Raw genomic sequence first — 144,179 nt, 5'->3', positions numbered from 1 at the left:
CAAATTCAGTAGCATACATGAATATTTTCATAAAACTGTAATTATATCTCAAATTTCAGCTTTTGTATAAAATATTTTATTTAACTATGAGTGAAAACTATGGTATATAATTTTCTAAAGAGTAATTTAATTTCTGTACAGAAATATTCATAATGAATGTGATAATAATATTACAACACTTGAAAACCAGAGTGCTAGAAAGCCTCAATGTGCATTTTGCTGGGTTATCATGTAATATTTTACATTGGTAATGCTGAAGTGCTCCACTGCCAATCTTACAATAGTAGTGTCACAGCTTGTTATGTAGAGATGTCCTTATCATATAAGTGTTCACATTTTTTATCCTTTCCTGAGTATCCAAAATACCACTAGAGTACTTTTATTCTTTGTGTCATCCTAATAAGTCAAGTGCCTCTTCTTAGTCATAGAGATCAAGTGCAACTTGATCCCAATTGTTGAATTAAAGCATTTGTCCTCATCTGCAGAAATTTTGGTCATGTATACCTTTGAAAAATACATGGTAATCATTTTTCTATGAAGTTCAACTTAAGTTGGTAAAAGTGCCATTGACTGCAGAGAAAGTATTTTTGACAATACTTGCTATCAAACAAATTACAATGAATATGCAATTGCAACACTGGGGGGTATCAGAAGTGGAAGAAGCATAAAATCATCTATTTGTTAAAATCTAAGTGCCTAAGGAGCATGGTAGAACTCATTCTCACACAAAGGTTCTATATTCTAGTGGTACAATAAAGAAAAAGGCACTGAAGAGTTTTTGTTTAAGCAGTGTGTTAATGGAGAACTAAGTGTGGTAGAACAGGAAATTGAAGGAAATATTCATAATTTGGCTTTTGGTGAATTCGGCTCATGACTGACTTTGGCATGGGAAGTGAAAGGCCACCACAAAACACACTAAACATAAGAGTTAAAGGAAAAGTTTATTGGGGGGGGGGGTGGAGAGGAGGAAACAATGGGCTGAAGAGAGGGGTAAGAGGGGCAAGAGAGAACTTGTGCAGAAAGACAAGTCTTATTATAGCTTTGCAAAGGTAAGGAAGTGGAGCAGCAAATCCTGCTAGGGTTAGGGTGGATCTGATGCCTGTGGTTGGGCCATTTGGTCACCTGACTTCTAGCAAGCCAGGCTGCGCTTAGGACCAAAGCAAGATGGCAAGTGGCCCCTGAGGTTTAAGATGGTGCCTGAGATAAGATTCATTTTTCTATAAAGCAAGCGTTGTATGGGACTACATTGCCCCAAAGTCCAGTAGGTTTGAAGGGACAATGAATATCTTCTAGAGCTACTTCCTGCTGACATGGGTGACGAGTCACTCTCTGTTGGTGTGGGGCAACATCTCAAACCACAATCTCCTGGGAAAGGAGCTGAGAATATTCCTGTAGCAGCATTTGGTTGACAGAATAGCTGGTGAAGGCTTTGGTTTGTTCCATTATTACTTCCTGTAAGCATTTAAATAGGCAAGGTAATATAAAAACCAGGGTAACAATAGCAATCACTGGTCCTAGGAGTGGCATTAACCAAGTCATTTAACATTTTGTTTTACCTTGCCATATTGATTAGCAAAATAGCAACATTGTTCTCTCAGAAAAATACAAGTTTTCCCTTTTTCAGCTTTTATAAGATTTAAGGTCTATCTGTTTCTATCTGTTCTGTAGTACCACGACTGCTAGTGAGGTGATCTGGCTTTGGAGACCCCAGATAACTTAAGAGTAGAGGATATGATTACAAAGGAATGAGGCCCCAAAGGAGCTTGACAGGGTCTAAAACAAATGACAGAGTCATTTTTAGAAGACCTAAGAAAGGTGCTGTCTAAACCATGAGCAAGTTTTCCAACTGAAAAGCAGATAGATACTGACAGAAGGAGCTTGGTAACAAGCAGGTGGGCGTTAAGACCTTGCCAGTTACGAGGCCCATACCTATATAACATAAAGTGGGTTCAGTAGTAGTTTCTTAAAATCTAACTGCTTTTAATCACCATCAATCAATTAGAATTTCTTTCTGCTCTTTGAAATATGAATTAACCATAAGTTGGAACCTGTAGTACATTATTGGCTTTACCTGCTTACAAAAACTGTCCCAAGGTATTGGATACAGTGGAGGTAGGGATGAGAGAAGTCTTTTGGAACCTAAGAAGACATGTTTCAACACAGAACCAACAATGTTTTAGTTTTCATGAGCAACAAATCTGATTTTTAGTGTTAAGAAGAAAATGCAAACTGTGGATGACAAAAGACTTTGAATACACATATTTACAATTATAACCAATTATAATAATTATTAACCAACAAGAGGCACTTTCTTACTCCACACAGTATTTCTGAAAGCTCCTGTAGGATTTTGCAAAGCATTTATCACTTTTAGGCCTCTGGGCCTTTCTAATATAGACCAGACTTGATCACTGATACAAAGTGATTATGCAAATGCTTCAGAATGAGTATATATTCAAACAAACCATAAAAAAAAGGCTGGTTTTAAACAATCAGAACTTAAGAGAGACATTAAAAGAACACAATAGATTAACAGAACACAAAATCTATCTCTTTGGTCATTCCAAGAATTGTAAATAAAAGCTTAAATTAGTTAGCACACAGAATCATCCCATAACTTGGACCAATATTAACAGAGTCAGAACTAGGGAAGAGAAAATATCTTACTAGAGCTGGTTAGAAAAATGACAGTCACCAATTAAACAAAAACTATCAGAATAAATGCTGCAGAGTTTAAACAGATTTTTAAGATGATTTTAAAATATTTACTAACATCTGGCCGGCGCCGTGGCTCAACAGGCTAATCCTCCGCCTAGCGGCGCCGGCACACCGGGTTCTAGTCCCGGTCGGGGCACCGATCCTGTCCCGGTTGCCCCTCTTCCAGGCCAGCTCTCTGCTGTGGCCAGGGAGTGCAGTGGAGGATGGCCCAAGTGTTTGGGCTCTGCACCCCATGGGAGACCAGGATAAGCACCTGGCTCCTGCCATCGGAACAGCGCGGTGCGCCGGCCGCAGCGCGCTACCGCGGCGGCCATTGGAGGGTGAACCAACGGCAAAAGGAAGACCTTTCTCTCTGTCTCTCTCTCTCTCACTGTCCACTCTGCCTGTCAAAAATAAAAAAAATTAAAAAAAAAAATATTTACTAACATCTGTATCACAAAAACTCCATTGCTTTAGCAGAGGATTGGATCTTAATTTTATGTTAGAGAAAAATAGATTAATAACTTTTGTACCCCAAAATTTCTTTCATAACCTTCTGTGACTTCCTTACTAAGAACACATTTCTATACTTGTGACCTTTTCCATCTGCTGATTTCCTAGGTTTACATTTTGAAATAACCTTTTAAGAACCTCCAAATTAAATAAGATAACACATCAGATTTCATCCTTAATTACTTTCAAGCACTGTTGAACTATTTTCATAGAGAGTTTATGAAAACATATTTGTTAACAAAGCCAAATATTTTATCTATAGAATATAAGGTGTTAAGAGTACCAATGTTTACTTTAGATATATTTATCATTTGCATTTACCTAATTTACATTTAATAATTGCACCTAGATGACTAAAGATGCTGATATTATATAAACCAAGTTGCAAAACAAGTCTGGCAAGTTGTTGTCCACCATTCTGTTAGATTTAATGGGAAAGGGCATCCGTCAGAGCAGATGGGCGCCCCTCCAGAGACTCCTAAGGGGAATCTGATAGGGAACAGAATAAAGGACAATTCTGGAAAAGGAGATATGTCTGTGACTAGTAGTTAACCTGGTGATCCTGCAGGTTTGAAGGGCCAGCAGTCTCCATCTTTATTCCACATAGGTTGGGAGAGATATCTCTCAGAGTATTGTTGTCTGGGGAGAGGGACCTTTATTTTCTTTTTACACTCTGTGGAGCGTTGCTTTATGAGTGTAGAAATTCTGAAATTTCTCTCAAGGCTTTATGGCCCTCTTGGTGCAGGGCAGGAGAAATGCTAAGGTGGCTCGGTTAAAAGAGAGAGTAGCAGAATGGAGGAGGACAGTTGTGGAAGACAGAGGCAGTTGAGTTGTTAACCCAGAGCTAATGAATGAAATATATAGGAAATAGTAGCTAACTGGAGCAGGAAATCGACTTAGTAGGAATTGAGGAGACCTGGCGAGGTATGGAAGCATTTAGAGGAGCAGAGAGATACAGAGATGTTGTCCTGATCTGGGGCAAAGGACAAACTCATTGAGGCATGAAGCCTGGAGCTCTGGCCTCACTCCAGGCTACCCCAGTCTCATGGACAAATTAATCTCTGAGGAAGAAAGAACTGAATGCAGTTTTCAGCTGACAACTGAATGGGCCAAAAACCCATTCGGAGGCCTTATTTGCAATTGTTTATCCTGGCTGGCTTGCTCAGGATACAACAAAGAGCCATCAGAAGGGTGGCATGGATGATTGTTTACAGTAAACTGTGAGCTCAGAGGCGTGGAATCATCACTCCCTTGCTATTCTTACAATAAAATTGGAACACAGGGTGGGGGGCGAAGGTGAGTTGCAGGAAAGGGCCAATGGCCAGAGGGTGAAAACCACCTGAATATCAAACTGATGGAGTATGTCCCTTCCCAGAAGCAGAATAAGACATTGAGGTATAAGAAGGAAAGGCTGAGAGAAGGGTGTCTTATCAATCATGCAGAGTAGATTGGAAGTCCCTAGAGGTAACATTTTTCTATACCCTGACTGTGGAGGCTGAGGCAGTAGAAGTGGGCCACCAATAGTGGGTGAGGACTGAGAAAGTTGCCCGTATTAATGAGGAAAGAAATTGGTCTACCTGCTACTTTCAGTTACCATGGATTCCCGTGGAGTAATGGTCATAGTTGGGTGGCAGGAGTCCAGGCTCCTTTAATCCTTGGTTGTCAGTCCTAGAAAGTCAACTCAGGTGTGGGTAGAGTGGAAGGCCTACAGAGCCAATGGACAGGAGGACTGTCCACTTCCCAGTGGCCCTTTTGACAACATTTAGGATAAGGACCTGGTGGGTCCCTAGGATTAGAACACTTAAAGCATGACTTTGGGGACTCTTGTGATCAGCTGGAGGACTCCTACAGTAGGCTGGGCGACTGGAGGCAGCAGGTTGTTGGAGGGCCCTGGCCATCATTATATACCTCTCAAGCCCCTTTAACTTTGCCTTGATGTCTGGAAACTCTGGACAAAGAAATGATTCATTTGAAGGCCACAACCATCAGGATAGTCTGGGTCTAGGTTAGAGTATTGGAGGAAAGTCTGCGTAAGGCACTGTCAGTTTGATGGGTTTTATCAGCATGGAGATGGTGCCGTTCCCAAACTTGCCTTTGCTCCTTGGAGAGAAGGGTGTTGAAAAGAATCATAAGAACATAATGTAGGAGGTGGGGTTAGAGGTAAAAGAAGCTAATTTTTGTTTGACTTGTGGCAGGTCACTGAGTGAGAAAGGAACATGGACCATGACTATACCCTCTGTTCCTGCCACCTCCCATAGGGGTAACAGGGAGGTGGACTCCTTGGCTACTGTTTGGGAGAGAATGATTCAGGGGCTAAGAGTAGGAGATGGTGGTTGGGAGTTTGAAGCAGCAGTGGTAAGGCAGGGACTGTATGTTGGCCAAGTGGAATGAGGGAGGGTGAAAGCTGGAGTGAGGACTGGGTGTGACACAAGGCAGGGAGAGCAGGTGGAGTGGAAATAGGTAAGGGATTGTTCTGAGATAAGGGCAAGAAGGAGACTTAAGAAAGGCAGGGGGAGTAGAAACAGATGCTGCCTCCCGGAATTATTGGGCAGGAGGGGAAGTGCAGCAGATGGTGCTGGAGTGGGCAGTGGGCTTTGAGGTGGAGGCTCATCTGTAGGGTTGAAAGTAGAAGAATGGGGTTCTGACCTTTTTGTGAGAACTTTGGAAGTTAAGAGATCCTGAATCAGAGAACATGAGGTGTAAAGAGAAAGTTTAGAATGGAAATAGAAGAAGGCTTAAACAATGGGAGTCTCCTTCCACTTTCTCGAATTCTAACATATGTGATAGAGATCCCAAAAAATGTCAGGGTCAAACAGACTGTTAGGTGGCCATTTGGACTGGTTGTTAAGGCCATACATGGGCCATACCTGATTAACAAGTAAGATGAGGGGATGGCATTTGAGATCTGGGGCAATTTGAGAGGAACAAGATTATCTAGGAAACAACTAAGGGGAGAGTTGGATGGACATGGGTTGAGGAAGTTCACTAGTGACCTGTGGGATGGGACTGGCAGAGAGCAGGCATTCCCAAGAGTGGAAAGTAAGGGAGTAGTAAGGGTCATCACCGACACCCATTGTTGCCCAAAGCATTAAGTCTGTGGAGAGGCATAAAGCCCATGGGAGGCTGTGGTGCTTGGCACAAGACTTCAAGACAAAGCAGAACAGAATCACAACCCCTGGTAGAAGTCACCATGGGAGTTCCCCATTCCCTGTCTTTTCCTTGGGGATTTGGAGGGCCAGTGTGTGGATGGAAATCACAGAGTGTTCAGTGACAAAGGAAGAGGTTCAGGGGTGAGTTTTATGATTAGCAGGAATCCAGGATCCCAAAGCAGCTCAAATCCCCAAGGGAGAGCAAGGTCAATTGGAGAGCCTGGATCCAAGTCACAACAACAATGCAAAGCCACAGCAAAACACACCAAACACTGGAGTTAAAGGGGGTTGGGTGGGTGGGACGAAAAGGCTAGAGAGGGGGATTGAGAGAGGGCAAGAGAGAACTTGTAGGGAAAAATGGGTCTTATCATAGTTTTACAGAGGTAAGAAAGTTGGAGCAGCAAATCTCCATTAGGGTGGGGTGGAGCTGGTGCTTGTGCTTGGGCCTTTTGGTCACCTGACTTCTAGTAAGCCAGGCTGGGCTTAGGACTGAAGATTATTCTACAAGATGGCGACTGGACCAGAGCTTAAAATGGCACCTGACATTTAAGATGGAGTCTCAGATAAGACAGCATGGGTTTTACTAACAGGAAGGATTTTGGAAGGTCAGTGCTTTGTAGGGATGAAAGGACACAGGGATAACTCAGGAGACATAGGGTTATTGCAACAGCAACAGTTTTAAATAGCTTATTTTGGATTAGACCTGATGACCCCCTTGCCATGGTGCTGAAGCTGTCAGTTTAGTGGGAAGCTAGATGGGAGGTTGAGGTTTCTCAATGGTGTGCAGACATTGGGATATTCCCTTCCCACCAGGCAGTGGGATTGTGGAGATGGCAGCATGAGGCCTTCCAGAGCTTTCTCTTCAGCTCTGATCATGGGAGGCAGAGTTGAGAGAGGCATGGCCTTATTGATGCATTTTTTTCCCTCATCCTGTCACTGAAGGACATTACAAACACAACCTTGGGGCTGTCATTGTGGTATGGCGGGTAAAGGCGCCACCTGCAAAGCTGGCATCCCATATGGGCACTATTTATGTGCCAGTTGCTCCTTTTCAGATTCTATCTCTGCAAATGGCCTGGGAAAAACAGCAGAAGATGACCCCAAATTTTTGGGACCTTGCTACTTATGTGGGAGACCTGCATGGAGTTCATGATGCCTGGCTTCTACCTGGCTCAGTGCTGGCTATTGTGGCCATCTAGTGTGTGAACCAGCAAATGGAAGGTGTATTTCTCTCTTTCTCTCTCTCAAACTCTCTCTGTAACACTTTCAAAATAAATAAATACATCTTCAAAAAAATCTTGCATCACTGTAAAGTTTCAAATCAAACCTAAGCAAAACTGGCTTAAGTTAGTTTGTTGTGCTCACTAGTCTTTCACAGTACTGCCAGGCTAACCACTTACTTTTAGCTGAGGAGAAAGTGACAAATCAGCATGAGTCAGGTGCCTGCAGCAAGTTTATTTATATTACATTGTCAAGTATTCATGGCAGTCCTATCCATTTTATAGACAACAAAAACAATGAATTGCCTTTAATCACAGTTCTTACATATGGAAGAGCCACGGTTGAAATCTGGTCATAACTTATATTGAATCGTTTCCACTTAATCACATTGAGGAGATTGGTTAATCGACCAATAATCAATTTTCCAGTTGTAGCGCTACAAGCTAGCTTTGGTCTTTAAATAGACAAATGGGAAATTTCATGATCTCAGTATCTGAGAGGACACAAATGTATAGAGGTGATATTTAAATGCCTGATGGACAATGGGGCATATGGGAAAATTTTTACTCTCTTTTCACTTTCAGAAATATAGCAGGATAAATGTGTGGTTCTTTTTGAGAAAATATGTTAAAATAGTTAATAAAAGGAAACGATATCATGATAGGAGATTATAATGAGATTCCTTGAAATAAACCATGACAAAATTTCCAAAATCTCATAAAATGTTTGCTACAGGAAACAGTAATTTGCCATTTATTAATCAGTAATCTGAGGACAGAAATCCCTTTGTTAAATTATCGTTGAAGGCTCCTTTTGAAGACACATCATCATGTGAAAGTTCTGAATCTTAACTTACAGAGCTAAACTTAAATATTTAAATTAAAATAACCTTGGTTGCATTTAGCAACAATTTCCACTACTTCCTGGAATATAATTCTATGTACATATTTTTATTAACACTCATTTGAGAAATACTTTGAAAATCCAGGGTTCAGAACTTCTTTTAAAGTACAATCTTGCCTTAGGAACAGTCTACCCTGTCTTTTTTGGTTGTCCTTTAACACCAATTCCTTCATGTCTCACTACTGATTCCCAATACCCATGGTATTATAACTTGACATTATGATACTAATCCCGAAGACAAAGACATTTCTGGAATGAAAATAGTGTATGTTAAGAAGTATAGTTTTATCAAATAATAACTTATATTTGAAACAAAATGCAAGTAGTATGTAGGATTGCTGACATTTGAAAAGTTAATTAAAAGTCTGTATAGTCAACAGAATAGGGATGTATTTGCGATATGTCAAGAAATAAGGTTTTCACGGGTCTATTTAGCATACATTTGAAACACAATGTTCAAAAGCATCCAAGATGATTTCATAGTTAACCAGGAGATTTAGTTTTCCCAGATAGGTATTGCCTCAGTTATCTTTGGCTGTGCAAATTACCCCAAAATGTAATGATTTAAAATAGCACACATAGGGGCCAGTGCTGTGGCTTAGTGGGTAAAGCTGCCACCTCCAGGGCTGTCATCCCATATGGGCACTGGTTCCAGTTCTGGCTGCTCCACTTCCAATCCAGCTCTCTGCTATGGCTGGGAAAAAGTAGAAAATGGCCCAAGCCCTTGGACCCCTGCACCCTAGTGGGAGACCCTAAAGAAGCTCCTGACCCCTGGCTTCAGATCCATTCAGCTCTGGCCATTGCGGCCATCTGGGGAGTGAACCAGTGGATGGAAGACCTCTCTGTCTCTCTCTGCCTCTGCCTCTCTGTAACTTTTTTTTATAAAGATTTATTTATTTATTTGAAAGTCAGAGTTACACAGTGAAAGGAGAGGCAGAGAGAGAGAGAGGTCTTCCATCCTATGGTTCACTCCTCAATTGGCCGCAACAGCCGGAGCTGTGCTGATCAGAAGCCAGGAGCCAGTAGTTTCTTTCCAGTCTCCCACGTGGGTGCAGGGGCCACTGTCGGACCCTCGCCAGCGAAGGTCCAACGTAGTCACGGCACGGTCACTGTTCATCGGTTCTCAAGGAACTTTCACCCTTTCTCGGTTCTCAAGGAACTTTTACTTGTGGGGGCAGAAGTGGGGAGAGGAGAAAAGAAGAGGGGCTGCGGTTGGGGCGCCAGCCCGCCCAGATCCCAATGTCCCTTTATGCTGATATCGTCCAATCAGATGAAAGGGCGCGTATAGCCTCAGGTCGAAAGTTCATCTGTTTCACTTGGTTCTTCCTAGTTGTTTATGCAGAGTCCATTCTGTTTCATCCTTTCACCTGGTTGTTTTCGTAGGCCTTGTGGTAGACCAATTGCTGCAAACTATGCAGATGAGGAGGTTCTCACAGGTGGCCAGCCTGCGGTTCCCCACAGGCCACCATAGCAGAGAGCTGGATTGGAAGCGGAGCAGCCGGGTCTCGAACCAGCGCCCATATTGTATGTCTGCGCTTTAGGCCAGGGCATTAACCCACTGTGTCCCAGCGCCATCCCCATTTGTAATTCTCTTTTTCAAATAAATAAGTAAATCTTTTCTAAAAAAGTACTCATTCTTAGTTTTATAAAAAAAATAGCGCATATCTATTTTCCCAAAGGGTTGATGGTTTAAAATAACACACATCCCAGTTTCTGTAGTCAGGAATTCTGGCAAATTACTTAAGTGAGTACTAATTTTTAGGATCTCCTAATAGGCTGCAATTGAGGTGATGGCTGATATCTTGGTCAGTGTGCTGCTAGAACAAATTATCTGAGACTTGATAATTTATAAACAACAGAGACTTATTTCTCCTAGTTTTGGAAGATGGGAGTTCAGGTTAAAGGCCCCTGTGTTGATTCAGTGGTAGTATCAAGAAGCCTGTAAAGAAAGGGGGTTAGTTTATATCCCAAATCATGCAATCATATCTGTCTAAATAAGTCAGAAAGATTACTAGCCAAATACTTTAAGATCAGTTCTTTAGAAGCATAGCACCCTGTTTAATTCTACAACAGAAGGACATACTTAAACACCTTATTATGTTGGAGCTCTGGAGTCACCACTGATTTGCAACTGAAAGTATTGACTTCTTCTTGAAATAGCTCCTGAAATGTTGCAATTAATGTCAGGAATATTGACAGGCTCCAAAGTTCTTACATGCATGCTTTTTTTACAGATATATGTGTGAAAGTATGCCTTTGCCTTTATTTTGCCATCAACTAAAGTCAACAGAATCACAAAATAAAAATGGATTACTTAAGAAAATATTCACTTTCAATGCCATTGCGCACACACACACTCACACAATTCCAAAATTCTCATTTGATAAAAACTAGCAATACAAAGTGGATAGATTCTACTGAAATGTATGAGCTATAGGTTATGCCAGTTGTTTGAATTCAGCGGTTCTTAGAGGTTTGATATCATCTTTCATGTAGGATGAAAAGAATGCTAAAATTAGATAATTTTATCAAAATGAAATCTTTCACAGATCATAGAAAAATTATTTAACATAAAAATTATCCAGGTTTCAAGGGGAGCAGCTATGAGCCGCATGTTCCCAATAGAAACTATTGGCATTTCCTACAGCATGGTTCATCGGGTGCTTGGTGCAGGTGTGGATGGAGTCAGTGTGGAAATTTTGTGAGCAAAGGCAAATGAACTACTGTGGGAAGTTGAAACTTTTGGGACAGTCTCAACCCAGGGATTATTCATCACAGCGTTTCACTTTGCTTAAATATTTTATGAGTGACTTGAAGTTTCTGGGGCATCCACAACTATTCCAAATGATCATACCCTGGCCCTAGTGAGGTTTAAATGCAGGACTTCTAGAAGCAAGAAGAATTCCTCATACGGAAGCCAAGGGACTTTAGGGGAGAAAATGCATCTGGCAACAGCAGGGTGGTTGATGGTTATGAATCCTTGGAGTCATGGAGATGAGGTTTGAAATCTGCTGCTGCAGTGTATCAGTGGGGTGATCCTGGTCAATTTATTCATTTATTAGCTTTTAAAATCCACATATGAAAAACAACAAAAATATCAGTGACAGGAGAAGATGTGAATATTTAATGAAATAATTTGTTGTGTGGTGTAAGGCATATAGTAAGTAATTGATAAATTATTTATGATTAGTATTGTTTTGTTGTTAATTCCTCTTAATTTTGTACATGTAAGCAAGAAGTTCAAATTTACATTTCTTCTTTTTCTTCTTTTATAAAATATTTGTTTATTTATTTGAAAGGCAGAATTACAGAGAGAAGGAGAGAGAGAAATCTTCCATCTACTGGTTCACTCCCCAAATGGTTGCAAAAGCCAGAGCTGTACCAGTCTGAATCCACAAGCCTATAACTCTCATCCAGGTTTCTCACATGGATGGCAAGAGGCCCAAAATTCGGACCATCTCCCAGGGCTTTCCCAGCCCCATTAACAGGGAGATGTATGGAGACTGGAACAACCAGGACTTGAATCAGTCCTCATATGGGATACCAGCAATACAGGCAGCAGCTTAATCCCTTGGGTCACAACACCAGCCCCTTACATGCTCTTGCAATGTGATGATGACCCTGATACACCTCCAATCAGGATTTGGGGGGAGGGGAGAGGCATGTCCATGCTCATCACTTCAAATGAGTTTTTAACAATGCAGAAGTGACATTATGTGACTGCTAATGCCAGTTCATAAACAGAAATACAGCATCTGCCTTGCTTTTTGTGATGTTTGTTCTTACAGACCATTTTCCATGTGGTAAATGATCCCAGAGTAGACTATGCAACAAAATCACATGAAGAGCCCATGTGTAAATATTACTGTAGACAATTCAGGTGTGTTTTGATCCGAGACTCAACAGCAATCATTGGATAGAAAAGTGAGTGAGGATGTGAATAATTCTAGTCCTCGGTCACCTACTCACTTGCAGCCTTCTCTGTTGATTTTATTCTGAATTACAGACTCACATAATTTTAGCATAATAAAAAGATTGTTTTCTGCCATTGAATTTGGGACAGTTTACTATTTGGCAAAACTGAGAAATGCGGGTAATATATCATTTATTCCCAAGGTTTTATTGAATGTACCAGGAAAGAATGGATAGAATCTGTTAGTTAAAAGAATTGTATGCAGGGGCAGGCACTGTAGCACAGCAGATTAAGCTGCCACCTATGATGCCGCTATCCCATTTGGGTGCCAGTTTAAGTCTTACCTGCTTTTCTTCCCATCCAGCTCTCTGCTTATGCACCTGGGAAAGCAGCAAAAGATGACCCAAAGCCTTGTGCCCCTGCACCGATGTAGAAGACTTAGATGGAGTTCCAGGTTCCTGGTTTCAGGATGGCCCTGTCCTGGCCATTGTGGCCATTTCAGGAGTCAAACAGTGATTGCAAGATATTCTCTGTCCCTCTGCCTCTCTCTCTTCATCTGTACTTCTATCTCTACTTTTCAAATATTCTCCCTACTATCTTTGGGAGATGCTGTTTGCAATGGTAGACAAAGTGGATAAACCAAGATATTTTTTGACTTTGAGGAGTTCACAGCAGGCTACAATATGTAATTTGAAAAAGGAAGAGCTCACCAGTTGGGCCAGTGTATATTATTCCTCATTATAGAGTTGAATTGGGCATTCATTGAACAATACTGAACCTTTAGTGTTCAAGTATTGTGATGAGGTACCTGATACGTTAATATATTAGGCCATACAGCATGACAGATACGTTCATGTGAAGTCCAACATTTGTTGCAAGGCAACGATGGAGAAAGGAATCTGGCACCCTTGAGGAAGAGAGATTTTTGCTTGAGATCAGCATGTTGTCTTTCGGTGTCTAGAAAATACTGAAGATGAGAACAGTAATTTCTGTGATTTCTCAAATGCAGTGAGGATGAAAAAACAATGCAAGAGAGTGTAGAGTATTGAAACATTACATAAATATTTGTGCTTTCTATAACTCTATTAAGAAACAAAAATAGAGGTATAAATTAGTTTGAATAAACTATGAATTTTGTAAGGTAACATGGAATACCATTATACAAAGACAAATGTCTACATTATTAAAACAGATAGTCAAATTTAGAGAAGTGACAAATCAAATATCAAATGTCTCTAATTATATTTAGTTATTTAAAAAATCATCTTATAGTATATATTTTTGACAGGTATTTCCATTTTGGTGAATTCCAGGCAAAAAAATTTAAAAATCAGTTAACAAGCAAACAGAAACAGAAACCCAGTTGGATTTGGAACTGATAGTTTAACTCTCACAACTAACTCAGCTCTGCATGAACTACAGGACACAGTTGGCAGCACTACCCTGAGAGCTGATCTGGATGCCTGGATTGTTGACCCTTATGGATTGAAACCTTGGCGACTCCTCTATGGGGCCTTTCTCCTTGAATTGCTGCAAGGCGAAGTGGCTGGGCTATGTTTCCTTTGAGTTGCTCCTGCTGATTTACTCCCGGCTTTTAAAAATTATCATTTCACAACAGCACATTAGACATACCAATTACTGACTGACTTCCTGCTCAATTATACAGTAAATATTCCTCTGATCTTATACTACAGTTTTGCTGTAATAAAAAGGAGCTCTATAAATATCAATCTTTTAAAATTAGAACTTTCTTATTTACTTTTTGTATCTAGGCATTTTAATTTTCACTTCTCTAAATTTGTTCTGAAAAATTTTCATTAATCTGTAAAATATCATTCTATGGTGTCTATGCAGAAAGTTACTTTGCATCAAGAAAAGAGCATATACTTAGAAAATTTATATTATTGCTCCCCAAATTTTCTAGTTATATTTACTAAAAAGCTAAAATGAGTTCTGTGTTGCTAGTCAAGAGGCATTGGCTTAGACATGATATTATTTATTAAAATTCAAAGACAAAATATCCTTTATCTGAGTAAGGGATTACATTTCCTCCAGTTATATAATTGTATGATTATCACCCAAAAATAAAGTTATGTAAAACCATGGAATTTGGATATATTATTTCAAGAAATTTGCTAAAATTGTGACTTATACAAAATTGGGAAACATGTCAACTTCCTAAATACTCATTGTATATACTAGTAAGTGTAAGGGCAAGTGGAACCTTCCCACAGCAATAACAGCCTTCATGTATGTTACCAGTTAAGTGTTCCTATGCCAGAAAGACTATGTTCCTCTAGCATTTATATGTGAAAGCCCTAACATCCGGTCTAGCAAGAGGTGACATCAGGGATATTTGACAATATTTTTTATTAAGTCATTAGGGTGTGCTCTAATCCAAAACACTAGTATGTGTATAGAATGAAATACATCATGGGTGTACACATACAGAGAAAAGGTTATGTGAAGATACCAGAAGAAGCTGACCCTCTGCAAACAAAGGAGAAAGATCTCGGGATAAATGAAATCTGCAAAACCTTGATATTATTCGTTTAGACTTTAGAACTTGGGAAAAACATATTTCCATTCCTTAAGCCATCGAGTCTGAGGTATTTGGTAGTCCAGGCAACTGAAACACTCATAGAAAAATTAAGCTCCTCAAATGTTCATCTGTGGTTTGTTCAACCACTTTGTATTGAACAAATTGAAGCAAAGAGAAAGGGGGAAGTGAGATGGAAGGCCACATCAGCTGTGTAATGGTTTTTACAATAATCCTATACCTTATTCCTCCTGCTCCAAACCAACAGAGAAATGGATGTTCAGTGATCCAGTGTGGAGACTGCTGGAGAACCAGATAACAATACATAAAAATGTCATTTAGGAGTGTATTTGACAATTTTGAGCACACAGAAATGGGATAAAAGGCATTGCAGACAGGTAAAAGTATGAACAAACACAATATGTTGGGAAATATCAGGCTTTAACAAAGCTTCCAGCAATCCAAGTAGGCAGCAGGAACTAAATATGTTTGTAAGTTGCAAATGTAGGTTGAATCCAAGACTGCCTTTTTATGTACATAAGGAGTTTTGAAACAGAAATGTGGACATAATGAGAATTATTGAGCAAGAGTGACGGTATCAGAATTGAGGTAAACTTAATCTCAGGATGAGCTATACAATTTGTGAGACCCAGTTAAAAATAGAAATTCAAAGAGTAATAAATACTTAAATTATGTAAAGATATCTACAATGAAATGCTATTCTCAGTATGAGAAACTTTTAGGAAAAAGCTCAGTGAGATGGTGCAGGTAGCAGGATAATAAAGAAGCGTGTTGCAAGAAGAATGAAAGGGTACTTCAAAAAGTGGAAAAGTGGAGTTAAGAGATACATTTATGGGGCTAGCTGCATGGCTCACTTGGTTAATCCTCCACCTGCGGAGCTGGCATCCCATATGGGGACCGGGTTCTAGTCCTGGCTGCTCCTCTTCCAGTCCAGCTCTCTGCTGTGGCCCAGGAGGGCAGTGGAGAATGGCCCAGGTGCTTGGGCCCCTGCACCCGCATGGGAGACCAGGAGGACGCACCTGGCTCCTGGCTTCAGATCGGCATAGTTCCAGCCGTAGTGGCCATTTGGGGAGTGAACCAACGGAAGGAAGATCTTTCTGTCTCTCTCTCTCACTGTCTTACTCTATCTGATACATTTATGTGGAGCAATTTTTTTATATAAATGTAGTTTCTCATTGAAATTTAGGTAATAATCAATATACATGTTAGATTTTCTCAATAGGATCTTAAATTAGCAATCTCTTAATTGAGAGATGAAGGAAAACAATTAGCAGAAAAATAGGCTTAGTTGTCAAGGCAGGAAGCACAGCATTTGTAAAGTTGTCATGTGGGAAAAGCCTGGGAGGGTTTGAGTAACTAAGAGAGCTCTGTGGTGTAGTGGGTAAAGCCACTGTATTGCAATGCTTGCATCCCATACAGGCGCCCTTTGAGTCCTGGCTGCTCCACTTCCGATCCAGCTCCCTGATAGTGTGCCTGGGAAAGCAGTGAAAGATGACTCAAGTTTTGGGGCCTCTGCACCCACGTGGAAGACCCAGAAGCTCCTGGTTCCTGGCTTCGGATTAGCTCAGCTGTGGCCTTTGCAACCATCTGGTGATTGAATCAGTGGAGGGAAGAGCTCTCTCACTCTCTCTCTGCCTCTGCCTCTTTCTAACTCTTTCAGATATAAAAAAAAAATTATTAAAAAAGTTTTTTTAAAAAATTAAAAACAAATAGTTTCTCATAATGTGAATTTTTCATAATTTTTAAATACTGTCTAGAAATTTATATGAATGAAGTTAAGCATGTTTTCATTTGATTATAGCCTTTGCCTATATCCTTTCTAAACTATCTTCTTTTTGCTTTTTATTTGATGAATTCTATTTAGTGGAACATGAAGCCTACTAAATAGATAAAAATTTACCTCAAAAATAAATAAAAGAGAATATAGATTATTTTGCTTTAAAGGCAGAGAAACAAAAAAAATAGGGAGAAGTTGAGGGAGAATGGAAAAGGGTTAGAAGAGAGGAAGGAAGGAGAAGGTGAGGGTAAAGGAGATGGAGATCTTCCATTGGTGGTTTCACCCCCGAAATGGCCAAAACAATCATGTATAAGCCAAGCCAAAGCCATCATCCTGGTCTCCCACATCAGTGGTAAGGGCCTAAATAGGTAGCCATCTTTCGTTGCATTTCCAGGCACATTAATAGGAAACTGAGTCAGACTCACAGCAGCCAGGCTTGAACCAGCACTCTGATATGGGATGCTGGTATCTCAAGTGGTGGTTTAATCTACTGTGTGACAATGCTGGCTTGTTCTACAAAAGCTTTTTGAACACGGTATTAAATGCTCATATGGGGTTACAACCAAGAAGAAAGTGTTTAAGCAGGAAATTTACAATTCTCAGAGAAAAAGCAATATTAATAAGACATCACTTGATAAGGCTGTAGACATGGAAGATGTGACCATTAATAGGGAAACCAGAGTAATTGTGAAATACAATGTAAATACAAATATATTTATGCTGCAGGTGCAAAATAGAGTATGTCATTTCAGTTTTCTTTACATTGAATTGATCTATTTATTGACTGACTGCTAAAATTGAATTAAATAACTTTTTTTCCTGAATGCCATAACTGTATTTTAGTAAGCTGGAAAAGACTGTAACATTTTTATACAGATCAGAATAGATGGAAGCAGTTAGTTTGCTTCTATGGAGTATCTTAAAATTAATCTTCTGGTGTCTTCCATGCAAATTTCATTATTATCTCAACTGGAAAGGATCTAAATGCAAATCTAAAAGACAGAGCCACCTCTACTAAGAAAATCAAGTCTGCAGAAGTGAACATATTTGTAAGAGTCTGTCTTGTGCTTTACAAGAAAATATTTAATGTATTTTTGCTTGTTTCTTTTATGCCTTGCCAAACTCTATTAACTGTAAATCATGAAAGAAGTTTAAGACACAACTTGGAATAAGGAAACATATAGTTCCTCCATATGTCTTTAATAAATCTCCAAAACAAATATAAGGCCAAACATATACATTTTCAAAAGAACAAATCAGTTCAGCAGAAGCATGCTTGGGTAGAGAAACACATTATAAATATTAATCTTCTATTGTCATAATGCAAACTTTTATGCTTTCTTCTTTTTTACATTTTATATTAAAATCTAAGGAATTGTTTAGAAAATGACTTAGAAAGAGGGCCAAAGGCAGCCGCTGATTGGATAAGACTTAGTATTCATATTATCATGTCAGATTTGAGATAACGTGGATTCATATTATCAAATAATGGCAAATATGGGATTAGTTAAGGACAGACTTTCCTAGGAGGAGTGAGTTCTGTAGTAGGATGGAAAACTTCTCTCTCTCCTTTTCTCTCCCTCTCTTTCTTTTGCTCCCTTTCATTGAAATGAATGACAATAAATAAATAACAATTAAAAACAATACATATTTTGATACTTATGTTCATGACTGGAACATATCACCAGCAGATCTGTGGTAGTACAAGTTCTGGAGAACTCTAACCACCGAATATTAATGTAACAGGGCCTAGAGATGCTCAATGCACCACCTAAGACATTGAAACTAATGGTAAATCTCTAACCACAGCTGAATTAGGGGCATACTGTGTTAAAAGCAACAAAACTAGTTTCAGGTCTAAATATATACACACATGTACTTGGTATCATTATTGTTATGATTATTCCACAACCCAAATATATTATTAATGTGCATGCAAATTTGCCTCCCACCCGATCATCAGTAAACAGTTATATGAGTTCAAACCACCTGCACTTAATCCATTTAATTTTTCGTACTACAGGTGTTTCTTGCTTCTTAAGCACCATTCAAAATCTATCCTAAGAGAGTAGACTGAGATTTCAAACACTGGTCTCACACTATGCCTGAATTCTGATTCTATCATTTACTCTCTTTGCAACTTTGAAGAAGTTACTCAACCTCATGAACCTGCAGTCATCTCAACCATAGCAAGAAAAAAATATATTCGTCTGCTGGGATTTCTATGAGTATTGATTAGAATACTCTGTGAGATGAGCTCAGAAAAGGATCTGGTATACACTACATACTAGCTTACATTATTTGGCTTATTTATTTATTTATTTATTACTTTTTTTTTTTTTTGACAGGCAGAGTTGGACAGTGAGAGAGAGAGAGAGAGAAAGGTCTTCCTTCCATTGGTTCACCCCACCAAATGGCCGCTATGGCCTGCGCGCTGCGCCAATCTGAAGCCAGAAGCCAGGTGCTTCCTGCTGGTCTCCCATGCAGGTGCAGGGCCCAAGCACTTGGGCGGTCCTCCACTGCCTTCCTAGGCCGCAGCAGAGAGCTGCACTGGAAGAGGTGCCGCAGGCGGAGGATTAGCCTAGTGAGCCATGGTGCCAGCCTTACATTATTTGGTTTAAATCATTTCATACAAATATATTGGAAAGTTTCAAGTCATACTCCTAGTAATTGCCTTATAAAATGTTTGGGTAAACCTCTTGTAGATAACAATTCTAAAATCTAAAATTATATTAAATAAAAAGAAGAAGTATTGTGGCACAACGAGTTTAGCTGCCACTTGGGGCACCCACATCCAAAATGCAGCTTCTGGGACCAAGTTTCTGGGACCAAGTACTGCCTCTACTGTTAATGAGTCTGGGAGCTAGCAGTTGATGACTTGAGTACTCACATGGGAAAGATCCAGAAGCAGTTCCTGACAAGTGGCTTTAGACCTGCCCAGCCCTATCTTTTGCACTTGTTTGGAGAGAGAATCAGCAGATGGAAGATCTATCTCCTTTGCTATCTCTCCTTCTATCTTTGTCACTCTGCATTTCAAATAAAATTTTAAAATGAATATAGTATAAAAAACGTATTTGTGTGCAAAATTTTGTTATTTTCATATATAAGCTAAGTGTATGTGCTTACATGTGTAAAATGATTCACAGGTTTAAATGCAACATTGATTAGAAAATAATTTTAAGTGAAGAATAATGTTCTTCAACAAAATGTGGTGGTTGCAGCTAAAATAGTTTAGAGGAAAATTTGTGATTTTCAAAGTTCATGTCGAAGAATAATGAATGCTTAAAATTAATGATGCAAGTGGTCCTTTTAAGAAAGTACCATATCCATTTTCTTGCTATTGAAAATATGAACTTTACATAGAGCAAATGAAATCTATCATAAATTTACAAAAGAATACTTCCTTTTGGATACTAAGTGGATTTTTGTAAAAAATACTTATTAACAGCTCAAAGTGATATTGAAGGATAAGGATGAAAATATTTAAACATTAGATAGTAAAAACTCCATTAAAAATATGGACCTCAGGGGGCCGGCACTGTAGCATAGCAGGTAAAGCTGCCGCCTGCAGTGTTAGCATCCCCTGGGTGCCAGTTTGAGTCCCAGCTGCTCCACTTCTGATGCAGCTCTTGGCTCTGCCCTGGTAAAACAGTAGTAGATGGCTCAAGTCCTTGGGCCCCTGCACCCATGTGGGAGAACTGCAAGAAACTCCTCGCTCCTGGCTTCAAATTAGTGGAGCTCTGGCCATTGTGGCCATTTTGGGAGTGAACCAGCAGATGGAAGATTCTCTCTCTCTCTCTCTCTCTCTCTCTCTCTCTCTCTGTGGCTCTGCCTTTCAAATTAATAAATAAATCTCTAAAAAATATATAGACCTCAGACATGAACAGACATGTCACCTAAGAAACTAAATAAACATATGAAAACATGTTTAATATTATATCACTAGGGTATTACAAATTTAAAAAAAAAAAAAGATATACTAATGTACAACCATCAAAATGACCAAAATACAAAACACAGTTACCAAATGCTGGTGACAATGCTGAGCAATTGAAACTCATTAATTTCTCTTAGAAATGCAACAGTGTTGAGAACCTTAGAAGGCAGTTGAGTGGATTCTTAAAAGTGCCAGACTCGTACTATAAAGTCCCACAATAATATTCATTGGAATTGTCCAAAGGAGTTGAAAATTAGTGTCTAGCATTTTGCTGCCTATGTCAAAAGTTGGAAATAGGCAAGACGTCTTTCTACAGGTGAATCCACATATCAGCTGTGATATATCCAGAAAGTGGAGTATTATGCTGCATCAAAAATCAACTACAAACCTCTAAAACACACGGAGAATGTTTAAAATGCCTATGTAGAAATGAATGGAGTGTATCTGAAAAGACTGCATACTGAACCATTCCAACTGTGACATTCTGGTAAATCCAAAACTATGGAGACACAAACTATCTGTGGTTGCCAAGCATTAAGGGGAAGGGACGCTGACTAATTAAAGGGTAGAAATTTTAGGGCTGTATAATGGTTCTGGATGACATTATAACTGTGAATCCATATCTTGGTACATTTGTAAAAAAAAAAAAACAATGAGAGTGAAGAAATAAGAATTAACCCTATTAACCCTATTTTCAACCACAATCTTTGGGGGAATGATATAATGACCTATTTAAAATCAGAAATGGCAAAAAAAAAAGTTCATTTAAAGTGTTAGTAATTGCAATTCTGAGCACACAGGTTCAGATAGCTCTGAATCAGTATTTAGTGGAAGGTAAGGAAAGAAGACTGTAAGAGTCACTGAATGTTGAGAAGGAATTTTGGCTACATGACAACAGACCTGTTTTAAAAATGTTTAAGCGGAATGTAAATGCCTATCAAACAAGAGTCAAATAACCTCTGCATATGCATCCTGATGGTCGGTAATGTTGCAGTGAATGTGTGAATAGAGATGTGTGTGATGCAAGTATTTCATTTTTTATAGAGTTTGATAGATCATATTTTAGTTCTATTTTTGTTTTTTTGAGGTAAATGTACATAGTATTTTACATAATAACTATTAATTTGCATTTTCACCAACAGATGCAAGAGTTTCCTTTCCTCCATATCCTCACAAGCAATCATTATATTTTCAATAATAACAGTTATGTTTTTAAGTTACAATTCTCTAATGGTTAGTTATGCTGAACATTTCACATATATTCAACGGACAATAGTATGTCACAGATGTTCAGAATAATTAATATGACAAGATTGTTGACATTACTCAAAGCAATCTATAGATTCAAATTTCTGTTAAAATTCCAACAACATTTTTGATAGAAACAGAAAAAATTCTAAAATTTCTGTATAACTACAATTGTCCCCTAATAACTAGTACAATCTTGAGCAAAATGAAGAATACTGAAAGTATGAAACTATTTGATTTCAAAATCTACTTTAAAGCTATCATAGTCAAAATAACATGCTGCAAACAAATCAAACTCAGACCAATGGAACAAACTAGAAAGCCCAGAAGTGAATCTACACATGTACAGTCCAGTAAGTTTGAACAAAGCTGACAAGGAGTAAAGAGGAAACACTTGTTTTTTTAACTTTTTTTTTTTTTTAAATTTTAGCTCCTACATATTAGGGAGAACATTCCTGTTTGTATCAGTATTGCTATAAACGTAGTTTTCTCAAACTCTTTTTTTGACAGTGAGAGAGAGAGACAAAGGTCTTCCTTTTTGCCATTGGTTCACCCTCCAATGGCCGCTGCGGCCGGCGCATCTCGCTGATCCGAAGTCAGGAGCCAGGTGCTTCTCCTGGTCTCCCATGCGGGTGCAGGACCCAAGGACTTGGGCCATCCTCCGCTGCCTTCCTGGGCCATAGCAGAGAGCTGGCCTGGAAGAGGGGCAACCGAGATAGAACCTGGTGCCCCAACCGGGACTAGAACCCAGTGTGCTGGTGCCGCAAGGTGGAGGATTAGCCTGTTAAGCCACGGCACCGGCCAGTTTTCCCAAACTTTTAAAAATATATTTGTCAAACCAGTGGTTAAGACTGATATGCTACTTTAGTTTTAACAATCTGTGTTTATTTTCAAATTTATTGTGTGTTTGTGAAATGTTCATTTTCTCATTTGATAAATGTTTAGAGCTTTTACTTATATTCCTAGTGAACTAGGGTCTTTTCTACATTTTACTTGTCTAACTCACTATTTAGTGGAGTAGTAAGCCTTTAACTATAATGTAAATTAAAAATATGTAAGCTCTAAAACTAAAAAAGATAAGAAGGAAGGGAGACATGGAGAGAGAGCGAGAGCAAGAGAGAGAGAGAGAGAAAGATGGAAGGAAGAAAGGGAGGGAGGCAGAGAGGGAGGGAGGCAGAGAGGGAGGGAGGCAGAGAGGGAGGGAGGCAGAATTGTTGGGAATTTTGTTGTAGTAATCATCATGTACTCGCTGTGACCCGAAGAACCTAATGTATTAATAAATTCATTTAAAAATCAACAAAAAACAGAAAACAATTGTCTTTTCAGTAAACGGCGTTGAGATTGACATTAACCCATAACCTCACACTAAAAAATGAGCTCAACATGGACTCAATTTCACACTAATGTGTTAATAAGGATAAAATGTAGTCTTAAATAGCTAACATTTTATGGTTTGGCAATGCATTTTTTTAAGATTTACTTATTTATTTGAAAGGCAGAGTTACGAGGGGGAGGGGGTCCAGCAGCTGGTTCATTCCCTAAACGGCTGCAATGACCAGAGCTGGGCTGATCTGAAGCCAGGATCCTAAATCCGCTCTGGGTCTCCCGCGTGGGTGCAGGGGCCCAGGACTCAGGCCATCTTCCATTAAAATGTGGAAAGTTTCTCGACTACAAGACTTTGGTTTGAGTTTTTTTTTTTCTTCTTTGTATCATAACAACCTCTAAAATCATATCTCCCATAAAGATAGCTAGATGCTAGACAGATAATTTCACAATATTGTAATTTTAAATAATTTCAGAGAGAATACTTTTTAAATGCTGAGATGTATGAACTCTAAATTTCCTAAGTAACCAATGATTTATAAACCATGGAAACTTCAGGAGTTAAAGGTTTATATTTTCCTGGTGACTCACAATGCAAACACTATTAGAGAATCTTAAAATGATTTGTGTGGAGGTGGGAGTGTTCCTAATGAATTCTGGGACTGCAGCCAGGGATTGAGGGTCACATTTTTCTATTTGTTTCTAGCTGAATTTCATATTTTACTGATAGTTACTAAAGTATGTTTTTATAAAATTAGTATTTTTTTGTTTTCCAGGCATTTATTCATTGCCAATTACTACAACGGATTTTTTATGTTATGGAAATTTGTTTCAGTTTAATAAAACAAAGTTACTATTTGGGTACAATAAGATGGATGTAGTTAAAACAAGATGTTCTCATAAAATACAACAACAATAAAACAGGAAAGGCAAAGAAAAAATAAGAAAACATGTATATGTGTGACTATACATATATGACTAGGCAATGTTTAATTATATTAGACAAGTAAGTTCTGTAACTAGAATTTATGGGATAATCTTCTAAGACCTTATAAAATGTTTAATATTAAAAGCAGTGTTTCTTCACTTCAATCAAAATTTTGAGGTATTTTTACTGTTGTTTGAAGTACATGCATTTGCATGTGTATGTTGGTTTTCTGTCATTATGCACTTTATTTTTCTTTTGTTTATCAGTGTGATACATGCATGTTAAACACATAGCAGAAAGTGACACAAGTTTGACAACTAGAAAGGGATAATATCTAACGGGCATCCGTAGAGCAGATGATTCCCTTCAGGCTTTTTTACATAAACTTCTATAGAGAGCACATCAGTCACCAACTAGATTCAGCTACCCCACTCTGATTTTAGAAAATGTGTTTCTTCACCACAAAGTTCTTATTCTCAAGTTCAGCAGTAATTTAATGATGGGCAAACACTAATTTTAGTGAATGATACAGAAATGGAAGTGTCTGGGGCTTTGGGGGAAATTGTTTACTCTTAAGGGTGCCAGAGAAAGGAAGCATGTGAGCCTGGGTGACCGATGGCAGCGGGAAGCCAATGGATCAATGGAACCTTAGTTTTTCTTTGTCATTCTATGTATGGGCCACATTTCCTTTTGAATGAAGCCATTTTTTTAAAAGATGTTCAATATGTTTGGTTTGTTATCTTTTTAGTAGCCAGGCTCTTAATTGGTTGGGTAGTCTCATCTGGTTAATGCATTAAAAAGTTTTATCTTACTGTATCCTATTTTTTTCAAAACATATATATATATATATATGTATACTTTTATGAAAATCATGGACCTTAAATTCTATCATCCTGTTCACAGGTGATTGAAAAAGCCAAATATTTCATTGACATCATCTGGATGCTCTGCAGTGTAAAATAGACAGGTGTAAACTTTATGATTAAAAGTTCTTTGAAGGGATAGAGCAGAACTTTCCACTTTCTCTTGCTGTTAGATTTGAACTTCATTGGCCAACCTTTCTACTGTTGGTCATTATATTTAAATTCCTTTATTAGTTGGCTTAAACAAGAAATTGGTAGCTCCTGAAGACATTGAAGAATTACATTTCAATTCAATTATTTTTAATTTAGATCAACTCTGTAGAAACATTGTTCCTGACACTCAAAGATCTATTCCTCATTCTGCAAGCAGATGGTATTTTTACATTTCCCACCCAGTGCATGTGAAACATGATTCTTGCTTACCAGAATCCCAATTTGTGGTTATAAACACTACATATCTCAAGGACAGATCACCCTGTTCCATGTTGTCTCCAGAGTTTGGAGATCTCAATTCAGTGTAACAGCTTTAACTTTAGTATAGATAGTAGCCAACTTAATTCCAGGACTCACTGTTCCTAAATTGTTTCTGCTTTTTCTGTAGCAGACCTGTAAAAATACTTCAGATGTTTTTCTCTTGAGAGGAGGAAAATGCAATAGAAATTATTCCCAACCTTATTCATTCTCTATTCCCGTCAGTACAACTGTATTCTTGGTTGTGGCATGGGGCAGATCCTTGCTAGAATCCAGCTTATTTGTTATTAATCTTCTCTACTCTGTTGGGGAGAACAAAAAATCCTTAATTCGTTACTTTGATTAAAAGTAAAACTAGTTGATCACTTTAACTAGTTGTTCTATAATAGTTCTTCCATTAAATAGAATCACAAATTGCTGCTAATGTTGTTCTATGTGAACTATATAGCTCCAAATTGTACATTCTTTAGAATTTTAGTCCTATATCAATGTGGCTTCTACAGTCCTGATTTCTCTTTTAGTGGGGTTTTAAGAATCAAGGCAGCACATCCTAGCCACCTGTGGCCACTTCTTAAATTATGCCCTCAGTGTGTGGGCGTGGTGGGAGGGGTGGGAAGGGAGCATCATCCTAGTATACAGGTCCCCTGTATCCCACATCAGACTACTTAGATTTGAGTCCTTGTTCTGCTCCTGATTCCAGCTTCCTGCTAGTGCAGATCCTGGAAGGCAAATTCTGAGGGTTCTACTAATTCAGTTCTCCTATTGGCTCTGGCTTTAGTCCTGCCCAGCTCCGGCTATTGCCGCATTGCAGACAGTAGGGAGTGAACCCAATGAATTAGAGCCCTGTAATTCAAAAATGACCGTCAGGTTCGAGAAAGACATAGAACTTTGTCGATCCAAACAATGAAGTGGTAAGAAGCATAGTACGATTTATGGGGTTTAGAGTACTAACAGACTGGAGATACTAAGGATAATTTTGGTCAAGTGCTCAACTGAAAGTTCAAAGAAGAGAATCAAGAAACAAGAAGGTAACTGCTACAAGTGCAAATATTATTAGGTAATCATAATTTAAATGAAACACGCTCACCTGAAATTTTCAGCAAAGTTGAAAAAGTATTGAATTATAACGTTTGCAACAGTTCTTTATGGAATAGTATTGGAAAATTATTGAGGGGATATTCTCATGCAGTAAGATTTTACTTTGCTGCATTTTTCTTGACAGTTTTCATCTCCTGAATCAGTTGCAGTTATTCTTCTAGTAGTCAAGTGAATGCCGTCAGGACAATTACTTATTAAATTACTGGACATTGTTTTAAATGTACATCAAAAACAATATTTTTGAAAGCCAAAGATTCTTATTTACAAGGGTGTAGTTCTGTGAAATGAAAGTTATTTGTGTTGTTCTTACAACTATTATTCTTTTAACTCTGAAAGAGGTGGAGTATAGTACTTATAATCTTCAGAAATTTAAACAAAGGAGTAAAACAAAGAGCAGGGTTTTTATAAAAAGGATGTGTGATGATGCCAGGATTAGGTTTCATATTACCTGAAAGATGTGGAAAAAATAGGGAAAAAGACTCCTAGGAAAAGCTGTGCTTTCTTCTAAATATTGCCTTCTATAGTCAGGTCTCACAATTGCTTGTTGACTGTAGACACTTTTACCTTTTTTTCATGTTTGAAAAACCAGAGGTATTTCTTGGTTTCTCAGAACAGGAAAACACAGACTCATAGGAAATCTGTGTTAGTAACTTAGCCACAAGTTTTGAGTAGCAAGCCTGGCTTTAAGATCTTGATAATTGCATTTATTGGGATGACTATGAAATGACAATTAGCTTAAAATCTTACTCCCAACCCCCTTTCCAAGTATTTACAACTGGTTAAAAGCTACATGATGAACCTGAGATGAGGAAGAGAAATCTTCAATCACTACGGATGGCAGTACCATAGTCACACTGGCAGATAGAATCTGGGAGAGATGGCATGTTTCTAGATGTGAGAAACTTTGCCTAAGTGTAGAAGACTGACAGGAAGGAGGTGAAACACAGACACTTTGTTTAATGTCATATCAGAGAAACTGAAAACTTGTAGTGGCACAACAGAGAGAGAGAATCACAGGTTTCAACTATGTTGCCTCAAAGGGGCAAAAAGTACTGTGATGTCACCAGTAGAACTGAAGATCATTGAGCTAAGGATTAAAAATGATTTGGATCTTGTGCCACGGCACAGAGAGTAAAGCCACCAGCTGTGGCACTGGCGTCTAATATGGGTACATGTTTGCTTCCCAAGTTTTCCACTTCTGATCCAGCTTTCAGCTAATGCGCCTGGAAAGAAGCAGGAAATGGCACAGGTAAGTGGGCCCCTGTACCCACGTTGGAGACCCAGAAGCAGCTCCTGGCTTTGGACTGGCCCAGCTCCAAAGTTGCAGTTATTTGGGAAGTGAACCAGAGGAGGGAAGTTCTCTCTCTCTGTCTCTGTTGTGGCCATCTGAGTGAGCCAGCAGGTGGAAGATTCTCTCTCTCTCTCTCTCTCTCTCTCTTCTGTAACTCTGCCTTTCAAATAAAATCTTTTAAAATGATTAAAATGTTTTATGCATATATGTAATATATATGTTTTGGGTTGCCATGACAACGAAAATGTATACCTACTTAAAACATATGTAGGGGCAGGCGCTATGGGTAGTGGGTAAGGACTGTAGTACCTGCATCTCATATGCACACTAGTTTGAGTCCTGTCTGCTTCACTTCTTATCCTGCTCTCTGCCATGGCCTGGGAGAGGAGTGCAGCATGGCCTAGGTCCTTGTGCTCCTTCTTCCACATGGGAGACCTGGAGGAGGCTCCTGGCTCCTGGCTTTGGATCTGAGCAGTTCTGGCCATTGTGGCCATCTTGGGAGTGAACCAGGGGATGGAAGACTTCTCTCTCTCTCTCTCTCATTCTCTCTCTTTCTGCCTCTCTGTAACTCTGCCTTTCAAATAGATTAATAAATCTTTAAAAAACCTAAAAAATAAACCATATATAAGTTAATTATGGACACTATTAAATAGACTGTACCTTCCCAGGAAAAGTTAAGATAACAGGATCTTGAATGAATAAATTTTGTAAGCATTGCTTCTATGCAGAAAGCTAATGGTCAAAGCTTTTTTGTTTTGCTTTGTTTTGCGGCATGTTGCAGAGGTATCTAACACTTATTTGACAAATGATAACTAATAATATGAATTCAAAATGATGGAAATGTAAGTCAGCCATCACATAATCTTTCCAGTTCTCACTAGCCATTAGATTTTTAAGGTAGTTTTCTGTTTTGATTTTATTTAAGTTTTCAAGTTTCATGTATTTCATGTAGTAGCACTCCCTCAACCCTCCCTCCCACCTAAACTGCAACCCTTCCTCCTCCTCTCTTTCATATTCCCACTATTAATATTTATAAATCTATTTTCAGCTTACTTAGTGATCATACAGTTAACCCTACACAAAGTAAAATGGTTCAACAACTAGTATGAATCAAAAAGAAAAGGAAAAAAAAAAAAGCACAGTTCTTCAATTGAAGAGACAAGGGTTGTAAACAATGATGGAATCTCAAAATGCCTATTTCTCTCCAATACATTACATTTCAGCTACTCTATTGGTTACCTTAGATCAACAAAAAAAATTTATCAGCTGTCTTTTGGGGTCTGGCTTATTTCACTAAGTATAGTTGTTTCCAGTTGCATCCAGTTGCAGGATTTCTTTATTTTTCCCTCTGAGAAATACTCCATAGTGTATATATACCATAATTTCTTTATCCACTCAACAATTGATGGGCATCTGGGTTGATTCCATACCTCAATTATTGTGAATTGTGCTCAGTGAACATGAAAGTACAGATTACTTTCATTTGATTATTTCTTTTGGTTTCTGTAAATTCCCAGGAATGAGATGGGTGGATCATATGATAGGTCTATATTCAGATCTGAGGTATCTCCATATTGCTGACCACAGTGGCTGTACCAGTTTACATTCCCACCAATGGAGGGTACCTTTTTCCCCACATCCTCATCAGCATTTATAGTTCGTTGATTTCTGTATGAGAGCCATTCTACCTGGAGTGAGGTGAAACCTCTCCAACATTTTGATTTGCATTACTCGATGGCTAGTGATCCTTATTTGGTTCTGGATATTAAGGGGAATGCTTCCAAATTTTCTTCATTCAGTAGGATTCTGGCCATGGGTTTTTCATAAATTGCCTTGACTGTGTTGAGGAATGTTCCTTCTACATCAAAATTGCTTACTGTTTTCCTTATGGAAGGCTGTTACATTTTTTCAAATGCTTTCTCTGCATCTATTGAGATAACCATATGATTTTTGTTCTTCAGTTTGTTAATGTGATACATCACATTAATTGATTTGCAAATGTTGAACAATCCCTACATACCAGGAATAAATCCCACTTGGTCTGGGTGAATGATCTTTCTGATGTGTTGTTTAATTCCATTAGCTAATTTTTTGTTGAGGATTTTAACATCTGTGATAATCAGGAATATTGGTCTGTAGTTCTCTTTCTCTGTTGTATCTTCTTCTGGCTTAGGAATTAAGGCAATGCTGGCTTTATAGAAGAAATTTGGGATGATTCCTTCCCTTTCAACTCTTTTGAATAACTTGAGAAGAATTGGAGTTAGTTCTTTAAATGTCTGGTAGAATTCAACAGTGAGGTCATCCAGTTCTATGCTTTTTTTTTTTTTTTTTTTTTTTTTTTTTTCTTTATGGGGAGGTTCTTTATAACCAATTCAATTTCTGTCTTGGTTATTGGTTTGCTTAGGTTTTCTATGTCTTCATGACTCAACTTTGGTAGATTGTATGTATATTGAAATCTATCCATTTCTTCTAGGTTTCTCGTTTTTTTCATACAGCTCTTTATAGTAATTCCTGTTGATTCTTTTTATTTCTGTGGTATCTGTTGTTACATCTCCTTTTTCATCTCTGATTTTATTGGTTTGACTCCTCTACATCTTTTTTTTTTTTTTTTTTGGTTAGTTGGGCCAATATATATCAATTTATTTTTTCAAAAAATCAGCTCTTCATTTCACTCATCTTTTGTATTGTTTTTTGCTTCAATTTTGTTTATTTCTTTTCTAAATTTTATTATTCATTCCTCCTACTAATCTGGGGTTCCACTTTTTGTTTTCCTGGGTCCTTGAGATACATTGATAGCTCATTTATTTGGTACCTTTCCAATTTCTTCATGTAGGTACTGATTGCTATAAACTTCCCTCTTAATTCTACTTTTGCTATATCCCATAAGTTTTGATAAGATGTATTGTCATCTTCATTTGTTTCCAGAAAGTTTTTGATTTTTTTCTATGCCCACTCACTGTTCATTCAGGAGCATGTTGTTCACTCTCCATGTGTTTGCATATAATCTAGAGATTCTTTTTTTTTTATTTTTTTTATTTTTATTTTTGACAGGCAGAGTGGACAATAGAGGGAGACAGAGCGAAAGGTCTTCCTTTTTGCCGTTGGTTCATCCTCCAATGGCCGCCGCGGTAGGCGCGCTGCGGCTGACGCACCGCGCTGTTCCGATGGCAGGAGCCAGGTGCTTATCCTAGTCTCCCATGGGGTGCAGGGCCCAAGCACTTGGGCCATCCTCTACTGCACTCCCTGGCCACAGCAGAGAGCTGGCCTGGAAGAGGGGCAAACGGGACAGGATTGGTGCTCCGCAAGGCAGAGGATTAGCCTACTGAGCCGCGGCCAGCCCAGAGATTCTTTAGTTGTTGATTTACAGCTTCATTCCATTGTGTGGTCAAAGAAGATGCATGGTTTGGTGTTGATATTTTTGAGTTTCCTGAAAATTGCTTCTGGCCTAGCATATGATCTATCCTATAGGAAGCTCCTATAATCATTCCCCTGTAGTGATAAAAAAATTTAAATTTATAAATAATTTCAGCTTTGGATAACTCTTATAAATTTCTGAAAATCAAGGCTGTCTCCTAACAGCAATTGCATACTGGAAGCTTAAAATATTGTTCTATAGGCACTAACCTAGTTTAAAACACTATCCACTTTACTTCTCAATCTATCTCTGACTTGGTTCAAAAACAGCTTTTGCATGAAAACAACTTGAGTAAAAAGCATGAAGAATGAATTTATGTTTCATAATAGATAACAATAATTATTTTACAAGAAAATCTAATTTTAAATATGAGTAAAATAACTATTTTAAGAAAATCTAAACCAAGGAAATGAAAAAAAAAAATGATTTATTGTGATTTAGACACTGCTCCACCATTATGTATTTTACTTGATTCCTATCTAGAAATGACTGAATTAAAAAACAGCCAGAAGGCATGGATACACATTGGAAAATCTTTGCTCTTTTTAGTAACTTTTGTGCCTGCTTTGAAGTGATCATTTGTCTCATCAGCTAATCCCCAAGCAGAGGGCATGTCCTTTCCACTTGTGAATTCTCTTACATAAGTTGAATTCCCTCCTTGTCACCTCAAGCCAATAAGTACTTTATTTTCTTTTTGCTTGTTGTTAGGAAAAAGAAAAGAAAAAGATAATCAGTTCATGCTACTTGCTTAGCTGTCTGCATTTTAATTCTGGACAATGAGCAAGTATCAGAGTGCCCTTATGATATTTTGCACAAAAGGCTCAGTGTTCATGGCTCTACTCACAGAACCTAAAATAGCAGTCAGTAAGCAGTGACATACTGACAGTGTTGTGGTACTAAAGGCACAAGTGTCTGCAACTCAGAGCAATGTGGTGCATGGAAAGTTTGCTGAGGAGCCTGTGAAGCAAATACGAACGCTCTTTCCTACAACTCCTCTTGCATCTCACACAAAGTTTGAACTTCAGAATCTTCAGAAATCCTACGACTTGAATCTACCTAGGTAAGTCTGTGACAGTCAGGCATATTCTGATTTATATAAATCCTGTTTTAATGAGTTGATTGGACCAAGAAGTACTTGGAAAACTTACGAGTCTGCACTTCATCCAGAAAAACAAAAAAATTAAAATATTTTGAACTTATGGTGTGTCACACTCTCCTAAAGCAAGACTCTGCAGGGACCATTCTTTCTCTGCGTCTTGGATTGAGTGACAAAACCTGAATACATCTTCAGAAACCCAAATCTTAAGTATATTGGAGGATAGTATGGCTTTGTAGCTTTTTCTTTGTCCAGGACTTGATTTTGTCTACCAACAGCGTCTATGAACATTGAATTTGTCCTCCTTAGAGTTTCCAGACAGTATTTATTTAGGAAATAAATATTTTTAGTTTAATAGTAACATTTTTTAGTAAATGTTATTCTGAATGAAACTTTCCACATGCCTGAAAAGCACAGTACTTAAGTTAGCATATAGTTTGTTACTTATTATTAATTATGTTTTTTGGCTATCAAACTTTCTACTAAAAATTCTTAAAGCACAAAATTTAAACCATTAAAATGCTATAAAAATTCTAACAAAAGCAAAATATTGGGTATTATTATAATTACAAAATATTTTCAAATGTGGATATCTGCATATGTACAGTTAGCTATGCGATTATTATACCCACTGTACATAATGTAAAGACTAATTCATTAAATATGAAGGGTATAAATGTAAAATTAAGAAAATAAAAAATGTAAAAGGCATTAAATACTGTTTCATTTCACCTTTGGTACCATTTATTTCTGTGGTTTTCTAGATTTTAAAAATATTTCAAAGTAAGTTTCCAAAATGAATTTATAAGTGTATAAGTAGAATATTTTAAAAATGAAGTATTCAGCAACAAAAATATCTAAATAGAATGGCAAATGCTTGTTTTTAGATAATGCAAATTTATACTTTAGCTCTATACATATTTGAAACAATACATTTGTTGATAAAGCACTTAGAATTCACATTAGAAATTTAATAACTTTTCTATTTATTGTTTGATATGTACAATATAAATAAAACTATATGCACTATATAATTTTAACTCAAATTCTAAATATTTCAAGTATTTTACATATCACAAATATAGATGCTCACCATAATTTTTATTTGAGAATGGTTATTTTCAAAGTGACATGAACATTTCTATTTATTTGTGTAATAATAATTTAAGTTTTTCTAAAACAGTAAACATTTGAAGCTTACAATTCAAGGATTATTCATAATTTTTAAACAGCTTGTTCATGTACAATACAAATCAATTGACCTCTTTTTCTACACATGTGTTTGTTTTCAACTTTAAGCTATATAAAAACTAATGAACTATATAAGATCATTGTATAAATTATAACTATATTACAGTGTCATATTTTAGCAATGTCTTTGCTTTATTTAGGCTTCACTGAAACATTTATGTGTGCACACAAACGTACCCCCAAATTCATGCCCCTGATTTTTCTTAAAGCATTTATTGGCAACTAATACTTTTGTTCTGTTATATTTGTCACTTTGGAATGTTTCCAAAGTACTTATCCCCAGGAAATATGTGTGTTCTGCTTCTAAAATAATTTTATTAAATTATAATAGAAGTAAGACACGTTTCCATAATGTATACAAACATCTTTCATGAATTCATTTTTATTAATGTTTATTTATATAAGGTTAATGAATTTTCTTTGTTTCATATATACAGATTTAATAGCATAATGACACTTCCCACCCTGTTCTCTTTCCTGCCCACACTTCTACCCTCCCTCCTTCTTTTCTTCTTAGTTTTCTAAAATGTTTTCAATGACATAATCAGTTTATTTTATAATTGCAAGCTTAGCCTTCTACCAAACAAAGAATTCAACATATAGTAAGTAGAAAAACCACTGCTCCTCAGGAGTGCAGACAAGGACAATAAACAACATCATATCTCAAAATGTCAATTTCACGCATTCAGAAATCAGGCCCATTTTCCATAAATTTCTCATAATGTTGTTGTAAGTAACTTGAATACACACTGTTTTCCTGTCACTCATTGTAACCATGGATTTGTTCCCTATCATATTATGATTAAGGTGTTATAGAGAATTGTTTAAATTGTTGTAGGGAATTGCTGTTGAGTTGTAATGTGATATGAATATATGTGTTACCCTGTATAGAAGGACATATTGACCTTCTGAGATACCTTCTTTTTGTTCAGATTTATTGCTACTGACCAAATGTTTGAAAATAGTGCAGGTAAATAAGGGGAAAATGGAACTTTTATATTTTTTTGTTAGATGATTTTTTTAAATACCCATGGTTTCCTAATACCTGTATTTTTTCATTACAAAATGTGTAGTAATAGGTATGGAATTGAATCATAACCTTTAGAAATTTTCTGTCAGTGTTGAAGACAACTCCATGGTTTGAAGATGAATTACTTGTTCCAATGTGATGAGAAAGATGCTTCACACGTTAAAACCAAAACAAGGGGAGGGCATTTGATATAGCATTTGAGACGCTGGTGAAGACACCCGTGTCCCCTAGCAGAGTGCATGGATTTGAGTGCTAGCTCTGGTCCTGATACAAGCTTCCTGCTGATGCTTACCCTGGCAGCCGCAGAGGATGATGGCTGAAATAGCCAAGCCCTGGCACCCACATAGGAAACACATCCTGAGTTCTTGGCTCCCAGCTTCAGTGGGCCTGGCTATTGCAGGCAATTGAACTGCCTGATGGAGTATTCTTTCTCTCTCCTCTCTCTCTTTCTCCATCACTCTCTTTCTCTCTCTCTCTTTCTCAGTTACTTACATACTGTTACTACCATTCAATTGAGAGATTCCAGCTAGATGCTCTAAAATCTGTTTTTCTAACCTCATTACAATTCAAATTTGTTTCAAATGATGCATGCCTTCTTGAAGATTCTGATATTATTCAATAAGAGATTCATTGTTTCACTTTACACAATACTTCAGCTTTAGAAAAGAATCAAAATTTTAGTCATAAACTGTCACATTAATTACTCAACAATCACATTCAGAATCTTCAAAGTTAATCTTTAGATTAAAGCAAAGTACATAATATACAGAAACCCTACTTTGACATATCAAATCAAATGGGAAACGCTATTTTACTACAGTAGCTGATCAACATACAGCATCAAAGCATCTGGATTTTACCTGTTATTTAATTCCAAGAATCTATATCATACATTAGATCTGTGACTTTGCAAGATAGTATATTAAAGTGAGAACAGTTTTGGCATACCACCACTTAAAAGATACACATCCCACATCAGAATGCCGATTCAAGACTTGGTTATTCCTCTTCCAGTCAAGCTTCCTGCTTGTGATGGACACATAGACTGCTTCTACATCTTTACTGCTGTTAGTAATGCTGCAGTGAATGTGTGAGTAGAGATATCTATTTGATGCAAGGACTTCTTTTTTATTTATAGAGTTGGTTAGATCATATTGTTTACAGAAATAAAGTGAAACAGAGGTTTAAAGATAATGATTGAAATTTGGTATTTGAAATACTTAGTGGAATATGATTCTGTAGCTATATTATGGATCATCTTTGAAGCCATGAAATCTAGAGTAGCTTATGTGGAGAATGAACAAAAAAACCCCTATAAATGAACAAAATGAAATAATAAAACAAAATTTGAAAAAAAAATCTTGAAAACCCAGTTTTCTTTTTTTCTTTTTTATATATTTTTTTATTTATTAGACAAGTAGAGTTACAGACAGTGAGAGAGAGAGACAAAGGTCTTCCTTCCGCTGGTTCACTTCCCAAATGGCTGCCACTGCCAGCACTGCACCGATCCGAAGCCAGGAGCCAGGTGTTTCCGCCCATGCAGGTGCAGGGACCCAAGCACTTGGGCCATCCTCCACTGCCCTCCCGGGCCACACCAGAGAGTTGAACTGGAAGAGGAGCAACCGGGACAGAACCCAGCACCCATATGGGATGCCGGCACCTCAGGCAGAGGATTAGCCATGTGTGCCACGGCACTGGCCCAAAAGCCCAGTTTTCATTAAATAGGTCAATGAACTGAGATAAAAATTATTGAGGTGAAGATGGAAAAGAAAAAAAAAAAACAATTTGAGAAGTCAAGAAAAGAGGATTGGGGCTGGCTTTGTGGCATGGTAAGCCACCATTTGCAACACTGGCATCCCATGTGGGCACCAGTTTAAGTCTCGGCTGCTCCACTTCCAATCCTACTCCCTGCTAATATACCTATGGAAGCAGCAAAGATGGCCTCTGCACACATCTGGGACACCTAACTCTTGGCACCTAGCTTCTTCCTAATCAAGACCCAGGCTTTGTGGCCATTTGAAGAGTGAACCTGCAGATGGAAGACCTCTCTGGCTCACCTTCTGTCCTTCTGTAACCCTATCTTACAAATAAATAAAATAAATATTTAAAAGAAGAAAGAAAAGGGAGGGTTTGTAAACAGAGTAGAGTTATGATAAAGACATCAATGTGCAATGGCATTGTGATATTAATTTCAAAAAGAAAAGAAAGGAAAATACGTGTTAAAATTGCTAAAGAAATAAAGGGATCTTGAGCTGGTTGCATTGAGGAAGAAATCTAGAAAATGCTGCGCTGAAGAAAAATGAGAGAACATGGAGACAATGAGTAGACATCTATTCTGTACAACATTTCCCCTGCATTTCTTTGGAATCTAGTTTTGGGTGTTGTGCCTCTATAATTAATTATCTAAATCTGTGATCTTCTCTGCCCTGGGAATACTTCTTTGGTTTTCGTTCTTAGATATATTTTCTGAAAATTATCCTCCAAGAGTTTTCCATAAGAAAGTATCTAGGGTTTGTATTTGCTACTATCTGAATGTTCTATGTGCAGAGTATGCTATACTGCTTTCATGGGAGGATTATTTTCTCTCATTTCTCAATGGACTTTATGCATTTATGTATGTATTCACTTATTTGGTTCTCTATCACTTCTGAAAATTGTTACTGCTTCGTTTTGGTCACATTTGATGATTTATATTTGGTTTTGCCCTTTTTCTTTCTATTGCAACCTTTCTCCAAGTGGAGCTTTATTTACATATGGGAAACACAACCTTAAAGAATTTGTTTCCAAAAGTTCCCTAAATATTATTGTGACTTTTCAATGAACAGTCTGCATTTTTCCATTAAGGATAAATAAGTAGGTGGATAGGTAGATAAATGTAAAATTCTAAGTTGCTTGAAGTCTTTCATGTTTCTTCTAATTTCTACTTGGATATGATCATGGCTCTACACAATAAGAATTTTATTCTTCTGATCTTTGGGTTTTCTTAGGCCTTATAACTATTGATTGATTCATCCTTATTTATTTCTGTTGTAAAATTCTGAATTTTCAGATAATAGAATTTGTTCCCTAGAACTAGGTATATAAGTATGAATCATTTAAAAGTAATCTATGATTATGGAAAATCCTCCTCTATACATGTATGACAACTGCTGTTTTTTTCCCAAACTTCCATAATTTATTTGTGGGTTGTTGGGGTCCTCAAATACTACCTTATTCATCAAAACTTATTTAAAGTGTTTACCATCCTAAAGCTTTTTTGTTACTATTGTTATTGTTTAAGTGAAATAAGTATTTGTTTGTTAAAAAATGATTTATTATGTTTTGACTGACCATCAAGGGAAGTCTGGGATGTTCATTGTATTTCCCCTAACTGCTGTTCAATGGAATACTTGCATGTACTCCACTCTTGTCTTCACACTGCAGGAATTCACACATGCATATGGGATTAAGGACAGGGCTTTTATTTATTCAGGCACAATTTTCTTATGTGTAATGCAACTTTAATTATGCCTGTTCAAAAAAGTGAAAAAGAAATAAATCTAGCTACTTATGAAGATAAATTTTACTTAGGACCAATTAACAGATGAGTGCCATAAAACATAAGACAGTAATCCAGATTGTCACAGTTCCTCAATTCAGTTATATACATTTGATAACCTAATGCCAAACAGGAACTGTGACAGGATGAAGAAATAGAACACTTTTGAATTTGCTATTATCATATGCCATAAATTATATGAAAAAATTATAATGGAAAAAATATGAAAATGTATTCATTGTCACTTGTTAAGGACATAACAAATTTGAAACTGATATTTGCTAATTTCCTAATTCCTATTTTGTGAAAAGCATAATATTTATATCAGCATGTAGGTAGGTACAGGTGAACAAAACTCCCAGACATTGCTGATATTCCTTTGAAGTTCCATATAATTTTAAATCATTAAAAATATACCTGGAAAATACATGAAATTTGTTAACTTTAGATAAATTTTTTTTTTGAAAAAAAGAAAAAATATCTGGAAAATAAGAATAAAAATTATCTTTTAATCTATCACTTTAATTTCTGGACATCTTTACTAGAGAAACTTGCTAACATGCATTCAAAGAAACACTCACAAAGTTGTTTAACAAACATTGTTCGTAAGTTGAAGATGACTGGAGCTACCTCAGTTTTTGAGAGCTATGTAGACTTTTATTATATCAATTGAAATGAATATCCTACATGTACATATATCTGTGTAGATAATTTAAATCGCTGATTGAATATTGAAGTAGAGTAAAGTTCTATGTGACTTATAGTTTTTGCAGTTTTTAAAATGCTGAAATCAGTTTACATATAAATAATTATAATTGTTAAACCCTAGTAAATAAATCTCCTCATATACAGGATAGTAAGTATGTTTTAAAGATTGAGGTATAGGGTATAATATCTAGCCATTTAAAATGAACTACACTAATACATAATAGCACAATAATCTTTGGGATGTTTTGTAACACTCATTGTGCTTCAAATTAAAAATATGGGCAAAGATTGAATAGCCAGTGATCACTGAATTTTACATGGAATTATATTTTTTTTCAATGTGCATCTATAATAATCTATTTCTGTATATCAGGGTAATTAAAGTATAATGAAAAACTATGCATAGATTTTTTAAAAAATATGATTTATTTTTATTTATTTGAAGGCCAAGGAGAGTGAGAAAAATACTTTGGTTGCAGGTTCACTACTCAAATGTCTAAAATGGTTGGGGCTGGGTCAAACTGAAACCAGGGGCCACAAACTCATTCCAGGTATTCCACAAGTATGGCAGGGACCCAACCTCCTGAACAATTACCTGCTACTGGAATCAGAAGCAGAGGAAGGACTTTAACTAAAGCAATCTCGTATGAGATGTGGGCATTCCAAGTTGCACCTTAAGCATTGTGTCAAATTTTTCCACCAAAAACTGTACAAGAATTTTGAAAATGTTTTGCAACAAAATAAGTACTTTTTGTATACCTCACCAGCAATTTTGATACAGTTTAAATAATTCCTACTGATTGCTTGAGTCTCGATGTTGTACCATAAATAATTGAGAATAATTCTCCAGTACCTGTATATCAAAAATTATTTTTGAAAATATTATAATAGCTACTAATACAGAAAAAGTCTTTGAATTTAAATTCATCTTTTAAAAAAAGGTGTATTTACTTATTTAAAATTCAGAATGACAGAGCAAGAGATTTGCATCTGCTGGTTCACTTCCCAAATGGACACAAGAGCTGAATCTGTTCCATTCCAAAGCTGGAGCATAGAACTCAATCCAGGTCTCCCATATGAATGACAGGAGTAGAGAAGCCAAGACTCAAACCAACACTGCCTTGTGGGATGATGGCATCGCAAGAGGCAGCTTAACGCCCTGTGCCACAGTGCCAGCCCCTCATCTTTAATTATATATATTCTTTTTGTATTTAGTGCTGTTAATTACTTTCTTATTACCATGCATGAAAACAGATATTTCTTTATAATCACAAATTAACACTTTTATTTGTCTCATTTTTAACACATTTTAACTATGACATGCTTTTATTTTGTGTTGATTAATATGAATAATTTGCAGTATGCTTGCCACCTCATAGGAATATTGCATATACCAATAACTATATCCATATATTTGTGTATCTCTGTGTCCATTCGTGTGAACAATAATCAATAATGATTCCAAAGGAAAAAAAAAATACAGTCCCACCTAATTAGCTAAGGAAGAAAGGTGATATGCACTTCAGGAAAAACACCTGAAATTGGTTGTTTTCCCAGAAAATCTTAATTTTAAGATTTTATTCATCAGATATCTGAAAATGAAGATTTCTTACAAGTTTGTGTTTTTAATGGGTCACCCAACTAATATTAATATTTTATATATTGTAGGAATGCATGAGAAATATCCTGGCATTAAATGTGCAAACAGTGAGTCTAGAATGCATCACAAAAATAAGGAAGTGACAGAAAATATAGAACCCAATTCAAAATGAAAAATTTAAGCATTTGTTTTTAAAAATTGTGAAGGAATGACAGAATGACTAATGTAGTACCTAAAGTTGTGGAGAAAATATTCTAGAAAAACTAGTGATGAGCTGAATTGAGGAAACCAAGCTTTCATGAAGACCAAAAATAAATTAGCAGAATTAAAGTTGTGAGGATTTGTAGCCTAGTTGTAGACTCCAGTGTCTTATCTGGGAAATGGCTTACCTCGGACTGTCCTCTGAAATCCCTGGGCACATAGCATTTCTCCTGTATGCTGTATGCAACCTCCTGTATTTGTGTTTTCTTGAGCAGGGCGTTTTTATCCCTTTCTTTAATCTGATATGTCTTCACTCCAGCTATGATCTGTAGCTGGCGTTGGTGACTCTTTTTTTTTATTTATTAAACTTTTATTTAATGAATATAAATTTCCAAAGTACAGCTTATGGGTTACAATGGCTTCCCCCTCCCAAAATTTCCCTCCCACCCACAACCCTCCCCTTTCCCGCACCCTCTCCCCTTCCAATCACATCATGATTCATTTTCAATTCTCTTTATATACAAAAGATCAGTTTAGTATATATTAGGTAACGATTTCAACAGTTTGCCCCCATATAGCAACACAAAGTGAAAAAAAAATACTGTTGGAGTACTAGTTATAGCATTAAATAAGAGTGTACAGCACATTAAAGACAGAGCTCCTACATAATATTTTTTTTAAAAATTAATTTTCTATGCCATTTCCAATTTAACACCAGGTTTTATTTTTTTTCCATTTCCAATTATCTTTATATACAGAAGATCGATTCAGTATATAATTAGTAAAGATCTCATCAGTTTGTACCCACGCAGAAACACAAAGTGTAAAAATACTGTTTCAGTACTAGTTATAGCATCACTGCACATTAGACAACACATTAAGGACAGATCCCACATGGGGTGTAAGTACACAGTGACTCCTGTTGCTGACTTAACAATTTGACACTCCTGTTCATAGCGTCAGTAATCTCCCTAGGCTCTAGTCATGAGTTGCCAGGGCTATGGAAGCCTTTAGAGTTTGCTGACTTTGATCTTATTCCGATAGGGTCATAGTCAAAGTGGAAGTTCTCTCCTCCCTTCAGAGAAAGGTACCTCCTTCTTTGACGGCCCCGTTCTTTCCACTGGGATCTCACTCACAGAGATCTTTCATTTAGGTCTTTTTTTTTTTTTTCCATGGTATCTTGGCTTTCCACGCCTACAATACTCTCATGGGCTCTTGAGCCAGATCCGAATGCCTTAAGGGCTGATTCTGAGGCCAGAGTATTGTTTAGGACATCTGCCATTCTATGAGTCTGCTGTGTATCCCACTTCCCATGTTGGATCTTTCTCTCCCTTTTTGATTCTATCAGTTAGTATTAGCAGACACTTGTCTTGTTTGTGTGATCCCTTTGATTCTTAGACCTATCAGAGCCATCGAATGTGAACTGAAATTGATCACTTGGACTAGTGAGATGGCATTGGTACATGCCACCTTGATGGGATTGTATTGGAATCCCCTGGCACATTTCTAACTCCATCATTTGGGGCAAGTCTGATTGTGCATGTCCCAAATTGTACATCTCCTCCCTCTCTTTTTCCACTCTTAAATTTAACAGGGATCACTTTTCTGTTAAAATTTAAACACCTAAGAATAATTGTGTGTTAATTGCAGAGTTCAACCACTACTACTAGAACAACAACAACAACAACAAATACTAAAAAGGATAAAGTATTACATTGTACATCTAGAGTCAGGATAAGAGCTGATCAGGTCATTGTTTCTTATAGTGTCCATTTCACTTAACAGGTTTCCCCTTTGGTGCTCAGTTGTCACCAATCAGGGAAAACAAATGATATTTGTCTCTTTGGGACTGGCTTAATTCACTCAACATGATGTTTTCCAGATTGCTCCATCTTGTTGCAAATGACTGGGCTTCGTTGTTCCTTACTGCTGTATAGTATTCTATGGAGTGCATGTCCCATAATTTCTTTATCCAGTCTACTGTTGATGGGCATTTGGGTTGGTTCCAGGTCTTAGCTATTCTGAATTGAGCTGCAATAAACATTAATGTGCATACAGCTTTTTTGTTTGCCAAATTAATTTCCTTTGGGTAAATTCCAAGGAGTGGGATGGCTGGGTGGTATGGTAGGGTTATGTTCAGGTTTCTGAGGAATCTCCAGACTGACTTCCATAGTGGCTTAACCAGTTTGCATTCCCACCAACAGTGGGTTAGTGTCCCTTTTTCCCCACATCCTCTCCAGCATTTATTGTTGGTAGATTTCTGAATGTGAGCCATTCTCACTGGGGTGAGGTGAAACCTCATTGTGGTTTTGATTTGCATTTCCCTGATTGCTAGTGATCTTGAACATTTTTTCATGTGTCTGTTGGCCATTTGGATTTCCTCTTTTGAAAAATGTCTATTGAGGTCCTTGGCCCATCTCTTAAGTGGGTTGTTTGTTTTGTTGTTGTGGATTTTCTTGATTTCTTTGTAGATTCTGGTTATCAACCCTTTATCTGTTGTATAGTTTGCAAATATTTTTTCCCATTCTGTTGGTTGCCTCTTCACTTTCCTGACTGCTTCTTTTGAAGTACAGAAACTTCTCAATTTGATGAAATCCCAAATGTTAATTTTGGTTTTGACTGCCTGTGCTCCTGGGGTCTTTTCCAAGAAGTCTTTGCCTGTACCTATATCTTGCAGGGTTTCTCCAATGCTCTCTAATAATTTGATGGTTTCGGGTGGTAGATTTATGTCTTTAATCCACGTTGAGTGAATTTTTGTGTAAGGTGAAAGGTAGGGGTCTTGCTTCAAGCTTCTGCACGTGGAAATCCAATTTTCCCAGCACCATTTATTGAATAGGCTGTCCTTATTCCAGGGATTAGTTTTGGATCTTTGATCAAATATAAGTTGGCTGTAGATGTTTGGGTTGATTTCTGGTGTTTCTATTCTGTTCCATTGGTCTATCCATCTGTTTCTGTACCAGTACCATGCTGTTCTGATAACAACTGCCCTGTAGTATGTCCTGAAATCTGGTATTGTGATGCCTCCGGCTTTGTTTTTGTTGTACAAGATTGCTTTAGCTATTCGAGGTCTCCCTGTGTCTCCATATGAATTTCAGCTTCATTTTTTCCAGATCTGAGAAGAAGGTCTTCGGTATCTTGATTGGTATTGCATTGAATGTATAAATTGCTTTTGGGAGAATAGACATTTTGATGATATTGATTCTTCCAATCCATGAGCATGGAAGATTTCTCCATTTTTTGGTATCCTCTTCTATTTCTTTCTTTAAGGTTTTGTAGTTTTCATCGTAGAGATCTTTAATGTCCTTGGTTAAGTTTATTCCAAGGTATTTGATTGTTTTTGTAGCTGTTGTGAATGGGATTGATCTTAGAAGTTCTTCCTCAGCCGTGGCATTGCCTGTGTATACAAAGGCTGTTGATTTTTGTGCATTGATTTTATATCCTGCTACTTTGCCAAACTCTTCGATGAGTTCCAGTAATCTCTTAGTAGAGTTCTTTGGGTCCCCTGAATAAAGAATCATATCATCTGCAAAGAGGGATAGTTTGAGTTCTTCCTTCCCGATTTGTATCCCTTTAATTTCTTTTTCTTGCCTAATAGCTCTGGCTAAAACTTCCAGAACTATATTGAATAGCAGTGGTGAGAGTGGGCATCCCTGTCTGGTACCAGATCTCAGCGGAAATGCTTCCAACTTTTCCCCATTCCTCTCATGAGATTATGTAAACTCTTATTGATCTTCTTTCTCTTTTGAAATTAAGATATTTAGTATATCATCGGATTTCACGGAATGAGAATACATGAGTTACCACTTATGGTGCTAGGGACATCGTTGATGATTTTATTAGCTTGAATTGTAGTCCATTTAATGTGAATGAAATAACTTTCCAGTTCTCAGGAGTCTTACACCACAAAATATTTAGTGGGAATAAGTAGGGGTGCGGCATTAAACTTCCACTGTCACTCTATGACCTACGCTTGGAGGACAAGCCTCTGTCTCATAACTATAGCATCTGATTGTAACATACTGGGAGATAAAGACAATAAACTTATTCATAAGCTACTCAGGGTCTCAGTTCTACACTGATAGACATCACTTTTGTTCATATTTCATTAGCGAAATTAGTAATAACATAACCTAGTCTTTTGGCAAGAGGGACATTGGTAAACAATTATATACCTAAAACCATGATCAAAAGATACTAGTTTTTTTTTTAATTCTCTTATTATTTTATATCTTAGTCACAAACATTTCAGCTGAGTAAACATTTAGAGTTTGGAACATTTTATGAAATCCCTAAAGGCTGAACACTAAGACATTCTTAGAGTCATAGGGTGGAAGAATCAGGAGAAAATTATAATAATTAAAATTTGAACTTTAGAAGAACCAATTTCAACTACGTATTTTCATTTGTTTCTTCTGGAGTTGTCTGAGTCTCTCTATTTTGAAATTCTCATTTGGTGCTCCTTACACAATTTTTTGTTGTTGTTGTCCAATTGGTTGTGAAGTTTTTTCAATTACCCTCCAGTTACCATTGATTCTCTTACTCATATTATTCCTTTCTGGGTAAGAAAATCAGTGTGAGTGTTGAGTTGGGTCAACACCTTCCAGCAGGATATGTACAGTCAATAATGCAGAGTGCTCAATGGGAGAAACAGAACAACCATTTCAATGTCCTGTAACTGTAGATGTCTCTTAGCATTTATTGGGATATTCAAAGCATTTCCATAAAAACTAACATTGTTATCACTAATGATTAAAGTCACACTGTAAAATACATATAAATACAAAGGCAGGTAATGAAATGTGAAATAAGATAATAGGTGGTAGATACTTCCAAAGACAGTCAGCCAGAACAATTAAGCCAGGAGTTTATTTTCTTTAGTTAACATCTTTATAAAATTAATTTCCTTACTTCTGTTGTGAAGGTATTAAATAGATTCATGAAAATATAGAACACCTTTTTGAAATGAGTGTTGAGGCAATGTTTGTAAATAAAAGTAAACTTCCAGGTATAGTATAACACCTGCCAACAACCATTATGCCACTCTTCTCTAAGGTATGATAGTGGTGCCTATGAAATAAAAAAAAAGGGGGTGGAGGGGTAGCTGTTAATAGGCAAATAATTGCTTCCATTTTTAAATTTTTGTTATTAACCCTTAACTCAGAAGATAGAAAAGTGAAACATTTCTAACTACTTCCCCAGCAATAATAGTACCACTCTTGGCCTCACAAGCCATATATTTATTTGTTTCACATTAAGGATATATGGAATTTGCTTGCTTCAAGCATTTAGAACCTAACGTTTCAATATAAGAAGTTAGATGTTCTTCTTTTAATTGATGGAAGGAATCTTTTCAATTTATCTTTCAATAGCTTTGTAGAATAAATTTTCCTGTAATTTTTGAAAGCTTTAGAACTTCCTAATTACCACAAATTGTAAATCTTATGATCTATCATTTTGGCCAAACCTACTCAATAGCTTTCTAAAGATGGAGACATTATATTAATTGCCATCTGCTTTCCTCTATGAGAAGCTGGGCTTGGTGGAGCTCATAGTGCGGCTTTCCACAGCCATCCAGAATGCATTATATTTTATACGTTTTCACAGATGGAATAATTATCTTTATATAACCAAGAAGAGGTCATAGAAAAGACAATTACTAATTAGATTCCGTCTCAAACTGTATAAGTGCATAGATGATGATATTTTTCATCCCTTAAGTCATAATTAGTCTTCTTTGAAAATATAATTGTTCTGAGTCACACTGGGATCATTTTCAGCTTCTATATGTCCATGCATTATCATGTATTGCTTCAAGCATAACAGTGTTTATTCGTCATAGTCACTTAGCCATGCTTAGAAATAAAATAACGGTATTCAAGTACCCTAAACTATTTTTACAAAGTCATTTATAAAACTCTGTGTGTATATTTTTCCAGAAATAAAAAGAGCTGATCATTCAAATCTGTGAAATATTGAAATGAATAAATCTTTAACATTCATCTATTGGCAGTTATTTTTTGTCTGAATGTAGCAAACATGTAGAGCACAAAAAAGAACATCCCTTGATACATATCCAGCTAAACTGACATCTTATGATTTGTTTGTTGTCTTCCACCCTCATCCAACCCCATGAGGAACAGTGACCTATCTGTCTTATACTGGTAGAATTCTTTTCTGAGAAGAGCATTTAGCCTGTGATTGTAGTGTAAATTGAAACTGTATTTTCGCAAAACAATTAAAAGTAAAAGAAAGAAAGGAAGGAGTCCGGAGGGAGGAAAGTATCATTCTATTCTCGGAATCTTATCTGTGAAACTTTTGAAATATGATCTGGGTATATATTAATAAATAAATAATACAAACATTTTAACATAGCATCTACTTTATATGAGAAAATATTCTGGTTTCAGCAATTCCTTTCATCATAAATACAACTGTACATTCAATGTCTGTGTAAAACATTATTATTGCTATCTTGGATTTTCATGTGAAATAACCAAGGCTTCCAAGATTTTTTTTAAAGATTTATTTATTTATTTGAAAGTCAGAATTACATAGGAGAGGCAGAGAGAGAGAGAGAGAGAGTTCTTCTATCCACAGGTTCACACTCCAATTGGCTGCAGTGGCCAGAGCTACGCCAATTGGAAGCCAGGAGCCTGGAGCTTCTTCCAGGTCTCCCACGCGGGTGCAGGGGCCCAAGGACTTGGGCCATCTTCTTCTTCTTCTTCTTCTTCTTCTTCTTCTTCTGACAGGCAGGGTGGACAGTGAGAGAGAGAGACAGAGAGGAAGGTTTTCCTTTTGCTGTTGGTTTACCCCACAAAGGCCGCTGCGGCCAGCCCACCGTGCTGATACGAAGCCAGGAGCCAGGTGCTTCTCCTGGTCTCCCATGCGGGTGCAGGGCCCAAGGACTTTGGCCATCCTCCACTGCACTCCCGAGCCATAGCAGAGAGCTGGACTGGAAGAAAAGCAACCGGGACAGAATCCAGGGTGCGGGTGCCGCAGGAGGAGGATTAGCCTATTGAGCCGCGGTGCCGGCCTGAGTATACTTTTTTTTTTGGACAGACAAGCTTGAAACCTAAGAGGCAGAGTGAGCAGACATATGCATCTAGAAGTCACTTGGGCATTTACCTGACTTGAGGAGCTACAGGTACATGATAGAAGAAAAGAAGGAGCTATGGAAAACTGAAAGAGACAGGCACAGTGGAGAAGGAAAATGAGTAGAAAATCATGGCTGATGATGTGTTATCATTGAAATTTAGAGAAGAGAAAAAACATTTTTTTATGGAGAAGAATTATATTTCTTTGCATTAGACAGACTTGATATAAAAGAATATAAAAATCACCAATATTTAATTTACTTCAGGAAAAGATACTTAGTCAAGGTAATGGGAATCATTGATTTGAAAAATGATAATTATTAACACTAAGAACAGAAGACAAATTACTCTAATATCAGCACATTTGTTATACTAATATTTTGCAAAACACTGAAAATTCTTCTCCTTTTGTCTTCACCATGGTCTCTTACACATTATGAAAAAAAAAAAAAAGCAAAATATCTGCTTAAGTATATAGGCCATTGAGTAAGTGTTTGTTTTGTGGGCCTATTGAGCCGTGGCACCGGCCTTGGGCCATCTTCTACTGCTTTCCCAGGCCATAGTAGAGAGCTGGATCGGAAATGGAGTAGCCAGGTCTTGAACTGGCGCCCATATGAGATGCCGGCCCTGCAGGCGGTGGCTTTATCTACTACACCACAGCACCAGCCCCCCAGAAGGTGTTTGCTCAGGGTTGTGCAGCTATTAGGTGTTGGGCTGGGTTAGCTATTCATTCATCCTTGCACTACCTGTGATGCTTTGAATTCCACGAAGGTAACTTGGAGGAGCATTTTATATCTAGGTATTTAGGAATCACTAGAGTCAATTGAGAATGATGTTCCGTATTTTCAGTATGGTGTCAGGTAACCTTTGTTATAAAGGAAATTTTACATTTTATCTTACGTAGATGCATATATCAATTGGATAAATATTAAAAATACAGATACATGTGAAGAAAATTTTAATCTATTTAATTTACCTCAATTCAGTCAAGATTCTGCTTTTTAGAGCAGTCTTCCAGATTTTCTAAAAGTGAAGGAATTATTTTGTATTTAATTTTTTAAAATTTATTTTAAAGGTTTACTTCTGCATTTTAAAGGCAGAGATACAAAGAGAGAGGGGTAAAGAGAGATCTTCCATCTGTAGATTCACTCCCAAATGGCCACAGCAATGAGGGCTAGGCCAGACCAAAACCAGAATCCAGGAGGAGCTTCATCTGGGTCTGTCACGTCTTGCAGGAACCCAAAGACTTGGGTCATCTTCCACTGCTTTCCCAGGTGTATCAGCAGGGAGTTGGATCAGAAATGCAACAATCGGTAAAGGAACTGGTGCTCACATGGGATTCTGGTGTTGCAGGTGGGAGCGTAACCTGCCACGCAACAATGCTGGCCCCCGTTCTGTACTTTTCAATTCCTTACTTTAATCTAGCAAAAAAAGAACTTTATAGCACCAGTGGGTGACTATATAACGGTAACACAAATTGAAAGGTTTTTATTCACTTCTTTTTCCGTTGCAATATCGGGTTTATGCGTCTTCTGCTGTGGCAAGGAAATACACTTGGGGAGCCTGTGTAAGGAGAAAAAAAGTGGGAGAGAGGATTTCAGAAAATGAGGTTTCATCCATTGGAACCTAACATTTATTCTAGGACAGTTTTTACAACAGGCTCACTGTGGCACTGCTTAACTCCATGTTAGTTCGCAGGTTTCCCCCAGCACTCAGGTGCAGAGGTCAGGACACCCGCTCAGATTTGCAGTGGCTCTTGTTGCTGGGCATCCAAGGACATGACACGAACAGTGAATGGGGATGCTGTGCAGAGGATATTCTGAGCCCATGTTGCTTTAGCTGTAGCACAGGGCTGAGTCCTGTGTCACAGTAAATATGCAAAATAGATACTTAATGAGAGTTCAAAAATGGAACAGGGTAAGATCATTCATATTCTAATCCTGTGGAATGAAGGTTTTTGGAAACAAGAGTTGGCACATGCTTTATTACAATTTTTGGTCCAGAAATATTGCTTCGTTCTCACTAACATATGCAAGCTATTTCCACTCACATTTCTTTCCATATTTCCTACTACTGGATGTGACAGCACCATTCAAAGCATTTATATATCCCATCACCCTACAAAGCTGCCACATTTCCCTTCGTTTTTAAGAGATCACAAACAGGATTACCTTTCTTTATTTATCCCATCCGCACCTCCTAGCTTCAACGTTTGTGCTTCACTACACAGACACCAAATTTGTCATTCTGACTTATTCTTCTATTTTCTTTTTTTGACCATGATGATCTTAAGAAAAATGGGGAAAATGTGCTAAAAACTGATAGTAGAAAACACTTTATAATATCTAGTTTCAAGAATGATCTAAAAGTTACAAGGAAACATAGAACTTCGTTCAGTGTTAACAAGGTGAGCTTTCAGTGACAGGTGTCATAGTGCTAGCTATCGATGTACTTTTCCTTCTGTTCAATAAAGCACCATGTATGTTATATACTTGACATCTGTAAGAAGAGGTTTCTAGTCTAGTTCTCCTTATGAGTAAATGAATAAATGTTAGGCCTTTCCTCTCCTCTCCTAAAATTTCATAAGTACCGTGCTACTTTATGCATTATATATTTTAAGATACAATTAGCACTTTATGTACTATTTATGTACTAATTGTATTAATAAATTAATACATTAAAATGTATTAATATAAATTAATAAATGTTTATTAATTAACACAGGTACAGCAGTACATCAACATGAGATGCACTGTTAGATGTGTTTTTTCCTCCGTATTGAAATATTTTACAAGTTGTTATTAATGTGTTCACTGACTGGAAGATATAACCAAGATTACAAATGCAGGACATAAATGTCACTGCTGGTTTCTTGTGGGCTGGTTTCTGACACAACTAAGTGGTGAGGTTTTCCTTACTTGCCTGGGTTCATGCTGGAGCGTTTCCTAGTCTGGCAGTGCTGACAGCTGTCACCAGTCCTCAATCAGAAGTGGACCCTTATCTGAAATATTCTGTTCTTCCTCTGAAATGTGTGACCATTATAGCATGTTTGGGATAATAGGAAACTTTACATAAAGCCACAATATTTCATTATTCAGATGTAACTACTACCCTTTCAAATATTTTTGTAGAATGACTAATATCAGCAGATTAAAATTACAGGATAATCACAGGTGTTTTGTTATATTTTAGGATTATTAAATGATAGTATTCTAACTTTAAATTTTAATCCAAGTATGAAATATTAAAAATATACACATAACATAAAACCTAGAAAAGAAAATCTTCCTTATTTTTGAATATTATTATTTGACATATTTAGTTTAGGTTGTTTTAAAGGAAGGAACTCGTGACAGATTTTCATAACTTCAACATTTAATGTAAATTTCACTTCCTACTAGTATGGTAATTACTATAAAAATGTTAAGCATCTGTTTTCTGCTTCTAGACTTACTTATTTATAGAATACATTGAGGGCATCAAATATTGTTACCTTATATATTTGAAACACTTATAAAGTTGATATAATATGGTATTTTAACTTATGATTTATTTTTCAAATTTTGTCTGTGTTAATCCAATTTATATTTGCTCTTCAGTGAATAAACTTGATCATTTATTTAGTTATGGAGCAATAAAATATAACTAATGGTTATATATATATATATATATATATATATATATATATATATATAAAACATACAGGGGCCTTGGCTCACTTGGTTAATCCTCTGCCTGTGGTGCTGGCATCCCATATGGGCACCGGATTCTAGTCCCGGTTGCTCTTCCAGTCCAGCTCTCCGCTGTGGCCCAGGAGGGTAGTGGAGGATGGCCCAAGTGCTTGGGCCCCTGTGCCTGCATGGGAGATCAGGAAGAAGCACCTGGCTCCTGGCTTCAGATCGGCGCAGTGCGCCGGCTGCAGCAGCCATTTGGGGGGTGAACCAACAGAAGGATGACCTTTCTCTCTGTCTCTCTCTCTCTCACTGTCTAACTCTGCCTGTCCAAAAAAAAAAAAAAATGAATTGCAATTCTTTTGTATTTTCAATGATGATTTTAAGATTTTCTCTTGATGTTTGATTTGTAGACCTTTTTTGCAGATTTATTTATTTTATTCATTTGAAAGGCAGAGGCAGAGAGAGAAAGAGAGAGAGAGAACACTTCCAGCCACTAGGTTGTTCCAAAAATGGTTGCAACAGTCAGGGCTGGCACAGATAAAGCCGAGAGGAGTCAAGAATTCCATCTGGGTCTCTCACATTGGCGACAGCAACTCAAGTATTTGAGCCATTATTCACTGTTTCAAAGGCACATCAGCATGGCTCTGAATTGGAAGCAGAACAGTGTGAACTCAAAGCGGTGTCAGGTCTTTGGATGTAGATATCCCAAGCAACAAGTTCTGGAGATCCTGTTTTTTCTGACATTAATTTCTTTGGATGTAATATTTTTCTTTAGATTTGAAAAATCATTGGTCATTAAAATATTTAATCCAAGCTCCCTTTAAGAGATCACAGCTATAGATATTTTATGCCTCTTTATATTTTCCAACGAGTTACTGAAATTCTATTTATTATAAAAATCACTATAGCCAAACTTGCTGTCATCTCTGTACTTTAATTTTATTAGTTTCTACTAAATTGTCTTCAAACTCAAAGATATTTTCTTCAGCTGTGTTCAATTTTTTTGATTAGCCATCCCATAATATTTTAAAATTATTTCAAATATCATATTATTAATTTCTAGTAATTTTATTTGGTTTCATTTGAGTTTCCATTTCTTTGTTTTGTTTCATCATGTGGTCATTTAAATATTCAATTTAGGCAACTTTCATTAATAGTTCATAAAACTTTAAAAGAAGATGATGAGGAAGTCCATAAAATTATCCTACTAATAATATATGAATATTAGAGTAAATATTCTATTGCATATTTATTATAATCTTAGAATATTCAATGAATCTTAGAATCAAAAAAGAAAATAACTATAGAATAGAAGCAAACTATGAAGTACAAGGCATTCTGAGACTCAGGATGCCATGCAATAGGAAGTAAAAATCCTCAGCTATTAATATATTTTAATGGTATATTAATTTATTTGAAAAACAGAGTTACATAGAAATAGCAGCAGGCAGAGAGATCTCACAACCTTTCGTTCACCCTCCAAATGGCCACAATGGCCTTGACTGGGCCAGGCTGAAGCCAGGATGCGGGAATTCCATCTAAGTCTCCCATATGACTGGCAGAGGCCAAGGAGTTGGGGCTTCTTCCACTGCTTTCCCAGGTACATTGGCAGAGAGTTGTTTTGGAAATGGATCAGTCAGGATTTGAACCAGAACATATAGGATGCCTGCATAAAATTGTTGGCTTAACCTACTGTGTCATAATGCAGGCCATAGCTATTAGAATTTTTTTACAAAGAAAATTAAATGACATTTAATCTAGTATTTACTTGATTATAGAACATATATAGGATAAGGATACATTGAATCACACCATAGAGACAAAGAAAAATCCAGAATGTAGGGAACTCCATAGGAAAATTGACTTGATATGTCCAACATGTTAATGCAAGGACAAATCAAAAGAAAAGTATGGAAACCAATAGATCACACAAAATTTAAGAAATGTGTCAAGAAACTGTATTATGTTAACACATTTGAATCCTGTTTAAGAGGTGTTTGGACAGTTTTAATGTGAACACTAAATGAATATTCGATTATATTGGGGACTAATTTTCAAACTGTAATTTTGATTTGTAAAAGTATACACATGCATATGTATATAACATTTATGCTTGTGTGTGTTGAGTGGTTAAAACTGTGTCACTATTGAAATTTGCTTTAATGTCATGGAGTAGGCATCTCTAACGATGACACAAGGTTAGTCATGTGTTGAAGCCAGGTAATCTTGTATAAGTAGGTATTCATTCTATTATTTTCTTCAGTTTATATGTATGAAAATATAATAAACAACAATTTTATTCATGGTGAGTGTATTTCCTTTAAGATTTATTTATTTGAAAAGAAGAGTTAAACAGGGAGAGAAGGAGAGAGAGAGAGAAAATGAGAGAGAGAGAGGTCTTCCATCTCTCTAATGGTTAACTCCCCAAATGGAGCTGGGCCAATCTAAATCCAGGAGCCAGGAGCTTCTTCTGGGTCTTCCACATGCATGCAGGGGCCCAAACACTTGAGCCACCTTCCATTGCTTTCCCAGGCCATCAGCAGGGAGCTGGATCGGAAATAGAGCAACTGGGATTGAAACCCATGCCCATCAGGGATACTACTCCATAGGTGGAGGGTTAAATTACTATGCCACAATGGCGGCCCCAGGTGTACATTGTTATCAGTGTTGGTGATAGTATATAAAATACACACAATATATCTTTCTCATGAAGAAAATTGGATTTCTTTCAAAGATTTTCATCAGCTGTTGTTTCTAAACAACAGATATCTGGATTTTAAATATTCAACATAAGTATAACATTCATCTTTAATTTTCACCTTGGCTGAATCTCTTCATGACCTTCCCCTAGAAATATATAACAAAGAACATATCTGAAGGCCATACAAGGGGACTACCAAAACCCCGTGTTCCTTCTTAATTATGTGTTGTTAACAACTTTTCCTAACAAGAAGCCAAAAGCATAAAAAGTCTCTCAAGGGCTGTTCAAAAATACATGCAAAATATTTAAAACAAAATAATGTATAATAACTATAATATTCATCTCTATGGCTTTTCTGTTGATTATATAATATTAAATTCCAACATAGATCTCATATAATTATTTTTCTACATCAGTTCCAAATAAGTGAATCCTTTTCGGTTTAGGCAAGTGCTACACAGATGTGTGAAATGTCAAGAATTCAACTGCAGGTAAGGATGAGAACTACCTATCATGAAAAAGAATGTCAGTAAGATGGGTAAGGTCAGCCTCGAGCAAATGGAAGGTTTTAACCTTAAAATACATTTGAGTATTTAAAGCTACAAGATAATTTTATGTCCATTTTAAATGTTATGAAATTTCAGCCCTTTTACTAGGCAGTATAATTTTGTGTTTATTGTCTGAAAATCATCTTATCTCTTTATGAAGCTGCAAAGCACTTTTCCACATCTTTCACATTGTAAAGGGTAAATATCTTGCACTGGCTTTCTATTCAGAATGTTTTATAGCATCAGTATAATGCTTTATTAAATCCCCGAGTTTTAATCTGAATTGTCATTTTGTCTATTTAATTAACTTCATAAAATAACAGTTTGGAAAACTGAGTGAAAAGCTTATTTCTATTGATTAAAAAGAAGGAAAATATGTGGTTTTTATATTCTCCTGACTTGACTGTTGCTTTATCAACATAGTTTGAGTTTTACTGAGATAGACAGGAATAAGCAAGCAAGTTATATGTCTAAAAATCAATCTCAATGGCAGCTGTCAATCAAAGAGATTGCTAGAGCAACTTTTGAACTTTCAGAAAGATTGATGATGTGATTCGAAACAAATGATGCCTGAACGGAAACAAATTATTGCTGAGCTACAAAATATAGTTAACTACTTAAGTGAAAGAGAAATTAAATGTGTATTTTTTTTTTCACAAGCAAAAGTTGTAACATGTCTTCAGTAATTATGTGAGAAAATGTTATTTTGGATCTTTTTTTGTTTCTTATGCTTTAGGAATATAAAAGATACTTATGAGTAAAAAAAGATTATAAAAGAACACAAGATTTTATTTGCAACATCCGTTTTCCTCAGAAGGGAAGCTGGAATCAAGAGACACATCATAATGCATTGCGGCTTGTTGCTACCTTTTGTCTTGGGAATTCCTCTTCTTTGGCATTGCCTTACAGCAACAGAGAACTCTGGAACAGAGAAAATGAAGCAACTAGTGGCTCCTCATTCAAGAGTGAAGCGTGGCTGGGTGTGGAACCAATTTTCTGTACCAGAGGAAATGAATACCAGTCATCTTGTTGGCCGGGTACTTATTTACTAAGTGTCATAGCATATTGAGTTGTAACCATGTTAAGTGCGTTAAGAACGATTTGGTATTTGATGACTTTGACATTTCTCAATGGAACAACTGGAAAGTCCAAGTCACCAGAATTATTTTAGATTTGCAAGCATCAGAAACATCCACTAAAAACTTGCAGAAAATGCAAAACTCTGGTTTGCACTTCTATTTCCCTTGTGAAAATGTAGCCCTCGTTTATCAACATCTGGAAATTTGATTGTGTTATTCTTGGTAAGGGTTCAAAGGAGCCAGACTGAGATAAATATCATTGACCCATGTTTTCAATCCGAGTTTCTGCTGTACTAAGTAGCTGTGGATTTACCCCGATTCATTTTTAATGAAGCAGATTAAGACCATATCCTTTTACAATGAGCTAACTTCGTAGCCTAACACTCCTTTTGATTCGTGACATTGAAGTACAAAAAATCATTATTTTTACTCTCTTAGAAGAATATATTTAAAGAAAAGTACCTTAATGAAACAGAACATCTTCTATTTATAGTTTAGGGTTTTATTATTGCTTGGTTTTCTTTAAACAGAGGTAATTACGAAAGCACAGGCTTTTCTGTAAGGCTCTTTCTCTAGATAAATGAACTGAAATAAGTTTAACCACTAATTAACTGGCACTAAAATTTAATTGGACCCAAAGGGTGAAGCACTCACAATTCATTAACTCTCTTTTTCTATTCCTTTCAGGAGAGCCACAGTGCTAGTGTAGTATCTGATTGCCATAGAGGTTCACCTACTGCATTAGCAACATACTTGAGTACATTCAACCTAAGGGTTAGATTAGGATCTTAAACAGATAGATTTCACACTATCTGTGAAGTGTGTGTATGTGCATACCTGCAACAAGTAATATTTCTCATCCTATTTTAGTATTCTAGGGTGACTGCAGGGAAATCACTTGTCTGGTGGGTTACATGAGGGCTGCATTCAGTGTCTGCTCATCAACCGTGAGTCCCTCAGCCAAGCACCATGTGTTCTCCCATCACTAAGGGGCCCAGGCTTAGCAAACAAAGAGCTGGAGGCAAATGCAGCCGCATACCTGGAACAAAGAACACCTCGCTGGCTACCTGTCTGCTGTTACAGACATGTAGAGAGTGAACCAGTGGATAGAAGCTACCTGTTTCTCTCTCTCTCTCCTTGTCCCTTTATATCTAATTTTCAAACAAAATGAAATTCATTAAATTTATAAAGATAAATTTCTGAATGATTAATCAATGCTATGATTGATAATAAATTTACTTTCCTTTTTTCAAAATATAAAGGGTTAGGATAAGACAAGAAAAAAGTATATTTAATATACCTTGTCAATAGAATGATTTCAAAGTTTCATTTCTTCTGGTTATAAGTCCAGGGCTCACATCATATGACACAGTTATCACTGAGAGAGAATCTGGAATTTACCACACTGATCAACTAAATCATAAATCTACACAAAGACCTGTGACTGGGAATGTTTTTAAAACTTTCAATCTCATTACCTTCTCTGAAGAAAGAATTTATTACTTAAGTATAAAAGATCTCTTAATTCTTTAATGAGGATTCTTTAAGAAAATGAATATAAAGTATATAGCTAACATACATGTTATATTTTCCAGTAAATACCCTGTTGTTGACATTAATTTCTCATTGTTCTCCTTCATTTTCTTTCTTATATTTCCATGTATTTACAGCCCAGGAACAGGCATTACTATTTAAATATCCCTTCATTATTATTGTCCTATCTTTCTTTAAGGCCAAATATAATATAAAAATTTGATAGTATTGTTTTAGATTAAGAATGTCATCATGAAACAAACTTGAATCAATGATACTGTGCATAATCTCTTGGTCTTTGTTCTTCCTTTAGTATACTTTATTATTAGTCAGATAACTGACTAATAATTTATTATCATTATCAGTATTTTATTAATACTAATACTACTAATACTAACTTTATTAATATTATTGTTTTATTAATACTAATATCATTATTAGGCAGAAAACTAAGCTGTCCTTCTTTACACTTGCAGCTAAGATCTGATTTAGACAGTGGAAACAATTCTTTTCAGTACAAACTTCTGGGAGCTGGAGCTGGGACTATTTTTACTATTGATGAAAAAACGGGTGACATCCATGCGGTACAGAAGCTTGACAGAGAAGAACAATCCCTTTACACCTTAAGAGCTCAGGTAATCGACACCACCACTGGAAAGGCTGTGGAGCCAGAGTCTGAGTTTGTCATCAGAGTTTCGGATGTCAATGACAATGAGCCAACGTTCCTAGATGAACCTTATGAGGCCACCGTACCGGAGATGTCTCCAGAAGGTACTGCAAATGCATTTTCATCAAAGATATGATAACGTGGAAAATGGATTGAAGGTTTTGAGCATGTTTTTTTGAAGAGGAATGTTTAAATTCAATACCAGTACACCCATCTGCAAACTTATTTAAGCAAATAAAAGCAAAATAATTGAAAAATTAGGCAATGTATTTAAATGTTGTAATTCTGTTATGATACTTTCCTTAGTTTTAATTTTTACTAGCCTCACTCATTTGTTCATTCATGCTTATTTCAGACATGTTTTGAGGGCTTGTTATTCAATTCCACCCTAACCCTCAACTCCATTTAAGTTCACCTTTAGGTGTATGAATCCCATGATTTTCCCCAATAGCATTCTTTTTTGAAGAAGAAGAAGAAGAAATATAACCACACTACTCCAATATGTTCAAAGTAAAGTAATTCACCGGCACACCCATGTTTTCCAGTTACCCATATTCCCAACCTAGAGACAACTACAAGGCAGTACCAGTCTCTTGTGTGCCTGTTCAAGTGTTTTGATTGGCACAGGTATGAGGAGGCATCAAAAGGTCAAGAGGATGCAATTATAAAAAATATGAATAATTTTAAATTTTTTTACTCTTATTACCACACATTTAAAAATTGCTGTTATTCAATGTCATCACAGGTTTTAAAGCAAAAGGAAACCACTGGACATGTTTATGTGAGAGAATCATGAACCTACTTTTTAATGACCTAATTTCTTATACATACTATTTTATCTTAAAAAAAGGACAATTCTATACAATATGGGCATGGAAATAGAGAGAGGTAAAATCTATTTGTATCAGAAAAACATAACATGAAGTCCTAAAGTAAATCAAAGTGGTTGAGCACCTCTGTGCAGTTATTTTCATTTTATGCCTCTGTTTCAAGACTCAGAGTTGGTGTTATTGTTTTAAATATAACACATATAGAAGAGTGATTTTCAGAATATATAAGAGTTAGTTCTCCTGGAAGTCAGAAATGTCTTTGCGGTTTAGGGGAACACATGTTTATGCAAAATTTATCCTCAAAAAACTGGTAGTGTAATATAAGGTAAAATTATATTTTAAAAAATTTGCTTAACTGTGACAAATGTGATTCTTTAAAGGTCATTTAAAATTATGCTAACTTGCTTTGAAACTGCTTCCACTAAGTATTTGATTCATTAGTTAAAGATGATTACCATGTATATTCCACCATTTATTTTTCCAATTCTTCACTTCTCCCCCCCCCCCAAAATTTTTTTATTTAAGGAATACAAACTTCATAAATTGTATAGTTACAACTTTAGAAACACGGTGATTCTTCCCACGGTACCCACTCTCCCACCCAAACTCCTACCCCTCTTCCTCCTCCCTCTCTTATTCCCATTTTTATGTGCATTGTTATCAGTGATCTATTTTCAATTAAGATATATTTTCTTATTTTCAATAAGATCTATTTTCAATTAACTTCATACACATGTGATTAACTATACTAAGTAAAGTGTTCAACAAATAGTATGAAGAAAAAAAAACAACAACAACCTTTCTCAGCAGTAGAGACAATGGCTGTACAAAGTTATCACACCTCAAAGTGTCCATTTCACTTCCGTAGATTACCTTTTAGGTAATCTATTAGTTACCACAGATCAGGGAGAATATCTGGTATTTGTCTTTTTGAACTGACATTTCACTAAGTATAATGGTTTCCAGTTGCATCCATTTTGTTGCAAATGAAAGGATTTTTTTTTTTATCGCTGTGTAGTATTCTATGGTATATGTATTCCATAATGTCTTTGCCCAGTCTTCAGCTGATGGACATCTGAGTTGATTCCATATCTTTGCTATTGTGAATTCAGCTGCAATAAACCATTGGGGTACAGGTAACTTTCATATGCTGATTTGATTTCCTTTGGGTAAATTCTCAGGAGTGGGATGGCTGGGTCATATGGAAGGTCTATATTCAGATTTCTGAGCAATCTCCATACTACCTTCCACAGTGATAGTGCCAGTACATTCCCACCAAAAGTGGATTAAGGTACCTTTTCCCTCACATCCTCACCAGCATTTGTTTTTTTTTTGTTGTTGTTGATTTCTGTATGAAAGCCATTCTAACTAGGGTGATTTAAAACTGATTGTGGTTTTGATTTGCATTTCCCTTTTGGCTAATGATCCTAAGCTCTTTTTCATGTGTCTATTGGCCATTGGATTTCCTCTTTTACAAAGATTTTGGATGATTTTTTACTATTTTAACTTGCTGGATTTGATTCTATAGCATGAATGGAATGACAAGAAGGGGTGATAGCAAATTTAGCCATAAAATATACTATGCTACCAGTAGAAAATAGAGAAATCACACACTAGCTAGAAGGAGATGAAGACCAAAGAGATTGTTACTCAATAACTGTTTAATTATTCACCAAGATGGGATATTTAATAGCAAAATTATTCACTGTAGGGAATAATCCAAAAACTGAATATTTTGAAGCAAAATAAAACATATGTAACTGATGTAAAACAATTTTTGAAAAACAGAAGTAATAATGGAATCCCGGATGTCAGAAAAAAGGATAGGTTCAAATTCATCACTACATTGATTCATAATAAACCAGTTAATAAGTGTTTGTTTCTGTTTTAATGGTGAGTATGATACGGAGAATAACTGAGAACAAAGGAATAGTAGTCTAGATGGAGTAGAGGATATACACAACAGGTGTTCTGTAAAGTGAGACAGTAAGTCAGTCCACAAGAGAATTACTATACATACAATGGAGCATTAGTGGCAGTAGACTGCAACCTCATTAAAAGTGACTTGATGATGATGTGAAAGCAGTTAGGTCCATGCAATATTTGTTTATCAAAAATCTCTTTGTGCATTGCAATTTGATGTATGTGTGCAAATTATCTAGTTACTATATATAATTCATACAGAATGGGATTGCCATTTAGGCCTAGGATACATCTGAATTCATGTGAAATTCAGAGAATACTTCATGTGTCTCTCCATGGGAGCAAGGGGGCCAATACAGTGGTGATAAGTTATTGTGTTTTTTTTTTTCTTTGTTTTTCTTTTTGACAGGCAGAGTGGATAGTGAGAGAGAGACAGAGAGAAAGGTCTTCCTTTTTGCCGTTGGTTCACCCTCCAATGGCCGCTGCGGCCGGCACATCTCGCTGATCCGAAGCCAGGAGCCAGGTGCTTCCTCCCAGTTTCCCATGCAGGTGCAGGGCCCAAGGACTTGGGCCATCCTCCACTGCCTTCCCGGGCCATAGCAGAGAGCTGGCCTGGAAGAGGGGCAACCAGGATAGAATCTGGCGCCCCAACCGGGACTAGAACCCGGTGTGCCGGCGCCGCAAGGTGGAGGATTAGCCTGGTAAGCCATGGTGCCGGCCAGTGATAAGTTATTGTAATAAATGCCATTTAATATATGAATAGGGGAATATTACTATTACTCTTGCATCCATTTTACTAATGGTTTCTCTCTGTAGCATTCTTGAAATCTTTGTTGACTTTGATTCAAAGTAAATAAATCAACAAATACGGGTGATTTCTCTGTCTCAAGCAATCCCAATATTTAATTAATAAATATTATTAAATTGGAGAAAATGTTATGGCACAGCAGGTTATGCTGCTCTTGGAATGGCAGCAACCCATATCTGAGTGTTGGTTTGAATCCTGGCTACTCTGCATCCAATCTAGCTTTCTGTTAGTATGTGTGTGCCAAGACAACAGATGATGGCCCAGGTGCTTGGGCTCCTCCACCCACATTGTAAACACAGATGGAGTTACTGGCTCTGGCTTCAGCCAGTGTTAGCCTTGGCAGTTGTAGCTCTTTGGGAAGTGAACCAGCAGATGGAGACTCTCTCTGTATCTCCTTCTCTGTGTGTTGCTCTGCTTTTCTTTTTTTTTTTTTTTAACTTTTATTTAATGAATATAAATTTCCAAAGTACAGCTTATGGATTACAATGACTCCCCCCCCCATAACTTCCCTCCCACCCACAACCCTCCCCTCTCCCGCTCCCTCTCCCCTTACATTCATATCAAGATTCATTTTCAATTCTCTTTATATACAGAAGATCAGTTTAGTATGTATTAATAAAGATTTCAACAGTTTACACCCACATAGAAACACAAAGTGAAAAATACTGTTTGAGTACTAGTTATAGCATTAAATTGCAATGTACAGCACATTAAGGACAGAGATCCTACATGAGGAGTAAGTGCACAGTGACTCCTGTTGTTGACTTAACAAATTGACACTCTTGTTTATGGCATCAGTAATCACCCTAGGCTCTTGTCATGAGTTGCCAAGGCTATGGAAGCCTTTTGAGTTCACCCACTCTGATCATATTTAGACAAGGTCATAGTCAAAGTGGAAGTTCTCTCCTCCCTTCAGAGAAAGGTACCTCCTTCTTTGATGGCCCTGTTCTTTCCACTGGGATCTCACTTCCAGAGATCTTTCATTTAGGTCATTTTTTTTTTCCATGGTATCTTGGCTTTCCATGCCTGAAATACTCTCATGGGCTTTTCAGCCAGATCTGAATGCCTTAAGGGCTGATTCTGAGGCCAGAGTGTTATTTAGGACATCCGCCATTCTGTGAGTCTGCTGTGTATCCCGCTTCCCATGTTGGATCGTTCTCTCCATTTTTAGTCTATAGGTTTGTATTTTCGGACACTAGTCTTGTATAGGTGATCCCTTTGATTCTTGATCCTATCATTATGATCAATTGTGAACAGAAATTGATCACTTGGACTAGTGAGATGGCATTGGTACATGCCACCTTGATGGGATTGAATTGGAATCCTCTGGTATGTTTCTAACTCTACCATTTGGGGCAAGTCAGCTTGAGCTCTGCTTTTCATATAAGTAAATAAATCCTTAAAAAATTCCAATTTTAACTGATAAAATTATTATTTTATCTTAATTTGTTCATAATTCTTTACCTTCTTTCCATATCCACTGGCATCCAATGAGTTCATCTTTTTTGAATTTTCTGTTAAAGTATCTAGTGAAAATATTTCTTTATTTCATCTTTTTTAAACATATTCACATTTACATTGAAATAATATCAACATGAATTATTATATCTGAGTCCATACTTCAAATTTAGATTGGATTTACATTATGGAAAGGAGTCCAAATTCTGATGGGTCATATGAAGGGGAAACCAAGAAAATCACAAACTATTTGTTGCTTATTCAACACACATTCATTTGCAAGTAGTAGTGGGCTTTCAGTTATTGAATTTATATCTGAAATACAGTTACTCTTAAATTAGAAATTTCCAGAAGAATTGAAATAATACATTAAACTTTGCTACTTGGCAGTCTACATTTACAAAGTTATTACCTTTTATCCACATGAAAATATAAGCTCTATTATGCCAGAAGCCATATAGTGCATTAGATTTGGAAAGGCTGAACAAGTGAGTAAGTGAATGGATGAATACATAGACAAAGCAGGCACAAATGACTAGACTAGCTGGGGAGGTGATTAGAAGGTATTGGTGGATATTAAGTTCAGGGAGACTCCATAGGTATAAGTTGAATTCATAGTGACCTAAGATGATTCAAATAATTGTTAGATAGTGATTAATAATTGTGAAATATCCAGTGCAAATACTGCATAGTCATCATTTACTTATTTTAATATATAGTTGAAAAGAAAAGATACAGAAGGAGAAAGAGAGAAAGATTTTCCATCTGCTTACTGACAGCATTGACTTGGCCATGATGGAGCCATGAGCCCAGAAGTCAATCTGGATCACTTATGTGGGTTATGAGGGCCTACGTACTTGAACCTTTATCGGTTTGGTATAGGATATTCTTTAGCAGAAAGCTGGAATTTGAAGTAGGGCTAAAACATGAACCCAGGTATTTTATGTGCATTGTGGATGTCCCAATTGAAGTATTAACCAACCACAGTGTTAAATGTCCATTCATCTATGTCCTTTTTTTTACAAAGATTAATTAATTAATTTATTTATTTCTAAAGTCAGAAAGAGAGGCAGAGACAGAGGGAGACAGAGATCCTCCATCAAATGATTTATTCTCCAAATGTTTTCAAAGCCAGCACAATTCATCTGGGTCTCCCAGAGAGGTTTCAGGAACCCAAGTACTTGGATAATCATCTGCTGAATCCCAGGCACAGTAGCAGGAAGTGCAGTGTGGCCAGGACTATTAAGGACACTCTAATATGGGGTGCAGGCTTCCCAAATGATAGCTAAAGCAATGTGCCACAACCTGAGAGCCTGCATATTCAAGTTTAGGTCTCTTTAATTAAGTTAAAATAAGAACCTATCAGGAAGGTACTCTTCCCTTTCAATAATGGTTGCTAGTTTTTACCTAAAACATTACAATGTCAAAAAGAAAGTTAGATTAAAATGGGGCCTGTGCTGTGGCGCACTAGGTTAATCCTCCTCCTGAGGCACCAGCATCCCACATAGGTGCTGGGTTCTAGTCCCACTTGCTCCTCTTCCAGACCAGCTCTCTGCTGTGGCCCAGGAGGGCGGTGGAAGATGGCTCAAGTGCTTGGGCCCCTGCACCCACATGGGAGACCAGGAGGAAGCGCCTGGCTCCTGGCTTTGGATCCCCGCAGCGCTGGCCGTAGCGGCCACTTGAGGAATGAACCAATGGACGGAAGACCTTTCTCTCTGTCTCTCTCACTGTCTACAACTCTACCTGTCAAATAATAATAATAATAATAATAATAGATTCAGTATGTTATTTACGAACTAATTAAACCTCCCATAACAGATTATACCATTCAGTAGTTGTACTTAGATACAATTTCACGTGATCTCAAAAAGTAAATTTTGGTAATTTATGTTCTGAAAATCACTATAAAAATCCTATTAAAACTGAATCATGGTTTAACAGGTTGGGTCACATTGAGTGAAAAACAATAATACTTAAATTACATTATTTCAACTCATTGACTTCTTATTGGTGTTAACATACTTTGTTCGTTTTAAATGTATATATAAAATAATATTTAATACTTGAGTTTAAAATTTATTTTATATATTTTTGTGTATAGAAAACAAACACTATGTATTGTCAAGTGAATATCTACTTTTTGAAGATTTACCATATAAATATTCTTTATTAAGTTTTTCACAGCGCAACACTTTCAGCAATAGCAGGAAACACTTTCAGCAATAACAATAGCAAGAATATATTTATATTGACCATGTTATTTATTATTGAAACAATATGCTTTTGAAAGTGAGAAGGGGTAATTTATGAGTGAGATTCTGTTTACATGAGAGCATTTCAGGTCTAATATACAAATTAAGTGGACTACACTGAACTATAAAATTATTACAAAATTTTTAACTTACACATTTTATTGTTTTTGAAAGGGAGGATTGAGAATTTATTTTAGTATCTTTGTCATCAATGTAACATAAATATGTCCTAAAGCAGAGCCATTAGAAAAATAAAGTTGAAATTCAATTTAGCAAAAAAGACAATACAGAGGTACATAATTTCATTTATTTTAGATTGTATGAATCTTTTGCCTTCAGACAAAGGAATTGAAAATGATTCAAACTGGAACATACCTCTTATTCTACAGAATGTTTTATTGTTTGTTTTCTTAAATGCAGTCTGGTTTCTTTTACTTAAATTCTATCTCAGATTATGAAGAATAGGGGTATCAAATGCAAGAAAAAGTGAATAAGGATGAGCTAGTTGTTAGTAGATTTTGGACAGAAAAGCAAAAATAATTGAAGAATATTTTGCTCAGTAAGGTAGTATGTGGGAAAAATATCATCTGTTTGCTTCCTGAATTTCACATTGAAATTCTAGGTTTTAAAGTAATTGCATCTTGATTACACATTCAGTAAGGCTTGTAAAGAAGTGGTGATCCTCATACTAATAACTTCTCATTGTGAGGTAGAGAACAGATACACTGGAAAAACCATTATTTCCACCATTATTCCAATCACTTGATCATCCAATTGACCTTACATATACCTGTTGTTAACAAATTCAGAAAGTTGTAAAAAATAATGTGATTTAACCTGTGCTGCTTAAAGTTGATCATTATTCATTTCTTTTTTCTTTTCTTTCTTTCTTTTCTTTTTTTTTTTCTTTTTTTTTTTTTTTTTTTTTTTTTTTTTGACAGGCAGAGTGGATAGTGAGAGAGAGAGAGACAAAGAGAAAGGTCTTCCTTTTTGCCATTGGTTCACCCTCCAATGGCCGCTGCGGCCCACGCATCATGCTGATCCGAAGCCAGGAGCCAGGTGCTTCTCCTGGTCTCCCATGCCGGTGCAGGGCCCAAGGACTTGGGCCATCCTCCACTGCCTTCCCGGGCCATAGCAGAGAGCTGGCCTGGAAGAGGGGCAACTGGGATAGAATCCGGCGCCCCAACCGGGACTAGAACCCGGTGTGCTGGCGCCGCAAGGCGGAGGATTAGCCTGTTAAGCCACGGCGCCGTCCGGTCATTATTCATTTCAATATATACCCAATAAATTTGTTTCAGGTTAATCAAAGTATAACTGCACTAATAATGTCTATTAAAATAATTGTCCTATTAGATAATTTGCATTTTATTTCTAAGAAATATCTATTAAATTTTCTTACTTCTGGCTTAAAACAAAAAGAATATTATGCATGAAAGTAAATGTGTCATCTTGAATCTCAGCATTCACACATTATAATAAACTCTGACATGTGTTTAGAGTTCCATAATTCATGAAAGTTCTAATTATGACATGCCCTTGCCCTAGGTTGATCACCTCTCATTTTCTACATAATATGTGAATAGTCTGCATATAAAGACGTATCATTCTCTTATGCATTTATATTTGAATTCCTCCTAACATAAAAGATAAAGCATTCAGTATTATATGATAATATAATGTTCTGTTACTAATATTAAAGCTAACATTTGGTTGAAAATCATTCAGTCCCTATAAAATTCATGTATGATGATAAAATCCACAAAAATCAGAATTGGTAGAATTACACTATTCTCTTTTTAAAAAGAGATTTGTTTGTTTATTTATTTACTTATTTGAAAGGCAGAATAACAGATACAGAGAAAGAGAGAGAGAGATCTTGTCCCAACTGGTTCACCTTTCAAATAACCACAAAATCCAGGGCTGAGCCATGTCAAACCAGAAGCCAAGAACTGGACCCAGGTCTCCCACTTGGTTCAAAATGTCTATCTCCCATTGCTATGTCATTTGAAAATGATTCCTGAAGCTAAATACAGGGGTGCACTTGTGGAAACCCATAAGGGATGGGAAATCCCTGTGCAAATTAAAGATAAAGAGATATGGTAAGAAACAGAAGAATTAAGTGGATATAAGAACAGAAATTTAATTAAAAGGACAAATCTTACCAATAAACACTGATTGAAATGATAAGCCCTGTGAGCAATTTGTTTGCATAAATCTTCATGATTGCTCTAGCAGTATATATTTAAAACACCTGAAAGTAATAAGTGCCCACACAAGGAGTAGTTGAGAAATTCGATAATTATCAGAAGGGGTAGTCCTAGTTTTCTTTTCATGCATTAATTGCTCTTGTTTTTTTTACTCAGATTAGGGATCATCTATTAAAATAAACAGAAATTCTTATTAAATAAAATATGGTAACTGATATTAAAAATGTTAAATAACAAAATAGCACAAAAACATACTATGTAGGGTTATAGTAAAAGTTTCAACAATTAGTGAAATATACAAGCAATTGCTATCAGAATGTGTCAGTTTATAAAATTGGATTTTATGAGAGATTTTATTAATTGTAAAGAAGACTACAGAGACTATTTAATTTTCTCTCAATCATGTTGTCATTCACAATGAAACAATGCATGTTTTTTCAACAAAAACAAATTTCTTTTTTTTTTTTAAAGATTATTTAATTTATTTGAAAGTCAGAGTTACACAGAGAGAAAAAGAGAGGCACAGACAGAGAAAGAGAGAGGTCTTCCATCCTCTGGTTCACTCCCCAATTTGCCACAACGAGGAGCTGTGCCAATCCAAAGCCAGGAGCCAGAGCTTCCTCCGGGTCTCCCATGTAGAAGCAGGCACCCAAGGCCTTGGGCCACCCTCTATTGCTTTCCCAGGCCATAGCAGAGAGCTGGATAGGAAGTGGAGCAGCCAGGACTCAAACCGTTGTAAATATCAGATGCTGGCACTGCAGGTGGTGGCTTTACCCGCTGTACCATAGCACTGGCCCAAAAATACCTTTCTCACACCATCCATCAAAAGCAATTTCATGTATACAGGAACATAATTAAAAGATCAATATTTTAAATAAATTTTAGAAACTAAAGCACTTACTTTAAATGTAAAAAAAAATTATTTCACATGTTTAATTATGAGAATGCTTATTTTATCAATATTTAATAGGTTTATTTCTTAAGGATTTACTTACTTACTTGAAAGACAAAGCAAGAAAGAGAAAGTGAGAGAGAAACAGAGAGATCCTCCTTCTGCTGATTCACTCTCCAAATGGCCACGACATTCAGTGACCTTCAATGCTTGGCTGTGCAGAAACCAGCAGCCAGAAACTCAATGTAGGTCTCCTACTCGGGTAGACAAGGCCCCGTACTTGGGGCATCTTCTGCTGTCTTCCAGGTGAATCAACTGGAAGCCGGATGGGAAATAGAACAGCCAGGACTCAAAAAATGCTGTATTGTGGACTGCCAGCTTTACAAGTGTTGGCTTAATCCCTTGTGCCACAACTCTGGCTGCAGATACTATTTTAATTATTTAAGACAAATTGGTAAATTATGTAAAGGAATCAAACAGACCAAATAATTATGCTCATCCTAACTATTTTTACAAATTCATTTAAATAACCTTTATAAATTCTCATTCATATGCTGCAATTTGTTATATGTAGAGGCCAAGCTATGATCTCGGATGAAAAGTTTCCACTTTCCTTCTGATTGTTCCGCTAGTCTTCGAAAGGTTTTGGATTGCACATTTTAATGAACTATTTAATAGTTACATTTCCTGATGTCATATATCTACCTACATGTTTCAGACTCCATATTGTCATGGGAATTGGAGCTATTTTCTTTAAGGTTCTATTTTCTAGTCTATGTAAAAACACCATTTTGATAATTCAGAACAAGAGATAAATTAGGCTTAGATTTGATACCATCATATTTCTTCCTAAAAAATGCTTTCTAGGACATAATTCACTGTTACTATCGTGTTAATTTCCTGTTACTATTTCTTTTTTCAGGAACTTTTGTCATCCAGGTCACAGCAAGTGATGCTGATGACCCTTCAACTGGCAACAATGCTCGACTCCTATACAGCTTACTACAAGGCCAACCGTACTTTTCCATTGAACCAACAACAGGTATTTATTAATAAATACAAAATGCAATTAAAACTGATTCTGTTTTATGATTATTTATTTGAAAATAGGAGTTTCAGAGAAGGAGAAAGAGAGAGAGAGAGAGACAGATCTTTCATCCACTGGTTCACTCCCCAGATGACCACAATGGTCAGGGCTGGACCAGGCTAATATCAAGAGCCAGCATCTTCCTCCAGGTCTTCCACATGGGTGGAAGGGGCCCAAGCATTTTGGCCGTCTTCCATTGCCTTTCCCAGGTTGCAGGGAGGCGGATCAGAAGTGAATCTACCAGGATTCAGACTGACAACCATATGGGATGACAGCATTGCAAGCAGTGACTTTATCAACTGCACCACAATTCTGGATGACTCAAAACTGAGCAAGTGTCAGAAAAAATTATCAACTTAGAAACAAGCTTTAGAGTCTCTCTAAGGTATCAATAAATAAATGAGTTGTAATGCCTAACCATTAAATTGCTTCTCATCTTTAGGCTGATTTTTCTAAGGTTAAGAGATTGGATTTTCAATATCTGTATCACAAATGTGTTGTGTATGGGATATAAAATATATGTAAGGTTTCTCATAATATAGTGAAGAAAAAGACAACCCAAGTGAAAATATGAGGAAAAGACACAGTTAGAAAAACGTGATTCATAAAAATTTATATGTGTATTAAAAATACTCAACCTCAGCTGTTATCAGAGAAATACAAATTAAAACCACAGCATGAAACACTTGAATTTCCAAATAGCATGCCTGAAATAAATTCTGAATATAAGGTTTGGTTTATCAGTTTGCATGAGAAGAGTCATTTTTTAAAATGCTTTTGTCCTGTATTGATGTGACTCAGCCCTGGCTTGGCTTCCAATTCCATCTTCCTTGACTGTAAGCCCTGAGAGGCACTAATGATAGCTCAAATAATTGTATTCCAACTACTTACATGGGTACCTGGATTGAATTTCCAGTTCCCAGATCAGTTTAGCTCAGCCCTGCACATTTTGGACATTTGGGAAGTGAACCACCAGCTGGGTTGTTTCTCCTTCTCTCTCTTTCTGTGGCTATGCTTCTTAGAGATAGGTTTATTTTGTTATAAAATAAAAATAGGAATTTCATAATTCACATATTTCATTAAAGTTTTGATGATTCTGTTTTTTGTTTCAATGCATGAAATATTTGATTATTTTTCTGTCACTGCTTCTCCAATTTACATTAAGTAGCTTAATCTTACAAAATAAATAAAATACCAATATTTCTGTTATCTTTCAAAAAATTATCTATTGAACACTTTGTTACTGTTACTAATTCCATTTAAAATTTTTGTCATGTTCAAAACAAAGAGTAACTCCAAATGAATGTTTGCCTAGAAGCTAATAGTCTCCAAAGATGAATATATACATATATATACATATATATGTATATAATATATGTATATACACACACACATATAAAATCACCTGATTTTGTGCAAATGTGAAAAGTATTAAAAAATGAAGATATATGTTTTTCATTTAGTAGAAATATTATTTCTAGTTTGATAACATGGAGAGATTTAAATAATTACAGCATGTTGTATATTTTAATTTTTATTAATTAAGATTTATCATTTAACAATATTAAATGTCTAAGACTTTCTCAATCAAAGTTTCTTAATAGAATCCAATTCTCAAGAATGTGATTTGAGTAAATATGTTCTTAATTATCCCGAGGTTGGTGTATAGATTTTATTAATCAGGATACACTAGAGAGAAATTATTTTATTACAAGCAATGGATGCTTTAAGATATCATGGTTTAATGCCCTCACACACTCTTGGTTGAGAAAGGCTGAATATGTACCAGACATTTTACAACATTCTGCGTTTATGGAGGTACAACCTTGCCAAAATTAAAAGAATAAAAATGACAATAATAAAACAAATCATAAACATAAACTTCTCTCGTGGAACTCAGGTATTAAGCATGTGGATATTAATAAATACACACATTAAGCTTGTGAACAAGTCTGAAGTGAACCAAAAAATTCCTCTAGGAGAGAATGAGGACGACTTTAAATTGTGTGTTCAGGGACGAGCATGCTGAAAACAGAGACTGAGCTGTGTATGGCAATGGAGAAGAGGGAGTGGAGGATTTTATAGCTTATGGGAACACTGCATGGCAAATTCTTTAGATAGCAAGGGTTGAAGTACTTAGACTAAATGGACACCAGTTAGTGTACTATTGTATTAAGTGTCTCCAGTGTTCCTAGCTACTGGGGACCCATCTAGACTCCAAACAGAGCTGGTGTTCACTTCCTTGTAATTTTTGTTTCCAAGACACTATCTGGTATATTGTGGTGGTTCAACATATATCAAAGGCATGATTTCATGGTTGGGATGCTTTAGAAATTGGCTAAGAAGATGTCATGATTTTTAATGAAATAATAATTGGAATTTTGTTACATTTTTGAAGGAGTCATAAGGATATCTTCCAAAATGGATAGAGAACTGCAGGATGAATATTGGGTAATTATTCAAGCCAAAGATATGATTGGTCAGTCTGGAGCACTGTCTGGAACTACAAGTGTATTAATTAAACTTTGGGATGTTAACGACAACAAGCCTATATTTAAAGAAAGTAAGTAGGAAGCATCCTGAATTTTCACGACAGTGTAACTCTGAGTGTGTGGATTACAGGCAAATTCTATAGATCGCATTATGAAAGCACTTCACTTGCACTAGAATTGTGTAAAAATGCATTTGTTAATTTTTAAGGTGTTATTTCCACTAATGTGCCAAAGCAAATATGAACGAAAGACTGTTGCATTAACATTCAATTACTTTCACACACATTGCTGCAGACTTCTGACTTATAGCAAATTTGTCATCTAAAGGAGTCTGGTATGGGTGCCACCAGGCTGTGGTCCAGGTGTCTACAGACTATTCCTTTTCTATGGCTGTGGGAAAAAATCCATGTTTTCAATCACTTGAGTGCCAACATTCTCAGTTCTTTGTGTTTGAGACCTGGGGTAATGGCTTCTTTGAAAGCTGTCAGCTGGGGACACCCTCAACTTTTGTAGCCTATCCCTGGATCTTGATTTACCCATAAATCTCAGGAGCAACAAGGGATGGCAAATGCTTTAAAACTCACATGTCTCAGACCAACGGGGTTTCCTCTTCTTCCATTTTCAGTAATTCTTGCAAAATCTAGGACAATTTCCCTATCTCAAGGTTAGCCACAGCGCCAGCCCATCCATATGTTAAATGTGGGCATTTTCTGGAATAAAGCCTTTTGTATTGCCTTTCCTTTCAAGACTTATTCCTTGATTTTCTTACACAGTCTTCTGACATTAAATACTACTTTTGTGTGACTTTAAATACTACTTCTATGTTGACAACTTCCAAGTAGATATCTCTCGTGAAAAATTCTTCCTTGAACTTCATACACATATATTTAACTTCCTGCCTCACTCAGGGGAAACTAAAATGGAGTTCCTGGTTCCTGTCTTTTGCCTTGACTGTCATGGGCATATAAGGACTGAACCATCAGACAGAAGATTCCTCTCTCTCTCTTTCTCCCTCTCTCCCAATTAATCTGTCCTTAAAATGAATAAAAATACTTTTTAAAGTCTTCATTTTTATGTACACACATTTATTCATTTGTTTATTTTCATTTATTTGGAAAGTGAAGAAACTAAGACAGCTACAGACATAGATCTTTCATCTGGTGGTTCACTCCCCAGATGCTGAAACTGGGCCACAAGAACCAGGAACTGAATATGGGTCTCCCATAAGGATGGCTGGAACCCAACCCCCTGAGGGCTCATCTGCTGCCTCCCAAGGGTATGCGTTAGCAGGAAGCTGGAATTGAAAGTGGGGCCAAGTTGAAACCGACACTCTGATATAGGTTGTGGCCATCCCAAGAGGAGTCTTAGCCACTGTGCCAACTCTCAACACTGTTTAAAGGATTTTAAGTCATCCTTTCCTCCTTTCTTATTCTCTGACTCACAATCTAGGCCTCTGAATTTTCCATTAACCCCACCTTGAAAAAAATTATGAATGATTCTTATCACCCCTGTTCTGACCACCTTGGATCATGCCACTACCTTATTTTATTTCTACTATTGCAATTGGCTCTTATATATGGTCTCTGGGCTTACACCATTGATCTGGTTCACTTTGTTTTTATCACAGCTTTTGTAAACTTGTTAAAATGCAAGTCAGATCATATCCTTTCAAGGATTTCCATCTCAGTTATGCAAAAAGTAAAAACAAAAGTGATCCTGATAGTACTAATGATCTGCCATTACTCAGTGCCTTCTCATTATATCCTGGTTATATAACCAACCTTTAGACCTGGGCCTTGTGGAGAATTTTATCAAAATAGCGATTTTAAATGCATGGAAAATTGCACAGATTATTATATATATATATATATATTTTTTTTTTTTGACAGGCAGAGTGGATAGTGAGAGAGAGACAGAGAGAAAGGTCTTCCTTGTACCGTTGGTTCACCCTCCAATGGCCGCCGCGGTAGGCGCGCTGCGGCCGGTGCACCCTGCTGATCCGATGGCAGGAGCCAGGTGCTTCTCCTGGTCTCCCATGGGGTGCAGGGCCCAAGCACTTGGGCCATCCTCCACTGCACTCCCTGGCCACAGCAGAGAGCTGGCCTGGAAGAGGGGCAACCGGGACAGTATCGGTGCCCCGACCGGGATTAGAACCCAGTGTGCCGGCGCCACAAGGTGGAGGATTAGCCTATTGAGCCATGGTGCCTGCCCAGATTATTATATTTTTATAAATTATTGTTTATTTTGTTTATAAGTTTGAAGGTCAGTAGTTAAATATAAATTCAACAGCATTTTCGTCTGTACCATCTGTTTTCACGCTTAAGGTAGTATCACTGTTTCCTCCAGATTAATTTGTTTGTAACTTTTTTATATATGCAATCAATAAGTAATAATTTTTGTTTTCCCACAAAGAAATATTATTGTGCATTTAAAATGCCAATATCACTCTAAAAGATGGAAACTGTAAAATATTATCAGATTTTAACTAATATTTCTCCCACATAAATATTAAATTTAATTAAAAATGCATCTGTGGGCCGGCACTGTGGCTCAATAGGCTAATCCTCCGCCTTGTGGCGCCGGCACACCGGGTTCTACTCCCGGACTGGGCGCCAGAGTCTGTCCCGGTTGCCCCTCCTGCAGGCCAGCTCTCTGCTGTGGCCTGGGAGTGCAGTGGAGGATGGCCCAAGTGCTTGGGCCCTGCACCCACATGGGAGACCAGGAGAAGCACCTGGCTCCTGGCTTTGGATCAGAGCGGTGTGCTGGCCGTGGCGGCCATTGGAGGGTGAACCAATGGCACAGGAAGACTTTTCTCTCTGTCTCTCTCTCCCACTGTCCACTCTGCCTGTCAAAAAAAAAATGCATCTGCAAGTGACTTGTTGGGTGCTTCTAAAGAAACTAAAAATACCCTTAAAGAAAAATTCTAGGCATGGTTGTTTGCAATAGCAGTTAGGATGCTTTTTGGGGTACCCATATACCTTCTTAGAGTGTCTGGATTTGATTCTCTGAGTGCCCTATTATTCCAGCTTCTTGCTGGTACCCACAGTGGGTGGTAGCAGGTGCTGTCTCAAGTACTGGGAGACACAGATTGACTCCCAACATTGATCTGGCCAAACATCAATTGTTTTGATCATTTGGGGAGTGAATTAGTAAATACAAGATCTCTCCCTCTCTGACTCTGCTCAATCAAATACAACAAAAACCAAAAATTTAAAAAATAATTGCATTATATGTGTTCCTTTTTCATGGTAATTTCACACTTTAAAATAATGACATACATGATTATTTCCTACATTTGATCATAAATTATGATAATAATTTATGACTGAAGCAACCCTTTATCAGTTTTTTACAAGATACTCCTGAACTCTGAAGAAAAATCTTAGTAATTTCTAAGTATTTTTATGTATTTCAATATTTTCTTGTGGCCACATCAATGGAGGCTTTTTCTACTACATTGACTTGCCAACTATTCATTTTCTTTTTTTTTTTTTCATTTACATTATGGCTGATGCCATGCACTCAGAAAATCAAACTATTATGGTCTTCATTCAATTATTTGTGTTTATTTTCTCCCACTTAAAATCTACACATACACTCATTGATAGTGATGTTAATAACATTTTTTAGAAAGTGGTAAAAATGGAGGAGCCATTGTGGAATAGCAGGTGAATACTCAGCCTGTAATGCTGAGATCACAAATGGTCACTGGTTTGTGTTCAGGATGCTCCACTTCCCATCCAGTTCCCAAGTAGTGGCCTGGGAAAAGCAATGGCAAATGGCGCTAGTGCTTGGATCCCTGCCACTCATGAAAGAGACTTGCATGAAACTCCTGGCTCCTGGCTTCAGCCTGGCTCAAACCTGGCTGGTGCAACCACTTGGAGAGTAAGCAGAATATGAAAGATTCTCTCTCTCTTTCTCCTCGTGTTTGTGTGTCTCTCTGTGTGTGTGCCTGTCTTTCTTCTCTCCCTGGAACTCTGACATTCCAATAAATAAATAAATCTTAAAGAAAAGAATAAAAGTCCATTATTCAAATTTAATAGTGAATGGAGGAAAGACAAAATAAAACAAAAGAATATGAGATGTACATATGAAATACAACTTTGAGTTATATTTACTGTTCCTGGGACTGCCTATGAGATTTCAGAGGAAATGATAAATTCTCAAATAGAAAATTAAGGAAATGCCCAGATTTCAAAATAAAGAGGAAACAGAGACTGAGATTTAAAAAAAGTCATTGGAAAGGATAGATCTGGATTTTCATGTACTATAAATAAAGGATGCTAAAATTGGAAATCTCTTACATTAACTATTTATCCAAAATAATTTAAATTTTGTTTTTGTAGGTTTTTACCGCATGAGTGTCTCTGAATCTGCACCCACTGGGACTTCTATAGGAAAAATCATGGCACATGACAATGACATAGGCGAGAATGCAGAAATGGATTACAGCATTGAAGAGGAGGATGCACAGACATTTGACATAGTTACTGATAATGAGACCCAAGAAGGCATAGTTATATTGAAAAAGGTAGCTAAATTAAAACTATTTGTCTTACAGAGTAAAGCCAAAATATGAATGATTACTTTGTGTAGCTAGTTGGTTGTTGCTTCATTAAGTTATCAAGATGAAAATTTGTGATTTATGATTTAGGGATAAAAGGAGTTTAGAGTTGAGAGAGTTAATTATCTTACTCATTCCTATAGAGCCTGTAGAGCTTCTTAAATTATATGTAGAATAAGGTTTTAGAAAATTTTGAAAAGATGTGAAAAACCAGGAAATTAGTCTTCAATTATATAAAATATTTATGACCATAAAAGTCTAATTTTAATCCTAAATGCAATATAATGATTATTCTATAACATTTTGTAATAGACATAAGTACAAAATGCAAATGTAGGCCTGCTTAACTACAATATTAGATTGACTCATAAACTCTGATTGAAAAGTGACAGTTAAACAAGGGAAAATTTTTTCTTCTGACTAAATCATGAATCACTGAAAGCATTTATTCTGTTTGCACTGTTTCTTTGTAGAAAGTGGATTTTGAGCACCAGAACCACTATGGTATAAGAGCAAAAGTCAGAAATCGCCATGTGCAGGAGCACCTCATGCAATATCATACTGAAGCGTCCACAACTTTCATTAAGGTCCAGGTGGAAGATGAAGATGAGCCTCCTGTCTTCCTGCTCCCTTATTACATCTTTGAAATATCTGAGGAAAATCCACAGAGAACATTTGTAGGCATGGTATCTGCAACAGACCCAGATCACCAGAAATCTCCTATCAGGTATGTCTGTAGTGTTAGGTCTGCATTAAAATAAGAAATGCTGATAAGCTTGAGGACAAAGTAGCATGCAAAAGTAACAATGATAAAACTGTTTCTATATTTTCTATATAATACAAATGAGTTTGTAACAATTTAAAAGAATAAATTAAAATAGGGAAACTAAATGTTGGTTAGACTCAATGTTTGTTAAGATGGCATAATAGATATAAGGAGGTATTCAAAAACAATTGTTAAGTACAGGGGCATACTGACAATGCCCAGGAAGCATGCAGGAATCACTCCAACTGTACAGAGCTGTGAATATTCAGATAACAATTGAATAGTAATAGTTTATACAATCAACTCAGGTTTATTACACATTGAAAAAACTCTGGAATTTATAGTATCACAGACAATAAAGGAGCTCGTTTTTTTGTAGAGGTTGCGCTTAATATATGTATAAAGATGCAACAAATAGGAATATGTATTATCAATAGTACCCCAAAATGGTAATCATTATAGGCAATATTGATCAATGAATGACAAAAGGAGTGGATAAATATTTGAAGTAAAACCTCTTCATTTAAAAAAATTCTTCCTAAGATTTTTGTCAGTCACAAATATAAAAATAATAACTAGAGTAGAGATGTTAGGCAGATATGACCTTAACCAAGAGATCAATGTTAATTTCATCATTGATGTGACAGGATCAGTGTCGTGTAGCCCTGATATAATACCCAAAGAACAGCAAGAACAGCACAGTGTTTCTGTATTATTCTTGCAAAAAATGGATAAGATTTATCTCATCAGATCACATCAAACACCCCCAAATCAAGAGACATACAAAATTACCAACTGATACTCTTCAATCGTGTTAAGTAAATGACAAAGACAATACATTACTGTGTAGGAGACTAGGGGGACATGAAATGCAATGCAATATGAGATCCTAAATTGTACTCCTAAAAAAGAAAGGAACATTAGTGGAAACAATAAAGTCAGTTATACTTGGTAGTTGAGTTAATAGTATGAAAGACATTAATTTCTTGATTTTTTTAATTATATTTATTTATAATTTAGTAACTTTAAAGACAGAGAGACAGAGACAGAAACAGAACCTTCATCCAGTTATTTGTTCCTCAAATGCTAATAATAGAACAGGATAGGGTAGGCCAAACTCTACCTGGGTTTCCTACTCAACTAATTGAGCTATCGTCCACTGACTCTCAGGATGTACATTAGCAGTCTGATATGAGATGAAAGCATCCCAAACAGAATCATAACCACTATGTCAAACACACACCCATGTTTTAATTTTTAGTGGGATTCGGACCTATTAATTGTGGCCTTGACTTTTGTTCCTAATTGTAGCAAATGCATGTTAGCCTATTAGAAACTGTAACTTCCAATTAAGCTTTTGATGAGTTTTACTTGGAATACATTTTATGGAAACAGGATTAGACATCTAATTTAAAATAGTCTGTTAAAATGCTGTTGTATTTTTGCCAAAAATATTGAAGTAAAATACTTCTTAATGTTTAAAGTTGAAAATACTTAAATTTGGACTCCTCTAAAGCCTACTTTTCTTTCATTTCTATTTTAACCCTCTCATGAACACCAAGCTACAAATTAGTATGATATTTTTAGAAAGCTGTCAATTCAATATTAAACTACTCTCATCTCTTGCCACATAATTATGACAAACCTCATTGTCATAAAGGTCTTAAGGAATATGTGTGCAATGAAACGACATTACTAAACCCTAGTTATTACTATTCTCTCATTTTTATTATTAATTATCCGTAAGCAGTCATAACACGTGGAGGGCATCCAAGGCCTTTTGTATTGTGGAGTTTGAAATCATTCTTCAGCCTTTTGCATGAGGGGCTTTTGTAACAGCCTCCTTGACTGCATGACCTAACAGCACATCAGATCTACAGTCCTCGGATTCTGTAACTCAGATCTGTTTGTTGTGGCCTTGGTTCTTCTTCCTAATTTCTAAATTCCAACAGGAAAGCTTAGTGGATCTGAAAATTTCTGGAATCTGAAATATATGTATGTGTAATTTATATATTATACTTTCACTATATGGGTCTTTTATACATATAATTTCATAATTTGGAAATATTTCAGGTATGTGGAAATAATTAAACGTGCATGTACTTTATAAAGATTTTATTTTTAAATCTGATAGGTAGATATACATAGAGAAAGATCTAACATCTTCTGGTTCACACTCCAGATGCTCACAAGAGCCTGAGCTGTCAAGCCAGGGCCAGAAGTTGACTCAAATATTATCAAATGAACAAAAGCAAACATTTCTCATGTATCACCAGTCAAGTCATTGTAATATAATGCACAGATTACAACACACGTGGTGTCAGAAAGAGCTCACCATGGGGAATATGTGCATTCCTTACGGGGGTTACTGGGTTTGAGCCCCAGCTCTGGTTTCTCTCCAGCTTCCTGGTAAGGCACACTCCAGGAGACAGTAGTGATGACTCAAATAGTTGGGTCCTTGTCATTCACATTGGAGCCCTGGATTAGTAGGAATGAAATAGCTTCCTGAAACTGATTTGGTCCAACCACAGTGGTTGTGGCCATTTTGTATTTGTGATTTGGATTACGAATCAGGATGGAAACTCATTTGCTTGCTCTTTCTCTCTCTCTCTCATTTCCAAATGGAACAAAAATAAACATAAATCTTAAGAAAAATAAACCAGTACTAGTCTAGGCTTAGGATGTATTTTACTTTGCTCCAAATGAAAAAATAAAATTATTCACAATCATTACTTTTACCCCTATGTATGTGTACTTGTATTTGTTAAAAAGAACACTCCTTGCCATTATGTTTTAGCCAAATTCCACATCTTTTAAAATTTTCACTTGAACTTGAAGATGAGTGGCTTGTGTTTAATTTACATAAATTTAAATCTGAAGACATTATAGTTTTTGTTTTGCAATCTCCACTGAGTTGAATCTTAAATATATGAATGTACTATTAGGAACATTATTCAGTATCACACTATTATGTAGAACATGCATTAAATAATTTGTGCTTTTTAAAGGGAGTAATATGTGTCAATTTATACAAGAAAACAATAACATTAAGGAAAATTTTTCCTTTTGGTGCAGGTATTCCATTATCAGAAGCAAAATGTTCAGTATTGATGACAATGGCACAATCACTACAACTAACACACTCGACCGGGAGAGCAATGCTTGGTACAACCTAAGTGTTGCAGCCACAGAGATATGTAAGTATTTATTTGGGTACCACTCGGTTATTCCCCCTATTTTGTAAAGCGTCACACATGTTCTAAATGTGTGATGAATTTTCTTGAAAATATTGTTGGGGGGCAGGGGTTGGGGTGCAGGTGCTCACTGGGACTTCTGCAACCCATGTGTTGATTGAGATCAAACCCCATTCCAGCTTCAGCTCTAGCTTCCTGTCAGTGTCTACCCTGGTGGGCAGATGATGATGGCTCCTTTGCTAGGGTCCCTGGCATCCACAGCTTAGACCCAGATTTTAATCCTCACTCACGACTTGGATCAGTTCTGGGTCTGACTGCTGTGGAAATTTGGGCAGCAGATTGGCAGATAGCAGGTCTCTGTGTCTTTCTGTCTTTCAAATAAATATACATAAACAGAGTTTAAATTATATTGTTCAAATTAATGTAAAATGGTACTTTATTTGCATATTTATGTACATATGTGTTTTATTTTATTTTAAATTAATATTTTTCATTCCCATTACTGCTTATTTCTAACTAAAATGTACATTGAAAACTGTTTTCTTATTTTAACAATAATTAATGTTAAAGAAATAAATGAAGTGAGCAAAACATAATGCAGAAAACAAAAAAAAAAATTGAAATTTTAAAACTTATTATTGTGCACATTTATGGCCTTATGATCTTATTTATGTATATATTTTACATAAATTTATAAAAATAAAATATACACTTTGCGGATTTTTGCTAATATATACAATGGTACTTCAAAATGTTTGTGGAAATGAAACTGAAAGATAATTTGTATTTTCTATGATCTTTCTTAAGATCCCTCAAATTCTATACATGTTCGTTTAAAAAGATGAGTTTCATGAAAAAAAACATGAGCATGTCTTGTGTATTTTCCAAAATATGTATTCTTTATGAAAAGGCAGCTACAAGAAATTGCAATATTTATTTGATATAAATTATTACCTTTAAGGAAATTTTCAATGTAGTACTCCATTGCTTTGTTCTGCATAGCTTTTATATTATGCAAATACTAGTAAAACTATAACTGGAAATTGAAATTTTAAATTAAAAATAATTGAAATATGCTGCCCTTAATTGTATCAGGTTAAATTAAGTCTGTTAGTTCATGAATGGTTATTTTAGAAAGCAAATACAGAAAACCTGTGCCTCACTCTATTTTTAGAATAAAATAGTGAGGTATTTTTATTCTTCAGGGACAAGGTAATACTAAATTAGCCTTTAAAATACAAACATTAAATGTGTCATATTTAAATGAAATTATGTTACAGAATCTGAAAGATTTCTTTGCAGGCTAGCTTTACATTTTTGGAGTAATCTCTATGTCAGTTCTGATAGTCATATTCAAAAATAAGTAATGACAAATTGCTTCTTTTTTTCTTTTCTTTTCCAAAGATAGGCAAAATTTTTTATATTCTTGTTGTAAATATAAATAAAATCATAATAATTCACTACCTGAATATAATCCTTAAAAGTATGACCTCTGCCCTTAGTGTGTTGTACTATGAGAATTAATGGTGAAACTACTACTCAAACAGTGCTCTATACTTTGTGTGTCTGTGTGGGTGCAGTCTGTTGAAATCTTTTCTTAGTATATACTAAGCTGATCTTCTGTATATAAAGATAATTGAAAATGAATCTTGATGAAGAATGGGATGGGAGAGGGAGTGGGAGATGGGATGGTTGCAGGTGGGAGGGAGGTTATGGGGGAAAGCTGCTATAAATCAAAAGTTGTACTTTGGAAATTTATATTTATTAAATAAAAGTTGAAAAGAAGAAAAATTATGAACCAATGTTAGTCAACTATCATATTAATTAATTAAAAGTTAAAGGGACAGCTACTACAACCTATATTGTCAAAAAAATCCCTATTATTACTGAATGGGTTAGTAATTCCACTATAGAATTAATTTATGCATTTTAAATAATCTAGAATATGGTTTTCTTATAACGGATTGGCACAGAATTTCAATAACCTTGTCTACTTTCTTGGCCTCTTATTTAAAAGCGTTAAGCATGTACCTCATTCCTCACTTACGGAACAATTGGCAGGTGATTTGGTTGGTTGGAAAGCATGTGTTGCATGCTTTTTTTTGCAATACATTGAATAGCTCTATGGAAACACTGCAGGAGGACTTGGGTCTGTACTTTGAATTTTTAGTTTAAACAATAAAGGAAGGGGAAGGAGAGCAAAAGTTAAAAGGAACAAAGGCTTTCTGCCACAGAAAAAATGCCAAGGCTTTTCATGTCATAGAACACAATGTTGTTTATTTAGAGAACAAGTTTCTTCACTGAATATTTCTGGGAACAAACTATTTATAAAGTCATTCTTTACAAAGCTATTGAGAAAAAGGAATTCAAATGAGTTCAAGGAAAGACAAGAAATCTTTGAAAATATATTTGTTTATAAAATAGCTCTCAACTACTAAAAGATCATGATTTATTGAACTTATAGAAATAATTATCCACATAAGTTTATTTTATAGCTAAGAAACATTTTTTGTTGTAAAACAGATCTTTTATCATCTTTTAATTAAATGCTATATATTATGAATTAATAGAAGGTAGAGTCTTAATAATGTGCATTTATAGATGAGAAGTTGTAAAATTTATGAATAAACAGAAGAAATGAATGAATGATTGTTATCAACAATTTGCCAAATACTTTAATAATACTCTATCTCACAAATGAATTTTTCAATGTGAAGGATGTCATGCTATTAGAGAAAACCTACGAAGGACAGTGTTTGAAGTAATATTTTAATATATTATTGATTGATTTTTGAATTTATTTGTGAGCCATAGAAACTGAGAGTAAATGCTCCCATCCACTAGTTCATTTCGCAAAAGCTTGAGTGCTGCCGGGACTTATGAAACCATTAGCTCTGGCTCTTGGATGGTTTGCTGTGTATAAGATCTTAGCCAGGTCTTGATTTTTGAGTTGGATTAATGCTGGGGCTTGTAGCACCCAGTTCCCAAGCCACAGCACTAGGATATGTTAAGGGAAACCTCCTCCAGTTTCACAGGATGAATACAGTTTTTGCTGAGGGTTTCAAACTGTCAGGTAGTATGTCTGGAAAAGAGGAATGCAAGTCATTATTTCTAGGCTTTCCTGGAAGCACAAAGGGACAGGATCCTCTGTGTCCATAGCAACAGACATGTGGCTACAGCCATTAAAGCCCCGACTCTTTAGAGAATAAAGATGCACGCATTTGGAAGCTCATGTTCAGTTCAGTCATACTACTTCCTCCACAAACTGCTGCAGACTAGAGAGCTGCGGCTTTTGCAGACAGTGCTAACCCTGATTACCACTGAAGAAAACACTCAGAGATTACATTTCTGGGATCCCCTACAATGAAGTTCAAATCAACAACCCAAGTGGCAACCCACATTCCGCTTAAAAAAATCTTTTTCAAACAAAGCCTACTTCATTAAAAAAAAAAAAAAAGTGACTATTACAGTCAGTGTGCAGATGTCCACATAGGGATAAAGTAGATGAAGAAGCAAGGAAGCGTGGCACCTCCAAAAATACATAACAGTTTTTCCAAAACTAGGACTTGATTTGAAACAATCTATGAAATCCTGGAAAAAGAATTCACAATATGATGCTAAGGAAACTCAATTATATACAAGGGAATAGATATAGACAATTTAAAGAAGTAAGGAAAGCTATAGATGATGTGAATGAAAAATTCAATAACTAGATAGAAATCATTTAAAAGAGCTTGTTTTTGAAGCAAAATTTTTAATCAATGAAATTAAAAAAAAATACAATTGAGATCCTCAGGAGCAGAAAAGACTGAACAGAGGGAAGAATGTTTGATCTGGAGGATAAGACTTAGAAATAACCCAAATACAAATTAGGAGAAAATATTTAAAAATGAATGAAGAAATCTACATGACATATAGGATATCATTAAGACAACAAATATTTATATTGTAGGAATACTTGAAACGGAGAAGGAAAAAGGTACTGAAAGCCAACTGAATGAAATATTAGTAAAAACTCCCCCTGTCTTGAAACACCTGTGGATCCAGATACAGGAAGCTCTCAGGATATTTTTTTTTTTTAATTTTTTTTTTGAAGGAATTACAGAGAAAGAGACGCATAGAGAAAGGCATCTTCCATCGGCTGGTTCATTCCCCAGATGGCCATGATGGCCAGAGTCAAGAGTCAGGAGCTTCTTCCAGGTCTTCCATATGGGTGCTGTGGCCTAAGGGCTTGGGCCATTCTCTGCTGTCTTCCCAGGTGCATTAGCAGGGAGCTGGACTGGAAGTGAAGCAGCCAGGACTTGAGTCTGCACCCACAAGGGATGCCGGGACTGCAGGCTGGGTTAAAACCTGCTGCACCACAGTGCTGGCCCCATAATCTCAGGATCATTATCAGGCTCAATCAAAATAGCTCCCCCCCAAGACATGTAGTAGTTAGGTTTTCAAAAATTAAGAGCAGATGTAGAATCTGAAAGACAGTAAGAGAAAATAACAAATTGCATAGAAAGGAAAACCAATTAGTCTAATTGTGACTTCTCAGCAGAAACCCTGTACGGCAGACGAAAAGAGTATGACATTTTCAGATACTTAAAAAATATGTTTATTTACTTGAAAGGTGGGGTTACAGAGAGAGAGGGGGAGAAAGAGAGAGAGAGAGAGAGAGAGAACTTCTATCAGCTCATTCATTCTCCAAGTGGTCACAACAACCAGGGCTGGGTGAGACAGAAGCCAGGAACCAGGAGCCAGCTGCTTTACCTGGGTCTCCAACATGAGTGCAAGGATCCAAGCACTTGGGCCATCTTCGACTGCTCCCTAGGCACATTAACAGAGATTTGGAAGTGGAGCATCCAGGAATTGAACCAGCACCCATATGGATTCCAGTGTTGTAGGTGACAGCTTTGTCCACTACGTAACAACTGAAGCCACATTTTCAGTCTTAAAAACTTCCAACCAAGCATATTATATCTAGTGAAGCCATCCTTTAGAAATGAAAGACAAATAGTTATTTCCCAGATAAACACAGAGTTCATCACAAACAAATTAGCTTGGTAATAAATCCTGAAGAGAGTCCTAGAACAGAAGTAAACATCATGAAAAGACACCAAACTCACCAGTGGTGCAGATACAATCAGTAACCAAACAACAAAAGAACAAGAGTTGATTTTTTTTTTTTTTTTGACAGGCAGAGTGGACAGTGAGAGAGAGAGAGACAGAGAGAAAGGTCTTCCTTTGCCGTTGGTTCACCCCCCAGTGGCCACCGCGGCTGGCGCGCTGCAGCCGGCGCACTGTGCTGATCCGAAGGCAGGAGCCAGGTGCTTCTCCTGGTCTCTCATGGGGTGCAGGGCCCAAGCACTTGGGCCATCCTCCACTGCACTCCCGGACCATAGCAGAGAGCTGGCCTGGAAGAGGGGCAACTGGGACAGAATCCAGCACCCCGACTGGGACTAGAACCCGGTGTGCTGGCGCCGCAAGGCGGAGGATTAGCCTGTTGAGCCACGGCACCGGCCAAGAGTTGATTCTTATCTATCAATATATATATATATATATATATATATATATATATATATATTTTTTTTTTTTTTTTTGATAGGCAGAGTGGACAGAGAGAGAGAGAGACAGAGAGAAAGGTCTTCCTTTGCCGTTGGTTCACCCTCCAATGGCCGCCGCGGTTGGCGCGCTGTGGCCGGCGCACCGTGCTGATCCAAAGCCAGGAGCCAGGTGCTTCTCCTGGTCTCCCATGGGGTGCAGGGCCCAAGCACTTGGGCCATCCTCCACTGCACTCCCTGGCCACAGCAGAGAGCTGGCCTGGAAGAGGGGCAACCGGGACAGAATCCGGTGCCCCAACCGGGACTAGAACCCGGTGTGCCGGCGCCGCAAGGCGGAGGATTAGCCTAGTGAGCCACGGCGCCGGCCCATCTATCAATATTAACATTGAAGATAAATGGATCAAATCTCCCCATCAAGAGATGGGTTAGATGAATGGATAAAAAAACAAGCCCCAGGTAAATGCTGCCCACAAGAAACTCCTTTGTGGAAAATGTATAACATGGACATGGAACCAAACAATGAGTGGGAGTAGCAATACTCAGATAAAACAGACATTAAATCCAAAAATGTGAACAAAACCAAAAGGTTTGTTAAATATTGAGAAAATTATCAATTCTCTGAGAAGATATAACAATCTTAATTATATATTCACCCAACATAGGACCATCCTGATAATATAGCAATTCTTACTAGACCTAGAGGGAAAGATAGACTCTAATACAATAATAGTTGTGTTTTTTTTAAGATTTATTTATTTATTTGAAAGTCAGAGTTACACAGAGAAAGGAGAGGCAGAGAGAGAGAGAGAGAGAGAGAGAGAGAGATCTTCCATTCGATGGTTCACTCCCCAATTGGCCACGATGGCCAGAGCTGCGCTCATCTGAAGCCAGGAGCCAGGAGCTTCTTCCTGGTCTCCCACACAGGTGCAGAGGTGCAAGGACTTGGGCCATCTTCTACTGCTATTCCAGGCCACCGCAGAGAGCTAGATCAGAAGTGGATCAGCCGGGGTCCATATGGGATGCTGGTGCTTCAGACCAGGGCGTTAACCCACTGCGCCACAGCGCTGGCCCCAGTTGTGGATGTTAATACTCCACTGTCATCCATGGACACATTTTCCAAGCAGTAAATCAGCAAAGATACATCATAGTTGAACCATATGGTTGAGCAAATGGACCTATATACACATGTACAGAAAATTTCACCCAAGAGTTGTAGAATACATATTGTTCTCATTAGCACTTGGAGCATTTTCTAGGGTAATGCATGTATTAGGCAGCAAGACAAGACTTAGTGGATTTAAAAAGATGATATCTTTTCAATCACATAGGAACACTAGAAATCAACAAGAAGAACAAAAGGAAATTTACAAATTAATGGACATTAAACAACATGCCACTGAAAGACTAATGGATCAATGAAGACATTTAAAACAAAATAAAAAACTTTTGTGAGGGGAGGTTCCAAGATGGTGGAATAGGGAGGCTCTAGTCCCAGTCGGGGCACCGGATTCTATCCTGGTTGTCCCTCTTCCAGGCCAGCTCTCTGCTGTGGCCTGGGAGTGCAGTGGAGGATGGCCCAAGTGCTTGGGCCCTGCACCCCATGGGAGACCAGGAGAAGCACCTGGCTCCTGGCTTCGGATCAGCGCGGTGCGCCGGCTGCAGCACACCTACCGCGGCGGCCATTGGAGGGTGAACCAACGGCAAAAAGGAAGACCTTTCTCTCTGTCTCTCTCTCTCACTATCCACTCTGCCTGTCAAAAAAAAAAAAAAAAAAAAAAAAAAAAAGAATAGGGAGGGAGCTTACTGCTCTAGTTTAGGGTAAGATAGTTTCCAACAACAACAACAAAAAGTGGAGAGAGTGAAATTTCAGGGAAGAGTTAAGGAGAAAACAGCAGAAGCTCCACGGAAGGGAGAGATGGTGTGGCTCTACGTAGAGGGTGTGGACACAGCATGAGCATGGACACAACACAGGACCCCAGCAGCTGAGATCCTCAGCACCAGCTTTGCAGAGTGAGGTGAGACCAGACTGCAGCAGCCCAAGCTTTGGCGATACACCTGTGGGGAAAGCCTGGCACGAATCCACCTGGAGCCCTGTGGAGGTACCTGCCAACCTGGAACCAAGAAAGGGGCACATTTCTCTCTCGCTGTCCCCCTGACAATGGCACCCTGCAAACTTTTGAGAGGTTGGGCACAATTTTGGACATATGTAACAGCTGTGCCAGCTTCTGTCTGTGTGCCCAGAAACCAGCAGAGAGGAGACACCTAAGTATGGGTGGGAAGATTGACAGGGCACTGGCACCCAGGTAGGACTGTGAGATGCCCCCAGCCTCCCAACACATCACGGGCTCTGGCACTTTAATTGTCTAGGCAGGACACCCACAGGCAGCTGGCTCTGTGAGTGTCTCCACCTCTCTGTGCATGGCAGAGGTTGGCAGGGCAGAGTGGATCCTTAGCACCCCGGGACTGTGGGAAACTTTTGTGCTGCCACTGTGGAAACACTGTGGCTAAATGGGAGGCTGCAGGCTGTGGCTGGGTCTCTGGGCAATCTCTGGGGGTGGCTCCACACACTCAGGGCTCCCTGATTGCCTGGGGTGGGATTTTACAAATCAAAACTACAATGAGAAATCACCTCATCCCTATACAATGGATGTTATAAAAAGGAAAAAGATTAACAAATACTGCTAAAGATGTGGAGAAAAAGGAACTCTTATATGCTGTTGGCGGGAATATCAATTAGTGTAGCCATTGTGGAAAACAGTAAGGGAGATTTCCTGAAATCCTGGAACTGGTACTGTCATATGATCCATCAATCCTGCTATTGGGTATATACTCAAAAGACATGAACTTACTTTATCCAGGAGATACCTGGTTCTCCATATCAATTGCAGCAAATTATGGAATCAACCTTAGTGTCCATCATCAGATGAAGGGTAATATATTACAAATTCATGTTGAAATACTATTCAGTTATTAAAAAAGAATGGAATCCTGTCATTAGCAGCAAAATTTATGGAACTGGAGGATGTCACGTTGAGCAAAATAAGCCAACGCAAAGACAATTTCAGCATATTCTCCCTCACATGTGTAAATTAAAATTAATAAAAACAACGACAACTGGGGCCAGCACTGTGGTTTAGTGGGCTAAGCCTCTGCCTGTGTTGTCAGCATCCCATATGGGCACCAGTTCATGTCCTGGCTGTTCCTCTTATGATCCAGCTCTCTGCTTATAGCCTGGAAGAGAAGATGGCCCAAGTAGTTGGGCACCTGAACCCACATCGGGGACCAGGAAAAAGCTCCTGGCTCTTAGCTTCAGATTGGCTCACTGCTGGCCATTGTAGCCATTTTAGGAGTGAATTAGTGGATGGAAGATGTTTCTCTCTGTCTCTCTCTCTGTGTTTATAACTACTTCTCAAATAAATAAATAAAGTCGTAAAAGCAAAACGAAACAAACAACAACAAACACAGAACAACCAAAAAAAAACATCTGAACATGGAATATATATCCCTGGAAGTTGAAAGGAATGGGAGGAAGGGAAAGAATCTGGATGAGAAATATAGGGGAAGGTGGTTGTGGTTTATAAATGGTAACCAAGATGCTCATATGAGACGTTAGCAGAGGAAATGGGGCGAGTGGTACACGGGAACTTTATGTATTACTACTTCACAAATTTTGTTTTGTCAACTCCAAAGTATTCTGTAATAAAGTGGACAAAAAATGGAAAAATGAAAAATAATAAGAAGGTAATTTGAAATTATTTCAACTCCCTTGAAAAAAGTTGAGTAAAGAGCACTGAAGTGAATTTAATGGAAGCAAAATATTTAATAAGAGTATATATTATATACATACATAAAATTTCAAACACATATATCACACAGTTTTATAGTTGATAGTTGGAGTTAATCTTTTAGAGCAAAAGTCTCAAAGTTTTTAGTAAAATTTTAAATATAAAACTTGTGCATTATAGAACATTGTATTAGGTAACTCAAATAAAAGAAGACAAAAAATGCGAAAAAGACAAATGATTTATTTATTTATTTGGATGGCAGAGAGATCTTCCATCTGCTGATTCACCCCCCAGATGCCCATGATTTCTGGGGTTAGACCAGGCTGAGGCTGGGAGCAAGAGCTTCATCTGGGTCTTCTATGTGTTTGGCAGGGTCAAGCACTTACTTGGGCAGTCCACTACTGTTTTTCCCAGGCCACTAACAGGGAACTGGATTGGCAGTGGAGCAGCTGGGACCCATATGAGATGCCAGTATCACAGGCACTGGTTTTATCCACTATAATATAACCTTATATAAATGATAATAAGGGTCGAAGTGGCTATAAATTGAATATTCTTTGAAAGATTTCTTTATGTGACAGGCAGAGTGACAGAGAGGGAGAAACAGAATGAAAGATCCTCTAACCCCTGCTTCACTCCCCAAATCGTCATAAACATTTAGGTCTGGTTGAAGCTCAATGCCAAGCGTCAGGAACTCCATTCCATTCTCCCACGTGGGTGGCAGGGTCCTTCCTGAGTACTTGGCCATCCTCTACTTCCTTCCTAGGCACTATGATAGGAAGCTGTTAATTAATAGGAAGACACATTAACACATTAACAGAAGCACATCAGCTGATACTTCCCAACTGTGCTCCAGTAGGAGATGCCAAAGTTAATCTACTGTACCACAACACTGGCCCAGACTGGGTATTTTTAGATTACATATAATTTTATCATTATAACCTAATCATTATTTAATAATTAAGTGATTAAGGCATTAAAGAATGTATAGGAACCGTACATTCATGATGATCTGCTCCTAATGTTGTACTAGGGATCTTCAAAAAGTTCATGGAAAATGTTTAAGTAAAAACCATGAATGGATTCTTTTAAAAAATTTGTACCAAAATAAATTTATATTTTAATTCAATTTTCCATAAATTAAAAAAAATATTTACAAGGAGAGGAGGAGGAAGAGGAGGAGAAAGAGATAGGGGGAGAGAGAGAGAGAGAGAGAATGAATATAAATCTTCCATCTGCTGTTTCATTCCCAAATGGCTGCAACAGCAGGAGCTGAACTGTTCTAAAGCCAGGAGCCAGGAGCTTAAGCCCTGAGTTCAACCTCTGATGCTTTCCCAAGTGTATTTGCAGGGATCTGCATTGGAAGTGGAGGAGTTGGATCTTGAACCAGCACCCTTATGGGATGCCGGCTCTGCAGAAGGCAGGTTAATCCTCAATGCCACAGTGCTAGCCCCAATTTTTCCATGAATTTTTGAAGTACTCTCACATAATCAATTTTGTTAGAAAGAAACCACAAAAAAACACATTTTATGTAGTGAAAGATTTTTATATTGTAATAATAATTTTATAGGAGGGCAGAGAAGTTAGAAAATGGGAAATGAGGTTTACAGACAATATATAGTAATATAAATATTTTCAGACACCCACAAACATAATGCTGACTTAACATGATTTCAATGACACATTTAGGATTTCTCTTTCTTCTTCCTTTTGAGGGAAAACTTGTCTGAAAATACTTTTGTTGCATTGGGTAACACATTTTCATTTACTTTTCTCAAAATTTAAATAATAGCTATATGATTAAGCCCATTTTAGAACTATTTAGGGAGAAATATGGGTACCACTTTATTAATACTATGATATGAATGCAAGAAAGAGTAAGTTTGACCATTTGATCTTCAATGGTATATGCAAAGAGTTAATATTAATAAATCTCTTCACCAGGGAGAAACAGAGTATCATATAAAATTTATAAAAACTCTAGCTGCATTTGGTAAGCATTGTGAAAAGTTTGCAGCACAAGTAAGCTGATTACAGGAAAGAGATGTTCCTTTTTAACATTTGTTTTTCCAGCAAATGAAGTTCATTGTGCTTAGTAGTGTCTTTCCTGGAAAGCTTCCCAAGCTAAGAGCCAAGCTATTTATCAGTTTGCCAGCGAAATGAACAAAACCACTAATTAAATTGAAGCTGTGAAGATCTATGCATGTTGTACACAGCCATTCTAAAAGCACAGGTTGAACTCAACTTTAAACATTTTTTAAGATAAATGATAAACAGTTTAGATGAATGTCATATTTATTTTCCTTCGGTGTATTCACATCTGAATATAAGTTTTATAATGAACTTATTTATGAAAAAAGATGTTCTGTGATGCTACATCATGTGTTTATAGCATAGCAAATGTGAATGGGAGTTAGTTTCTGAATAATTCTAGCCTTGAAATTTTTAGAAATATCATTTTCTTTTTGAAACATTATCTTCGTTTAATTGAAAGGCAGATATAGAGGAGACACAGACCTTCATCCAGCTTGTACACTCTTCCAAATGCATGTGGCAGCCAGAGCTAAACAACATTGAGGCTAGGAAACCAAAAGCCAAGCTGGGTTTCCCATGTGGGGCAGGGACCCAAGTTCTTGAACCATCACCTGCTACCTCCAGAGTGCACACGCGCAGGAAGCTGGCATATTAATTGGCATCTCATGTATTCCAAGATGGACTATGGGCATCCTATGCAGAATCTTAAATGCACCAAATGTTTGCCTATAGAAATATCTTTTAACTTTTTACTTATTTATTTATATATTTTAATCCTAAATGTAATACAACAAGGATCTTCTCAAAATAAAAATTCCTAAGTTCCTTTATTTCTTAAAGGCCATGGATTGGGTTTTGTGTGTGTAATAAACTTAAGTTTCATTTTTCATTAATTGGATATTGCAATTTCCATTAATTTCAACAGTCAATTATTGGGGGAAAATAATTAGAAAATCTCACTCCTACCCAGATAACGTCAATGGGCGTAATGTAAGGAAATAGTTTCTTTTTTTTTTGTTTTTATTTTTTTAATTTATTTGACAGGTGGAGTTATAGACAGTGAGAGAGACTGAGAGAAAGGTCTTCCTTCCGTTTGTTCACCACCTAATGGCCACTACGGCTAGCGCTGCACTGATCCAAAGCCAGGAGCCAGGTGCCTCCTCCTGGTCTCCCATGTGGGAGCAGGTGCCCAAGCACTTGGGCCATCCTCTACTGCCCTCCCAGGTCACAGCAGAAAGCTGGACTGGAAGAGGAACAATCCAGACTAGAACTCGGTGCCCATATGGAATGCCGGTGCTGCAGGCGGAGGATTAATCACGTGAGCCATGGTGCCGGCCCAAGAAATAGTTTCATTAAACCAAGATGTTATACAAGTAGAGGATTTCCTAAAAGAAAGCCAAAGTAAAAAAAAAAAAAAAAAAAAAAACAAAAAAACTAAGAGATACATTCCATTATCTTCATGTTATCAGGAAAAACACCTAGAATTCACAGAACAGGATTTAGCATGACTTGTTACAAATAATTCATCCAGAATTCATTGGATGATTAGAATGACCACCTGAATTTGCCAGTTGACTTTATCTAATGGAAAACTGAACATTTCATATCACTTTGACAACATACACCTTTATGGTTGGCACAAGGGCTTTGCTGAAATTATTCTCTTTACCTGCAGAGCAGCTGGGTTTCAAAGGAGCTCCATTTGCGAATGATCACCTGTCACAGGGAGGGTCCCCAATCATGCAGAATGACAAACATGGGCTGTAGAGTGGTCAAGAGGCTCATTGGGTTCTTAAGAATTTATCTCCACTCTAAAAGGACATAGCACTTATAATTACAAATTTTCTAACATAAATGCTTAAAGAAAAAGGAGGGAAAGTAGGTTCCTTTATCTTGAAGAGACAGAATTAAGCATCCTAATTTTAATCTGTATTTGCCCTTAAAAACTGCAATTAGAAAAATAATACTTTCCCATTAACAACATAGGAATCAAAAGAAACACGGGTGTCCATCTGACAATGTCTGAAGACTGCTCTGGTCCATACACTGGGGTGCAGTGTCCACCCGCAAGCAGTGAGCTGAGCCCAGGGGCTGAACTTGGCCTCAAGCCAGGCACAGGACAACCCCACCCCTCGACAAAGAATCAGGCAAACTGTAACACCGGCAGAGAAAAGGCTGAACCACTGTAGTACAGGTCTTTTTGATTTTCTCCTCTGTGACTTTCTACTTTGCAATTTTCTTCCTGAAATGTCTTTTCCGTATCAATTGTAGAGATTTTAAAATAAGAAATACTAATATTTCATGATGTGATGGCAAATATTTTCACAGATTGTTGCTTTGTGATGAGTGTTTTGTCTGATGATTGTTTTGTGTTATTCTTGCCTTTAAAAGATGTATTTAAGCATAATTTTCTGTGTCTACGGTTTCTGGATTTTGTGACCATTCAGATAATTTCATCTAGGCTTTATTGAAGTACTTTATTTTGAATTTGCTTATATCATTAATCCGTACTCAGTTTTCTTTGTAAAAGCTACAATCTCTAAACTTCATTGGCTCAGAATACCAATAGTAATCGTTATAAACTGCCATTTCCACTTTGAGCTGAAAAAATAAGTTTCTCATTTTTTTCAAGTAAATTTGTTAAGATTAATAATGCATATATTAAATATTAAGCGAGTTAATGCAGATAATTGCGTACTTTATCTTTAGCAAGATCTCTGTATAACAGATTATCTTTTTTTTTTTTTCATTCCTACCTACAGTGCATGGCAGAGTTACTCAATAAATATGTTTTTAAAGATTTATTTTACTTTTTTTTTGGAAAGAGCTACAGAGAGAGGTAGAGACAGAGAGAGGTCTTCCATCCACTGGTTCACTCCTCAGGTGACCACAACGGCCGGAGCTGCGCCGATCCAAAGCCAGGAGCCAGGAGCTCCTTCCAGGTCTCCCAGGTGTGTGCAGGGGCCCAAGGACTTGGGCCATCTTCTACTGCTTTCCCAGGCCATAGCAGAGAGCTGGATCGGAAGAAGAGCAGCCGAGACTGGAACCAATGCCCATATGGGATGCCGGCGCCTCAGGCCAGGGCTTTAACCTGCTTCGCCAAAACACCGGCCCCATCAATAAATATTTTTTTGAGATGAATATGTTGCATGCAGAATTTGTATAAGATATATCATGGATAAATATGTAAATCATGGGGTTGGTGGAGTGCTGCAGCCACTTGCAATGCTGGCATCCATATTTGAGCACTATTTTGAGTCCAAGCCATTCTGCTTCAGATTCAGCTCCCTATTAGTGAAATTGGGAAAGCATTAGATGATGGCCCAAATAGTTGTGTCCCTGCCACTCATCTCAGAGACCAGGATGGAGTTCTTGGCTCCTGTTTTCAACCTGGACCAGCCCTAGTCATTTCAATCATTTAGGGAGTGAACCAATAGTGAGAATATATGATTCTCTGTGTCTATTTCTCTCTTTCTCTTCCTCTGTCTGTCCTTCTATCTCTCCCTCTTTATCACTCTGCCTTTAAAATAAACAACTTTTTTTTTTAGTAAAAATATGTGAATCATATAGAAATCCTGTCCTTGGCTTTTTTAGAGCAACGTTCAAATATATGGCATAGCTTTTCATTATTTTCACGACACTTTTCTACAGCAGCATCACAGTCTTTTATTTCTGTTTCTATCTTTAATTTGCAGACAATGTACAGCAGATCTCTTCAGTCCCCGTATATGTGCAAATTCTGAATATCAATGATCATGCTCCTGAGTTGTCTCAATACTATGAGACTTACGTTTGTGAAAATGCAGACCCTGGTCAGGTAAGAATCTATCATAATTACTGAAATTGAAGCAGTGCATCGTATTTCTATGTATTGTTATGGATATATGTCATATGTATTCACAGATATCATACCATATAATATTTGTGTATTGTGTAATTTATGTAAGTCAGTCAATAAAATAGTCAATGTATTCTATTATACGATAATAATTATCCTATATAATATACTTCACATATTATATATGAATACTATATAATCCATTACATATAATATTTTTATTTATTCATTGTATTTTGAAATATTGGAAATATGCACTATTCTAAATATACATAAAATATTTTTAAGCTGTGAATTGAGTATAATAATATAAATTTCTTTTTTATTTAGTAACATGCAAACTTCAAGTTTTCTATTTCTTTCTGTCTCTCTCTCTCATTGTCTAACTCTGTCAAATAAATAACAAAATTTTAAAAAATAGTTTATTTCATTTTCTATATAGAGTTCTATAAATGCTCCGGGTAGTAAATATAATTACTGAATAAAATTATATATTCAGTGTTCTCAGTTGGGCTTAATTTACTGGACAGAAGATTTGGGAAAAGAGCAAAATTTTATAAAATGAGGGAACTGAGGTCTGGACATAGTACAAGATGTGTGTAATAAGTATTTCCAAGAGTAAGCTACTTGTCTCTATTAACTATAATGGACTTTCTATCCTAACTCCATACTGTTTCTTTTAATAATGATTATGGATAAAATGTTCATAATAACTATTCCACTGAAAAGACAGACACATACATTGCTAGAAGAACTGACTTCTTTTGGGGTCACTTCAGAGTCCATTTCATATCTTGAATGCCTGAGCAAATTTCATTCTTTTCATAGATCCTGGATGATAAATTACAACTCAAATATTGGTATATTTATAGCATTGAGGAATAATAACCTATTTTGAGAATGAATGTGTTCTACTCATTGCTGACGTTCAGTGACATCATTCTCAGAGGAGGCTTTGAGTACAAAGCATAGGTGAATTAATTAGTAAATGCAGAGTAGACAAAATTTCTTAGTGTACAGTTCTCTGACATATGTTCTCAGAGACTTCGCCATTTTCCTAATATCAGCAAGTATTAGTGGAAAACTCAGTAATATGTTATTTAACATTTTTATTGATCTGGTCATAAGTTCACAATTTTATCTTTTTTTTAAAAAATTCTCTTCTTGTTAACATTCTAAGGTGCTTTCATTTCAAAACATTACTTGTGCTTTCTAATGTACAGTTTTCTTCAGATTAACCTTTATTTCTGAAATACCTATTGAAAATTTTATTATGTTGCAAAAGTGAATTAAACGTTACATAAAGTATATCAATGAATGCTTACTCCACTATATTCACTGACAACAGTATCTACAATAGCCTATATAGGACTCAACCACATGGAGTGTGTCCCACTTGTACACACACACACACACATAAACACACTATAACAATGCTATTCAGCCACAAGAAATAATGAAATCTTGTATTTACAGCAAATTTAATGGAATGGAAGGCATCCTATTAGGTAAAATAAGCTAGATACAGAGAGACAAAAAATGTGTTTTCTTCCACATATTTGGAAATTTGGGAAAAAAAAACAAATTGAACATATAATATTAATTACTAGATGTTTCAGTGGGTAGAACAGGTATAGGGAGTTTGGAGTTTGAATTGGATAACAAATCATCATAATTTAAAGCAAATATAATACTTAAAATACCCCAAACATTGTTCAAGCATTAACCCATTTGATTGCACATTACAAGTCTCAAGTAAATAGAAGAAACTCAAGTCCATATAATTGTTTTAACCCAGGAGCTGATATCAGCATTCAGGCACATAACCATTACTCTCCATTCTCTCTCTCTCTCTCTCTCTCTCTCTCTCTCTCTTTCATCTTATATTGACTATATATTACCATTTTACAGTTCCTGTGTATTATTTTGCATACTTTCTGGATTGTAAGATTTTGTTGACATATTTTGATACTATACAGGGAAGTTCTCAATAATATTTAATTGAATAAATGAATATGATGTGCTGTGGGAAATCAAGGAATATTTTGTTTCTGTGATTCTCTGTCATAATCTTTTACTACTTAGAAATTTAAACCTTATTATGGATAAAATGAGCCATTTTAATAAGGGTAGAAACAATTTTTTGATCAAAAACATCTCTTTCATATGTATTCTTTTAATTTGGCATCCTAACCAGAGTCATACCATCAGGTAAAACATTATTTTTAGTGATTTTCATACAATGTTTAAAACTCAGTAATTTCCACCTGGACATGCTCTGTAGACCTTTGGCATGAACATGGATTTCACAGGAAAAGCCCATATTGGACACAGGTGTTGGAATTTTTCAGCCTTACATTTTATATTTAAAAGCCATTGGTATGATGGGGGATCCTAGGAAGTGAGTGTGGACAGAGAATGATGTGTCTGAAGACTGTGGCCTGGAAACTTCAATATCAAGTACATGGGGAAATGAGAAAGCACTAGAAAAATATTGTAAGTAGAAACCCAAGAGAGTGCAGTAACCTAGAAAGCAAATAAAGAAAGTGTCTCTCAATGAAAGAGTTATTACCTGCTTTATTTGCTGATTATAGACCAGGGATGCACACAAACATTCCCATTAAAAAGATATTTGAGGTTTACTGGATTATTTATAGCTAAGAAAGGATGTCACCCAGGAAGGAAGGAAAAATAAATGAGAATATAGAAGAAAATGAGATGCAACCATAAGTCCCATAATATTTATGGATTAGCAAAGAAAGGAAAAAAAGACTTCAAAAGAGACTGAAGAAGTGTTACTGTTGAGACAGGAAGTAAACGAGGTAACTGTTGACACAGACATGCATGGAGATCGTTTTTGATTGAGGAAGTGTGAGTAGATTTGTCACTATTATAGAGAAAACTTTTGATAGTTTACCAAATGATCAAATTTACTCTTTACAAACCATGTCATTGATCAAATAATTAAAAGAAATCTATGTGGATGAAATGAGAGTGCAGAACAACATATGAAAATATGTGGAAAGAAATTGCACTGGACACTTACTAAGAGCAGCCAAGGGGATGGCATCAAGACAACTGATAGAGGAGAGAGATGCACTCAACTCTATTCAAACAAAAGGCTGGAGAGCTTTAGATGCTGGATAAAACTGTGAGAAAATGCTGGGGGATGCAACAGTAGAGAAAAGGTAAATGTGATTTTGGTATCTGTGTTTTGGGAGCCGGTGTTGAGTTGCAGTGGGTTTAGCCGCCACTTACTGCCTTGGTATCCCATATTGGTGTTCTGATTTCAGCCCCAGCTACTCTACTTCCAATCCAGCTTCCTGCTAGTGTGCCTGGGAGGCAACACTTAGGTCTCTGCTACCCATGTGGGTGATAGGGATGGAGTCTCTGGCTCCTGGTTTCAGCTCTAGCTGTTGCTGATATTTGAGAAATGAATCAGGGGGTTGAAGATTCTCTCTCTCACTCTCTCTCTCGCTCTCTCTCGCCACTTATTTTTCTGTTACTCTGCCTTTCAAATACATACACAAATCTGTAAAAAGAAATCTGTGTTTTAAATAACTGCTGACTATTGGAGTTAGGCTCCTGTAATCCACAGGGACTGGCACCTACGATTCTTGATGATTGTGCTTCCAAGGGTAGCTCCTAGGATTTTGAGAAAGACAGTCCTGGGTTGTAAAAATGGAAAGATTGGTTGAAGATGTATCTATATTACAAGCAGTCAGAGAAAGAACTTGCAGCGGTCAGTTTTCTTAAAGTACATGCTCTAGGAGAAGGGAGGCAAAGGAACAATCTTTGCATGGAAGGGAATGACAAGTTAAAATAAAATGGATTCATGTTCCAAACGTGGATGTTCAAAGACAATAAATAATTGTTGATTACATCTTTTTCAAAAAATGAAATGGCTATCTTTGTGATTATAGAAATTCAAAATTATTATATATATGGTGTAAAATCATAGACATCAAGTAGAATAATCAATCATTTAAGAACTTTTTATTTTTCATTTTTTTATTAAACTTTTATTTAATGAATATAAATTTCCAAAATATAGCTCATGGGTTACAATGGCTTCCCCCCTCCCATAGCTTCCCTCCTGCCCGCAACCCTCCCCCCTCCCGCTCCCTCTCCCCTTCCATTCATGTAAAGATTCATTTTCAATTCTCTTTGTATACAGAAGATCAGTTTAGTATATATTAGGTAAAGATTTCAACATTTTGCCCATATAGCAACATCAAGTGAAAAAACTACCATTGGATTACTAATTATAGCATTAAATAGCAATGTACAGCACATTAAAGACAGAGATCCTACATAATTTTTTTTTCAAATTAATTAATTTTCTATGCCATTTCCATTTTAACACCAGGTTGTTTTTTTTTTTTCATTTCCAATTCTCTTTATATACAGAAGTATATAATTAGAAAAGACCTCATCAGTCTGTGCCCACACAGAAACGCAAAGTATAAAAATACTGTTTCAGTACCAGTCATAGCATCACTTGGCTTTAGATGACACATTAGGGACAGATCCCACATGGGGTGTAAGTACACAGTGACTCCTGTTGCTGACTTAACAATTTGACACTCCTGTTCATGGCGTCAGTAATCTCCCTAGGCTCTAGTCATGAGTTGCCAGGGCTATGGAAGCCTTTAGAGTTCGCTGACTTTGATCTTATTCCGATAGGGTCATAGTCAAAGTGGAGGTTCTCTCCTCCCTTCGGAGAAGGGTACCTCCTTCTTTGATGGCCCCGTTCTTTCCACTGGGATCTCACTCACAGAGATCATTCATTTAGGTCTTTTTTTTTTTCCATGATATCTTGGCTTTCCATGCCTGCCATATTCCCATGGGCTCTTCAGCCAGATCTGAATGCCTTGAGGGCTGATTCTGAGGCCAGAGTGTTGTTTAGGACATCTGCCATTCTATGAGTCTGCTGTGTATCCCACTTCCCATGTTGGATCTTTCTCTCCCTTTTTGATTCTATCAGTTAGTATTAGCAGATACTTGTCTTGTTTGTGTGATCTCTTTGACTCTTAGACCTATCAGAGCTATCAATTGTGAGCTGAAATTGATCACTTGGACTAGTGCGATGGCACTAGTTGTTTTCCCTGATCGGTGACAACTGAGCGCCAAAGGGGAAACCTGTTAAGTGAAATGGACACTATAAGCAACAATGAACTGATCAGCTCCTGTCCTGACTTTAGAGGTACAATGTAATACTTTATCCTTTTTAGTATTTGTTGTTGTTGTTGTTGTTCTAGTACTATTGGTTGAACTCAGTAATTAACACACAATTTTTCTTAGGTGTTTAAATTTTAACTGGAAAGTGATCCCTGTTAAATCTAAGAGAGGAAAAAGAGAGGGAGGAGATGAACAATTTGGAACATGCTCAATCGGACTGGCCGCAAATGGTGGAGTTAGAAATGTGCCAGGGGATTCCAACACAATTCCATCAAGATGGCATGTACCAATGCCATCTCACTAGTCCAAGTGATCAATTTCAGCTCACAATTGATATTTTTCATTTTTAAATGTGCATTTATATTTACTTATTTAAAAAGCACGGCAACAGAGAAAGAGAGAGAATCAGGGAGAGAGATAGACCTCTTCCATCTCTTGGTTCACTTCTCAATCACCTGCAAGAGCCAGGTATAGATCAGGATGAAGCTAGCAGCCAGGAACTTCATCCAGGTCACCCACATAGATTGTAGGAACTCAAGAATTTGTGGCATCATCTAGTGCCTCCCAATGTGCCTTTGTAAGAATCTGCATCAGAAATGGAGCATCCATGGCTAAAATCAGGCACTTACATACTGGATACTGGTATCCCAAGTGGTGACTTAACCTGCTGTGCCACAACATCCGCCCTTCTATAAAAATACTTTAACCCATCCCTTTCCTTCCAGCAACATTTGGATACTCGCTATCTTTAGCAATGTTCAATTTATAAAGTATATTTGTTGTAAAATCATAAAGATGATAAAACATCCAATTTATATTTAGTTAAACAGAAATGTACATATTCCTATTATAAAACGCGTTGAGATAATGGTTGTCCTGTTGCATGACTTGTTTCTTTTATCTATCAATTTATATCATTCACTCTCTGATTCTTGATTTGGGAAAATTCACTTGTTATATTTTCATTCTCATAGCCTGAAATTTTGCTCACATGATCAATTTTACCATCCTCTGTAGTCCACATTCTTGATTTATCCTTTTGATATTCATCTTCCAATCCTCAAAAATTGAACCATTGTCTACTGTTAATTATTTTTTCTCTGTTATTATGGAAATAAGAAAATAAGAGAAGCTCTGAACTTTCAATTGTTTTCAATGAAAGCTAAAATCAGACTAAAATGATAGTGTGCCAATTATCTCTTCAGTCTTTTTAAAAGTTCACATAATACTTTGAGCAGCACAAACAAGAAAAGGTAGAAAAATGATGCAATGGTGAAGATCAATTTCATTTGTATCATCTGTCTATGCTATTAATCACACAAGTTTCTTCTTTTATTTTTAAAGTTTTTTTGAAAGGCAGTGTTTGTTTTTCTTTTTTTGTTAGAAAGCTTTTATTTAATAAATATAAATTTCATAAGTACAACTTTTGGATTGTAGCGGTTATTCCTCCCTTACCTGTCCTCCCACCCCCAAACCATCCCACCTCCTATTCCTTCTCCCATCCCATTCTTCTTTAATATTCATTTTTAATTATCTTTATATACAGAAGATCAACTCTATACTAAATAAAGATTTCAACAGTTTGCACCCACACAGACACACATAGTATAAAGCACTGTTTGAAGACAAGTTTTACTGTTAATTCTCATAGTACAACACATTAAGGACAAGTCTTACATGTGGAGCAAGTGCACAGTGACTCCTGTTGTTGATTTAACAATTGACACTCTTATTTATGACATCAGTAATCACCCTAGGCTCTTGTCATTGGCTGCCAATGCTATGGAAGCCTCTTGAGTCCACAAACTCTGACCTTATTTAGACAAGGCCATAATCAAATTGGACGTTCACTCCTCCCTTCAGAGAAAGGTACCTTCTTCTTTTATGGCCCCTTCTTTCCACCAGGATCTCACTCGCAGAGATCTTTCATGTAGGTCATTTGTTGCCACAGTGCTTGGCTTTCCATGAAAGGCAGTGTTAAAGAAGGGTGAGGGGTCTTCAGTGTTAAAGAGAGAGAGAGAGAGAGAGAGGTCTCCCATCTGCTGATTGACTCTCCTATTGGCCACAAGAGCCAGGGACTAGCCAGGCCAAAGCCAAGAGCCAGAGGCTTCTTCCAGGTGTCCCGTGTGGTGCAAGGGTCCAAGGACTTGTGCCATCCACTGCTACTTTCCCAGGCTCATTAGCAGGGAGCTGGTTCTGAAGCAGAACAGTTCAGACTCGAACTGGTTTCCATAGGGATGCCAGTGTTGAAGGCTACAGCTTAAGCTGCTATGCCACAATGCCAGCCCCAATCACACAAGTTTTTAAAAAGTCTTTCTAAAAGAACATTTGGAAAAAACTAGAAGCGATGATAGGATAATCCCTTGGATGATGAACATCATCACAAATCCAACTGAAGTATCTTGTCAAAGTGCAAGGACATGAAAAGTATCACAGCACTAGATTTACATAATGTATCATACTTATAGAAATGTCCATTGGATCCACATAGTGATTGAATATATGATTTGAATTTTGATTTAAAGTAAAGTAATATGTCTGTAATAATGGGAACACTTTTGACAATAAAAATTGAAAGATCAATCTCTACAAAGGGATTGTCTCTAAAAGAAACTCAAATACTAACATTTGACACAATGTACTCTGAAAGAATATCAATGAGTAAACTCTGCCAAAAAATAGAAATGTATCTTGGATGTAATGATATAGAATTAATTTTCTTATGCCTGGCTAAAAGTTTAAATGAAGAAAAGAAACTCTGAAATAGTAAACTCTTTAATAGTTTAGCTATTGTGAACACAATGCTTCAAAAAGCTTATGTATTTTTCTCAACAGCATGCAGTTCTATAAACTACTTCACTAGGATTATAATTTGCATTTTCTTTCCAAGAATGCCACACTAATCATAAAGTCTAGATATTCTTTAATTATTTACACAATTAAAAACAATATATAAAACAGCTTTTTTGTTTGTTTGTTTCTCTAATCTGAAACAATTATTTCTACATTTTACTTGGTTTAACTTAATTTGAAATTTGGAGGGCGGGGAGAGAGACACACAGACAGGTAAAGGGATCTTCCATCTACGTGCTAACCTCAACAGCCTGAGTTGGGCCAGGCTAAAGCCAGGAGCCAGGATTTCAGTCTTAGTTTTTCACTTGGGTGGAAAGGAGCTATAACTTGTTTCCTCCGGGGTGTATGTTAGCAGCAAGCTGGAGGTAAAAGCAGAGCTAGGACTTGAAAAATCACATGTTGTTATTGAATGCATGTACCAAAACTGGGGTATTACCCTTGTTAAACACCTCCTGCTGTACAATTTTAATGAAAAAAAAATCAAAATAAAGTCATTTTGATTGATGCTTTCTCTCTGAAATATATTCAAACCCAGACCATGATATGGAATAGCCCCATTTTTATCATCTATTCCCTAAGGAAAAAGGCTAGACATAATCAAATATGGTTTGGGGAACTTGTAGGTGTCACTACCAAATTTTACATGTCTGTCTCAATCCTGTTTACGTTTGAAAGATGAATAAACTCAAATCCAGAGGAAGCCAAACCCTTACCCTTGGCCATAAACTATGGTTTATGAATTTAGTTCAGTAGTCAGTCATTGGAGTGCCACCAGTGTAGATCACATTATCATAGCTGCTTTCTTCATTGTATGCTGAGATATTTCCTTTTATGAGTCAGGCCACTAGGTCTATCACATCTACAAGAATGTCATTTGCAACTGTTATGTGTTTTTATAGATCATTATAGAATAAGATTGGCTTAGCCTTGAATTTCTGGTTTGAAATGCACTGGACAGATTTTCTTCAAGTAAAATTAAAACCCAGCATCTCATGTCAATGTACACTTCCTAAAGTGCCACTGAAGATTTCCAACATGATAGAAAAGTGAGACACTAATGTGCAAACATTAACACTAATGGAGTAAGCATAATTGCATGTTTTGAAAGGTAACAAAACTTAATGCATGTAATTGATATTTTCTTTATGCAGAAACCATAACTATTTAATGTGTTTTTTTGTAAATTTTTGTATTAAAATAATTTCAAAGGAGTTGTAAAATCTACTTGACGAAATTTACCATTTTCTGAATTGCAAAAGTGAATGATGCTTCTAAGTATAATATTGTTAACATTCAACTTAAAATTTTTCAGAAAGAATTGGTAAAAATAACGAATAATCAATAAAGTAAAGACTGTATTATCAGAGCACAAATTGTGAAATAGGCATGCCAAAGACAGTAAATTCTTGACTTAGCCATGATAAACCCAGAGTTAGTTTCTACTTCCTAAGACCCGAGCAGGGAACAGGAGTGGTTGCAACAAGGGGAAGCAACACTTAGCCACCTTTGCATTGCAGAATGAGAAAAGGACAGAGATGAAGAGAAATGAGAGTCTTTGTTTCTTGGAGCCTTTTAAGTTGATAAGAGTGGGGCACAATAAAGCATGGGAAGCATGCAACTTAGAAAATATTTGTTTAAGACATAGAAAGCCCCTCAATACCAAAACTAAAGACAAAGTTTTGCCCAGGATAACAGACTTGGTGTAGTTCAGCTTATTTTAAGATTCCCTGTCCCAAAAACTGTGTATTTTGTCACTTTCAACTCAAAAAAGAAAAAAAAAAATCTCAAACTGAAGTTCCCACTCTGTCACTTTTTTTTTTTTTTTTTTTGGACAGGCAGAGTGGATAGTGAGAGAGAGAGAGACAGAGAGAAAGGTCTTCCTTTTTGCCATTGGTTCACCCTCCAATGGCTGCATCGCGCCGATCCAAAGTCAGGAGCCAGGTGCTTCTCCTGGTCTCCCATGCGGGTGCAGGGCCCAAGGACTTGGGCCATCCTCCATTGCCTTCCCGGGCCATAGCAGAGAGCTGGCCTGGAAGAGGGGCAACCAGGATAGAATCCGGCACCCCAACCGGGACTAGAACCCGGTGTGCTGGCGCTGCAAGGTGGAGGATTAGCCTGTTGAGCCGCAGTGCCGGCCAGGCTCTGTCACTCTTACCTCTGTAGTACACAGTAGTGTGACTAAAATTTTCATTTGACCAGTAACAGTTTCATATATTTGTAGTTTACCTTGTGATGTTTATTGTCAAATGAGTAAACCACACATATTGCTCACAAATTGCTTTGGAGAAGAGAACACTTAAAATCTACTCTCAGCACTTTTCAAATGTAAAATACTTTGGCCTGAACTGTGACCAACATGATGTACAAGATCTTTTGAACTTAATCCTCTTGTCCAACTGAAATTATTTGTCCTTTACCCTCACTACACTTGTGTCTGTGATGGTTGTTGCTGCCTGCATGAAAAGCATAAAGTAGTTGTAACCCAGGAAGCCTAGTGATGTTTTCACCATAAAGGAGACTGCAACTGCACCTTCTCCAAGGAGACAGAAAGCTAACATTAGTGAGAAGGACTGGCCTTGGATATTTATATTCAGCCTCAAAGTAGCCTTAGAGGTCTACTTAACACAAAGATGTGGTTACACTAGTATTAAGCTTATTAATTCATTTTTATTGAAATTCCTCCTTTTTAATTACTGTGATTTTTGTCCCTTGGGTGGGCTCATACTGACACATAGACTTCTCATATTTCCTGCACTAGAATTGTTTAATACTTCTCTCCAGGATTCAGTGACCCTTTAGTGGGCGGATGGAATGGTCAGTACTTACGATTGGGGTACCTGTTCAAGAAAATTCTACTCTGCCTCACTCTCTGTCCTGCTCTGGGAACTGATGTTAAATAATATTTTTGTCTAAATATATAATAGAGACATGAAACCTAGGACTCCGTAAGTGTGGTAAAATTCATATTAAAAGTATTACATATAAATATTTATACATTAAAGATTATCATACATTTAAAGAAAATTAATAAAGCAAGTCCTATAAAATGTAAGGATTTGCAAGCAGCATAAAATGTGGATATTTTGCTTATGAATAACTATGTTCACATACCCCATAACCTTTTGGTAGGTCAACAAATTTTAATTAAAAATAAAACAAAACAAAAATAGTTATTTGAAAAAGCAAGAAAGTGATTTTGTTATCAATATACAACTGGACTTGCTGGTTGATAAGAACTCATCTTGCTTGAAAGTTGGTTCACGGGTAGTAATGTGGTGAGTGAATGTCCACAAACACTGTGGGTGACTGTGTCAATTAAGAAATATCCATACAGTATATAACTACCACTAATGAAATATTATTTATCAAAATGAATGTTTCCCACAGGATACATGTGTATTATTGAATTCTTTCAAAATTATTTTCAATAATATGCATAAATGGAAATGAACAAATGTTTTGTTTTTTAATCAAATCCAGAAATGATTTATAATTATGCTCTTCAAAGAGGATTTTGATTCAGAGTGAACTGTATGTATGATAGTACTTGTAGCCTAGGTGTCTAGGAGCATACGCCATCAGGATCTGTGCAAGTGCCTTCTGTGGACACAGTGATGAAATCACCTGATGCATTTCTCAAAACTCAACACCATTGTTATGCAATACATGAATGTACATTGTTAAGGTGTAATATTTAATATTAATACTCTAGAAGCTGAATATTTTAATAAATTTATTAACAAGATTTCTTTGATAATTTATTCATAGAGACTACAATAAAGTATATAAAATGTGTATAAATATAATTCGAACATACAGATTATTTTAGTAAATTTAGGAATTATAACCCAAGTAATGGATGCTTTGGAACAACATTTACCTAATAAAACACCTTAAAACTCATGAAAAGAAAGCAGCCTTTCAAATTGGCTCCCAAATTAATAGAGCCACCAGATTAATGAGTCTTGAAGGAACACAATTTGAAGCAATTAGTTTCCATAACAATGTATAAATCATCCTACAAAAACAACATTTCCCTTATTGCTTTCAACATCAAGATTAGCCACGTTTTATAAAGTATATTCAGAAGCAATTGAGATAATAATAAAACTTGCTTTGTTTTTTTAGTTCTAGATATGACTCTGCATATGAGGATTTATGAAACTCCCTGAGCTTTCTGGCTCATTTTTTATAATGTAAATCTCTGGATAGGTGGGGAGGGCAAACTAAAATATTTAGCAGCAATCTAAAATTTTATCAGTGCATTTCAGTGAAGGTATGAAGTTGTTCATTTTGAATAGAATCTCTTTATCTTCAAAGGTAATTAGGATATTTTAAATTATGAATTTATTTTGAAATATTGGAGATTGCTTAAATGTGCTAGACTCTCAGAAAAAAATAAGAATAAAAACAAGCCATTTCCTTTGCAGCTAATTATCATTCTTGGCTCCAGAGAGTCAAAACAAAGGTTAGAGTTTTAGTAGCTCAGCCTTCTCTACTTTGTTAAGTAGAATTATCAACCACACTTCTGATTTATTCCTGAACAATACACAGCACACAGCTTTCCAATGATAGCCAAGTGTGTCAGTTTGAATTTGATGAGTTTACTTCTTTCACTCTTGAGAAAAAAATAAACAGGATAACAATATTTTGCTCCCTTTATCTATTTGAAAGCCATGTTTTGATTTTGTTTTTGGTTGTGGTTTTGTCTTGTGTTTTAGAGAGACAAAGAATTACAATGTACAGGATTGCAATGAACATTTGTCTTCTAGTGTTAATTTCCAGACATTTTTGTGGCTAATTAGTCTTCTTGAATATTGTCTAAACATCACATGTGTAAGGATAATGACTTTTAATTCATATGTTTCTTCCCATGTGGCAGTGAAACATCACAAACATCAGCAAACAAATAATGTATTGAAAGGACAGCAAGAGATCTGTTAGCATTCCTCCACACTACCCAAATAAGACAGTGCTCTCCTAACTGTGCTGCATACCAGTCTCATCACTGCAGAAATAACAGTAGAGCTTCTGATCAAAGTCCCATCTTTTTGAGATTTTGCAAAGACTTCATACTATTAAATGCGAAAAAGGGGTAAAAGAGGACTTTGCTAAAAGTAATTTGGTTAATATTAACAGTAAAAATCAGTCATGCCACATATCACAAACTCTTAGCATGATGCTCATTTCCTTCTGGAAGTTAATGAGCTGTCCAGGACCTGTGTGTTCTGTTGCATGGAAACGGTGCTGTCCATGTACATTGTAGAAGAGGAGGGAAGCTGCTTAAGGTATTTCATCAATTGCTTAAGGTAATCTTATAAAAATAAAACTAAGTTTTAAGAACTCAAATGCAAACATATTATTGAGAATAGTGTTGCTGTTTTATTGCATGGATGTGTAACGAATACTGTGCTAGAGTTAAATACAGTATGATCAGTGGGTTAGGTGAATGAAGTGTTTAAGAATCTGACTACATTATTTTTTTGCAATTCCTGTGAATCTGTAATCATTTAGAGATCCAAGATGAAATCACCAAGCTAGAAAATAAAATAAAGTGCAAAAATAAAATGCTAAAATAAAGTGCAAAAATCAAGTGGGAAAATAAGATGCAAAAAGAATGATCTAAAGAAAAACAAGAGACAACTAAAACAGTAATCTTTAGCATTATTTAGAGTACATAATAGAAATGCTTCTAAGAAATATTTTAGTTTAAGAAATGTGACACAACTACAGCTATCCTTAAGCTATATAAACTTTTTCAAAGAATTCAAAATGAGTGAAAACTTCTCAAGTTTTTTTAAGTGGCTTACAAAAAAATTGCATACCTACACCCATAAATTTAAATACAAAAAATTTGGGGCGCCGTGGCTTACTTGGTTAATCCTCCGCTTGCGGTGCTGACATCCCAAATGGGCACCAGGTTCTAGTCCCATTTGCTCCTCTTGCAGTCCAGCTCTCTGCTATGGCCTGGGAGGGCAGTGGGGGATGGCCCAAGTGCTTGGGCCCTGCACCCGCATGGGAGACCAGGAGGAAGCACCTGGCTCCTGGCTTCAGATCGATGCAGCACCAGCCATAGTGGCCAATTGAGGGGTGAACCAATGGAAGGAAGACCTTTCTCTCTGTCTCTCTCTCTGTCTATAACAATGTCAAATAAAAAAATTATTAAGCACATGGCTGAAAATTTAGTATGTAAACTAGGATTACTATAAATGTCTAGAGGTATTAAAAGGTGACATCCAAAAGGAAATTTCATCCTTAGGAAGATAACAGAACTTAGTATTTTAAATCTATTAATATAATATCAGTTGTCAAAGAAATAAAGTTGAACACACAAACATTAAATGTGATGCTAAAAATTCTGCTGAGAAAGTTAAGCCCATATTCCAGGCTACAAAAAAAAAAAAAAAAGTCAAAATGCACACATAGTAAATATAAGAATAAAATGTTATACTAGTGCTCAAACCAGTCATAAAATCTTGTGATACTGACATTTGTATTTAGAATTTAAAATAAATAGTAATGCAAAGTAAGTCTTTAGTTTTAGACTATTAATTATATCATAGTGTCCATACCAAAATCTTAAAAAAAAAAATCATCTGAGTTACATATAAACTTATAAAACTTAGAAAGGTGTTTGAGGGGCCAGCGCTGTGGTGCAGGGGGTTAACACCCTGGCCTGAAGTGCCAGCATCCCAAATGGGTGCTGGTTCTAGTCCCGGCTGCGCCACTTCTGATCCAGCTCTCTGCTATGGCCTGGGAAACAGTACAAGATGTCCCAAGTCCTTGGCCCTTGCAGCCCCGTGGGAGACCTGGAAGAAGCTTTTGGTTCCTGGGTTTGGATCGGCGCAGCTCCGGCCGTTGCGGCAAATTGGAGAGCGAACCATCAGATGGATGACCTTTTTCTTTCTCTGCCACTCCTCTCTCTGTGTAACTCTGACTTTCAAATAAATAAATAAATCTTTAAAAAAAATAAAAAGCTTTTTGAAATGATTGTCTACCGTAATATTACTAAATTAATATTAAATTCTAATTTATCTAACTGGTGTATTTAATGTACAAAATATAAGCAAATAGAATTAATTTTAATGTTACTTGTTTGAGAAAATGCATATAAAATATTATCTTGTTCATATACAATGAATTTAATATCATTGATGGGGACATTTTATTTAGTTTTCCGTACTATGAATATGATTGTTAAATCATGTCTCACAGATTCAAACAGGACAAATGACAGGTTAAAAAGTATTCTGTATCTATCATCTTTAGATTAATAATACATTCATTATACAAAATGAAAATGACAAAATGGTCACAGTCCACATTGACACAAAACAAACACTTCCTCAATGGCCTATATACTTAAGCAGATAGTTTTTTTTTTTATATAATGTGTAAGAGACTGTGGTGAAGACAAAAGGAGGAGAATTTTCAGTGTTTTGCAAAATATTAGTATAACAAATGTGCTGATATTAGAGTAATTTGTCTTCTGTTCTTAGTGTTAATAATTATCATTTTTCAAATCAGTGATTCCCATTACCTTGACTAAGTATCTTTTCCTGAAGTAAACTAAATATTGGTGATTTTTATATTCTTTTATATGAAGTCTGTCTAATGCAAAGAAATATAATTCTTCTCCATATAAAAGTGTTTTTTCCTCTTCTCTAAATTTCAATGATAACACATCATCAACCAAGATTTTCTACTCATTTTCCTTCTCCACTGTGCCTGTCTCTTTCTATTTTCCATAGCTCCTTCTTTTCTTCTATCATGTACCTGTAGCTCCTCAAGTCCGGTAAATGCCCAAGTGACTTCTAGATGCATATGTCTGCTCACTCTGCCTCTTAGGTTTCAAGCTTGTATCTCTAACTTACCAGAAAAAAGTATACTCAGAGAATCAATGGTTACAGTAAACCTACCCACAAGCTTGTACCTTCCCAGTATCTTTACCAAAATTGCAATTCACCAAGTTGTAGAAAAAAGACATGTGGACATCATGCTTAATTCATTCTTTCCTTCATTCTCCATACATATGTGATCAGTTGTGAAGTTCCATCTATCCCACCTCCTAAATATACATTCAATGCTTCCATTTCTCTAGATGTTCACTCTTTTAACCTGCCAGGAACCAAGTAGCTCTTCTGAAGTGTATCTTATTAATTACACAGAGGGACATTCCCATAAAATCAAGCTTTGCTTCCTTGCAATCTCCCAACCACATGCACAATATAGTTCTCCTTGAAAAAAATTATATTCATGAGGTAAGCATGTAGTAACGTAGACAGACTCTACAGATTTTAGTGGTAGTGAAAGGACCAGAAAGATTTATAGCCCTCTAGGAAATAGTGAAAAAATATGCTTCACCGACATAGCATTGAGTTCAGTGTACTCTGCTTCTGAACGGGAACACGGTTTTAGACTACCATTAATTTCTCAACATTTGTGTCCTATCATGCTAAGCAAAGGAGATAATAAAACAAGGTAATCTAGATTTTCTCTTTGTTTCTAATTCTATAATTTTCACTTTGGCTTTTTTTTTTAACAAACTTTTGAATCCTTCTTTACTAATAATAATTTCTAGACAATGGGAAATAATTTTTATCTTTAGGCTTATGAAAGGTACAAAACACTCAGATAAATAAGGAACTTGAATGATAATTTGCAAATTCCTTCTATATATTCATTTATTGTAACTCTGCATTTTGTTTCTCATTTTATACTAAAGGGCATTTTCTATTCAACACATTTCCAGAAATTGATCTTTGTATAATTAATGCTCAATATCTGTATATTGACTTAAGAGTTTTACCCTTCACTTTATAGTTTATAATATTACTTAACAATTTATTCTTTGACTAATTCTGGAATTGGATTTAATTGTCAGTTGCTCTGAAGAGAAGTAAATAGAATCTAATTTATTGCTCGCTCCAAACCAGAATGCACAACTGTGGCTTCTTAGACAAGCTGTCAAAAAATTTCACGTTAATAAGACCCATACCTCTGGTTTGCAAGAGTTAATATTGTATTTGTTTTGTGTCAGAAAAATTAATCTAGCAATGACATTTTAGTAAATTGGCCCTTGTGTGCCAATATATATCATACAGAGTGATTGATATCAGGAAAATTTTCTTTATTTCCGCAATCATCTTTAAAGTCAAAAATCTATGTAGTCACATAAAATAATTAACTTGAAATTTGTGAAACTGCCAATATTTTACCACCTATAACCTTCAAAATATTAATTCCATTAATTTTTAGCTAATATGTGACTTCTTCGGCTTCACTGCTTTTGTGCATTATTTAATGGCCTGGGTTCCATTTTCCCCTTTATTTCACATATTTTTACATATTAGGTCCCTTGATAAATTCCTAGCCTACAATATATTCTCTTTATTCCATACCAAAAACCCAGGTTATTTTTGATCTATTCTATTGCAATTATTTTGCTGATTTCTCTTTATGTCTCTTTCTTTTCTGAGACTTTTTTGGTGCTTTTTTATTCCAGATATTTTAGAGTAAGTGTGTGTGTGTGTGTGAGAGAGAGAGAGAGAGAGAGAGAGAGAGGAGGGAGAGAGAGAGAGAAACCTTCAGGAACAGGACTAGGACAGGGCAGAAGCCAGGCCCACAGCACCCACATGTATACCCCATGTTCCACAGCAGCTGTGCATCAGCTTGCAACCTAATTTAACCTAGCCAGTTCACTCCCGATACTTACCTTACTTGAGAAAGAATATAAATATTTATAAAATGGGGAAGTAGAATGCTTCATAACATATCCCTGTGAAGATAGGCTATGTTAACTGGTAGAACACTGCCTGACACATAGATAAGTTCCTATTAACGGGTGGTTCATTTTAGACTTCCTAGACCGATCAGACTGGCACACTATATTTCCATCATACATTTTGCTTTCCTATATATAGGAAATAGAATGAGTTGTGTCAGATATAAATTGGATAAAATTCTATCCAGAGACCAAAGAGAATATTAAAAATTTGAGTTCACAGAATTTGTCATAATTTGAAATCATTCTCATTACCTCTTTGTCCAATCTTTCAAGTCATGACTTTTATCTGTGTATTTATTTTTAATTTCTTATTTGTCTTTGATCCAATAAATGTAGACAGCCTGCAATATGCCTCAGGTAAGTTGTAGATATAACTTAGAAATCTAACCATGCAACAAATTCAAAGTTTTCCTAGAATTTATTTGAAAACTAAAGCAAAAATGCTTTTGGTATTAAAAGGAATAAATGTCACTAAACCAGATGATGGGCACCTTAATATTGGCCATCTTTTAGAGATGAAAAGAGTACATGTTCAATGTTAATTCAATAGAATTAATGATAACCAATCTATTACTACTCTTAATGTGCCAGTGGCTTCCTGTGTGGAGTGCAATGGAATCCAATAAACCATATCTTTCAGCAAGCATGATTTAAAAAGATAAAACAAATTGATGGAAGGTTTGTCAAGGAGACAATGTTGAAAGTTTTACCTACATGTATGTAGAGGATATTCTAAGTAGCTACAAGTGTACAAAGCCAGTGTCTCTCCAGTCCTCTTAATGCTTCATACATAAAAAGGAGACATTTTTTAACATTTAGTCAGAGGTTCATGCTCCATAAAGAACATTAGGCAGTAAAATATAATTGTTGCTAATCTTACTCCAACAAATACACCTATAGTAAGATCATTAACAAGTGCAATGGCCTATGAATAAAAGAATGTTTTCATGAAGAATGTATATGAAGGACATGTATTCATTTTGCATCATGCTATTTGATAAGGTACACAGTACTAGAAGGAAAGTGTAACAGATCAGTTACTAACTCCATTTGTAAAACGGAAAACTTCATAATGTGAAAACTGGAGTTAGGAATATCAGACTTCCTAGCCCTGTGATTCACCCAGCCGGTATTAACACGTATGATTTTCTGAATTAAAATAATTACTTTCATATGATACAATCACATTGTTATTAGTATGGATGAAATGAAAATTTCCCTCATTAGATTATCTGATCAACACAAGATGATTATGATTTAATTATAGATGAGTTGTAGAGAAAGTAAATCTATGTAGAGGAATAAAGCATAAATTAGAGAAATACCTGCTCTTTGAAGTATAACATTAAAAATTTGGGTCTGTCAGCTTGCAAATGATGATAGTTTTGTGTGACACATTGCTAAAAATACTTTTGTTCTAGAAGATTTAAATGGTAACTTGTAGAATCAATTTACTTTAATTTCCAGGATTAATTACAATCTCACAATATGATTTTGGCAGCATATCTCTTTTGACAATAATAATTAAATGACTGACACATTAATGTCTTCAAATAAAAGAATTAATTGAGAATGGATTTATTCTTATCTGCATGACTTCATTGTTTTATGATCTGAGATACAGAGAGGGGCTTATTGGATATGTAAGATATTCCTATCATCTTTATAGGTCAAAGAAAATTATGTACATTTTTCTCAGATTTAGATGCATTATTTTACCATATCAATTTAAAAACTCATTATATTAGCAAATACATTTAAACCAAATAACTCTACCACATTTTTCATCTCATTACAAGCAAAAAAATGAGCAAATCATGATGCCTTGCATTCAGATGAAGAAGCAGGAGGAAGAAGGAAGGAAGGAAGAGGAAAACGTGGGCAGAGCGAGTAAGGAAGCTTATAGATAGCAGACATGCTTTGAGAATTTATAAGAAATTTAGCTTATGAAGTTCACTTGATCCATCAACGTGATTTTGTTTATTATGTAATATGATGCTACAGTTCTGAAAGGGGGACTAAAACATCTTAACCTGATTAACCAATTGTCAGATATTCTCAGCAATGTCCCTAGTGACTTTGGTAAAGAGATGTTAATATAAGGTAAAAATAAAAATAGCAGTGATTATTTGCTAAATACAAAAAAATGATAAAAAATCCATGCTTATTATTTTCCTAGGTAATTCAGACTATCAGTGCAATGGATAGAGATGAATCTGTAGAAGACCACCATTTCTACTTTAATCTCTCTATGGGAGACAAAAACAACTCAAATTTTATCATCATAGACAATCAAGGTAAAAGCATTCATTTGCAATTGTTGGTAATGGCATTATCCATTCTTTGTGAATTACATTTGATTTCAATGAAATTTACTGCACTAACTTTTATGTTGTTCTTGCAACGTGATAATGCTTGAGAACTATAGCAAAGCAATGACAATGAAAATGGAAAGCAAAAGTCAAAGTCAAGTTTTAAAAATACTGGCTCTTGGCCAGCGCCGCGGCTCAATAGGCTAATCCTCCGCCTTGCAGTGCCGGCACACCAGGTTCTAGTCCCGGTCGGGGCACCGATCCTGTCCCGGTTGCCCCTCTTCCAGGCCAGCTCTCTGCTGTGGCCAGGGAGTGCAGTGGAGGATGGCCCAAGTCCTTGGGCCCTGCACCCCATGGGAGACCAGGAGAAGCACCTGGCTCCTGCCATCGGATCAGTGCGGTGCGCCGGCCGCAGTGCGCCTACCGTGGCGGCCATTGGAGGGTGAACCAATGGCAAAGGAAGACCTTTCTCTCTGTCTCTCTCTCTCACTGTCCACTCTGCCTGTCAAAAAAAAAATTAAATAAAAAAATACTGGCTCTATGTTCTTGTAAAATCCAAATGATTCCACAAATATTAATGCAGCTCTGACCCCATTGCTTCTTTCGTGTTAAAATCATCTATCTCAAACTTCAATTCACATCTGTGGAAACTGATAAAAATCTATTTTAAGGATTCATTTTATTTATTTGAATGGTAGAGTTACAGAGACAGAGAGGGGCACACACGCAATCCATTCTCATTTAATTCTTTTATTTGAAGATATTAATGTGTCAGTCATTGAATTCATTATTGTCAAAAGAGATAGAGAGAGAGAGAGAGAGAGAGAGAGAGATCTTCCATTCATTGGTTCACTTCCCAAATGGCTGCAAGGGCTGGGGGCTGGGCCAAGCTGAAGCCAGGAGCCAGGAGCTTCTTCTGGATCTCCCCTGTGGGTACAGGGTCCCCACATGGGGCCGTCTTCCGTTGCTTCCCCAGGTCCATTAGCAGGGAGCTGGAATGGAAGTGGAGCAGCTAAGACTTGAAGCAGCGCCTACATGCAATGCTGGAGCTGCATGTAGCAGCTTTACCTGCTTTGCCACAACATTGGTCCCAGTGATACACTCTTAACCTTAATTCAGACCTGTGTTAGCTTGACTGATTAAAATATATTTGTAGTATTAATTAGGAACTGCAAATATATGAATTTGTCTAAGAATGTTTTCTTCCTTAAATGGAAAAATATTTTGTCAATTGAAGATTAGTGTTCTAGTGGGTTTATAGGTGGAAGATTAGGTGGAAGATTCTTTGTAAATGATGATTAATTTTATACAAATTTCTGTTTTTCCATTTATTTTAATAAGATTTTTAAAGATTTATTTATTTGCTTGTAGGGCCGAATTACAGAGAAATAGGAAGAGGAGAAAGAGGGGGTAGAAAGAGAGCGAGAGATCTTCCATCAACTGTCTCACTCTCCAGATGGCCAGCACGAGGCTAGGCAGAAGTCAGAAGCCAGGCCCTCTATCTGGGTGTCCTACATGGGCGGCAAAGGCCCAAACACTTGAGCCCATCTTCATCTGCTTTTCCCAGGCCATTGGCGGGGAGCTGGATTGGAAGTGGAGCAGCCAGGACTCAAACTGGCACCCTTGTGGGATGCCAGTGTTGCGGTGTGATGGCTTTGCCTGCGACACCACAGCACCAGCCCCAAATTCAGTAAGAGATTTTTTCCATAATATGGGTTTTTACCTCATTTTTTGTTTATACCACAAAAGGATGAATTACTCAAGCACCTATAAACAAAATTCTCACAGCTGCCTTTTAGTCTTTATTTTTTTTTTCTTCTAAGATTTATTTATTTATTTGAAAAGTGGCATTACAGAGAGGGAGAGGCAGAGAGAGAGTCAGAGATCTTGTATCCGCTGATTCACACTCCAAATAGCCACAATGGACAGGACTATGCCAGACTGAAAGAGCAAACAGCTTCATCCAAGTCTCCCACATGGATGTAGGGACACAAACATTTGTGCTGTGTTCCCCTGCATTGCCAGGTGCATTAGCAGGAAGCTGGATTAGAAGTGGAGGCCGGCGCCGTGGCTTAACAGACTAATCCTCCGCCTTGCGGCACCAGCACACTGGGTTCTAGTCTTGGTTGGGGTGCCAGATTCTATCCCGGTTGCCCCTCTTCCAGGCCAGCTCTCTGCTATGGCCCGGGAAGGCAGTGGACGATGGCCCAAGTCCTTGGGCCCTGCACCCGCATGGGAGACCAGGAGAAGCACCTGGCTCCTGGCTTCAGATCAGCACGATGCGCCGGCCGCAGTGGTCATTGGAGGGTGAACCAACAGCAAAAAGGAAGATCTTTCTCTCTGTCTCTCTCCCTCACTATCCACTCTGCCTGTCAAAAAGAAAAAAAAAAAAAAAAAAAGGAAGTGGAACATCTGGAACTAAAACCAGTGCCAGCATGCAGGAAGACAGCTTTCCTTCCTTCACAGTGGATATAAAGATTTCCTGGAGAGAACTTTTTGGGGAATAGTAAAGGCAAACAGGTCTCTCTCTTTTTTGCCCTTGTCAAACTCCCAAAAAGTAACTCATAATAATAAAGAAAACCCCACAGATCTAAGTTGTGGCTTGAGTTTGCTTACATTGATAGAAAATAGTTATTAAGGCAAATAAATATATTAGTATATAAAACATATGTTGTGGTTATAAGCAATTTAATAGAATGCTTATTGAAAATTGCAAAATATTTCTCTGCTCTTAAATCTGTCTAGTAAATACAGTCTCATGGGTTTTATTAATTTCCAGAGTATAATGGAGTCTTTAAGATCATTTGGAAAAATTAAAAAACATGCATTTCAACAAGCTTTCAAAATTTACATTTTAATGTTATTATCTTCCAATGTTTTTCTTATGGCCTCAGAAAATATTTTGAGAAATGACAATCTAAAAGTAGCAAACAAAAAAGCAAAAAGTAAAGTAAAAAAAGAATTATTATACTGAAAAGAGTTGCTTAAAGTATTCTGGTATCTAAGGAAGAATAATTTGATGTATATCAAAGTATATGTTGTTAATTTCCACTAATTTTTAAAATTGAATATGAACAAATTAGTGTGTGTTGGTTGCAATTATTATCTAAGTTTTTAAATAGGAAATGAGATCATAAAGTCAAAGGGAAATGAAACATCTTAATATGATTTTCTTTACTAAGTAAAATTAATTATTTTCTCTCATTAGAATTATTTGAGATTACATGCTATTATGATAATTTTGAAGATACAGTATTTCTAGTGTTTTCAAAATAATGGTTCTCAAGTAAAAGAAAAACGTTGTCATGTGCAAATAGTCACATGATGCTACCATCATTGAGATAAATCGAATACTGGTGGTACCCAGAAAATATTTAAAAACTGTTTTCTATGTTCCACATATGAGTTTCTCATTTTGCTAGACATTTGGAAATGATTCAAGCAATTCATATATTTATACAATTAAGGTTTATGTGATGTGAGAAACAATAATGGGTGGGTGTTTGGCTCCATGATTAAGCTGCCACCTAGGACGGCCACATTTCACATTGGATGCCTGATCTGTATTGGATGCCTGGCTCCTCCGCTTCCTATCCAGCTTCCTGCAAATGCACATTATGGGGGGGGGTAGCAGATGACAATAAAGTACAAGGGTCTCTGCCACGCACTGGGGATACCTGGTCAGCCTTCTGTGCAGGCATTTTTGGAGTGAAACAGAGAATGGAAGAACTCATTGTGTCTGTCTCTGTCTTAAAAAAGAACAATTGGGGGGGGTCTCTTAACTAATTATTTATTTATTTATTTATCTTTATTTAATTTAAATGCATGTGCTGGTTACTTCTCCAGTTTCCAAATAGCTGTGTTGGCTAGGCAGAAGCTAGGAGCTCCGAACTTAATCCAGGTCTCCCCACTTGAGTGGCAGAGACCCAAGTACTTGAGCCATGAGCTCCTGTTTCACTAGGTGAGCATTAGCAGGGAGCTGGATCAGAATTAGAGGTGCAGGTCTCAAATAATGAACCCTGACATGGGATGCAAGTGTTCCAAGTGGTGAGCTAGCTGCTGTGCCAAATGTGCTTCCCTGGATATATTGTTTATCTGAAGTCTCTTTCTTTTATTTGAATTTGTCCGGTCATATTCCATACTATTATCTCAAGTAATTATGACATATGTGTTTCCTTTATATTGTTGAACAATTACGCACATGGATTTCTGTTTTAGATAATACAGCTGTAATTTTGACCAATAGAACCGGTTTTAGCCTTCAAGAAGAACCTGTCTTGTACATATCCATCTTAATTGCTGACAATGGAATCCCATCACTCACAAGTACAAACACCCTTACCGTATATGTCTGTGATTGTGATGACAATGGAAATACTCAGTCCTGCAGTAACAAGGAACTCGCGCTTTCCTTGGGATTCATGATGGAAGTCGTAATCGCTATTCTGATCTGCATTATGATAATATTTGGTGAGTACTACTGAACTGATCATATGTTCATGTATTCAAAATAAAGTGATAAAAGCAAGTATGTGTGATAGCTGTAGTGATATCCTTTTTCTTATAGATGCGCTTAATTGAATAGCGATGTAGCATCCAAGGTTAAGTAAGAGTTAGTTGTCCTTGGTACACACACGTAAACACAGACATGCATGCATTTGAGCATATACACACACATAAATATTTTCTTCAAAATAAAAGTGTTATGGGGCTGTTTGCATATCAATTTTGTAAAAAAGGTGTTATGATTTCTATGCCTGATAATTGGGCATTTCTGCAATTACTATGGTTTCACAGAGTTCAGGTTCTGAATTAACATTTCCTAGCTGTCTTTCTGGAGATTTTACTTAATGTTTTTGTGTGTCAGTTCCCTTTTTCATCCTCAGTAGGATATGGTAGGAATGAAATCAGTCAATAAGCTGGAGCATTTTAGAACAATTTCTGGCATACACTTTAGAGTCAATATTAACTTAGAAAATAATTATGCCACAGAATTTTGCCTGCATGAAGAATATCATGAAACTGCTCTGTTGTTTGAAACTTTTAATCATCTGGATCGTTGGTTTCCAGGGTTGAAAAGCACATGCAGACTTGAAAACCACCATCTACTTTGTTCAAGGTTAATATCTTAAAATTAAATTTTAAATTGTTCATCATAAACACAGTTGACTGTATTAGCCTGACACTTTTCCTGGGAACCGTCAGCCAGACAGGTCACTAGGCTTCCCGTACATCGTTTTGTAAACTTCCACAAGAAACGCGCTCTGTGTTTATCAGTCGTGAAGTTGAGGCCCCGCCGTAAGCGTCTAACAGCTGACAGCTGACAGGGTCGCTAACACACTGTGATCTCTTCACCAGGGTTTGTGTTTTTGACCTTGGGCCTACAACAGCGGAAAACGCAGCCTCCGTTTCCGGAGAAAGGGGACGGCTTCAGAGAAACCATTTTCAGCTACAACGATGAGGGGGGCGGGGAGGAAGACACCGAGGCCTTTGACATCGTGGAACTGAGGGGCAGCACCGCCCGGCGCCCACGCAGGCCGCGGACCTCGGACATCCGGAGCCTGCACCGCCCGTCCTCGCAGGAGGGCCCAGACCTCCGGAGCCCGCACCGCCTGTCCTTCCAGGAGGGCCCAGACCTCCGGAGCCTGTACCGCCAGTCCTTCCAGGAGGGCCCAGACCTCCGGAGCCCGCACCGCCCGTCCTCGCAGGATGGCCCAGACCTCAGGAGCCCGCACCGCCTGTCCTTCCAGGAGGGCCCAGACCTCCGGGGCCCGCACCGCCCGTCCTTGCAGGAGGGACCAGACCTCCGGAGCCTGTACCGCCAGTCCTTGCAGGAGGGCCCAGACCTCCGGAGCCTGTACCGCCAGTCCTTGCAGGAGGGACCAGACCTCCGGAGCCTGTACCGCCAGTCCTTGCAGGAGGGCCCAGACAGCGCCGTGTTCCGGACCTTCATCCTGGAGAAGCTCCAAGAGGCCGACACGGATCCCTGCGCGCCTCCCTTCGACTCTCTGCAGACCTACGCTTTCGAAGGCAGCGGGTCGGCCGCCGGGTCCCTCAGCTCCTTAGCTTCGGCCGACTCTGAGCTGGAAGAAGACTATGACTACCTGAATGAGCTGGGACCTCGCTTCAAACGATTAGCGTGCATGTTTGGTTCTGCAGCGCAGGCCCACAATTAGAGGTGTTCACCGTGGGAATGTGGAAAGTGCTGGCGTGTGTTTGGGGAAGACGTAGTCTCTTGGTCAAGAGCGATTGGCTCTCCAAGAGAAGAAACTTTAAGATAAAGCCCAGGTTGAACCGAATAGTTTTCTGATTTCCTTGCAGTAGATGCTCCATGTTATTTCAAGCCACCCGCCTGTTGTCACTGAACAGCGGACTTGCCTACAATGAGCTACTTGTGTGTGGCTGAAATACTCACCTGGAGCTTCCAGTGAAAGCCCTTGACAGTGTGAATAGCAGATTTGAGGAAGGCAGAGATTTAGACTGACTTAAGATTATTTCAGTTATCCTTTTCATTTCATTCTGAATTGTCCATATTTGTTAAGTTCCTGGTAGTAGAGATAAGTGTTGAAACCTAGGAGAATCTGGCTGATTACATACACATTTTATAACATGTACTCTATATGAAGAAGCAGGCTTTGGGATTCTATGGGTCATTCTAGCTTGATATTTTACAATCTTTGTGAAGATTTAAACTGTAATTTCAATTAAAATGTTTTCAGTTTTGGATAGATGCTTGGTATGTATTAATTAATCAGTTATACGAGTACATCTCTGTCATTTTTTACACTATATCTTTGTATGAAAATGGGGCATGAAAATATAGTTAGAAATTTGCATAGATCATTATCACAGGCAACCCAAGGTACACTCTTACCATGGCAAATATGAGTCATGATTTATTCACTTTTGAATTCAGATGTTATGAAGCTAGAGACAAGTTTGAAAAATGTTAAGTAAAATTTAATCCCTACTAAAAATGATACAGATATATGGAAGAGGTATTGATTGCAAATGTGAATTACTATTCATCCTAAAGTTTATAATCAACTGCACTGATTCTTACCTTTTACAGAATAAAAGAATATACAATTCTGAGCATTCTGTATTCTGTTAAGAGCTTAGGGTATAACTGATCCTTCAGTGTCATTTTCTTTTATTGCTCAATGTGAAATTAGGTGCAATAGTTACTTTTATTGTGGCATTATGAAGGAAGTAAATGCTAAGCTGTTGGACATAAAGCTTTATGGTGATATCAGATAATAAGACAATAAAACACTTTAATTTTAATTGACCTTTTAAGAATGATCCTTATTATTACACTCAAATCAAGGTATACTTCAAAATTTACAGTTTGAACGGAATGAAAGTAGTGATACAATGTCCTTAAAATTGGTTTATATGATCATTTTTTATTAATAACATGTAAGTCTGAGTTAAAGCAAATTGGCCATATTTGCCTAAATCAAATATAGAGAGTAATCTTGAGATGTAGAGAGAATAGTTGAATGATTACCATATATTTTACTCTGTATTTTAAAACTTAACTTAGGAAAGAGTGAAAATACTAAAAATTTATAACAGCAAAATACAAATATATGAGTTGAGAGATTCATATTTCCTTCATATTGAAATACAAATGGAAAGAATGAAGATATGGACATTTTCATGCATTATTCAATGAAGGATTTCTCCTAGTATTTAAGGTGTGCTATGTAATCTTGCTTGAAGAATTGCAAAGTATGATACACAACAGATGAAGCAGTCCATGGAAAATAGATTAGAAAAAAGAAATAAGTTCTTCTGGGGATCACAGTAGGTTCTGTCATGGTTGAAAGCCTCATACACTCAGATAAACAACTTAGAAAATTCATGCAATATTTGCACCAATATATTTAAGGTTTGTGTCCAATGGCACTAAGCAGATGTTTTAAAATAAATTATTGTTTAGTTAATGATCTGACTGTCAATCACAGGGTACATAGGATAAAAGTACACACAATTGTTATATATTTGCTACTCTATAAAATACTGCCTTGACCATATCAACAAACGCTGATTATAGTAGAGAGGTTACAACTTCCTAGACATTAGAGCTGGTAATATTTCAACAATTATTTTATCTTGTGTGCTAGTAGCCTGAGTGTTGCTATTTCCTAAGCCAAAGGCATTATGATTAATTGCAATTAATTTAAATTCATGCAGATGTTTATGGAAATGGGACAGTTTCATAGGAGTACTCATGATATTTAAAAACCCCCCTTAGTTTACTCAGTTTTACATGCAAGCTTTAGATTGGTAATGGTTAAATGTGAACATATTTTCAATCATTTCTATGAATCAGGAAATGTTAGCAATACTTGTAGTCCACTCAGCACTTGTGCGTGAGTCCCCTTTATTTAAGAAGCGTTGAACTCTGTCAAACTGCCTGATCTTTTCAGACCTCAATTTTTAATGTGTGAAATGAAGTCTACTCTACCTATTTCACAGGGTTGTTATGAAGAATAAATAATAAGATATCCAATGCAAGCATTACAAGTTGCACCTGAGGAAACCCGAGGGCTCAATAAATAATGGTATGTCATTATAACAGCTGATGATACTCTGCTGGAACACAGACAGATCCCTTTCTTTTCTACAGCCAGCGACAACAACAGTTTAATGGCATATTTGAAATAGAAACCGACTTCCTGACCTGACCCATAAGCCATGTACAAGTATTATCTGGTCCCAGTTAATTTCTACCGTCTCCCCTCCTTCCTCATTACTCTTGGGATCTCAGGTTCTGAGCTTGGAACAGTCTTCCTCTAAACAAGTCTTTCTCTCATCCCTTCACTTCATTTAAGTCTGCGACCAGCTGTAACGTCCTCAGAAAGACCTACTTTACCTCTCTCCACCTCGTGGCCCTGGCTTTGCCTTTTGTTTCTTCAAGTCACCAAGCCATCTATTCTTTTTTTTTTAATTTTTATTTATTTATTTATTTATTTATTAATTTTTGACAGGCAGAGTGGACAGTGAGAGAGAGAGAGACAGAGAGAAAGGTCTTCCTTTGCTATTGGTTCACCCTCCAATGGCCTCCACGGCCGGTGCACTGTGGCCGGCGCACTGCACTGATTCGAAGGCAGGAGCCAGGTGCTTATCCAGTTCTCCCATGGGGTGCAGGGCCCAAGTACTTGGGCCATCCTCCACTGCACTCCTGGGCCACAGCAGAGAGCTGGCCTGGAAGAGGGGCAACCGGGACAGAATCCGGTGCCCTGACGGGGACAAGAACCCGGTGTGACGGCACCACAAGGTGGAGGATTAGCCTATTAAGGCACCATCTATTCTTACACATAATACTTGTCGCCCTTCTGTTTCATTGAGAATGTAAACCTTAAGTGGGCAAAGAGTTATCAGTCTGCTTCTTTTAATATTGTCTAAAATTGTTTCTGGCACATAGTAAGTGACCAGGAAATATTTATTAAATAAATATAATGAATCCCTATCTAATTTTCTCAGTCAGATATGGAAGTCATGTTAATTTTATTGAAAGTTAAGGTGAAATATTTACATGCTATCAATGTGTTTGTCAAGTTAGCACTGGTTAGTCCTTTGTATAGAAAAGATGCTGCTTGGGGTGCCCATATTCTACACCAATGTACCTGGGTTTGCGTCCCAGCTCCACTTCAGGTTCCAGCTTCCTGCTAATGAGCACCGTACGTGGCAACAGATGATGCTCAAGTACTTGGGCACCCCACTATCAGGTAGGAGATTCAGACTGAATGTCAGGCTCTTGCCTTCATCCTGGTCTAAACACAGCATTTGTAGGTATTTGAGGAGTGAACCAGTAGGTGGAAGATCTCTTTGTTTTTGTCTCTATATTTCTCTTTGTTTTCATGCATTGATATTACACCTGGTGTGCATGGGAAGATTGGTAAAGTTATATACAGTCCAAGACATCCTTTGATGGTTGTTGTGTAACATCTCATATGAATGACTTCCCGTGATGTGTAAATAATAGGTGCTTTCCTACTTCATGTGAATCCTACTTCATGTATTAGGGCAGAACTCAGAGACATATGCATTGCTAAAGCTCATAGTACTACTTAAAACCTACAAGACAGCCCCAAATTCTTGTTTATATTATATAATAATAGATAGCAATATATAAGAATGGCAGAGATGGGACCGGCGCTGTGGTACAGCAGGTTAACGCCCTGCTCTGAAGCGCCGGCATCCCATATGGGTGCTGGTTCGAGTCCCAGCTGCTCCACTTCCTATCCAGATCTCTGCTATGGCCTGGGATAGCAGTAGAAGATGGCCCAAGTCCTTGGGTCCCTGCATCCACATGAGAGACCCAGAAGAAGCTCCTGGCTTCGCATCAGCACAGCTCTGGACATTGCGGCCAATTGGGGAGTGAACCATCAGATGGAAGACCTCTCTCTCTCTCTCTCGCTTGCTCACTCGCTCTGCCTCTCCTCTCTCTGTGTAACTCTGACTTTCAAATAAATAAAAATAAATCTTTTAAAAAAGAATGGCAGAGAATAATTAGAAGAATGGTGTAGAGGAATATGTGGCTTTCTATATATCTAACCTGTCCATTTGTCTATCATCTATTTATTGTCTTCTGAAGGGATGATTTCTGGGAAGAGAAGAAAATAGCTTATCAACCACAAAGTCGTTCCTTGATTATTATTAGAAATTTTTTTCTGCGTTTTTGATTTTCAAATTGCACTGAAGCTGGCTGGAAGGCCCCTCTGAAATAGCAGGGCAGGACTGAGAGAATTGCTGGGGGAAATGCAGATCCTAGCTTTTGAACAGACGAATCTATACAAGTCTCCCACAGTTAAATCCTGCAGCTCTGCAGAAAGTTTGCAGAGGTGGTAGGAGCCAAGAGGGACCTCAAAGTAGCTATACAAAGAATAGGTTATATAGTTCAGTGAGCAACCAGGATTCTAATCTCTCAGATACATATTCCATGCATGCTCCAGGACAGCTGGGCAGCTGTCAGGTTCCTGTCACCATTGAGGACACATGCTGTACAATGACCATGCTCTGCTTTTTCACCATGAACCTCATCACATTCCTTCATTCCTACCCAGATCCCAGAGTGCAAGTGCAGAAGAACGATTGGGAGAGGAGGGCAGGACATAGATGGTTACTCTCATACATGAAAAAGACTTTTTCTTTTAATATTTGAAAGTGACAGAACTGCAGGGACAGTCTGACATATGGCCAAGGTGAGTATCAGAAAGATCAATAGAAATATGTCCTAAATTCAATAAAAGCAAACATTTTCATGTTGATTCTCCTAAAGTTACAAACTTATGAGTAAACTGGATATATTAAAATGTCAAATCAATTTGGCATTTCATGTAGTTCAAATAATAACACCAAGTTCAATGGTTTATCATAAGCACAATACAAAAAAGTAAATATGCTTGATATGTTCTTAAATATCTGGAAGCAAATTAGTTTATACAACTTATTTCATGCTATTCCTTTACACTTGTCGATTTTTAATTGATTCATTTGTTTGTGTTTATAACCAAGTTGATAGGCAGACAGACAGAGATCTCCGATCCATGGGTTTACTTCCTAAATTCCTGCAATAGTGAGGATTTGGGAATGGCCAAGCCAGGATATAGGGTCTCAATCTAGGTCTTCTATGTGGGTGGCAGGAAACCAAGTACTTTACCCATCACCATCTGCTGCCTTGTATGTGCAGTAGTAGGAAGCTAGAATCGTAAGTGGAGCCAGCACTCATTCCATATCAGCACTCAAATGTGGAATGCAGATGTCCAAAGCAGCAGATTAATTTATATGCCAACTAATCACGCTTATATTTGTTTACTTTGATAAATAAAATACTATTCCTGTTGAATTCCACAGTCATGTGTGTGTTACCTAAACTATAAGTAAGGTTGGATGTAAAAAGTGTAACATTATAGGGGCCATCGCTGTGGTGCAGTAGGTTAAGCCTTGCAACACTGGCATCCCATATGGGCACTGGTTCTAGTAGCAGCTGCTCCTCTTCTGATCAGCTTTCTGCTGTGGTCTGGGAAAGCAGTCGAAGATGGCACAGGTGCTTGGGTCCTTGCATCCAAGTGGGAGACCCAGAGTAAGCTCCTGGCTCCTGGCTTCAGATGTGCCGAGCTCTGGCCGTTGTGGCCAGTTGGGGAGTAAACCACTAGATGGAAGACCAGCAGATGGAGGACCTTTCTCTCTGCCTCTCCCTATCACTGTCTGTAACTCTACCTCTCAAATAAATAAATGAAATCATAAAAAAATGAAAGTATAATACTGTAATTATTATATGGAGATGCAAATCAGTAGCATATTTTATGAATACTAGGGGGTGGAAATGATATAGTATCCATATACAGTAATGTTAAACAGTTGCATAATTTCATCTCCTTTGTAAACTAGTGAAACCAAGTGATAGGAGATCCATTTTTAATTATTTTTTAGTTGCTAAGATTTCTTTATTGTATAACCTTAAACAGATTATTCAAAATATTTTCTGTTTATATCTTCATCTGAATGATGATGATGATAATAATACATGTCATAGGATTATCATAAGAATTACCTTAAATATTATATAAAGCACATAGAACCTGGTCAAGTACATAACCAATGTTTGACATTTGTATATGTTATCATTATTGTGAGAATAAAGATCATCATTGTGTTGTTAATTTTACTTTAAAGGAAGACTCATTGCCATATCTCCTTCTCAAGTACTAAAATTAATATGAATAAGAAGAAATTGAATTAATTCCGGACAATAATTAGCTGATTGCCACTCACTGCCTCCTCACCTTGAATCTCCAAGGGTAATTCTTCATTATTGCCAAAGGAAAAATTAATTACTCAAGTTGCACATTATGTATGAGGAATTCTAATGGAAAGTCATTATTTCATGAAATTTATTTTGGGGAAAACTTGTGCAATTAGGTAGTAAACAACTTTCTTTGGCTAATTTTTCTAGGGATAGATATACAACAGGAAAACCTGCCACAAAAACAGAGTTGGTTTTGCTCACTTTGCAACCTATTCAGAAAATCGATTATTTCTAAATAATATTAGAAATACGTGAAAGGAAAAAAATGGGAAATATGTTAATGGTTCCAACAGAAACCATTGCAAACATATTGCTAATGTCTACCATCTGATATCTGTAGTTCCTATTTTATGTCTCAGGAAATAAAAATTAAATTATGAAGCAGATTGTTCTCATCACCTCTGACAATAAAAAATGAAAAGCTGCACCCTTGACTTCTCCAAGTTGCTCTCCCCTGCCTCCTTTTGGTTCAAAAACAAAAATTAAGGATGCATTACCATATGTTCTCTAATGAGTAAGTTTTGATAAAAAAATTAAGAGATGATGTCTCTCTTCACATCCGCGGCAGCTCTAGGGCTCAAGCCACTTCTAGGCAGTGGTCCAGTGCACATTCACAGCTCAGTTTTCACAAACTTCTTTCTGTTCTCAGATGACCTGTAATGTTATTCTCGAAGCGTCCTCAGTGGAGCTGATTATTTTTAACTTAGACATACCTGCACTTGAGATATTCCATTTATATTAAGAATGATTGCACTCAATTATTTGAACTTTTAAAAACTTTTTATTCATTCTAGAAATAAAATTAGAAGTTGATACATTTATTCATAAAATATGACATACCATTAAATAGTCTGTTCCAATAACACAGTTTTCAATAGAAAAATTTTACCTATTAATTATATATTTTTCATATCCAGGTTAGTATTTTTTCGATAATAGCCAAAAAGGAATTCTATGCTAAGGGAAATACTTAGGAAATGTGTGATGGTGAAAATTCCATTATTTTCCTTAATTTGTGTTCACTGTTTCTAAATATTAAACAAATAATAATCATTAACTATTTTGTCCTAGTTACAACTACTATTTGAATAGTACCTACTGAATATCTGTGTGGTGATATACGGAATATTTTGTCAGAGCATACAATCTTAGCAAATTAAATACTTGTGTCCTGGATGAGAAAATGATGGTACAGAACACTTAGAAGTGCAGTGAGAGAATGTGACTGGGGTAGAGGCTGATGCTGAGGTGAGCTGAAGTGAGCTCAGCTGCCCTTCTCACTGGGCAGAGGACTGACACCTTCTTACTGATCCTCCCAGAGCTGGGCTACTGTCCAAAAGAGGAAACTTACAGGAGCATTTATATCCTTTATTTTTCCTTTTTTAGCTCCTGTACATCCCAAGCAATACTGTTCTGGATCCTCTTCACTCCTTTTTAAGCAGATTGAGTCCAGGTTCTATCATAATTATTTTTAAAGAGTAAGAGTGTCATCTCTTGTAATGACTTAGGTGCAGTCATTACCCCAGGACAGTAATAAAGAACCAGACACACATAGAAATCAGCTTGCCTAATGTCACACATCCTGTAAGTGACACAGTTGAAAGAAAAATCTAAGCTAACAACGTGTAGATTCCAGGTTGCTATGTGTTACACTATATTGGCCTTCCATTTACATAACATACTTAGTTTTTTTTTGTTTTGTTTTTTTTTTTTAATTTTTGACAGGCAGAGTGGACAGTGAGGGAGAGAGACAGACAGAAAGGTCTTCCTTTTGCCATTGGTTGATTCACCGTGCAATGGCCGCTGCGGTTGGCGCGCTGTGTCCGGCGCACTGTGCTGATCTGAAGCTGAGAGCCAGGTGCTTCTCCTGGTCTCCCATATGGGTGCAGGACCCAAGCACTTGGGCCATCCTCCACTGCACTCCCAGGCCACAGCAGAGGGCTGGTCTGGAAGAGGGGCAACCGGGACAGGATCCGGCACCCCGACTGGGAGTAGAACCCGGTGTGCTGGTGCCGCAAGGCGGAGGATTAGCCTATTGAGCTGTGGCACCAGCCATACTTGGGTTATTAACTAGAGGTTTCATTCCATTTAGTTTTCAATAATTTTTATTACTTTAGAGATTGTGTTACATAAATACTCTGTATACAGAGAGATAGCATAAATAATTGATTAATGTTCTTTCAAAATCCACCTATCTGTTCAATATTACTAGTAAGACTATCATTAATATTGAATTACAAACTTTCAGTTCTATTATTATTTTATATCACTTATTGTGGTAATTAACAATCGAAATGACACATAAGTACAACACCTTGTGGTACAGAAAAGAAGTAATGATCGAATATTTTATTAAATCAATTGTTGTAATAAGCAATTGTGCACAAAGTCAGTGCATGAAGGTTCATCAAAGAGGTCATGAGGAACACATATGCTGAAAAAGCTAGATACAGGTTTCAAAATGTTTTGCAGCATACAAATTAACTTCCTTCATGCTACTGTAATTAATATGTCTCAATTTTTAAATTGTTCATAATGATAATCTGGAGGCATACAAGGAAACACTTGTGTGTGATTTTGATATTGTCTTGTGCAACAAATAAATGATAAGCAAACAAAAGTAAGGTTAAAATAACAGGCTAATCCTCTGCCTTGCGGCGCCGGCACACCGGGTTCTAGTCCCGGTCGGGGCACCGATCCTGTCCCGGTTGCCCCTCTTCCAGGCCAGCTCTCTGCTGTGGCCAGGGAGTGCAGTGGAGGATGGCCCAAGTGCTTGGGCTCTGCACCCCATGGGAGACCAGGATAAGCACCTGGCTCCTGCCATTGGAACAGCGCGGTGCGCCGGCGGCAGCGCGCTACCGCTGCGGCCATTGGAGGGTGAACCAACGGCAAAAGGAAGACCTTTCTCTCTGTCTCTCTCTCACTGTCCACTCTGCCTGTCAAAAAAAAAAAATAAGAATATAGAAAAAAATGCTCAATTCAAATTGGAAAAGTCAGAATAACTGCCAGCCATTTGCACGACTTTTGGTATTCTCTCCTGTTTCTTCCTCTACCATTTATCTATTTGGACTTGCTCAGTATATTACTCTTCCAATTTAAGCAAATATAAATAAATATAAATAAGCACTAACTATATGTAAAATTATTAGTGATAACTGTACATATTTATGAACCACAAATGCATGCTATATGTAAAGATATATCCAAACAAAAACATTTGATAAGTTTGAGAATCAAATACCATGACTATAAAATAACACTAAAAAGGCCGGCGCCGTGGCTTAACAGGCTAATCCTCTGCCTTGCGGCACCGGCACACTGGGTTCTAGTCCCGGCTGGGGCGCCGGATTCTATCCCGGTTGCCCCTCTTCCAGGCCAGCTCTCTGCTATGGCCCGGGAAGGCAGTGGAGGATGGCCCAAGTCCCTGGGCCCTGCACCTGCATGGGATACCAGGAGAAGCACCTGGCTCCTGGCTTCAGATCATCGAGATGCACCGGCCACAGCGGCCATTGGAGGGTGAACCAATGGCAAAGGAAGACCTTTCTCTGTCTCTCTCTCTCACTATCCACTCTGCCTGTCAAAAAAAAAAAAAAAAAAAAAAGAGAGACAGGGTAATAAACCATATCCAACTAGTATTACTCTCAGAAAGAATAATGAAAATTCAATATCAAATGGATTGAGAAAATTCCGGGATATGGGCAAATTAGCCTACCCCTGCTTTCTGCTTAAACTCTGAGAGGGGTCTGCCATCCAAAGTGACCCAACCCTCAGTGGTCTCCTGAGGCAAAAGAAGATAATTGTTATACTAGGGCTATGTAAAGTCTTTATTTGTTGTCTGACCACTTCTTTAGTTTCAAAATGCTTTGAAAACTTTCCCTGTACTGCCTCGTGTTCCATAACGGACCCAGAATGCTGTTGGTGCTGCTAATCGTGCAATGGTTAATTGTATGAATCAACTTGAAGGGGTTGTGAGATGACTCATAGGACATGATTTCTATTCAGATCCATCTGTGGCAGATAATTCTAGAACAGATTCACACTTGAATCAGGAGATTAAGAAAACATACTTCATCAGCAGCTCAATGCACCAAGGACCTGAATAGAACGGAAGGGGAGATGAAAGCTGACTTCTCCCTCTCTTGAGCTGGGGCACCATCTATCTTCTCCTGTCCTTCGGCATCAGAGGTTCTGGTTCTCAGACTACAGCACTTACTTTACTACAACTTTTCTACCCATTCACATACTTTGGTCTATGGCTGAATTGTGCCAGTGGGTCTCTTAGTCCTCCAGCTTGCAGGGGGTAGGTAGATCATGGGGCTTCTTCGACTCCATAGTTGTTAAGAGACAGTTCCAATTACTGGTTCTGTTTCTGTAAAGAAACCTGATCAATGAAAATGGTTCCAGTAATGTAGAGGGTCTTGGCTGGTGCCCAGGCCAGAAAATTTTTTAAAAAGATTTATTTTACTTGAAAATAAGTTACACAGAGAGAGAAGGAGAGGCAGAGAGAGAAATAGGTCTTCCATCTGCTGGTTCACTTCCTAACTGGCCACAACGGCTGGTGCTGCGCCAATCTGAAGCCAGGAGCCAGGAGCTTCTTCTGGGTCTTCCATGCAAGTGCAGGGGCCCAAGGGCTTGGGCCATCTTCTACTGCTTTCCCAGGCCATACTAGAGAGCTGGATTGCAAGTGGAGCAGCAGGAACTTGAACCGGCATCCATGTGGGATGCCGGCACTGAAGGGGGCGGCTATACCTGCTTAGCCACAGTGCTGGCCCCCCAGGCCAGTTATTGAATAGGATTTTGCCCCAATCTGAAAACACTCACAGTTTCAATGGGAGTTGAAGTGAAGATGTTTGGCTTTCAGTTATTTCCAGAACATGCCCACTGGCCAGCAGTCAGGGACAGTGTACAGCAGTTGGATAAACTCAGTGTGATACTCTATGCACACAGCATAGTTTGAGTAATGAGAAAAATGGCCAATATGGAGTTACATTAAAAGGATGAAATAAAATAATGAGTCTGTTTTGTTTTGTTTTTGTACATTTGAATTGCTATTAATTTCATTTATATGGCATGGATTTTTAAGGTGGCCAATTTAGAACCATATAAGTTAATTCAAATAACATTTTCCTTGTAATTTCTTAGTTATAAGTGTCTTATAATCAAGTTTAGATCTAAAAAAAGTGCAGATCTCTGAAATAATAACCTTGGAAAGGACAGAAGTGAGTAAAGAATAAATCAGGTGCTGTGAACTTAGGCACATATTGAAAAGCCGGATATGGTTAAATGACTGCTGTTTTTTAATAAGTTTATTATTTTTAAGAAAACTTTTATTTAATGAATATAAATTTCATAGGTACAGCTTTAGGAATATAGTTGTTCTTCCCCCATATCCGCCCTCCCACACCCACTCCTGCCCCACCTCCTACACTCTCTCCCATCCCAGTCTTCATTAAGATTCATTTTTAGTTAACCTTATACACAGACAACCAACTCTATACTAAGTAAGATTTCAACGTTTTGCACGCACATATCTACTTTCCATCTTGGTAACCAAATAATATAAAATCCTTCCTCTGTAATATGTCTGAATAAAATATATGAATGTGTGGGACGATGTTGTGGCAAAGTAGATTAAGTCACCACCTGGACCCTATATAACATACCAAAGTCCCTGTTTTTAGTCCCAACTCCTCCACTTCTGATTCTGTTTCCTGTTAATGTGTCTGGGAACTGGATGATGGCTAAGTACTTGGGTCCCTGCCACCCACATGGGGGATCCGGATGCAATCCCGGGCTCCTGGCTTCAGTCCGATCCAGGCATTTTGGAAGAGAACCAGCTGATGGAAAAATTCTCTCTCTCTCTCTCTCTCTCTCTTTCTCTCTCTCTCTCTTTCTCTCTCTCTCTTATTTCTGTCAACCACTCTACCTTTAAAGTAAATGACTAAATAAATAAACTTTAAAAATTAAAATCTGGTGGCATGTATGAACATTGAATCATTACTCTGATCTTACTCAGCTACATAAAGTGTTTTCTTCCTTTTACTGACGTAAAACTTGAACCATATCTGGCAAGGCCCTGTGAACAAGTTATGGGCATAATATGCCCCAAGTAGAGGGTGCAGTCTATCCATTTTTGTTTTGATAAAAGAAAATTTTTCCTCTCTGTATTTCGTGTTAATCAAACATTACCATTACCAGCTCAGAGCTAGAGAATGCACTAATGTGTGTAGGGAATGGCACCAACCCACTGAGAGTTTTATATTCCATTAAAATAGGAACTCCCCATGGTTTCCTGTTTTCTTGTTATTTTTGGACACTAATAAATATTGACTAATGAACATATTACAAAAGAAACGTAACTAGCAATGAGAGTCGCATTAGGCTTTATGAGTGGATCATCTTAGAACATTTAGTTAACATTGCAGGTTGCAGGAGGGTGTCTGCCCTAGTAAATCATCTGCTGTTTTATATTGTGTTTTCTCCTAAGAAAATTGGCTGTACAAAGCCTATGGAACTTTGGGATTTGAACTCATAGAGCATGATGGGGCCGTATCTATTCATTCCAGGTTGGCTCCTGTTTTGCTACATGCTGCACAATGCTAAAAGCCAATGCTGCTTTCCTTGGCAGGTAGGCAAATTTCAGCCCTGGATTTCTCTTCACTAATCACTTCCATTTATTTACATACCATGTATAGCATTAAGTAAATCAGAATATTTCATTATGACCTCTAAATGCTTTTCTAAAAGGTGGGATGCTTGAAACTATTAAATATGTTAACATGGCAAAGGTCTCCTGAGAGAAGTAGGGATCTCAACACTATTATCACCTTTATAAAGTAATTCAATAAGCTTCTCTTCTTTTAAACAGTTCCTTAATTCAAGTGGATGCGACTTGATATGTGGCTTGAAAATTACTTGTTGCCTTAAGGTATTGCTCCTGATTTAAGGAGACCAGAATCATAATGAATTTTTAAAATAACATATTTATACTGCTTTGCATGACTAATAAAAGAGTCAATAGATATTGGTTGGGAATAATGAAGTAACAGATATTTTGGGGGCAATTTAGGGCATAGTTAACTTTCTTACCTAGAGCCTGTTACTTGTGATCTTTCCATCTGTAATCCACTGTTTAGTGGAGCTGTGACAGTACGGTAATAAGGTGAGGGGTAAGAGGAGCTTTCTGCAATGCTGTAATTAGAGCTCGCTTTATGACTCATCTCTTAGAGGCCTTGTGTCCCTGTGCTGTGACTTTCACAAGATTCTTTAGCTCCTCCAGCTTATTTGGTGAGACGGGGAGCTGGATTTAGGTAAATGCCCTTGCCTAAGTGGGATTCATCTTGGGGGAACTCCTCCCTGGAGAGCTGGCGTCAGAGGATGGGAAGTGACCATGAAGATACATTGTCCTAGAAGCCTACGGAAATATTCTGGACATATTGTCACAACAGTTACTGCACCTTATCCACTGCTATAAACAAAAGGTATTCTCTTTTTGGCTCTTTACCATGAAAATCTGCTGTGGCCAGGGAGTGCAGTGGAGGATGGCCCAAGTGCTTGGGCCCTGCACCCCATGGGAGACCAGGAGAAGCACCTGGCTCCTGCCATCGGATCAGCGCGGTGCGCCAGCCGCAGTACGCCTACCGCGGTGGCCATTGGAGGGTGAACCAATGGCAAAAAGGAAGACCTTTCTCTCTGTCTCCCTCTACTGTCCACTCTGCCTGTCAAAAAAAAAAATGCCTACTTTACCTACTTAGGTTTTTTGGAACGTTTACATTAGAGGGTCCGGCACTGTGGCGTACGTAGCAGGCAAACTGCCGCTTATGCTGCTGGCATCCCGTATGGGCTCTGGTTCAAGTCTAGGTTGTTCCACTTCCCATCCAGCCTTCTGCTATGGCCTGAAAAAGCAGTGGAAGATGGTCTGAGCCCTTGAGCCCCTGTATCTGTGTGGGAGACCCAGAAGAAGCTCCTAGCTCCTGGCTTTGGATCGGTGCAGCTCCAGCCTTTGTGGGTGTTTGGGGTGACCACAATGGAAGACCTCTCTCTCTTTGCCTCTCCTTCTCTCTCTGTATAACTCTGTCAACTAAATAAATAAATATTTTTTAAAAAGTTTACATTAGAAAATGAAACTGAACAAATATTGTAAATGATAAAGTACATAATATTATTTTTTAATCAGTAAACATATTGTGTTCCTGTGTCTAGCTAATTATTGTCCAAGCCTCTGAGTAGGCATAGTCCAATGGATCAATGGACTGCTCATCAATGAATAAATTGGTCAATAATGGAATTTTTTCCCATACATCTTTGTTATTTTCATACCTTAAAGGAGATGTTTCTTTCCCCCTAGTTTTTCTGTCCTGCCTAAACTTGTCTGGTTAAAAGAAGAGTATATGACTTTGAAATAACCTATATTTTTAGCCTGTGACTCCACATTTCATCCATAATTTCTCCCAATGCAGCCATTTCTTTGAATGGACACTTTCAGTACAGTGATTATCATATACAGTACTTCTTATAAGATACAGATCTTCTTTAAGTAGTGGACATCCCTGTCATTTCCTTAAACCAAAAGCCTATAGATCATTTTTTTTTCTTATACAATTTAACAGTGAACTGGGTTTAATGCTTTACTAAAGAATTATGGAAACTTTTCTAAAACATGAATTTGTCAGGATGTGACCACGGTATCCTTATGGGCAATTTTGCATTGAATCATAGTACAGTATGAATCAGCCTATTAGATTTAAAAATTAGATGGAAAGAATAGTCTGAAGCAATTTTAAAGCACTGTCTCCATCCGCATGCCCTTTTTTGGAAACTTCTAAATCCATCAAAAATTACACTTTGAAAAGGGTTTAAATCCTAGGCACTCATTTGCAGAGTCCCACAGTGACAGTTTTTAGGACATACAAAGATGTAGTGATCACTTTTTTTTTTATATAACTAGTTGGCTTTGAGTCATTTAAACTCATAATTGTTACTCCTTTATGAATCAATCCTAATTTATCATGCCAAAAAGTTATCTCCTTAATAATCAAAGAGCACAGCACAGAGCTTTGGGCTTAATAGGTGACCAATGAAATCATAAATTAGGCACTTAGGATAAGTATAAATTATCCTTACAAAATCCACTTCTCCGGGAAGAGTAGCAGTTAAAGCTGAGCTGAGAGAGGAGTGCTCGTTTTGGGTCGTCGGCACCCTTTTATTTTAAGTTAATAAGAATTAAATGAACTGCAGCAGTCTGAACGTTATCATGCATTTATATTGCAAGAATTTATACCAACACTGTTTTTATATAGCCTACGTCAAACTTGGGAAAATGTGCCACGCAGGTGAAAGATTCTCTATGACTTCTCATAAATTAACTAAAGATTAGAATTTGACAAGTGTCAAAACAAACTTAAGTATTAAACTGGCTCAAATCACAAGATGAAGAGAAGCACTAATGGTATTCAATTTATTCTTTCAATCTCTCAGCTTTATTGCATCTGGTAATATGATAGCATCTTTTCTACTTTTTGTCAAAGCCGCCGACAATTTAAAAGCAAGAAATTCAACAATAGTCTTCTATCAGAGATCATTAATATCATAACTTAAGGTATCCACTTGTGAATTCCATTCAGCTGCCTCCATTAACATATAAATACTTTGTAAAAGTACTATCACAAAACCCATAACTTGCAGAGCTGCTTGTAAAAAATTCATAAGAAATTTTGTAAAGTGTTTTGTCAAAATCCAGGTGTGAGACATCGCCCCATGCCAGCGAAGAGTACATCATGGCCCCATGTCAGCAGGAAGTAGCTCTAAAGACAGATCATCGTCCCTCTACCCCTCCTGGACTTTTGGGACTAATGTAACCCCATACAAATCCTGCTTTATAAAAAACAAAAGAGGGGAATGTTAGGAAACTGGCACAGTTTTAGCCATGTGGCCGCACAGCCCAGCTACCTGAGCCAGGCTCCACCCCCATCCTATTGGGATTCGCTGCTCCTGCTTCCCTGCCTGCCCTCAGGCAAAGTTTTAAAAGGGCCTGTTCCTGAACACGTGCTCTCTTGGCTCTGCTCCCTGCTCTCTTGGCTTCTCTCCTCCTCTCATCTCTCTTCTCCCTCCTATCTGTCTCTCTCTCTTACAGTCTCCTTCTCTTTTTCCTTCGTTGCCCCTTCACTCCAGTCTGTTGGGTGTTCCCCAATAAACCCTTCCCCTTAAATAAATAAATAAATAAATAAATAAATGTAAAAAAAAAAAATCCAGGTGTGGTAATTCCTCACAATATATCCTGATTCTGTCATTACTAAACACACATTACAAGACAGAGCGATGTACATGCTGAAGAGATATATTTGTTAATTTAAGTAAGTCAAGGGAGTCTAAACTTAGCTTAAGGGATTCAATGCATAAGCATTATAGGAAGCTCTGAAATGTAAAATTGTAGGAGAAACTTTCTTAGGTAGTATTTAGGGAGGTGAGAAGTTTTCAGATTTGTATGATAACATCTATTATCAAAAATACATATAGCATTTGAAAGGGAGTTTAAAGAAATAAAATGATTAAACATGGGATGTATAGAATATTAACTTCCTTACAAATAATCACTTCTGGTTTTTCTCTTTCACCTTGCAGATACCACAGGTAGCTTGTGATTGGTAAGTTTAAAATTTAACCAGGGAGGATGCACGGAAGGTTCCGGCCCTTTCTGATATGGAGCACTGCTCAGTGAGACTCAGAAAAAAAAAAAAAAAAGATAATAACCACTCTTTCTTACAGGTAGGTATTTAATACAGAGTGTGAGATGCTTAAAATTCCTTTAAAATGTTGGATAATTCTAGGCCAGACAAACCCTAGGGCTAAATCTCTATTTTACTCTTTTGTTTAGAAAACCATTAATTTTCAAAAGAACAAGGGTACATCTTACAATGACCTCAACTGCTTGTAGCACCAGACAGGGAAATTTCCAGAGACAAGCTGTGAGACCTGCACTAATCTGTATGTTCCAAGCACCATGCGTATGCCTAAGGCCTCTGAGGAAAAAGGGATGGTTTCTGCTTCTCTCCTGTCTTTCATATTGTCTTCTCTTCTCCGCCTTTCCAAACTTTTCTTTGGCAAAAAAACTTCAACCAGAACCTTGCTGGCTATGCTTCCTCACCCAGGCAGCAGAGAGAGCCAGAGGATAATGGGAATGACGGCAGGTGGATCTATGCTTTTCTCTACATCCTATCTATTCTCAGGTTTCTTGTTTCTACTTCTTAAAAACATCTCAAATTTATGTAATTACCTTTGTATCTACCTTTATTACTCAGTTACAAGCTAACTTTGTCTCATGCGGATCACAGTATCTGCCCTTATCCACAGGGGATGCATTCCAAGATCCCACTCCCACCCCCAGATAGCTGCCTGAAATCATGTCTGGTACTTATCCCTATATATGAGTGCAGTATGTTTATTCTTGTTTGTTCTTAATATAGATTTTAGAAATCTCATGATACAGTTTTTTTCAACTTCTTTTTTTTTTTCCCTTTTTTATATTAAGTCAAGAGAACTTTCACCTTTTAGTTATGAGGAGCAATAAGGCTTCTCTTTGATAAATCAAATGTCCATCATCACTTCCCTTGGCTTGGGGAAATAAAGGTTACATGAACACCAAGCACTGTGATAGTGACAACAAAGAGGGCTTCTAAATGACTAAGGATTGAGGGGGCACACACGGAGCAGGTACGCTGGGCAAGCTCCCAGCGGGACAAAGCAAGGCACAAGATTCCATCATAGGACTCACAATACTGTGCATTTGAAAACTCAGATTGCTCATTTCTGGAACTGCTTTTTAATTTTCAAACTGCAGTTGACTATAGATAACTGAAATCATGTGATGTATAACTGCAGGATGTGGGGACTAATAAATTGCAATATTTCTTAACTGGTTTGTCCAATATGATGAGTACTAGAAAGATGTAGTTAGTGAGTACCTGAAATGAGGCTGCATTGTGTAATAATAAGTATAAAATATGTAATAATATATAATCAAACATTATTATATAATAACTATAAATATGTACTATGTATATATATGGTATATATATAGTATATATATGTATATATATATATATGTATATTAAATATACACCTGGGCTAAATCTCTATTTGAGTTTAGAAAATCATATTAAGTTATATAAAATATATATGCTACAGATATATTTATAATAAGTATAATCATATGATAATGAGTATAAAATGCTCAGATTTCAAAGCCAATGTTAAATATGTATAAATATATAAAAGTTCTTTAAAATTTTACTATTGCATGTTGAAATGATAATAATGTGCTGTATACATTGTGTAAAGTAAGATATGCCATTCAAACAACTTTACATGTTTATTTTAACCTTCTAAAACTAACTCATAGAAAATTAAAATTTGTGTTCATGCCTCATAACTAAAAGTATTTATATTTAAATTATCTGGCACTAGACGATGTATCCAAAGAATGTAATTCTTTCTTAAAATTTACTTCTAGATTTAAATATTAGCTGAATTCATTTATCCCAAATAAGTAATTTCCAGCTCACATCTGTGACTGCACTGTCTCTTACCAAAGGCTAATTATTTACATCCCAACACCTAAATTCTCATGGTCACAAATAATTTGATGTCAAGGTGTATCAAATATGCCATGAATGATAGCATGATAAGTTCAGCTGATGATACAGAGTTTGACTGCTTTACTCCAGGTTGACAACAATTCACTTCAACAAAGAAGCAGGTCATTAGCTTTCTTGTAGTCATGCCTCCATCTACAATTTTTTGTTTTGTTTTAAACAAGATATTATCAGATATTTATTGGTAATTTTTACAGAAATATTTTAAATCACCATCAGAAAGAACATTTTTATTTCTTGATTCTAGAAGTACAATTCAAGGTTTTATCTAAGAGAAACAAGTGCACTGAAAGGAAAAAAAAAATATGAACACATCGGAAGGATATATTATTTCCAAGTCTTGTATATTTCAAAATTAGCAATTCTACCAATATGAAATTATGCTAAACTGCTGAGTAACGTCATTATTTTATTTTTCCGCGTATCAATATGCTTTTCTTCCCAACACAGTACATGCATCATGACTAAAATCTGTCCAGTACGAATGCACCCTTGATTATTCAGCTCGCTACCTCATGCTTTCTGTTTTTCTAGCTGCTTGTGATGGTTAAGTTAATGAGTCAGACTTGGCTAGGCTATGTTGCTCAGTTATTCAGCCAAACACTGGTTCACATTGTTATGAAAGTAGTTTTTAGACATTGTTAATATCTTAATTAGTAGATTTTAAATATACAGATTATCTTCTTTAACGTGGATAGGACTTATCCAGTCAGTTGAAGATAATATCTATAAGAAAGGGTCCCAGAGATGGAATTAAGACTCAACACTGCAAACTGACATTGAATTTTATTTGAATTTCTACCTAGCTGGCTTGTCTTTACAATTTCAGGCTTGCCAGTTCCCAGTCCTGCCAGCCAATCTTCAAACTCTATCACTTCTGCACTGCTTCATCTGTATCATATTGGATCTTTTTCTCTGAACAACCCTGACTAACATATTCTTCTGGAATTTTTCTAATTCCTAATATATATCTTAGTTTCTTGAGGTGGGCATGATTTTTGGACAGTTTTATTCACAGCTGCAATAGGGATGATGGAAAGGTTTTCCTAGTCACATGTGGAGTTCAGGTCTATCACTTCAGCCATAATCTAGAGCGTGCACTGTATTTTGCAGTAGGACACCTAGAGATCAGTTAGCTTGAGAACTTGGGAGAGAGTGATCTTGCTCATCACAGGAGGCTACATGTGAGATTCAGAAAACTGAAGGTCTACATTTCCTTTTTCATATAGAAAACAATGATTTATGATGACACGTTTCAAGTTACTTTGATCATAAGAGAATGTTGTCACAGTAGAAAAGATGAGTTATGCACAATAACACTTGAGATATTTATAATGGAAGTAGCTTTCTGGGACAGAGAGAGAAATCCTGAAACATGGGGGACAATGAATAGAAAGTTGACAGATGACAGTAAAAAAAAAAAAAAAAAAAAAAAAAAAAAAAAAGGCCTAGGCAGTAAATTCCTACTGGTATAAGGTAGGTGGCAGAGGATAAGCAGCACACCTAGCACAGAGAACCTGGGACGCTCCGTCCCTAAGCAGCAGTTAGATGTCGGTGATACTCAGGAAGGGAGTAAGAAGCATTCCTGAACTGACAGTGCAGTTGATTTTCCTGTGAAAGGATTGTTAAAAGAAGACAGTGGGTTCTTTATGGATAGCACAAACATGTCATACCATCATCATGGACCATATTGACCTGAGTTTAGAAATAGATATTAAATAAATATCATATTATTATAATATGATTATATTAATATAAATATTCATGACTGGATGAACTTATCACATATAATATTAAAATTTTCTTTCTTATTTGTTTGTTTTTATTTGAAAAGCAGAGACACAGAGAATACTGGAGAAATTTCCCATCTTCTTGCTCACTCCCCAATTACCCACAATAGCCAGAGTTGGGACAGTCTACCATGAGAAGCCCAGATCTCAAACTAAAACCACCAACTGTGTGGTAGACATAACCAGAAGTTGGAATCAGGCACAGACCAGGGCCTCAAACCTGGGCAGTCTGGTATAGGATATGGATATCCCCTGCAATATCTCAATCTCTGTAATAAACACCAACCTCTTCTTGATATATTAAAATCCCTACTGTGTAACCGACTATCATCATTGTACCCATGACTGGAAAGATTTTTAAGTAGTTTAACTTTGGAAACTCTCTAAAAGAGCTATCCAGCATGTACTGAAGCAATGTTCACCACTCATATTCAATTTGGAAGTAAAATTTGATATTCTAAGTGTGTCCAAGAATAAACTGAAAGTCAAGAAAATCTTGCAAGCTGCTTGGTAGGGTCAAAGAAGCCATCATACCTTGATGAAGTATGGATATTGAAATGATTTACTTTAAGTAATAACTTCCCCCATGTGCAGTAAAATGTACAAATGTCTCAGCTGAAACACAAAGTCCATCTTTCTACATTTCTCAAATTGAGATCTTTTATTCTTGGGAATAGCAATTTTAATTACGCTAAAGTGTTACATGAAATGCAAAGTTAACAACCATGTTTCTTACCTCACCAATAAGAAGAATGCTAATATGGTGGGGACTGAAATAACTTCCAGGGCACACAGTGGGACCTCACAGCCAGAATGTGAAAGCAGCGTGACGATTTCCATCTGTGTGTTTCTGGGGAAGTCAGCCTCACGGTGTCCGTGTCTTCTCGCAGGGAGTATGGACCTAACAATAAACCATTTCATTACATGGTGACTTAATGTATATATAGCAATTAAGATGGGTCCTACAATATAGTGGTGTTTTCTGAGTAATAGTTATTTGATACAGCTTTAAGAATGCTGTGTTTAAATTCATCCTTATTATTACTATATTTGTGTTCATTAATTCATGGTTGTATATAA

The 144,179-nt window shown here is 37.1% G+C and overlaps 1 protein-coding gene across 1 annotated transcript; it reads left to right on the top strand.

Annotated features, from left to right (window-relative positions):
* Window positions 1–55,529: 55,529 nt before the first annotated feature.
* CDH19 (cadherin 19) lies at window positions 55,530–122,086 on the top strand. Its single transcript, XM_062200304.1, has 12 exons — window positions 55,530–55,785; window positions 57,837–58,131; window positions 69,320–69,439; window positions 71,883–72,047; window positions 76,323–76,507; window positions 77,014–77,267; window positions 80,382–80,503; window positions 95,561–95,682; window positions 115,704–115,821; window positions 120,055–120,306; window positions 121,195–121,395; window positions 121,723–122,086. The coding sequence occupies exons 1-12, from the start codon at window positions 55,594–55,596 to the stop codon at window positions 122,010–122,012; spliced, it is 2,316 nt and encodes a 771-aa protein (XP_062056288.1). The 5' UTR covers window positions 55,530–55,593; the 3' UTR covers window positions 122,013–122,086.
* Window positions 122,087–144,179: the final 22,093 nt, after the last annotated feature.

Source organism: Lepus europaeus, chromosome 9, assembly GCF_033115175.1.
Source record: "Lepus europaeus isolate LE1 chromosome 9, mLepTim1.pri, whole genome shotgun sequence".
Classification (NCBI taxonomy): Eukaryota; Metazoa; Chordata; class Mammalia; order Lagomorpha; family Leporidae; genus Lepus; species Lepus europaeus.
Note: the sequence above shows the minus strand (reverse complement) of the source record. Positions and strands in the feature narration are given on the sequence as shown.

Coding starts and splice junctions, on each gene's coding strand:
- CDH19 (XM_062200304.1), top strand. CDS start 55,594: ATGCATTGCGGCTTGTTGCTACCTTTTGTCTTGGGAATTCCTCTTCTT. Junction 76,508..77,013: donor GCATAGTTATATTGAAAAAG/GTAGCTAAATTA, acceptor GTTTCTTTGTAG/AAAGTGGATTTTGAGCACCA. Junction 80,504..95,560: donor TGTTGCAGCCACAGAGATAT/GTAAGTATTTAT, acceptor TTTAATTTGCAG/ACAATGTACAGCAGATCTCT.